Source organism: Dipodomys spectabilis, unplaced genomic scaffold (assembly GCF_019054845.1).
Source record: "Dipodomys spectabilis isolate Male_0828 unplaced genomic scaffold, ASM1905484v1 ptg000034l, whole genome shotgun sequence".
NCBI lineage: Eukaryota > Metazoa > Chordata > Mammalia > Rodentia > Heteromyidae > Dipodomys > Dipodomys spectabilis.
This window is the reverse complement of record NW_024870711.1, coordinates 9,274,598-9,411,538: the sequence shown is the minus strand read 5'-3', so window position 1 is coordinate 9,411,538 and position 136,941 is coordinate 9,274,598. Positions and strand designations below refer to the sequence as shown.

At 54.3% G+C, this 136,941-nt stretch overlaps 6 protein-coding genes across 9 annotated transcripts in view; 4 read left to right on the top strand and 2 right to left on the bottom strand.

Annotated features, from left to right (window-relative positions):
* Positions 1 to 18,407, bottom strand: part of Nub1 (negative regulator of ubiquitin like proteins 1) — a 24,311-nt gene extending 5,904 nt beyond the window's left edge. The window contains exons 1-10 of the mRNA XM_042677217.1: positions 18,231 to 18,407; positions 14,560 to 14,677; positions 9,900 to 10,067; positions 8,458 to 8,516; positions 6,792 to 6,862; positions 4,579 to 4,761; positions 4,388 to 4,476; positions 3,006 to 3,112; positions 626 to 812; positions 107 to 214 (exon numbers count right to left, since the gene is read on the bottom strand). Coding sequence (XP_042533151.1) covers positions 107 to 214; positions 626 to 812; positions 3,006 to 3,112; positions 4,388 to 4,476; positions 4,579 to 4,761; positions 6,792 to 6,862; positions 8,458 to 8,516; positions 9,900 to 10,067; positions 14,560 to 14,676 — 1,089 coding nt within the window. The 5' untranslated portion in view covers position 14,677; positions 18,231 to 18,407. The remainder of the gene's footprint in view (positions 1 to 106; positions 215 to 625; positions 813 to 3,005; positions 3,113 to 4,387; positions 4,477 to 4,578; positions 4,762 to 6,791; positions 6,863 to 8,457; positions 8,517 to 9,899; positions 10,068 to 14,559; positions 14,678 to 18,230) is intronic.
* Positions 18,408 to 42,722: 24,315 nt separating this feature from the next.
* On the top strand, positions 42,723 to 76,004 carry Smarcd3 (SWI/SNF related, matrix associated, actin dependent regulator of chromatin, subfamily d, member 3). Of its 3 annotated transcripts, XM_042677178.1 has the most exons (14): positions 42,723 to 42,772; positions 46,634 to 46,773; positions 69,636 to 69,847; positions 71,546 to 71,588; positions 72,291 to 72,413; positions 72,524 to 72,682; positions 72,892 to 72,987; positions 73,138 to 73,239; positions 73,399 to 73,560; positions 74,673 to 74,770; positions 74,911 to 75,046; positions 75,307 to 75,429; positions 75,551 to 75,652; positions 75,841 to 76,004. In XM_042677178.1, the coding sequence occupies exons 2-14, from the start codon at positions 46,735 to 46,737 to the stop codon at positions 75,892 to 75,894; spliced, it is 1,449 nt and encodes a 482-aa protein (XP_042533112.1). In that variant the 5' UTR covers positions 42,723 to 42,772; positions 46,634 to 46,734; the 3' UTR covers positions 75,895 to 76,004. The 3 variants fall into 3 exon arrangements, with proteins under 3 accessions (XP_042533112.1, XP_042533111.1, XP_042533110.1); XM_042677177.1 differs by lacking the exons at positions 42,723 to 42,772; positions 46,634 to 46,773 and adding an exon at positions 66,900 to 67,182 and having other exon boundaries at positions 72,524 to 72,646; XM_042677176.1 differs by lacking the exons at positions 42,723 to 42,772; positions 46,634 to 46,773 and adding an exon at positions 66,900 to 67,182.
* Positions 76,005 to 76,190: 186 nt separating this feature from the next.
* On the bottom strand, positions 76,191 to 81,603 carry Chpf2 (chondroitin polymerizing factor 2). Its single transcript, XM_042677175.1, has 4 exons — positions 80,528 to 81,603; positions 79,542 to 80,106; positions 78,795 to 78,977; positions 76,191 to 77,625 (listed from the first exon to the last, which is right to left on the bottom strand). Exons 1-4 carry the CDS (start codon positions 80,806 to 80,808, stop codon positions 76,318 to 76,320), a joined length of 2,337 nt encoding a protein of 778 aa, XP_042533109.1. The 5' UTR covers positions 80,809 to 81,603; the 3' UTR covers positions 76,191 to 76,317.
* A 7,044-nt stretch (positions 81,604 to 88,647) lies between these two features.
* Positions 88,648 to 102,108, top strand: LOC122105948 (ATP-binding cassette sub-family F member 2). Its single transcript, XM_042677246.1, has 15 exons — positions 88,648 to 88,732; positions 89,384 to 89,582; positions 91,466 to 91,678; positions 92,105 to 92,287; positions 92,366 to 92,537; positions 95,595 to 95,690; positions 96,377 to 96,479; positions 98,444 to 98,539; positions 98,676 to 98,795; positions 98,879 to 98,968; positions 99,286 to 99,396; positions 99,801 to 99,863; positions 100,029 to 100,157; positions 100,634 to 100,837; positions 101,457 to 102,108. The coding sequence occupies exons 2-15, from the start codon at positions 89,426 to 89,428 to the stop codon at positions 101,592 to 101,594; spliced, it is 1,875 nt and encodes a 624-aa protein (XP_042533180.1). The 5' UTR covers positions 88,648 to 88,732; positions 89,384 to 89,425; the 3' UTR covers positions 101,595 to 102,108.
* Positions 102,109 to 112,481: 10,373 nt separating this feature from the next.
* On the top strand, positions 112,482 to 125,399 carry Iqca1l (IQ motif containing with AAA domain 1 like). The gene is made up of 18 exons (XM_042677107.1): positions 112,482 to 112,565; positions 113,494 to 113,613; positions 113,882 to 114,067; positions 114,677 to 114,748; positions 116,319 to 116,524; positions 117,465 to 117,549; positions 117,934 to 118,071; positions 118,181 to 118,256; positions 118,836 to 118,942; positions 119,882 to 119,968; positions 120,056 to 120,117; positions 120,430 to 120,512; positions 120,630 to 120,737; positions 121,991 to 122,190; positions 122,539 to 122,625; positions 123,567 to 123,744; positions 124,105 to 124,343; positions 124,783 to 125,399. The coding sequence occupies exons 1-18, from the start codon at positions 112,482 to 112,484 to the stop codon at positions 124,891 to 124,893; spliced, it is 2,229 nt and encodes a 742-aa protein (XP_042533041.1). The 3' UTR covers positions 124,894 to 125,399.
* A 653-nt stretch (positions 125,400 to 126,052) lies between these two features.
* Positions 126,053 to 136,228, top strand: Asb10 (ankyrin repeat and SOCS box containing 10). Of its 2 annotated transcripts, XM_042677040.1 has the most exons (7): positions 126,053 to 126,703; positions 126,845 to 127,288; positions 127,420 to 127,687; positions 131,301 to 131,820; positions 135,365 to 135,478; positions 135,687 to 135,872; positions 136,002 to 136,228. In XM_042677040.1, exons 1-6 carry the CDS (start codon positions 126,424 to 126,426, stop codon positions 135,870 to 135,872), a joined length of 1,812 nt encoding a protein of 603 aa, XP_042532974.1. In that variant the 5' UTR covers positions 126,053 to 126,423; the 3' UTR covers positions 136,002 to 136,228. The 2 variants fall into 2 exon arrangements, with proteins under 2 accessions (XP_042532974.1, XP_042532975.1); XM_042677041.1 differs by lacking the exons at positions 135,365 to 135,478; positions 135,687 to 135,872; positions 136,002 to 136,228 and adding an exon at positions 133,178 to 133,513.
* Positions 136,229 to 136,941: the final 713 nt, after the last annotated feature.

The window sequence follows — 136,941 nt, the reverse complement described above, 5'->3', positions numbered from 1 at the left end:
AGGATGCACTTTTCTCAAAAGTCACAAACTGCTGGCTTGATAGAGTACTCTTCACTTCCAGGATTAGGAAGAGCTGATGAAAATGGCTCCCCGGAAGTCGTCTTACCTTGCCGAGATACTCCCGAGCCTCTTCTCCATTCCCACTGTGATAATTTCGTATCCCCTGAAGCAGGTAGAGTCTTAAAAACAACACCTTCTCCTTCCCGCAATTTCCCTAGTTATCAGATAAAGTTTGCAATTACAGGTGTAGAGTGTTCACATTTCCAATGCCCTTTGTCCCACAGGGCATAATGTCCACAGAATCACTACTGCTGATGCAGTAGTGAAGACGCCTCCACATGGGAGGAAACTGGGGCTGGGATGCCTGTCTCCGGCCATCTAGGACACTACAGAACATAGGTAGGTCACTGACTGTCTCCAGGGTAGGGGGCTATCGGGGGTCTATGACTAGCAAGCTGTGTTTGACACAGCTAGATTCAGAAACATTTAACACATGCTGGAATCTTACAAAGAACACACTGCACAGCCACATCCAGACCACCTCACCCCCGGCAGCGGTCTAGGGGAACAGGGGTAAACACAGATTCCAAAGATGTGTGACATAAAACAAAGGACAGTGACATACTTTGATGTGGACCAGCCTCTGATGATTTTCTCCGTAACAATTTTTAAAGCAGTTCTGGGCCAAGTTTAACTTTTTCTCGGCATCATCAAGGCACTCCAGCTGCTCCAGGCGGAAGTAGCACCAGACTATGTCCAGCTGGAGCACGGCGTAGTTATCCACCGTGTCCAACAGCTCCCTGCAGCACTCACTGCAAGGAGAAGGAGGCATCACTGACCAGCTGGCCCCACGGAAAGCCTCGTGGGACTTACTGGACTTCTCTTCAGGTCTTGCATAGGCTGATTAAAGTCAACCACATAACCTGAATCCCTCCAGTGGAAAAGAGAAAGAGAAAAAGGCGTAGGAATAACAGCCTAACATTCCTGACCCAGGACATGAGGAAGCCAAGCTTGAACACAGTGGTGCTGGCCCAAACTACCAACTAGAATCACCAAGACACAGGAGCTGATCTTTTTGCAAGAAATACTGCTGCTGAGACGTGCTAGATGTTGTACTTCTAAGATGTCCTTGGGTGACTCCAAGGTTTGGGACAGGCTGTGATTTCTGCTTTCAAGGCATTGTCCCCTCTTACCCTCGCTAAGATGGTGGCTAGCTGGTTCTGACAAGGCATTAGTGCTCAATCCCACTCCAGATGGGGAAACAATCTAGCACATGCCTGCTAAAGCCTCACTCGACTTCTGAGGGCCTGTGGACAGAGTAAAGGCCACTTTACCACTGGCTGGACACAGTACAGGGAAAGAAAGACAAGACAGTAAGTAGAAGGCAGTTTGGTTTAGGAAGAATGAAGACGGAGACAGTTACCATGATGACTTGTTTGGCCATTACTTATTGGTGCATGCCTGTAATCCCAGCATTTGAGAAGTAGAGGCAGGAGGACTGTGAGATCAAGGTCAGACTAGACAACAGAGATAGTTCCAGGCCAGCCTGTTAAATGTATGATGCAAATCTAGATCCCAATTCTTTAATAAGGAAGGCCATCTGTTTAAAATAAGACTGAACATCCTCCTCGGGCGCTGGTAGCTCACACCTGTAATCCTAGCTACTCAGGAGGCTGAAATCTGAGATTGTTGTTCAAAGCCAGCCCAGGAGAAAAGTCCCATGAGACTTATCTCCAATTAACCACTGAAAACGGGAAGTGACACTGTGGCTCAAGTGGTAGAGCTTTAGCCTTGAGCACAAAGAGGCTCAGGAACAGCACTGAGGCCCTGACTTCAAGACCCAAAACCAAGGTGGGGGTGAGGGGGGTGGGGGTGGTGGTGGAGGGGTGGTGGGAGTGGGGTGCACATCCTCAAGTTTCCACCCTGGCTATGGCTATGCACTCAGCAGCCCCAAATCACACAGAATTGCTCATCTTTATCCTTTAACACAGTGCTCTCCTCCAGGGCAGGCTTAGAGTCCATTGGGGAGAGCAAAAAAAAACTAATGTATTAAAGAAGTATTTTTGCATATACTGTCTCTCTTTTTTCATTTATTGTCTCTTAACAGTCTAGTCTTTAATACACTTCACATTTTACGCACACACGCACGCACACGTATAGAACCAGGTCAAGCACTATCCCACTCTGCTGCTTAATCAGAGAACTTGCTCCTTTGGAGAAGAGGACTAAGGTGTGACCTATACTCAAGAGAGTTCCTGACAACCACAGGAATGCAATGACAATCTGCCACACTCATTCTCATTTCTTACAAGCCTCAACAGGCTTTTTCATGATTAATAAATATCAAGAGCAAGAAGAATAAAACCGATGTGTGCCCCAGTGTGACCTGACCTAGAATCTTATAGGCAGAATGAAAACAAAAAGATGGCAGAGCACAGGTCTCCTATTACTGAGGTACATTATATTCTATTTCAAGAAATCACTACATATTATAATTTTGAAATGATTAGGCCTAAACTTGAATCTGATCATGTTAATTAGGAAAATCGAGGCTTTAAAAAGGATGGTATAAGCTGGGTGCTGGTGGCTCATGCTTGTAATCTTAGCTACTGAGGCTGAGAATGGAGGACTGTGGTTCAAAGCCAGCCCAGACAGACAAATCCAAGACACTCTGATCTTCAATTAACCACCAAAAAGACAGAAAACAAAAAAAAAATCCCAAACAAACAGAACTGGAGCTGTGGCTTAAGTGGTAGAGCACTAGCCTTGAGTGAAAAAGCACAAGGACAGCATCTAGAACCCCAAGTTCAAGCCCCAGCACTAGCACAAAACATAAATAGATAACATGGCATATTGCAGTGGTGGCTCCTGCCTGGCTCAAGTAGTAGAAGGTAGAATAACAAAAGCAAGAACAAAGCACTTGAAATGATGAGAGTGGGAGGGGGCTGGGTGAAACCTGGATCATTTCCCTTAATACTGGATCCACCAAGCATGAAAGTGCTTACCAGAAATATCTGTCAGCATCCAAAAGGCATGGCAAGGCTATTCCATATTCCTTTCTTTTCAGGAAAGCTCTACCCTTCTCATGATAGCCCATTGCTAACATAAGCGCCTAGAAAAGAACAGATATTCCTAAAAACATCACTTTAAGATATAAAACAAGGAGCCCGGCATAGGTGGCTCAGGCCTATAATCCTAGCTACTCAGGAGGCTGAGATCTGAGGATTGCAGTTCAAAGCCAGCCTGGGCAGAAAAGTCCCTGAGACTCTTATCTCCAATAAACCACCAGAAAACCAGAAGTGGCGCTGTACCTCAAGTGGTAAAGTGCTCGCCTTGAGTTAAAGGGCACAGGGACAGCACCCAGGCCCAGAGTTCAAGCCCCATGACTGGAGAGAAAAAAAAAGATATAAAACAAGTTATACTAAAAGCATATTAGTTACAAAGAACAGCAAATAAAGTAAGAAAGACCACAACTCAATCTAACAGGCAGGAAGAAAAATATAAACACTGGAGCAGAACTCTCAGTTTTATGGGTCTACAGTAGACCAGGTTTTTATCTGTTCACTTTCAGTATCTGCTGATCTAGATCTACTCTTAGTGCTCTGTAAGATTCAATGCATTAAAAAATAGCCAGTTTTTTTTTAAGTATTTTTGCCAGATGACACTTTTGTGTGTGTGTGCAAGCCAGTCCTGGGACTTGAATTCAGGGACTGGGCGCTGTCCCTGAGGTTTTTCACTCAAGGCTGGTGTTCTATTACTTGAACCATATCTCCAATTCTGCTTAGTTGGAGATAAGAGTCTCACAGACTTCCCTGCCCAGGCTGGCTTCAGACAGCAATCCTCAGATCTCAAGCCTCCCGAGTCGTGAGTGAGCCACTGGTAGCCAGCTTTGTAATCTAATTATTGCAGACATTTTGTTATACTAATAGCAAAGGTAAGCGTGATCCAGAACTTTTTGAAGTTTGTTAATTTTTTAAGTTTGAATTTTTACATAATTCAATCTTATAAACATGTTCCAAAAGATCTAGATACCATCACTTAGTAGTGCCGGTGGCTCACACCTGTATCCTTGCTACTCAGGAGGCTGAGTTGTGAGGATCATGGTTCAAAGCCAGCCTGAACAGGAAGGCCTGTAACACTTAATCGCCAGAAAGCCAAAAGTGTGAGGCCCTGACACCAAGCCCCAGCACCAGCAGAAAATAATTAAGGAAAATAAATATTACTAACTTTAAATGAAATAACTCAAATCGTTAAGTGTGATTTACACTAAATTTAGGCTGACTCTAGTCAGTACACCTCTTCACAGTCAGGAGAGCCTGGGCCTGGCTCATGGATGGTAAACAAGGCACCAGCTCCTCACTCTAGCCCCCACTGGCCCAGCACTTACCTTTCTCTCTGATGGGGGAATTCTGATTGATCTGCCTGTCTGGTTTGCAATGTCCAAGTACGGCATGGTTTCTGGATCCACCATCTCAGCTGGAACAAAGAACTCCATTAATTTGGGTTAAACAGCAGCAACAGTATGATTCATGGTCCTCTGTATGTGGAAGTAAGGTGATGTCCTAAAGCCACAGGTACCTCTCTCTGCCAGTATCTCTAGTCCTCTTTTCGTCCTCTGAATTCGTTTCTCTTTGAGTTCGGCTTCATTTTGCTCCTCTTCCTCTACTTGGAAGTTTTTCCTCACATCCTCTTCAGATTGTTTTAGTTCAAGCACCATGGCCTTGACATTGTGAGTCACTCCTTGTTCTTCAAGGCTTTTTCCTACAAACATCAAAATGGCTGTCTTGTAAGCTCACTGAGCAACCATCCATTTCCAGTGTGAATGGAATTGCAAAGCCTGCATTCACACTTGCAAACACCAGGCTCTCATTGGTAAGGATGTGTTTAAATGTAGTTGTGGAACTTTGTACCTGTTAAGCAGCCCTGAACTCAGGCATTGAAACCAAAACCAACTAAATTTATCCCTCCCAGTTTTCTTTTTTCTACTCTTAAGACCAAATCAAAGGCGCAAGTAGTTGAGAATCTACCACAGGCAGAGCAGTGTGATAGGCAGTATAGAAGGAAAATGAGAAAATGCAATGAACACACAGCTTTCCTCTCCTCTAATAGGAACATAGAAGTCACGGCCCAGGGTGAAGATCCCACACCTGATGGAGCCTGAGGAGGCGGAGCCTTTGGAAGAGCTGCGACGCTCTGCGTGGCTCTGCGTGGCCGTGCAGTGCATTCACCGCCTCCTCATCGCCTCCATCCCGTCAGCACTCACAGACCCCTAAGTCGCCATCTCCGTCAGAGGCCACTGGTGAGCGCCCATATGGGATTTTATATGTTGTTAAAATTACACGGGCTTAACAGTACAGAACGTGTTTAAAAGCATATGAAGTTTGTAAGAGTACAGGAAAGTTTATAAGAGAGTGGGAAGGGTTTATAAAGCCTTAAAATATACTTATAAATAAATAAAAATAAATACATTATGCGACTTCATAGATTTTTCACCTATGGTGGGGCTCTCTGGAATGTAGCTCCTGTGATAGGCGAGGGATCACTGAGTCCCTCACATTTGTCTGCCCAGGCTGGTTTCAGACCACAGTTCTTAGATCTCAGCTTCCTGAGTAGCTAGGATTTCAGGAATGAGCCATCAGCTCCCAGCCTGAACTTTTTTTTTTGTTTTGCCAGTCATGGGGCCTGAACTCTGGGCCTGGGCGCTGTCCCTCAGCTCTTCAGCTCAAGGTGAGCTCTCTACCACTTGAGCCACAGCACCACATCCGGCTATTTCTGCTTATGTGTGCTGAGGAATTCAACCCAGGGCCTCATGCATGCAAGGCAAGAACTCTACCACTGAGGCACCTTCCCAGACCCCAGCCATGAACTTTTTGATGAGATTAATCCAGCGTTGAATTTTACAGTTTTAGCACCCCATTAAAGCCCTCACAGAAATTAACATCATCCAGTCTGGACACACTCAAAAACTGTTTTGATTTCTGGAAGGCTTAGATTGGAAAGAACATACTTTGAAACTAACTGGGCAAAAAATCTAAGACTCCATTCTTTTTCTTTCTTTTTTTTTTTTTTTGGTGCTGGTCCTGGGGCTTGAACTCAGGGCCAAGGCTCTGTCCCTGAGCTTGTTTTGCTCAAGGCTAGCACTCTACCACTTGAGCTAGAGCTTCAGCTTTTTCTGAGTAGTTTGTTGGCAATAAAGAGTCTCATTGCCTTTCCTATCCAGGCTGGCTTCAAACTGCAGTCCTCAGATCTCAGCCTTCTGAGTAGCTAGGATTACAGGCATCAACCATCAGCTCTTAGTTTAAGACGTCCATTTTTAACCAATAAAAACTGGCATGGTGGTACATGGTACATACCCTGTAATCTCAGCTAGGTGGAAAGTAAAAATTCAAGGTCACAGCCTAGGCTAGCCTGGGCAAAAGGTGGAGACCCACTTTGAAAAATAAAAGCAAAAAAGGCTATCTAGCCAGCACAGGACCCTGAGTTCAAACAGAGTACTAAACAAAAACAAAAACACAGCAAAAAAACCCCACCCCTGCTGTATTTCATAAAAGGAGGAGCCACCAAGCTGCTGGTATGCAAGCTGGGTTCCTTGGGGTTCTTGCTAGCGAAGTTCTGCTTGGAGGGCTCAGCACTTCCCCTCTGCAGAAGCACCAGGTAAAGGGTTGTGTGCCCAATGGCAGAGCCACCGCATACCAGCTGCAGTGGCTGTCATCTAGGCCATTAGCAAGAAAAATGGAAAGCCATTATTTCTGTATTAGACAGATGTGCATTCTTTGCTGTAACATACATACCTAGCTGGAGCTGTTTCTTATTTATGACAATCTTGATGTAATTTTCTTGAAATCCAAAGGTTTCAGCTATTCTGGAAAAAAAAGAAAAAAACAACCCAGTGAAAACTGTAGAAACACCAAGTATTTATTATCTATTAAAAATATTTTAGGAGCTAGGAATGTGATAGAGTGCTTGCCTAGTATGCATGAAGCCCTGGACTCAATTTCTCAGTACCACATGAACAGAAAAAGCCAGTAGTGATACTGTGATTCAAGTGGTAGAGCACTAGCCTTGTATGCAGAGAGGCTCAAGGACAATGTTCAGGCCCTGCCTGAGTTCAAGCCCCAGGACTGGCAATAAATAAGTAAATAAATAAATAAAATAAAAATTAGTTGCCAGGTGTCAGCAGCTCAGACCTGTAACCTAGCTACTTAAGAAGCTGAGATCTGAAGATTATGGTTGAAAGCCTGCCAGAGAAGTCCCCTGAGACTCTTACCTCCCATTATCCACTCAAACTGGAAGTAGAGCTGCGGCTCTAAGTGGAAGGACACCAGCCTTGAGCAAAAGAGCTCAAGGATAGTGCTCAGGCCCTGAGTTTAAGCTCCATGACCAATAAAAAGAAATTTCTTTTAAATCATGATTGCCATTTTGTACCTTTTCTTCAAACCAAGCAGGTTCCCTTGGGACTACTAGAAACAAGAGGAGGAAAGTCCTTTCTTAAACTGCTCCCTATTTGTTTCCTCATGAGCCGTGCTATCTACCCATTTCATTAGGAGGCTTAAAAACAGCCAAGTGAATTCTGTTTGTCAGAAGCAAATCCTCTCCCTTCCAGGGTGGTCTTTTTGGAGAAGCTGAGACCAAAGGTCATTCATACCACTGTCTACTCCAGACTGAAGGAGGCTTCTTCAGTCCACCGCTAGGCAGCCTGAAGTGACCAAAGGTGATAATCAGAGTCAGGTGGAGAAAGTGATAGGCTAGCCTGGCAGGTGCGCAAACCATCAGTGAAACAACTTGCCAGCTCTCAAAGTAGGATGTGGTATTTTTACAGATGAGAGCACAGCCTGAAATCACATCAAATTATTATTGCACTGAGAACAGAAAAACAAAACAACAACAACAAAAAAAAACGTGATCTGACAGGCATTGGTGGCTCATGTCTGGAACTCTATCTACTCAGGAGGCAGAGAGCTGAGGATCAAAATTTGAAGCCAGCCTAGACAGACAAATCTAGGATACTCATATCCAATTAACCACCAAAAAGTCAGAATTGGAGGCATGGTTTCAGTAGTAGAGTGCCAGCTGTGAGTAGAGTCAAGTAAAGTGTAAGGCCCTGAGTTCAAGTCTCAGTACCAGCACCAAAACCTCTCACAACCTGCTGAACCAGACTCTCCCATATCTGTCCCTCATCTACTCCTTTCTGTGTGGGCTGAGCACCTGTGATGGTAGGTCTGCACTTCCCAGCTCCACCTGAAGCTGCCCTGGACAGAGAGGAGCAAGCAGTTTGTCCAGTGGTTCTGGGCCTCTCACATGTCAGTATGAGTCCCAAAAGCCCTCCCTGACCAGTCTCAGCTTTCTCTGCTATAAAGTGAAGATAAGACCCATGCTACCTACTTGCAGGAAGGCCAGAAGGATCAAATGAACCAGTGCACAGAGGAGCACAGCACCCGAACAGCTTCAGGTACTTACTTAGACCTCAGATCTCTGCCAGTGACATGCAGTCGGGTCTCTAGCAAGCTCTTCCTGTCCTGTTTAAAAATGAGAAACAAAATAAAATGTTACTTGGAGCTATCACCCTATGAGAACAGAAAAACTGACATCTGAGGATATAAACCTCGTCCCAGGTCCAGGACTAAAATGCCTGGAAAAACCAAGGGGGCTGGAGCTGCCAAGGTGCCGTGAACGTCCTCCAAGGGGCCGCAGTAGGCTGCCAAGCACCAGTCACGGGGCAGCCAACCTTAGAACCAAATTTCACAGCACTTTCATTCACCTTCCCTCAAATACCATGCCTTGCCCTACCATTTCTTCCCTTCTTTCCCCAGCCCCTGAAATAATTAATTTTCTCTCTCTACAGATTTGCTTGTTCTGAACATTTTGTAATAGATTGTACAGTGTGGCCTTTGATTCCACATGATTTGAGGTTCACCAGTATTGTGTACGTACTCGTATTTCATTATTCATTGCTAAGTAGTTTTCTATTATATGACAATGCCACTTGTTTGTCCATTCATATACTCCTGGACGTTTGGAATTTCCTCCAGGTTTGCCTGTATGAGTAGCGTGGTCATGAATCCTCACATACATTTTACATACATATACTCCCAGCTCTGGAAATGGTCAGATGGCCGGTGCTAAGGCACTGGCTTGGCCACAGTAGCATTACGGAGCCTGCTTAGGCCCTGCCTGAGCAAGCAGCAGAGCAGGGAAAGGGAACTGTGGCTTGAGAGTGTTCTCTAAAAAGCTGGTGGCCACTTTAGCTCACAGCAAATCCTGACCACTAATCCTGAGCTCTGAATAATTGTGCCAGCGGTGCCTGCCTGTCCTCCCAGTCAGGAGGCTGAGGTCTGAGGATGGAGGTTCAAAGCCAGCCCAGGAGGGAAAGTCCCTGAAACTCTCATCTCCAATGAACCACCACAACACTGGAAGTAGCACTGAAGCTCAAATGGTAGAGTGCTTGCCTTGAACTGGAGACCTGAGGGACAGTGCCCAGACCCAGAGTTCAAGCTCCATGACTGACGGGGGGAAGCTCTGAGCAGCCAAAAAGAACAAACCTTGGGGGGCTGGGAAGGTGGCTCATGCAAGGCACTTGCCTTGCATGCTCGAGGCCCTGGGTTCGATTCCTCAGCACCACGTAAGAAAAAAGCTGGAAGTGGCGCTGTGGCTCAAGTGGTAGAATGCTAGCCTTGAGCTGAAGAGCTGAGGGACAGTGCCCAGGCCCAGAGTTCAGGCCCCACGACCGGACCCAGAAAAAAAAAAAAAGAACAAACCTTGGGACTGGGCTCCAGAACCTCAACAGTCAATGGAAAGTGGCCTAAAGAAATTTTAATTTAGGACTGTAGTTGAACAAAAACAATTCCTGGGATCACATCACTAAGTATTAGTTCCAAAGTTAATTTGGAGGAATTACTCACTTTTCGTAGCCTTGCAGGTAAAAACACCTCAATTGTTGCAATTCCTGTTGTTTTATAATTTTCATTTCCTGTTCCACGCTCGATTGCTTTGCAACGTATTTCTTCTATTATATTCTCAACTTCATTTTCACAGCAGTCTAGCTTGTCAGAGTACTTCTTGGCAAGGTCCTAAGAAGCAGCAGCAGCAAGGAGAGCTCAATGCAGTGCCAATGAGAAATGAGCACAGGCAAGCCAGGAAAGGGCCCAAGGGCCTCTGGGGCAGAAACTGAGGAGTCTATGTATGGCATACAGAAATCCAGTCATGGCTCTTACGACCCAGAAAAGAGAAATTCCATAGACAGACAGTAAAACAGGCTCAGCAGAAAATGTGAAAACAATTGGGACTATCCTGGGGACAGGAAGAGTAGTTTATAATCTTTGTGACCAGAAAACAGTAAGAAACGACTATTCATTTTTGTACTGGAGCTTCACCTTAGGGCCACTGCCTGGCTTTTCCCACTTACGGCTGGTGCTCTACCACTTGAGTCCTACTCCATTTCCAGTTTTTTGCTGACTAGAGATGTTTCCAGATTTGTCTGCCAGGCTGGCTTCAAACTCTGATCATCTTTAGATCTCAGCTTCATGAGTAACTAGGATTACAGGCGTGATCCACCAAATGCAAAGCAGAAGAGATTAAGTCAGGCACTGGTGGCTCACGCCTATAATCCTAGCTACTGAGGAGATGGAGATCGTAGTTCAAAGTCAGCCCTGCAGGAAGTCCATGAGACTCTTATCTCCAGTTAGCCACCAAAAAGTCAAATATTGAGCTGTGTCTCAAGCTGTAGAGCACCAGCCTTAAGCAAAAAGATCTAAGGGACAGTACTCAGGCCCTGAGTTCAAAGCCCCAAAGAAGTTATTTTAAGAAATAACGAATAATTCAACAGCATTGCAGGCTAAAAAGTTTTAAGAATAGGGAATATATTTTACTTTTCCAAATTGGCAAGCCCAAGTAGAGTTTAGACTTAAAATAACGTCCTTAATGAAAAATTCTAGATCATCAGTAGTAGTTGTAAAATCACTTTCTAAGAAAAACTTTAAAATTCACAAAGATAATGGGTTTAAGGTGCTTCAAAAAACTAAGAAAAACTTTAAAATTCACAAAGATAATGGGTTTAAGGTGCTTCAAAAAACAATGTCAACCAGTAATTACAGTGAAGTCTCTGGTGCTGGTGGCTCATGCCTATAATCCTAGCTACTCAGAAGGCAGAGATCTGGGGACTGCAGTTCAAAGCCAACCAAGGCAAGAAGGTACAGGAGACTCTTATCTCTGACCACCAGAAAATTGGAAGCGATGCTGTGACTCCAAGTGGTAAAATGCTAGCTTTAAGCAAAAAAAATCTCAGGACAGTGTTCAGGTCCTGAGTTCAAACTCCATGACTGACCCCCCCCCCCAAAAAAAAAAAAATTGTATTGAGGCTTAACAGCTCATTAAGTGGCTCACAAAATGGTAAACAATGGAATCTAGATTAAAGTCCATGATTAAAGCACTACACAGTACAATGGTGCAAACACATGTTTTTGAGAAGGGAAATGTTCATGATACATAAAGCTATAAAACAGATTGAATTACACAAGCCCATTAATAACACATTTTCAAAGTTACACAGGAAAAGACTAGAATAAGCCATTGATGTTTAATAATTTCACATGTATTCTCTGCATTTTTGTATTTTATATACACACTGTCCATTATGTAGCAAACGCAGGATGAGGTACAAGGACAAGGATGAGAAACAAGGGAGCTCAAGACTTCCACCACCATCCATCCTCCGAGTTACACTCCCCACACTAGTGGAGATGACAGGAGTGTGTCACCATGCCCAGCTTTCAGTTGAGATTTGGTCTCATGAGTTTTTGTGTTTTTTAACCCTAGTTGCACTACACTATCTGGATGCTCCTGACCTCAGCCTCCACGCTGTGTCCATCTGAACATCACAACATAATGGGGTGCATGTTGGTGGCAATGTGCTGCCCGTTGTGTAAAAGTGTGACTCACAACTTGACAGTGACAGCAAATGCCGATGAAGCTGGCTGGTCTGTATGAGCCTTGCCACACTTCCGGTCATTCTAGAGCTCTCCTTCCTCCAGTTACAAAGAGTGTGCTGTGTGAGCAGCAGTGCCCGTCCACCTCCAATCACTTACAGATGAACACCTCAGAACTCATCCAGGGCACGCAAGGCTCCACTTTAGGAACACGTAATCTAGAGTGCTAGTATGATATTCACAAGGGTTGACTCTTTGGACTTTGGAGCACTCTGGATTTCGTATTTTCAGATTAGGGATGTTCAACTGGTAAAGTCTATGCAAGTATTTCCAAAGCCTGAAAAACTGCAATCTGAAACCCTTTAACCCCAAGCATAGTGGCTACAGATTCTCAATCTACACATAAATTATGTTACTTTTTATCACCAGGCAATAGCTAAATCTCTTAAATTAAAAAAATGTTCTGTCATTTTCTAAAGAATGCTTTTAGTTGTTTCTTGTTTCCTCCTGATACCAATCAATTCTGACTCTAACTGCTACTCTTATTAATTCAGTTCAGCTCAACAGTATTGACATGTGTCACTAGAACCCACAGGTTGAAAGGTGGGTCCTGCTCTCCACAGGTTACCCATGCCTCAGTCTGAGCTGGCTACAAAGTAGAATGTTCCCACCCTCCCCCACCTTCCAGTCTTTCTAGTTGCTACAATGACTCAAAGAACTCTGGAGAGCATGCTATACTTTTTATTACAGTTTCACTAAGAAGGATGGAAATGAACAAATGAATGCCCAGATTAATGTCTCTGTCCTGAGGGTAGTCAGGAGCTCCCCAACCGCTCCATTTTTGTGACTTTTATGGAGTCTGGCTCGATGAAATCATTGGTGACCACCTTCAACTCTAACCCCTTCCCCCTCTCCCAGAGACTGGAGGGTAGACTGAAAGCTGCCAGTTTTTTGTTTTTTTTGGTCAGTCACAGAGCTTGAACTCTGGACCTGGGCGCTGTCCCTCAGCTCTTCAGCTCAAGGTGAGTGCTCTACCACTTGAGCCATAGCACCATTTCTGGTTTTCTGGTGGTTTATTGGAGATAAGAGTCTTATGGGCTCTCCTGCCAGGGCTGGCTTTGAACTGTGATCCTCAGATGTCAGCCTCCTGAGTAGCTAGGAATACAGGTGTGAGCCACCAGCGCCTGGCTTAGCTGCCGGCTTCTAATGAAGGCAACCAGCCCTGCTCTGGAGCTGTGAACGGACCACTAAGTCTTACTAGAAAAAAGATGCTTCTTCACCCTTACCACTCTTCCAGGAACTGGGTGGAGGGGAGAAAATTAGGTCTTTTTAATACTCTAACCACCTTCTGAGACAAGAAACCTAACACAGAAGTTCAGAAAATGGGTTCCAAAAAAAAAAAAAGTGAAACCTGTTTCCAGTGGCAGGAGAGACACACAAGTCACCTCCTGATTTACGTCACCTTCAAGACAAATGAATGCCCTATTTACAATTTACTGTGCTACTTGCCCATGTAATTGTAACCCCTCTGTACAGTATTTTCACAATAAAAAAAATTTACTGTGCTGATAAACATTGCCTCATGTTCAGGAAACGCAGACTGAGAAAGCAAAGAATGTACCGGGATGTTCTAATCGAGAAGAGCTCTGTCAAGAACATGTAAAATGTCTTTGCTTAGAAAGGCAGGGCGCCTATAGACACGCCTATAATCCTAACTACTCCAGAAGCTGAGATCTGAGAATTCTGGTTCAAAGCCAGCCAAGGTATGAAAGTCCTTGAGACTCTCATCCCCAATTAACCACCAAAAAAAAAAAAACCCCAGAAGTGCAGCTGTGGCTCAAGTAGTAGAGCATTAGTCTTGAGCAAAAAAAAAAAAAAAAAAAAAATCTCAGGGACATTGCCCAGGCCCTGAGTTCAAGTTTCAGGACCGCATGCAGGCGTACACACACACAGAGGAAAATTTCAGTTCCTTGAAATACCATATGGAACAGTACTTTTATCAATACATAAGACACACTTTTACCAGGTTGTATTCTGGAAAAATGAATACTGATGGGACACAGTACAAAAAGCCTGGGGGAGAAGAGCAACAGTTCCACAGTAAAGACAGCAAGGACTGAACGGCACCCAACACTATCCCACCTCGAAACACGCAGCTCTGCCATGCTGCTCTTCCTGCTGCAGGGCAACACAAAGTCAGATCCCAGACCAATTTATGGGAGGGTTTGAATAGAAGCAGTGAGCCTCAAAGGTTCATATGATAAAGGCATGGTCTCTGGGTGGCACTACTGGAGGTGAGGCCTTAGAAGAAGACACGTAGGTTATTACTGGGACCTGGTGAAGGAAAACTCTGATAAAAGTCCCAAGAAATCAGATAACATTCCTAGGAATGAAACTGTCAAAGGGCTAGGGGTGCAATTCAGGGCCTCACATAAAGCCCTGACTTCAATCCCCAGAACAGCAGAAAGAAAAAGGTAAATACACAGCACAAGTAAAACTAAGTTTGTCCTATCTCAGTACCAGTGCTTTTTGGTGCTACATACAAGGACATGCCTGAAATTTTCTGGTGATTTCAGAATCTTATTTATCAAGGAGATTTATAACATAACAAATATTTTATGTCTTTAAAGTAAAATACCTTTAATGCCAAGCCAACTTCTTTATTCTCATCTGTATATGGAGGTTTCCAAAGTTGAATCCTGTCTTCCCTTAAAAACTGGGTCAATTTTGCTTGAAGATATTTCTTCTGTGCCATTCTTGAAAGTAAAACCATGTATCAATAAAACCCCACATTCATTTAAAAATGTTGTAGGCACTTACCTAACACGTTGAAGTCTTTTGTAGAATAAGCAAAACTTTACAAACACACACACACACACACACACAGTGTTTAAAATAAGGTTTTAACCAGTTTGAAAAGGACATACATAGAAATATTTATTATGAGGCTGGGTGCCAGAGGCTCACACCTATAATCTTAACTACTCAGGAGGCTGAGATCTGAGAATCATGGTTCAAAAGCCAGCCCAGGCAGGAAAGTCCATGAGACTCTTTTTTTTTTCTTTTCTCTTTCTTTTGGTCGGTCATGGGACTTGAACTCTGGGCTTGGGCACTGTCCCTGCGCGCTTCAGCTCAAGGTGAGCACTCTACCTCTTGAGCCACAGCACCACTTACAGTTTTCTAGTGGTTTATTGGAGATAAGAGTCTCACGGACTTTCTTGCCCAGGCTGGCTTTGAACCCTGATCCTTAGATCTCAGCCTCCTGAGTAGCTAGGATTATAGGCGTGAGCCACTGGCGCCCTGGCGCCCGGCTCGGCGCGTGAGACTCTTATCTCCAATTAACCACCAGAAAACAAGAAGTGGTGCTGTAGCTCAAAGTTGTAGAGTGCTAGCCTTAAGCTGAAGAGCTAAGGGACAGCACCCAGGCCAAGAGTTCAAGTCCCACAACCGAAAAATTAAAAAAAGAAATATATATTATGTATCCAATTATATAGCATTCTTTAAAGTTGCTGCTATGCAGTAAAATGTTATTCTACCCCATTTTTTTAAAGTTTGGTGTTGGGGATAGAACCTAGGGCTTTACACATGCTAAGCAAGTGCTCTACCACTGAACAGTACCCCAAGTTGGTTTTTGCCAATCCTGGGGCTTGAACCCTAGGCTGTCCCTGAGCTTCTTTTTGCTCAAGGCGAGCACTCTACCACTTGAGACACTGCACTTGCATGTTTTTTTGGAAATAAAAGTCTTAAGGAGTTTCCTGACAAGACTGGCTTTGAACCACGACCCTCAGATATCATCTTCCTGAGTAGCTAGGATTACAGGCATGAGCCACAAGCACCTGGCTGAATTTTTTCTTTTTTGTAGGTACTGAAGCTTGATCTCAGGGCCTTGAGCTCCTGGCAGATGTTCTACCTACCACTTGAGCCACAACTCTGGCTTTTGCTAATGAGTGGGGATAAGGATCAGATCTCAGCCTCCAGGAGTAGCTAGGACTATGAGTGTCAGTATCAGATGAGTCCCACTTCTCTCCCTCCCTCTTTCCCTCCCCCTCTCTCTGTGGGGGTAGTCCTACGACTTGATTTCAGGGCCTGGGCACTGTCCCTCAGTTTTTTGCTCAAGGCTAGTGCTCTCTCACTTGAGCCACAGCTCCACTTCTAGCTTTTTGGTGGTTTATTGGAGACAAGAGTGTCATAGACTTTTCCTGGCCAGGCTGGCTTCAAACCTCAATCCTCAGATTTCAGCCTCTTGAGTAGCTAGGATTACATGCATGAGCCACCATACCCAGGACATTTTTTTTCCTATTGAGGGCCAGTACTCTTCCCAAATCCAATTCACTTGATTTGTAAATCAAATTGGTGGCTTAAATGTACTCCACAAATGTGTATTTTTAAAAAGGAGGTTGGGATGGTAATGTGGTTTAATGGTAAAGTGCTTGCCTAGCATGCATGAAGCCCTGGGTTCAATTCCTCAGTACCACATACACAAAAAAATCTGGAAGTGGTGCTGTGGCTCAAGTGGTAGAGTGCTAGCCTTGAATAAAAGCAGATCAGGGATGTGCCCAGGTCCTAAGTTCAAGCCCCAGGACTGGCAATTAATAAGTTAAAATCTGTTTTATGCTAGTTTAGGATAAGAAAGAGGTGATCAGAATGGGAAGGAGGAGAGAGTATAGGCACACAGGAGGACACTATCTCTGAACCCATGAAAGAATCCCAGCTTTTGAGTTTAACTTCTCACAGCAAAGCAGAACAGCTCTTAAGAGCACTAGCTTTTCATGTCATCCCTTGGTGCACATTCCTATAATCTTGGGGACTCAGGAAGCTGAGAAGATCTCAGGACTGAGATTTAAAGCCAGTTCAGACAGAAAATCCCATGCCATTCTTATCTCCAAATAGCAAACACCAAGCTGGAAGTAGATGTCTGGCTCAAGTGCTAGGATGTTGGCCTCAGGCAGAAGACGCTAAGGGCTCAAGCCCCACAACCGACTAAAAACAAACAAACAAACAAATTCTTGTACTAAAGATAGAGCAAGAGAAGATGCTGAGACACGAGGCTCAGATCCTCAAGGTTCTCGGGTTTTGACAAGAAGACCAGAATGGTGTTTAGGTATCTGCGGTGTCACTTGGCATTACACAAGCGCGGGTACCCCCGCGGGTCCCCCACAATCACGCGCTCGGCCTTCCGTGCTCGGCCTTCCGTAAATGCCCGGTCCCAGCCCTCCGGCAGGCCCGCCCGCCCCCCCCCCCTCCCCAGGTCCCCTACGGGCTGGCCCGCCCGCCCTCCCCAGATCCTCTATGGCCCGGCCGCCCGCCCCCCCTCCCCAGGTCCCCTACGGCCCGGCTCCGCCCGCCCCCCCTCCCCAGGTCCCGTCTGGCCAGGCTCGGCCCGCCTGCTCTCCCCCCTCCCCAGGTCAAGTCCCTCCCGGCCCGGCTCGGCACTCCCGCTCTCCCTCCCCAGGTCCCGTCCGGCCGGGCCCGGCCTGGGCCCCCTCCCTCCCTCCCCTCCTCCCCCCCCTCCCCAGGTCCTGTCCCACCCGACTCGGCCTGGCCCCCTCCCTCCCCGCCTCCCCCCTCCCCGCCTCCCCCCTCCCCGCCTCCCCCCTCCCCGCCTCCCCCCTCCCCAGGTCCCGTCCGGCCGGGCCTGGCCCCCTCCCCTCTCCCTCCCCCCTCCCCAGGTCCCGTCCCACCGGACTCGGCCTGGCCCCCTCTCCCCTCCCTCCCCCCTCCCCAGGTCCCGTCCCACCGGACTCGGCCTGGCCCCCTCCCTCCCCGCCTCCCCCCTCCCCAGGTCCCGTCCGGCCCGGCCCGGCCCCCTCTCCCCTCCCTCCCCCCTCCCCAGGTCCCGTCCGGCCCGGCCCGGCCCCCTCCCCCCTCCCTCCCCCCTCCCCAGGTCCCGTCCGGCCCGGCCCGGCCCCCTCCCCCTCCCTCCCCCCTCCCCAGGTCCCGTCCGGCCCGGCCCTGCCCCCTCCCCTCTCCCTCCCCCCTCCCCAGGTCCCGTCCCACCGGACTCGGTCTGGCCCCCTCCCTCCCCGCCTCCCCCCTCCCCAGGTCCCGTCCGGCCCGGCCCCCTCCCCCTCCCTCCCCCATCCCCAGGTCCCGTCCGGCCCGGCCCTGCCCCCTCCCCTCTCCCTCCCCCCTCCCCAGGTCCCGTCCCACCGGACTCGGTCTGGCCCCCTCCCTCCCCGCCTCCCCCCTCCCCAGGTCCCGTCCGGCCCGGCCCCCTCTCCCCTCCCTCCCCCCTCCCCAGGTCCCGTCCGGCCCGGCCCCCTCCCCCATCCCCGGTCCCGGCCCGGCGCCCCAGGCCCCGCCTCTCACCTCGCCGCCCGGACGAAGGACGTGTCGGGTCGCGCCCGGGTCCGAGTCGTCAGGAGGCGACGCTGAGGACACCGGGGTCGCGAAGCGGACCGGAGTGGTCGGGAAGTGACGCGGAACGGACCGGAGTCGCGGACGCCGGTCGCCGCCTCCTCACCTGCGCAACAGCTGCGCCAGCTACGCCCGGCCGAGCGCCCGGATGCTGGGGCCGCCGTTTGTTTTCATTCCGGGTAAGGCTGGCTCCGCCCCCGACCCTCCGCCCCCACGCGGGCCGGAAGGAGGGGGACTGGGCGGTGCTAAGGTGATTGACGTGGGCGGGCTTTCCGGGGTGGACCAATTGGGGGGAGGTTTTTGGAGGGGGGGGGGGGTCCTGGACAGAGCTAGGCGTAGGGCGGAAAACCGGGGTGGGGCCGCGGCGGAGCGGTTACTTGGAGAGAGCGGGACTCGTGGGGCGGCCCGGCCAGGGGGACGCGGGGACCGGGGGTGGCGGCTGTGAGTGGGGCTGTTGGAGGGGTGCGGCGTGGTGGGCGGGGCGGGGGCTGGAGGCGGGGCGCACTGAGAGGGCGGGGCGCGGCGCGGCGGGGTCGTGGCGGCTTCTCGCGGTCGGGCCTAGCGCCCCGCCCCCCCGACACGCCGAGCCCGGTTCACCCGACGTCGGAGGGACCGGAGCGGGGCTGAGCGTCCGAAGGCCGAGGAGGGCCGGGCCGATCGCCGTGAGACCCGCTTCCCCCGGGGAGGGGCCCGGGCCCCGATCCCCGGGTCTAAACACCGACGGACGTGGCCCGGCGCCGGCCCACCGGGCCCGCCCCGGGATGAAGCCCGGCTGCTTCCCCGAGATCCTGGCCCCGCACCTCGACCCCCGGTGCCGTCCATCCCATCTCGGCGAAGAGGCCCGGGGTGTGTGGGCCTCGGCCCCGCCCACCCCTGTGGTCAGCCCAGGAGCCGGGGCGTCAGCCCAGGAGCCGGGCGGCCTGACGTCGGCCGAGGCGCTCCGCCGAGCGCCGGGAAACCGCAGGGCACGTGGGCGGCGGGAGGGGGCGGGGGGGGGGAGCGTTCTTTAAAGGGCCGCTCCTGCGTGGTTGGGCACCGAGCGGTGACGGCTGGGGTGAGGCTCTGGGCTCCAGCCCTGTGGTGGGAGAGCTTGAGCTCACGGGTCCGGGAACGTCTGCGCACAGCACCCGATGCTCTGACTCAGGGGCCTGGTGCCCCGCGCTGGCCTTTGGGGAGATGGTGCACACAGAACCTTCAGGGAAGGCCGCCTTTTCTTAGGGTAGCTCCACTAAGGCTGATGGTGCTTTCTTCTCGTGTGCATGGGAAGACTGTGACGGTGGGATGGGGGCTGTCAGAGGCCCAGGCATGGAAGGTTGGTTCCAGGAAGGTAAGTATGAGTGAAGTCACACGTCGTGGTGTGCAGTCTCACGAGGAAGGTGTGAAGTTAACTCAGCCATGAAGTGGACAGAGGAGAGGAAAAGGACAGAGAAAAACAACCCTGCAATGCAAACATAAAACCTGATGTTTAGGTCCCAGTCCCTTCACCGTGCGGAGGAGAGTTCGGAGCAATGCAGTGAGTGATGATGGCGGTGAGCAGAGAGGTTACAATGGCTATGTCACATTGCCACTGCGTGCGTGCAGGGGGTTGAGTCTTACATGTGAGTCACTGAGCCTGTCTACCAACCACAAGGCCATTGCGCAGAAGGCATTCCAAGATGATCCAAAGTAGGTTGTAGAAACTCAAGGAGCAGTACAGAGTATTATTTATTACCCAGAATCCCAGGGCAGTGTTCACTGCACCAGCAGCAGACACTACCAGGAAGTGAAGTACTAGGCAGTGATAGGTAATGCAAGCGTGGAGCCGCAGCACTTGGGAGGCTCAGGTGAGAGAATGCTGATCTTGAGGCCAACCTCCACTAGTCAGACCCTTTCCAATAGTAATAATAACGATAACACATGCAGTAGTATCAGTAATAAGTTAAAAAGTGAACTTGCTTTGTTGACCTTTCAAATCTCGGTTGGCCTTTTCATTTATTTATTTTTATTGTGAAAATACTGTACAGAGGGGTTACAATTACATGGGCAAGATAATGAGTACATTTCTTATCAAGCATTGTAGCCTCCTCCTTTGTTTCCCCTTCCCATCCCTTCCCATCCTCCCCCAGCCCCCCCCCCCCCCCCCCCCCCCCCGTCCCAACCCATCCCCCCCCCACCAAAGTTGTAAAGTTCGTTTTCGACATAATGACTTGTACATCTCATTGTTGCAATGGGTCCACCTGTATCCCTATTTAAACGATTTGTTTTTCCCCTTGGGTTGGCCTTTTCTGATTTGCATTGGCCAATAGGGATTTAGTCAGTGTGACAGAAGCAAAGGTTTGGGATTGTGGCTGGCTTTCTCTTACTTCAGACACTGTGTCAAATATCTGAGCTGCTCCCTGCTGGAGCTTGAGCAGCCACCCAGAGGAAAAGCCAGGAGCCCCAGATGAGTGTGCCAGTGGCCAGGAAAGCTGTGCCAGATCTTTCCCCTGCCAGCTGCCCACAGACACACGCAGACACCTGAGCCAACCCAGACTAGAACCGTCCAGCTGCCACGTGACTCATGAGCTAAAGCAATGGTTGTCACTTTAAGCATTAAGTTTTGGAATCTTTATGCTAAACAGCAAAAGTCAATACAGCATTCATTATCAAGGAAACATAAGCTACACTGACTTATTGCACACTGAAACAGCTGGCTCAAGGAAACAGTAAATAGGCTGGGTGCTGGTGGCTCATGCTGTAATCCTAGCTGTTCAGGAGGCTGAACTATGAAGATTGTGGTTCAAGGCCAACCTAAATCATCTCCAAAACGCTACTCAGAAAAAGTCAGAAGGGTGCTATGGCTCACGGGTAGAATGCTTGTCTAGAACACAAAGAGGCTCAGGGACCGTGCCTAGGCCTGAGTTCAAGCCCCAGGATTACCCCCCCCCCCCAAAAAAAAAAAGTTTAAAGAAAGAAACAGGATCGGGAAGGAAAAACTGGGATAAAATGAGTGAGGGCTGACACAGTTCAAAAAGCAATGTACTCATTACCCGACTTCCATATCTGTGATCCCCACACGTCAGCTTCACAGTGGCAAACAAAGAAACAAAAACCAAGGTCATTTGTTACTTGTCTCTTTGTGATTAAGCTACTTTGTGAAGTACAGCTTAATCCTTTAACTAAAGGCTTGTGCCTGTGCATGCATGCACATGTACGTGCGTGTGTGTGTGTGTGTGTGTGTGTGTGTGTGTGTGTGTCCGTGTCCCACTTGAGCCAAAGTTCCACGCCCAACTTTTTGGTGGTTAATTAGAGATAAGAGTCTCATAGAGGGCTGGGAAGGTGGCTCAGTGGTAGAGCACTTGCCTTGCATGCTTGAGGCCCCGGGTTCGATTCCTCAGCACCACATAAACAAAAAGAAGAAAAGCCGGAAGTGGCACTGTGGCTCAAGTGGTAGAGCGCTAGCCTTGAGCCGAAGAGCTGAGGGACAGCGCCCAGGCCTAGAGTTCAGGCCTCACGACTGGACCCAAAAATAAAAAAAAAAAAAAAGTCTCATAGACTCCTGCTAAGGGTGTCTTCAAACCTTGGAATCTTGATCCTCAGATCTTACCCTCCTGAATTACTGGGATTACAGGCTTGAGCATCAGTGTTGAACCTATCTCCTATTATTCTGATTTTATTTTATTAGCTTGCTTTTTCTCCCAACCCCCTTTTTTTTGTTGTGGGTACTGGGATTTGAACCCAGAGTCTCATGCTTGCTAGGCAGAGGCTCTACCACTCCCGCCACTGCTTCCAGCATCCTGCTGTCTTTCTAAAGCTGACATTTAATGGCTCCAACTACAATTTCATGCGGTGGGGAAGTCACTAACTTCGGTTTGTGTAGTTGCTATGGGTTTTGTGGTGAAGAGTGTATCTGATTTCTTTTTCTTGTGTTTAAATTCAGGAAGTCTTTAATCACCCTCTAAATGACAGTGAAACTTAGTACTGAGTGCTGAGTTACCAGTTTGTGCTGCAGAAATGCACAGTGGGGGCTGGGAAGATGGCTCAGTGACAGAGCACTTGCCTTGCATGCATGAGGCCCTGGGTTCCATTTCTCAGCACCACATAAGCAGAAAAAGCCAGAAGTAGCGCTGTGGCTCAAGTAGTAGAGCGCTAGCCTTGAGCTGAAGAGCTGAGTGAGAGACAGTGCCCAGACCCAGAGTTCAGGCCCCACGACAGACAGACCCATGCACACACAATGCACAGTGGTAGGAGCTGAGCTGTGGTAGCTCTTTGTCACCGACAGACAGCTGCTCTGATCAGAACTATCAACCCCACCCAGGTCGTGTTGTCCCCCCCACCCCCCCCACCCTCGTGCACATGCGCACACGGATACTAAGTTCAGCTGTGTGGGAAACTAGTTCTCCATAGAAGAAGAAAAAGAAGAAATGTGCTTAACAAATTTGTTCTTGACTTGCCTGTTTATAAATGGGAATTTCCAGGAGTGATTATGAGCTGGAATTTTGGGGGGTTTTGAGTGATGACGCACACATTCACTCTGGTGGTTTTCAGTTTTACTAGTAATGATTAACCCCCAAAAATCCTTTCTTTAACCAGAACTGGAACTCCCCACCTGAGCTCTTCAGCTGCTTTCTTGTCCCTGTAAACTGTAGCTTAACCAAGGATCCTGAAGAAAGCCACAGCCTTGGGATCTTACCACCTTTTCTCTTCTCTTCTTTTCCTTCCTTCCGTCTTTCCCTTCCCTTTTTTTCTGTGTGTCCAGACTGGGACTTGAACTCAGGATCTCTCACTCCTGGTGGGCACTCTACCACTTGAGACACTACTAATATTGTCTCCTTGTTACAGCTATGCAGACCAGCAAAAATCAGGACCATTTTCTGGAGAGGAGAAGGAGTTTATTCCCAGCAACCCGAACCAGGCTGGCGCCAGAGATAGTTGAGACCCTGAAGAAAGCGAAATCCTGAGTTTTACACAAGCTGGCTACACACAGAAAAATCAAGTCATTCATCAGAAAGGCAGAGGTCAGGTGGGGAAGACATCAATCAGCTCCAGGCACGCGTGTGGGCTTTCTGTTACGGATTAGATAGCCCCGCCTAGTTTGCCCCCAGCTCATGCTCCAGGAACAGCCGACCAGGCCCTGTTCCAGCAGTGGGTAGGGGCCTCATTCTGGCAACTGGATGCTGGAAATCTCTTTGCCAGGAAGGGTAACTTTATCTACTTCATTATGATTTTACATTTAAGAGTGAATCCTGGCTACTCTGGAGGCTGAGAACTGAGGACTGAGATTCAAAGACAGCCCAGGCAGGGCTGGGAATGTGGCTTAGTGGCAGAGTGCTTGCCTAGCATGCATGAAGCTCTGGGTTCGATTCCTTAGCACCACATAAACAAAAAAAGCCAGAAGTGGCACTGTGGCTCAAGTGGTAGAGTGCTAGCCTTGAGCAAAAGAAGCTCAAAGACAGTGCCCAGGCCCAGAGTTCAAGCCCCAGAACTGGCAAAAGAAAAAAAAAAGCCCAGGCAAGTAAGTCCATGGGACTTTCATTTACATTAAACTATTAAATAAAAAGGCAGAAGTGGACCTGTGGATCGAGTGGTAGAGCAAAGAGAAGCTCAGGGATAGCACCAGAGTTCAACCCCCAGGGTGGACACTTGAAAAATAAAGAAGAAGCTGAGCCAGGTGCCTGTGGCTCATGCATGTAACCCTATCTGAGGATCGCGGTTCAAAGCCAGCCCGGGAAGGAAAGTCCGTGAGATTCTTATCTCCAACAAATTACTCAGAAAAAGCCAAAAATGGTGCTATGGCTCAAGTGGTAGAGCACTAGTCTTGAGCACAGAAAGGCTCAGGGATAGCGCCCAGGCCTAGAGTTCAAGCCTCAAGACTCACAAAAAAGAGGCTGGAAGTGTGGCTCAAATGGTAGAGCATCTGTCTTGCAAGTGCAAGGTCCTGAATTAGATCCCCAGTACTGTAAAAGAAGGAGGAGGAGGAGAAGAAACTTACTGTGTATTCCTAAATTGTGGGTATCAACTTGTGCTATCTAGGCATCCCTGAACATATAATCATGGGTGACATAATAGTTTATTTTAGGCTGGGTGCCAGTGGCTCACACCTGTCATCCTAGCTACTCAGGAGGCTGAGATCTGAGGACCGTGGTTGAAAGCCAGCCCAGGCAAGAAGATCCGTGAGACTCATCTCCAAAGAACAATCAGAAAACCTGAAGTGGCGCTGTGACTCAAGTGATAGAGCGTTCGACTTGATCTGAAGAGCTCAGGGACAGCGCCAGAGTTCAAGCCCTACGACTGACAAAAAAAAGTAGCTTGTTTTAAATGCTAATGCTTTCAGTAAGTGGGATATTGCCTCTCCTGTGGGTCTTTAAACTTGTGAGGAAAAAGTGATACCATGGAAATCAGAAACAGTTGGGAGGTGCAGTAGTTCAACTGCAGTCACCGGGGGTTAGTTCGCCCTCTGGTGGCAATATTTAGAACTGTGGAATCACAGCCAAAGAAGAAAGCACTGTGGTAAGAATTAGAATTAGTGCCACCCCTGTAATCTTGATACTCAGGAGGTTGAAATCCTGCCAGGAAAGTCCATGAGTTTCATCTCCAGGTCACCACTAAAAAGCCAGAAATGGAGCTGTGGCTCAAGTGGTAGAGTGCTAGCTTTGAGCAAAAAAGCTCAGGGACAGTGCCCATGCCTGGATTTCAAGCCCCAGGATTGCCCCCACCACACACACTTAGTGAGTTCAGTCACCCTTCAGGGAGTTCTTCCTAAGATTAAAGCTGTGCATTGGGGACCATCACTGCCCCCCAGCAGACAACAGGACAGCACCCCTCCCAAAGCCAGATCCCTACTCACCATTCATTAGTCTGAACAATGTTTACTAAGCAGCTACTTTGTGCCAGGCTGCTGCTCTTCAGATAGGCTGTCGGCCACCGGTGGGAGCTGTCAGTGTCTCTCCTGCAAAAATTATCATCATCAACAACAACCGTAAAAGAGGAACCCTGGTCAGACATAACGGTACATGCCTCTAATCCCAGCTGTACAGAAGCTGAAGTGAAATAATCCTACATTCTAAGACAGTCTTGGCTGCATAGTATGATACAGTAAGAGTCCATCTCAACACACACACGGAGTAGAAGGCACCCTAGATGTGAATGTGGTGCTAGTGATTTTGCTTCAGGTCTGAGATCCCTGCTCCATGGTGGGCCTAACTCTCCACTTAGGGATGTGGAGACTTGATGCCTCCCGAGCTCTCACCCTACTTCTGCCCGCAGCAACTGCTACTCTACTAGAAGAGGTAGGACATGCGTTTAAGTTCATGCCACAAACCTTTACTGAAAGGGCAGGAACTGTGGCTCAAGTGGTAGAGCATCTGCCTTGCAAGGCATACGTGTGTGTGAATTTCTTTATTAAAATGTAGAATAACTTGAAATTTCAGCTAAAAGGTAATCCAAGTTTTATCAAACATGCCAATGCCATGAAAATAGAAAGGACGTGGTGGCTCACACCTGTAGCCTTAGCTACTCGGGAGGCTAAGCGCTGAGGATCCAGGATTGAAGCCAGCCTGGGCAGGAAAGTCTGTAAGTGGAGCTGTGCTCAAGTGGTAGAGTGCCAGCCTTGCACAAGAAAGCGGAGCGTGCAAGGCCCTGAGTTCAAGTCCCAAAACTGGTACGAAAAAACAAAAAAGACAAAAAATAGGGAGAGGAGCCAGAGCGCTCGCGTGCGCCCCCTGCCGGCCGGGCCGTCCCGTGCCCCCCGGAGCACTCGCGTGCGCCCCCTGCCTGCCCGGCCGTCCCGTGGTCCCCGGAGCGCTCATGTGCGCCCCCTGCCCGCCGGGCCGTCCCGTGCCCCCCGGAGCGCTCGCGTGCGGCCCTGCCTGCCTGGCCGTCCCGTGGTCCCCGGAGCGCTCGCGTGCGCCCCCTGCCCGCTGGGCCATCCCGTGGTCTCCGGAGTGCTCGCGTGCACCCCCTGCCTGCCCGGCTGTCCCGTGGTCCCAGGAGCGCTCGCGTGCGCCCCCTGCCTGCCCGGCTGTCCCGTGGTCCCAGGAGCGCTCGCGTGCGCCCCCTGCCTACCCGGGCGTCCCGTGGTTCCCCCCCCCCAGCACTCGCGTGCGCCCCCTGCCCGCCGGGCTGTCTCATGGTCCCAGGAGCGCTCGCCTGCACCCCCTGCCTGCCCGGCCGTCCCGTGGTCCCTGGAGCGCTCGCGTGCGCCCCCTGCCTGCCCGGCCGTCCCGTGGTCCCCAGAGCGCTCGCGTGCGCCCCCTGCCTGCCCGGCCGTCCAATGCCCCCCGGAGCGCTCGCGTGCGCCCCCTGCCTGTCCAGCTGTCTCATGGTCCTAGGAGCGCTCGCGTGCGCCCCCTGCCTGCCGGGCCGTCCCATGCCTCCCCCCCAGCACTCGCGTGCGCCCCCTGCCTGCCCGGCCGTCTCATGGCCCCAGGAGCGCTCGCGTGCGCCCCCTGCCCGCCGAGCCGTCCCATGCCCCCCCCCAGCGCTCGCGTGCGCCTCCTGCCCGCCGGGCTGTCCCGTGGTCCCCGGAGCGCTCACGTGCGCCCCCTGCCCGCCGGGCGGTCCCATGCCCCTCCCAGCGCTCGCGTGCGCCCCCTGCCTGCCCGGCCGTCCCATGCCCCCCCCCCCGGAGCGCTCGCGTGCGCCCCCTGCCTGTCCGGCCCTCTCATGGTCCTAGGAGCGCTCGCGTGCGCCCCCTGCCTGCCCAGCCGTCCCGTGGTCCCCGGAGCGCTCGCGTGCGCCCCCTGCCTGCCCAGCCGTCCCGTGGTCCCTGGAGCGCTCGCGTGCGCCCCCTGCCTGTCCGGCCGTCTCGTAGTCCCAGGAGCGCTCGCGTGCGCCCCCTGCCTGTCCGGCCGTCTCATGGTCCCAGGAGCGCTTGCGTGCGCCCTCTGCCCACCGGGCCGTCCCATGCCCCCCCCCCCCCCCCGAGCGCTCGCGTGCGCCCCCTGCCTGCCCAGCCGTCCCGTGGACCGTGATGGCCCCTGACGTTGGCAAATCTTTTCCCCGCAGAAGGAGAGGGAAGAGCAGAGGAGTGCGGAGCGTCCGTCGTCCTCTCCTGCAGGGTGCGGGGTGCCGGCACGGCAGCGCTGCCTTTCTCGGGACGCGGTGCCGCCCGCGCCCGCCGGCCCGCGGCCGTCCCGGATCCCGGGCGGCCAGGCACCGAGGCGGGGCGCGCCCCGCGGTGGGGCCACGCGGGAGGGAAGCCCAGGCTGGCCCGCCGGGGGCCGGGCCAGGCGGGACGAGGCCTGCAGGGCGCAGGCTGCCGGCCCTTCTGTGAGGGAAGCGAAGCTCCGGACACGCGCGCACACTCACACTGGCGTGCGCACACGCCACGGCTCATCCGTGGTCTCACACACGCTCTCACGTTGTCTCACGCGTGTTCTCACTCCCGCACTCACACACACACGCTCACGCACGCACGCTCGTGCTCACACACGCGTCCCGGCCTTCCCCGAGCAGGCGCGGCTCACCCTCGGCCGTCCAGCAGCCCAGGACCCTGACCCCGGATGGGGGTCGGAGGTCGGAGGTCGGTCAGGCCGCTTCTAGCGGATGGAAAGGCCAGAACCTCGTCCGTCTGTCCCACCCTGCGCCTGCGGACGGGAAGCCGAGTCGGGGAGGCGAGGGAGGCTGCGGCTGGGATCGTCATTTGTGGCAGACGCCACGGACGGCCCTGAGTCCGGGGTCAGTGCTAGGATGCGGGGCCCAGAGTGCCCAAGGTGGGGGCCCCTGTCCCCCTGCCCCCTGCCCCCTGCCCCCCATCCCCTCTCCTCTGTCCCCCCTGCTCCCTCCTCCCCTGCCCCCCGTCCCCTCTCCCGTCCCTCTCCCCCATATCCCCTGCCCCCCCATACCTTGCCACCTTGCCCCATGCACCCCCATCCCCTGCCCCCCGCCTTCCGCTCCGCAGTCCGGGGCGGGGAGGGCGTCGCCCGCTTCCCGCGGCTCTGCTGCAGCCGCCGCCCGCTGCTCCTCCCGGTGTGGCGCGGAATGCTAACACATTTAATGCCGCAATCAGCGCTCCGCCGCGGGCTGGAATCGTCGGGAATCAGCGAGAGGATTTGCAAGTTAAACAGCCCGCAAGCCTGCGGACGCAGCCCGCGCCCTGCCGAGGAAGGACGGCTCCCGAGAGCGGCTGCGAGCCCAGGGGCGCCGCAGGGGCCCCGACCGCAGAGACCCAGCTCACACAGCCCGGCACGAGCCCCACCGACGGGGCCCCAGCTCACACAGCCCGGCACGAGCCCCACCGACGGGGCCCCAGCTCACACAGCCCGGCACGAGCCCCACCCACGGGGGCCCAGCTCACACAGCCCGGCACGAGCCCCACCGACGGGGACCCCAGCCCCCAGCTCACACAGCCCGGCACAAACCCCACCGACGGGGACCCCAGCCCCCAGCTCACACAGCCCGGCACGAGCCCCACCGACGGGGACCCCAGCCCCCAGCTCACACAGCCCGGCACGAGCCCCACCGACGGGGACCCCAGCCCCCAGCTCACACAGCCCGGCACGAACCCCACCCGTGGGGGCCCCAGCTCACACAGCCCGGCACGAGCCCCACCGACGGGGACCCCAGCTCACACAGCCCGGCACGAACCCCACCCACGGGGACCCCAGCCCCCAGCTCACACAGCCCGGCACGAACCCCACCCACGGGGACCCCAGCTCACACAGCCCGGCACGAACCCCACCCATGGGGGCCCCAGCTCACACAGCCCGGCACGAGCCCCACCGACGGGGACCCCAGCTCACACAGCCCGGCACGAACCCCACCCATGGGGGCCCCAGCTCACACAGCCCGGCACGAGCCCCACCGACGGGGACCCCAGCCCCCAGCTCACACAGCCCGGCACGAACCCCACCCACGGGGGCCCCAGCTCACACAGCCCGGCACGAACCCGACCGCAGAGACCCAGCTCACACAGCCCGGCACGAACCCCACCGACGGGGACCCCAGCTCACACAGCCCGGCACGAACCCCACCGACGGGGACCCCAGCCCCCAGCTCACACAGCCCGGCACGAACCCGACCGCAGAGACCCAGCTCACACAGCCCGGCACGAACCCCACCGACGGGGCCCCGACCGCAGAGACCCCAGCTCACACAGCCCGGCACGAGCCCCACCGACGGGGACCCCAGCCCCCAGCTCACACAGCCCGGCACGAACCCCACCGATGGGGACCCCAGCTCACAGAGCCCAGCACGAACACGCACCCGCAGAGACCGTGTCCGCACACACAGCTCCCGCGCCCAGCACCGGCTCCTCGCCCACGCGCTGGGAGCCCAGTTAACCCTCCCCGCTCCAGCAAGGCCTGGAGCCCAGCCTGCCACCACAACTGGCACCGGCCTGGGTTCCTGGACCTGGGCATCTTTTGGAAGCCACTGGTCACCCCTAACCGGCACGCTGGCGTGTCCTGTGTGCAGGGCACCCGCAGGGATGCATGGGGGGCAGGCTGGGTCCCTGCCTTCCCCCTCACGGCGGTCAAGGCCAGGGACAGCCACACCTCACCACCACCCCCCCCCCCCCCAGCCTTTCTGCCTCACAGAAAGTGCAGGGCGCCCGCTGAGCTCCTCTCCTCTGGAAGCTGACTGCAGCCGCTCTGTGGTCAAGGGCTGTGCCGGGAAAATCCGATGCATTCGCCCTCAGTGCTCGCAGCTTGGATGTGAGCTGCAGATCTCAAACTGGTTGTAGTGGTGCATGCCTGTAGTCCCAGCACTTGGGAGCCTGAGGCAGGAGGATCAGGCCTCCAGGCCAGCCCGGGCTGCAGAGCAAGGACATAAAATGAATTAATTAAAATGAATTTTTAAAGCACCTCTGGAAAAAGAAAGTGTTCAATTGGCTTAACAAAACATTGGCATTGAAAGCTAGGTGCTGGTGACTCACGCCTTTAATCCTAGCTACTCAGGAGGCTGAGGCCAGGAGGATTGTAAGCCAGCCCAAGCAGAAAAGTCTCTGTGTGTGTAATTCTCCATCTCCAACTAACTACTTAAATCCTGGACTGGAAGCATGGCTCAAGTGGTAGAGTGCCAGCTATTAGGGAAAAAGAAAAGTGAGAGCAAGAGGTCCAGAACTCAAACCCAGTACCAGTACAAAAAGAAAAGAAAATGTACTTAGGACTGGGAAGATGGCTCAGTGGTAGAGCGCTTGCCTTGCATGCATGAGGCCCTGGGTTTGATTTCTCAGCACCACATAAGCAGAAAAAGCCAGAAGTGGCACTAGCTCCAGTGGTAAAGCACTCACCTTGAGCTGAAGAGCTGAGGGACAGTGCCCAGGCCCAGAGTTCAAGCCCCACGACCAATAAAAAAAAAAAGAAAAGAAAAGAAAAAGAAAAAAGAAAGAAAATGTAATTAAACTTAAAGCTAAGTGGTGTATGCGTGTGTGCTCGGGTGTGTGCGTACATCTATAATCCAGTGTTTGGGAGGTTGAGGTAGGCTGGGAGGATTGCCAGTCCCAGGTAGGCCTAGGCTATATACAAAAATCTTGTCTTAGTCAAAAATGCAGAGCCTGTGGCTCACACCTGTCATCCTAGCTACTCAGGAGGCTCAGATCTGAGGATTGAGGTTCAAAGCCAGCCCAGGCAGGAAAATTTCTGAGACTCTTATCTCCAATGAGCCACCAGAAAATCACAAGTGGTGCTGTGGCTCAAAGTGGTAAAACACTAGCCTTGAGCAAAAATGTTCTTCAGGGACAGCACCCAGGCCCTGAGTTCAAGCCCCAGGACTGGCACACACACACAAAATACAGATCTGAAGTTATACACTGCAGCCATCACCTCTACACAAGGCAATCTCCTCACCCCCCCCCCAAACCAGACTCCCTGACAGCTTGACCCCCTTGGTGGCCCCCAGCCCCAAGCAGCTTCTGGCAGGTGACCTTCAGAAGTATCCCAGGGCTCTCTCCCAGAGGCCGCTATCAAGTGACACGGAGGAAGCTCTGGTGCCTGCTTCCAGAGCCAGCTAGCGGGAGGACAAGCAACCATGCCCCCTCTGTCCCCTCCCCTCTGTCTCCTCCCCTTTGCCTGGCGGCTGGGGCCTTCCTGGTGCCAAGATTCAGACTCGCCGGGTGACAGAAGGAAAACTGGCAGAGAATCCTTGGCAGGGTCTTACTGGGCAGGTCCTGCGGCCCTGCAGCTGGGAGGAAGCAGGAAGCAAGCTAGGAGAGCCGTCCACCTGCTTATCAAAGCCGAGCCGACACCCCGAGTCTGCTGGCCCTGGGTGCCTGGCTCCGCTGGGCTCAACACAGACCCATTGTGTTCTCAGATAAGAAGTGTGGCTCCTGTACCGACCTCACCTTCCCCAGGTAAGCCCTGCTTCCTTCCTTCCCTCCTTCACCCTCCCTCCATCCCTCCCTCCCTTCCTCCCTTCCTTCCTTCCTGCTTATCCTGGAGCTTGAGCTCTGGGCTTAGGCGCTGTCCTTGGGCTTCTGTCCTCAAGGCCAGTGCTTTACTCCCTGAGTCACAGCTCTACTTCTGGCTTTTTTTGGTGGTAGTTTAGTAGAGATAAGTTTCACAGACTTTCCTGCTGGCGCTGGCTTCGAACCACCTTCCTCAGATCTCAGCCTCCTGAATGGCCTAAGACTGGCACCGGGCCACCATAGCCCCTGGTACCCGGCTGAACTGTGCATTTCTGTTAACATTACAGAAAGTTAGGCCCCGGAGTGTCCCTTGGGGTGTGCCCTGTCCGTGGGGGGCCATCCCCACCTCCACGGCCGTGGGGGGGGCGGTGCTGCGGGGAGATGGACCCCACCCCCTCCGCGCCGTCCTGGGGCGCCGTTCCCGCAATGGAAGCCAGGTGGCGCCAGAGCCCGCGCAGCCACCTCCGTGCGTTGGTACCCCAGGCCGGCCTCCCTTCCTGGGCTTAGGTGATGCTCTTGCCTCTCGGCCAGGCCCAGCTGCGAGATTTCAAAATCCAGAGAGTTCCACCAGCAGACTGCAGTACGAAAAGGGAGGCCCAGTAATGCAGTGTGGAACAGCGAACCCCGGATCGGATAAGGAAGAGGGAACACCTAAACCCAGCCCCTGTAAAGAAAAAGTACCTGGCCACCAGCCCGGGGGCGCAGTGCTGTAGGGCTAGGCACTCGGGAGGCCGAGATCTGAGGATCCCTGCTGGATGCCAGCCCTGGGCAGAAAAATCCACACGATGCCATCTCCAGACTAACCAGCAAAAAAAGAGCTGGGCTAGAGGTGTGGCTCACGTGGTAGAGCACCAGCTGAGTGAGCAAGTGCAAGGCCCCCGAGTTCAACTTCCAGTACTGGCAAAAGGAAAATAGTAAGTGCCTGGGCCTGGGCTGAGCATCTGTCAAGCCCTGTGCCCGACCGACTGACTCACAAGCTGTACGGCATAACACCAACAAAAGAAAACTGTGTCCGCCAGGTGCCGGTCGCTCACCCCTGTAATCCTATCTCCTCACCAGGCCAGCCGGGGCAAACGCACTGGGCGAGACTCCATCTCAACCAATAGCTGGATGTAGTGTACACGTCTGCTATTCCAGTTATGTAGGAGGCTGAGACCAGGAGGATTGCAGTCTGGGCAAACAAGTTCTATCAACTCCAGCTCAATGGAAGGAGCTGGGCATGGTAGCGTACACCTGTCATCTCAGTTACAGCAGAGTGCAAAATAGGAAGATTGTGTTGGGCAAAAAAACTAACACCCTATCGATCTCAAAAATAACCAGTGCAAAAAGGGGCAGGAGCCATGGGTTGGTGGTAGAGCCTCTGCCTAGCCAGTGAGAGGCTCTGACTCCTAACCCTTGCACAAAAAGGAGGGGGAAAAAGAGACGAAAATTTCACTGGTAAGAAAAACACTCAAGCAAGCGTGCAAGCTGGAGTTGGAGGCTCAAAAGCTAATGGCACCCACTCCATGGCTTCCCTCCCTCCCGCTCAACTCACACCCAGGGCTCAACTTAAGAGATGAGGAGCAGTCAGATGCCAGTGACTCATGCAAATACTCATGTATTTCTAGCTACTCAGGAGTCTGAGATCAAAGCCAGTCAGAGGAAGAAAAGTCCACAAGATTCTTATGTCCAACGAACTGAGCAAAACACCAGAAGCAGAGCTGTGGCCCTAGTGGTAGAGCACCAGCTTTGAGCAAAAAAGCTCAAGGACAGTGCCCAGGCCCTGAGTTCAAGTCCCAAGACTGACACCAAGGAGAGAGACAGAGAGGTGGGAGGAGGGGAGATGAGGACAAGTGGCCATTTATACACGGGTTACACACACACACACACACACACACACACAATGGAGGTGTGTGCCCTTGGCACTGGGTTCCGCTCAGGACTAGCCCATTGGTGCAGGCATTGGACACATTCTGACAGATCTGCCGCATCCACACCCCCTTGCTCAGGGGGCAAGATGGCTCTGGATCTGGAGCCACACGGGTCAAGGGCCTGTGGGTACCAGATTGCCTGGCTGATCAGGAGCTTGGATTAAGACCAGAAGGCAGCTGGCGGGAAGGGCGGGGGAGTCTGTGTATGGCTGGCCACCAGTGGCTCATGCCTGTAGGCTTAGCTGCTCAGGAAGGAATCGGAGGTCTAAGGATCGTGGCTCCAAGCCAGCCCAGGTAGGAAAGTCAGTGAGACTCTTCTCTCCAATTAAATGCCAGAAAACTGGAAGTGGTGCTGTGGCTCAAAGTGGTAGACCACTAGCTAGCCTTGAGCAAAAGGCCCTGAGTTCAAATCTCACAATGGACAAACAAATGTCTATGGATGGACTTCAGCACAGGGGCCATGTGCAGACATGTGGACACCCGGGGAACAGAGGCCCCCCCCACAAGCCTTTCTCAGTACTTTCTCTGGATAATCACCGGGATTCGAACAGGCGCAAACACCTACACTGAGACCCAGTGCTTCGCTGCCCAGAGACCAGGGCAGTCCCTGCCCACTCCTGCAGCCTCAGAGCTGCCGCCCTCCCGCTCCCAAGGCCCTGCTTCTGCCAGCACCATTTGTTGTCATGGTAACCACACAGCCTCGTTCCAACCAAGGAAGCCATGATGGCAAAAGGCTGTGGCCTGGGAGTTCTCCCACCACAGCGCCCACAGCAGCCGCTTGCCTGATGCTGCCCACTGCCACTTACAGCCCTTGCCACTTACAGCCCGGGCCATTTGGGAAGGGGAGGGCGGGGACAGCCTGTCAAAAGCGGACGGACAGAATCCTGCAGGGCTGGGCTGGATCTCAGAAGCCCAGGCCACCGCCGGTGCTGGGTCCCCAGAGACCTCGCAGGTCCTCCGCGACAGTCTCCCCAGAGACCTGCAGTGCACTGCTGTCAGATGAGCCTGGGCATAGGCTGGGGGGATTGGAAGGAAGAAGACTGGCAACAATGGTTTTGGGGGTACAGAAGAGTCAACAAAGCAGGAATGCCCTCCCTCATTCACCAAAGAACTCTCTGGTTATTTGACTGGGAAAAGTGCTTTGCCTCACACACAGTCGCTCACCGGGCCCAGCACGGTGAATATGGGGGGCGGGGTTCAGCTCAGAACACCCCCCCTCCCCGGGGCTGGACAGGAGTGAAATTCCACAGGCTAAGTGCTCAGCCTGGCTTCAGATGCTCACCACAACCCCCCCCCCAGCCACCTCGGTACCCCCTGACAGCTCTAAGTCAGGGCGCCTGAATCTTTACTCTTTGGCCTTGGTCCTTCTCTAGAAGGGCTCACAGAACCCGGGGGAGTGCTCAGTGGTAGAGCGCTTGCCTAGCATGCATGAAGCCCTGGGTTCGATTCCTCAGTACCACATACACAGAGAAAGCCGGAAGTGGCACTGTGGCTCAAGTGGTAGAGCACTAGCCTTGAGCTGAAGAGCTGAGAGACAGCGCCCAGGCCCAGAGTTCAGGACTGGTAGTAGTAGTAATAATAATAATAATAACAACTTGGAGAAGTACCTCCTTCCATACACCCTTGTGTTAACAAGCATGCCAACGGAGCCGTCATCCTGACACCATGGAGGATGAGGCTGGAGGACGGTGAGTTCGAGGCCAGCCGGAGTCCATAGTGAAATCCTATCTCACAATTTAAACAATAAATAGAAGGGTACAGATGAACAGCCTGGTGAAGAGATGCACGTGACCAGGGGCATGGGGGGACCCCATGTTTGCCAGGACCTCCACCTGCTCAGAAAGCCAAAAGGGACCCCTCAAATCTCTTCACCCCAGAGGAGTTTTGCTTTGTTGTGTTGTGGGCTTTTGTTCTGTTTTTCCAGTCCCGGTGGCTCATGCCTCTGTGCTTTGGGAAGCTGAGATCTTGAGGATCACAGCAGTTCAAGGCTCATCTCAATGGAAAGAGGCTGGGTGTGGCGGCTCCTGCCTGTCATCCCAGCTGTGATGGGAAGCAAGACTTAGGAGGATTTGGTCCAGGCCCACGCCCAGGCAGGAAGCAAGACCCTGTGTCAGAATAATCTGTGTAGAAAACAAGAACCCTGGGTAGCTTGGGTGCCAGACACATCACCACACCCAGCTTACGTACTGAGATGGGGTTCCCATAAGTTTACACAGGCTCGCCTCCGGCTGCAAGTCCTCCTGAGTAGCCGGGATGGCAGGCGTGAGCCGCTGCTCCGCCAGGCTCCTTTCACTGTGGTTCTTGTGATGGCACTTGGGGTCCACTCTGGCGCTCCAGGACAGACTTCTCTTGTAGCTCACAGGTAATATTTATGGGTTCTGGTCACAGGTGTGGCCCAGTCGTCAGGCACTGTGATGAGCCTAGATCCACAGTGCAAATTCTAGACTTTTCCATTACCCATCTCCCTTCTCCCCTCCCCATCCTGGCACACAATAACCTGTTCTCCATCTCTATAAATTTGCCATGTTATATAAATGGAAATGTGCAGTGTGGAGCATTTTGAGATTGGCTTTTTTCCCCCCACACTTTCAATTAACTCCCAAGACTAAAATAATCTATTGATTATTTTGAGATTTCCCCCCTGGGGTCGTGTGTGTTGGGAACACATTCCTTTTAACTGCTGAGTAACGTTCCACGCTGTGGGTGTACAGCATCCAGCCACTGAAGGGGGGTGGGGATGGTAAATGTTCAGGGCTATCTGTAACCAAAGCCGCAGTGGACACCCAGCTACAGGTTTTTGCTTGAATGTGAGATTTCATTACCCTGGGATAAAAGCCCAGGATTGCAGACGCTGGGTTCAAACGTGTGTTCTAAGGCACTGCCAAGTTCTTCCTCCAAGTGCTGCACCATTTGCATCTCCAGCAGTGTGTGCGTCAAGCTGCATGCCAGCTGCCTTTCCGCGTCTCCACCCAGCTCCACTGCGTCTCCACCGCGCCAGCAGTTGACAGTGCGGCTCGGCCAGGTGCGTCTCGTGGCCACTGCCCATGCACACTGCCCATGCCGGTTGTGGGGCTTGAACTCTGGGCCTGGGTGCTGTCCCTCAGCTCTTCAGCTCAAGGCGAGCGCTCTACCACTTGAGCTACAGCACCACTTCTGGTTTTCTGGTGGTTCACTGGAGATAAGAGTATCACAGACTTTCTTGCCCAGGCTGGCTTTGAACAGCCATCCTCGGATCTCAGCCTCCTGAGTAGCTGGGATGAATAGGTGGAAGCTACTGGCAGTTGGCCTTCACTCATTGCTTTTTAGGACAGGGTCTCACATCTCATCAAACATGTGTCTGAGCTTTGATTCACCTTCCTTAGGACCCTGTCACAGTGTGATCATGGGCTTATGCCAACAGGTCCAGCTACCCTTCTGTAGGGTAGTAGTTTCTTGGACTTCTCCCTGGGCTGGCCTAGAACCTCCCGATCTTAGCCTCCCACATACCTCAGGATGACTGGAATGTGCCACTTCACCCAGCTATGGGTTAAGAAGTGGGTCTCAATAACCTTTCTGGCTCCTGCCTGTAATCCTAGCTACTCAAGAGGCTGAGATCTGAGGATCGTAGTTCAAAGCCAGCCCAGGCAGAAAAATCCATGAGACTCATCTCCAATAAACCACTCAGAAAACTGGAAGTGGCGCTGTGGCTCAAGTGGTAAAGTGCTAACCATGAGCTGAAGAGCTGAGGGACGGTTCCCAGGCCCAGAGTTCAAGCCCCACGACCAACCAAAAACAAATAAATAAATAACCGTTCTGCCTGGGTGACCTTCCAACCACAATGCCCCTATTCTCAGCTTCCAAGTAGCTCAGTCCAGGCTGAGCCTCCAGCACACAGCCAAGTCTAGGAACTCTCCAAAGATGAAAATCTCTTGTGTGAAATGTGTCCATGCTTCCTGGTTTTAGCTTAGCCACTTACGTTGTCTCCATTCGCAGCCTCTTTTTTTTTTTTAATGAGATGAGTTTGGTGCAGTTCTGCGTTTCCTGTGCATGGCTGGTTGTGCCAGCTCTGACTGCTGAAAGGTCATCTTCCTTCCACTGAATTGCTTCTGGACCTTTGTCAAAACTCAGTTTGGCGTATCTGCTTGGGCCTATTTCTGGGTTTTCTGTTCTGTCCCATTCATCTGTGTGTCTGTCCCTCTGCCAATGACACATGATCTTGAGGGCTGTGGCTGTACATTAAGCTTTAGCTTAGACTATGGTAACTCCTGTTGCTTGCTTCCTACCTTTTCCTTTCTCTCTCTCTCTCTCTCTCTCTCTTTCTTTCTCTCTCTCTCTTTCTTTCTTTCTCTCTCTCTTTCTTTCTTTCTTTTTTTCTTTCTCTCTTTCTTTCTGTTGGTCATGGGTCTTGAACTCTGGGCCTAGATGCTGTCCCTCAGCTCTTCAGCTCAAGGCTAATGCTCTACCATTTGAGCCTCAGCACCACTTCCGACTTTTTCTGCTTATGTGGTGCTGAGAAATCAAACCCAGGGCCCCATGCATGCAATAAAAAAAAAAAAGTCCAAGCCAGGCACTGGTGGCTCACACTTGTAATCCTAGCTACTCAGGAGGCGGAGATATGAGGATCATGGTTCAAAGCCATTTCTAAGCAGAAAAATTGGTGTGATTCTTATGTTTAATTAACCACCAAAAAGCTAGAAGTGGAGCTGTGGTTCAAGTGGTAGAGTGCTAACCTTGAGCAGAAAGAGCTCAGGGACAGCATCTAGGCCTTGAGTTCAAGCCCCAGGACCAACACACACACACACACACACACACACATTTCTTTGGCACTGGTTTTCATATCGAGTTTAGAATAGTTTTCTCTTTTTTTTTCCTACAAAAACATGTGGGATTTTGATGAGAATTGGCTTAACCCTGTGCATGCGTTTTTGGAGGATGAATATGTTTGCGACATGAAACCCTTTTCCCGCTAGCTTGCTCTGTCTCTCTGCTCATGTTTCTTCACCTTTCATTACTGCTGCATCCTGCACTCGTTTTGTTAGACTTGCACCAAGTATTTCCATTTTACCGAGAGTTGCACATGGAATTACATTTTTTTGTTTTTGTTATTTTTTTGGTCCGCCGTGGGGCTTGAACTCTGAGCCTGGGCGCTGTCCCTCAGCTCTTCAGCTCAAGGCAAGCGCTCTACCACTTGAGCTACAGCGCCACTTCCGGTTTCCTGGTGGTTTATTGGAGATAGGAGTCTCACGGTCTCTGCTGCCCAGGCTGGCTTTGAACCGAGATCCTCAGCTCTCAGCCTCCTGAGTAGCTAGGATTACAGGCGTGAGCCACCAGCGCCTGGCTGGAATTACATTTTTGATTCAGTGTCCACTAGGTCACCAAAATTCACAAAATTCTGCTAAGATGTAGAAATACAAGGAATTTTTATATTCTTTTTTGTTTGTTTGAACTGCTCGTGGGGCTTACAGCCAGAGCCTGGACACTGTCTCTGAGATGCCTTTGCTCAAGCCTTGTACTCTACCACTTTAACCACAGCTTCATTCCCAGCTTTTGGAAACCAGCTCAGGCTGGCTTCAAACCTCTATCCTCAGATCTCAGCCTCCAGAGTAGCTAGGATTACAGGTATGAGTCAGCAGTGCCTGGCCTTTGTATCCTCTTATAACCCTTTCCTAAATTAGTTGTAAGAAGATTTTTGTAAACTTCCTGGGATTTCCTTTCCCTCTTCTTTTCTTGTTTTCAGCACTAGGGGTCACCAGGCTTCACACTCACAGTGCCAGTACTGTACCACTTGATCCATGTCTCCTGCCTTTTTTGCTCTGATTATTTTTGAGATAGGGTGTCACTTTTTGACCAGGACAGTCATAAATATATGTATATACGTATATTTACATATATATATATATACATATATATATTTACATATATATATATATATATATGGTGTAAGCCACCACATTCAGTTTTGGATTTTTGTTTTGTTTTGTTTTTGTCGTCATGGGGCTTGAACTTTGGGCTTGGGCTCTGTCCCTTGGCTCTTCAGCCCAAGGCAAGTGCTCTACCACTTGAGCCACAGCACCACTTTCAGGAGATAAGAGTCTCACAGACTTTTCCTGCCTGGGCTGGCTTTGAACCACAATCCTCAGATCTCAGGCTCCTGAGTGGCTAGGATTATAGGCATGAGCTACTGGCACCCGGCTGACATTCAGTTTTTTATGCTGCGAATGTTACTTTTGCCCAGGCTTTCCTAGAGCCATGAGGCTTCTGATTTCCCCTCCTAAGTAGCTAGAATTATAGGTCTAAGCCACCCATGCCTGGCCCTACTGAACTGTGCTATGTAGATAATCATGGTGTTGAATACATACCCCTTTACTTCTTCTTCATGGTCTCTGTGCCTTTTGTTTCCTTTTCTTGCCTTATTGCATTGGCTGCAACTTCTAGCAGCAAAAGGAATAAAAGTATTGTAAATAGACATTCATGCCCTTTCCTGATCTTAGAGGGAAAATCTTCCTTCTGTTACAATTGTGATATCAGCTCAAGGTGACGCACAGACATCTTTGTGGGGTTGAGGAAGCTCCCTCTCTCCCTGTTTCTTTCTGAGCATTTTTGTTATTGTTGTTGGAAATTGTTGAAGGCCTCCTGCATTTGTTGATGGGATCCTGTGATTTTTCTTTAGTAGTTAATGTGGCAGACTGTACTGATTGAATGTTGAGTTTAGCACCAGTTTTGCAGACCTGGAATAAACACCCATATACTCTCCTTATTGGTTTGTCTGTCTCTCCCACTTGGTGATAAATTCCAAGGGGGCAGAAACTCTGGTTCCTTGTGCCTACCATTGAATTCCAATGTTTAAGTTAATGCTCGAGCCGGGTGCCTAGGGCTCACAACTGTAATCCTAACTACTGAGGAGTCTGAGATCTGAGGATCACGGTTCAAAGCCAGCCTGGGCAGGAAAGTCCGTGAGACTCTTCTCACCAATTAACCACCAGAAAACCAGAAGTGGCACTGTGGCTCAAGGGGTAGAGCACTAGCCTTGAGCTGAAGAGCCAAGGCCCAGAGTTCAAGACCCATAACTGACAAAAAAAAATAGAAAAAAAGAGATAATGCCCACAAAGATGAATAAATGAACAGAAGAGAAGTGAAAGGAATTCTCAAGATTATTACAAAGAGACCCTCCAACACAGGACAACCAGAAGGCCTCAGAACAGACTGTTGAAGCCAAATACTCTGAGAAGAGTTTAAGAGTCAGCCAAGAGTTTGGAGCTGTCTGAATGATAATTACATAGAAAAATAAGCAAGCAAACATTTATTAAAAGATAATTATTACTGTGGTAGATCTATACAATGGAACCATTCAGGACTAAAAAGAAATGAGCTACCTAGCTGGGAGCAGTGACTCAAGCCTATAATTTTAGCTACTTCAGAGTTGGAAATCAAGGTGTCATGGTTCAAGGCCAGCCCAGGCATAAGAAGTTCCTGAGCCAGGATTTGGTGGCTCACGCCTGTAATCCTACCTACACAGGAGGCTGAGATCTGAAGATCTTAGCTCAAAGCCTGCCCAGACAGGAAAGTGCATGAGAATCTTACCTCCAATTAGGCACCAAAAAAGCCAGAAGTGGAGCTATGGCTCAAGTGGTAGAGTGCTATCCTTGAGCAAAAATGTCAGTAACAGTGCCCAGATCCTGAGTTCAAGCTCTAGGACTGGCACACACACACACACACACACACACACACAATGATAAAACATAGCAACTAAAAACACAATAGTGGGGCTGGGAATGTGGCTTAGCGGTATGGTGCTTGCCTAGCATGCATGAAGCCCTGGGTACAATTGCTCAGTACCACATACACAGAAAAGGCTGGAAGCGGCATTGTGGCTCAAGTGGTAGAGGGCTAGCCTTGAGCAAAAGAAGCTCAGGGGCAGTGCCCAGGCCCTGAGTTCAAGCCCTAGAACTGGCAAAAATAAAAATAAGACAGTGGATGGAAAAGCTGCAAGTTTGTGTCCACCATGTCAGGACAGTCCAGACCAGAAACTTAGATGCTTACAGAGGGAGCAGGGTTGTTTGACCTCTGCTGTGTGTGTGTGGGGGGGGGGGGGGGCAGGGATGGGGGGCGGGTCTTGTGGGCAGCATACAACCTTGGCCTCTGCCTGTACCTAAGCTCCCTGATCTCCTGTCTCTTCCTTGGGCCCGCGGTCCTCCTGGCCCGGTGCTAGGGGGCTTACACTCCCCTGCTGCTGCCCTTCCAAGTGGGCTGCTCGCTCTCTCTGGTCTTGGTCTGATCTTGGACTCTGAAGGCTGGGGTTGAGGCCGGTGACAGCCAGGTTCTGAGGGTTTGAGTGGGGACCGCAAGAAGTGGCCCTAGGATGGGAAGGGACTCCTTCAGAGGTTCGCTGGAGACCGCCATCCCTGGGAGGGTGTCCTGCATGGCTCAGGGGCCGGGGGCGTCATGGGGGGCGCACAGCCAATGGGGAGGCGTCATGGGAGAGGTGCCAGGTCTCCAGGAGCTGGGGGGGCATGATGGGGGGCACACAGCCCAGGGGCGGTGGGGGGGCGTCATGGGGGTGCACGGCCCAGGGGCGGTGGGGGGGGCGTCATGGGGGTGCACGGCCCAGGGGCGGTGGGGGGACGTCAAGGGGGATGCACGGCCCAGGGGCGGTGGGGGGGCGTCATGGGGGGTGCACGGCCCAGGGGCGGTGGGGGGGCGTCATGGGGGCGCACAGCCCAGGGGCGGTGGGGGGGGCGTCATGGGGGGTGCATGGCCCAGGGGCGGGGGGGGGGGTGTCATGGGGGGTGCACAGCCTAGAGGCCAGGGGGCGTCATGGGGGGGGTGCATGGCCCAGGGGCGGGGGGGGGGTAATGGGGGGTGCACAGCCTAGGGGCCAGGGGGGCGTCATGGGGGGTGCACAGCCTAGGGGCCAGGGGGCGTCATGGGGGCGGGGGCGCCAGGCCTCGAGGCCCGGTGTGCCCGGCCGTGGGTGTGAGCGCGGAGGGGCGCCGTGTGCACACCTGTGCGCGCCCCGCGGCGCCCGGAGCAGCGCGTGGGCAGAGCAGCGAGGCGCGCCGCGCGGCCCCGCGGGGCGGGGCGGGAGGGCCGCGGGGGGGCGGGTCCGCCAGGCCCGCGGGCCGCGCGGCGCGGACGGGCGAGCCGGCGGCGCTTCCGCTCCGGTCCCTAACTCGGTGCGGGCGGCTCGCTCTTTGCAGACGCTCCCTGCGCCTCCCCCGCTCGGCGGGGCTGCGGCGGCGCCTGCGCCGGCGGACGAGCACCGAGGAGCGGGCGGGCGGCCGCCTCCGGGCCGGTCCGAGCAGGTGAGCGACCGCCGGCCGCCTCCCGCCCGCCGGCCCGCCTCGCCCCTGCTGGCACCCCAGCCCTCCTCCCTCCTCCCCCTCCTGGCACCCCATCCCTCCTCCCCCTCCCTCCTCCTAGCACCCCATCCCTCCTCCCCCTCCCTCCTCCTGGCACCCCATCCCTCCTCCCCCCTCCCTCCTCCTAGCACCCCAGCCCTCCTCCCCCTCCCCGCCTGGCACCCCATCCCTCCTCCCTCCTCCCCGCCTGGCACCCCATCCCTCCTCCCCCTCCCCGCCTGGCACCCCATCCCTCCTCCCCCTCCCTCCTCCTAGCACCCCATCCCTCCTCCCTCCTCCCCGCCTGGCACCCCATCCCTCCTCCCCCTCCCCGCCTGGCACCCCATCCCTCCTCCCCCCTCCATCCTCCCCGCCTGGCACCCCATCCCTCCTCCCCCTCCTTCCTCCCCGCCTGGCACCCCATCCCTCCTCCCCCCTCCCTCCTCCTGGCACCCCATCCCTCCTCCCCCCTCCCTCCTCCTGGCACCCCATCCCTCCTCCCTCCTCCCCCTCCTGGCACCCCATCCCTCCTCCCTCCTCCCCCTCCTGGCACCCCATCCCTCCTCCCCCCTCCCTCCTCCCCGCCTGGCACCCCATCCCTCCTCCCCCTCCCCCTCCTGGCACCCCATCCCTCCTCCCCCCTCCCTCCTCCCCGCCTGGCACCCCATCCCTCCTCCCTCCTCCCCCTCCTGGCACCCCATCCCTCCTCCCCCCTCCCTCCTCCCCGCCTGGCACCCCATCCCTCCTCCCTCCTCCCCCTCCTGGCACCCCATCCCTCCTCCCCCCTCCCTCCTCCCCGCCTGGCACCCCATCCCTCCTCCCCCTCCCCGCCTGGCACCCCATCCCTCCTCCCTCCTCCCCCTCCTGGCACCCCATCCCTCCTCCCCCTCCCTCCTCCCCGCCTGGCACCCCATCCCTCCTCCCTCCTCCCCCTCCTGGCACCCCATCCCTCCTCCCTCCTCCCCCTCCTGGCACCCCATCCCTCCTCCCCGCCTGGCACCCCATCCCTCCTCCCCCTCCCCACCTGGCACCCCATCCCTCCTCCCTCCTCCCCCTCCTGGCACCTCATCCCTCCTCCCCCTCCCCGCCTGGCACCCCATCCCTCCTCCCCCTCCCTCCTCCCCGCCTGGCACCCCATCCCTCCTCCCTCCTCCCCTCCTGGCACCCCATCCCTCCTCCCTGCCTGGCACCCCATCCCTCCTCCCCCTCCCCGCCTGGCACCCCCATCCCTCCTCCCCCTCCCCTGCCTGGCACCCCATCCCTCCTCCCTCCTCCCCTGCCTGGCACCCCATCCCTCCTCCCTCCTCCCCACCTGGCACCCCATCCCTCCTCCCTCCTCCCCGCCTGGCACCCCATCCCTCCTCCCCCTCCCTCCTCCTGGCACCCCATCCCTCCTCCCCCCTCCCTCCTCCTGGCACCCCATCCCTCCTCCCCCTCCCCGCCTGGCACCCCATCCCTCCTCCCCCCTCCCTCCTACTGGCACCCCATCCCTCCTCCCCCCTCCCTCCTCCCCGCCTGGCACCCCATCCCTCCTCCCTCCTCCCCCTCCTGGCACCCCATCCCTCCTCCCTCCTCCCCCTCCTGGCACCCCATCCCTCCTCCCTCCTCCCCCTCCTGGCACCCCATCCCTCCTCCCTCCTCCCCCTCCTGGCACCCCATCCCTCCTCCCTCCTCCCCTGCCTGGCACCCCATCCCTCCTCCCCCTCCCCGCCTGGCACCCCATCCCTCTTCCCTCCTCCTCTGCCTGGCACCCCATCCCTCCTCCCCCTCCCTCCTCCTGGCACCCCATCCCTCCTTCCCCCTCCCCCCTCCCCTGCCTGGCACCCCATCCCTCCTCCCTGCCTGGCACCTCATCCCTCCTCCCTCCTCCCTCCTCCCCTGCCTGGCACCCCATCCCTCCTCCCTCCTCCCCTGGCACCCCCATCCCTCCTCCCTCCTCCCCTGGCACCCCATCCCTCCTCCCTCCTCCCCTGGCACCTCATCCCTCTTCCCCCTCCCTCCTCCTGGCACCCCCTCTCTCCTCCCTCCTCCCTCCTCCCCACCTGGCACCCCATCCCTCCTCCCCCCTCCCCCTCTCCTGCCTGGCACCCCATCCTCCTCCCTCCTCCCTCCTCTCCTGCCTGGCACCCCATCCCTCCTCCCTCCTCCCTCCTCCCCTGTCTGGCACCCCATCCCTCCTCCCTCCTCCCTCCTCCCCTGTCTAGCACCCCATCCCTCCTCCCTGCCTGGCACCCCATCCCTCCTCCCTCCTCCCCCCTGGCATCCCTCCTCCCCTGCCTGTACTCTCATCCTCCTCCCCTGCCTGGCATCCCTCCTCCCCTGCCCAGTACCCTCATCCCTCATCCCCCCCTGGCATCCCTCCTCTCCTGCCTGTACTCTCATCCTCCTCCCCTGCTTGGCATCCCTCCTCCCTCCTCCCCTGCCCGGTACCCTCATCCCTCCTCCTCCCCTGCCTGGCATCCCTCCTCCCTCCTCCCCTGCCCGGTACCCTCATCCCTCCTCCTCCCCTGCCTGGCATTCCTCCTCCCTCCTCCCCTGCCCGGTACCCTCCTCCCTCCTCCCCTGACTGGCACCTCATCCCTCTGCCTGTCACCCCTCTACTCCTTGCCTGGAATCCCCCTCCCCCCTGGCATCCTCCTCACCCTGCTTGGCATCTTCCCTTTATCTGGCCTATCCCTTCCTCCCTTCCTGGCATTTTTCTCCCCTCCTCCTTTTCTGGTGTGCCCCCCACTTTTTTCACTACCACCCCATCTGGCATTGCTCCAACCTGGTACCTCTTCCTCTTACCTCCCTCCCTGGCTGGCAAAGTCCCACCCAGCTCTGGCCCACCTCCTCTGCCTCCTCCCTGGCTGCAGCCGTCCCCTCTGTCCCCCACCTGGGCCTTCCTCTGCCCCTCACTTCCCTGCCCCTCACCTCCCTGCCTTCCCCCGTCTGCCACCTGCTGCCTGGCGCTTCCCCTCTTCCTCTGTCTGGCACGCTCTCCTCCCCTCTCCTGGCACCTCCCTCCTGCTCCTCCTAGCATCCTCCCACTCCCCCATCTGCTGTCCTCCCTCCTTCCTATAGTACCCTCCTCCTCCCCTGCCTGCTCCCGCCCTCCAGGGCTCCATCTCCCATGCCCACCCTCTGGAACTCGGGTTGTCCCTTGGTCCTGTGCCTCCCTCCCTGGTCTGGAGCTGGACCTCTCCTGCGGGCACCTTCGCCCTCATGACACAGGGAAGGGCAGGAAGGCTGCCCAGCGCCCACCCACGCTAGCTTCCTCTGCCCTTCCTTTCTTCCTTCCCACATGGCCATCTCTCTTCCCACATGCTGTGTGTGACCCCGACTTGTCCCAAGCCCTACCCCATACCTGAGGACTCCAGAAGTGTGGGACTGAGCCCAGCCCAAAGCCCTGAGGTTGGGGAGGAGGATGCAGGGAGGTTGGGACAAAACCAGGAGGCTGTGACGCGAGCCTCCGTCCAGCCCTGGGGTGACCTTACACCACCCAGTCACCCTGCAGGCTAGGATCTCCTTCACCTCCAAGCCCAGCGACCTCCTTAACCCTGCCTGGCCCTGTCTTGGGGTCCATCCTTCTAATCCTCCATCCTGCAGGACCCCCTGACGGTTTTCACCCACATCTGACACACACTTGCCTGCTGATGCCCTTTCTGGGGTTACCCGGGCCTGCGGGTGGCCCTCACTGGCCCTGGGTCCGGGCCTTCCTGGCCAGCGTCCTGCTGCCTTTTCAGACCTCCTTTCTGGGGAGTGGAGCGTCCTTGCTTGCTTCCTGAGGCCCTTTCCATGCTGCCCCAGGGCCCAGGCACGTCTCCCACAGCCCTTTCCTTTCAGATCCTCCTCACCATGGGCCTTGGTGCCGCGGGCGCCGCGGGCTCTGTGCCGGGCACCGAGGCGGCCCTGGATGACGCCCCGGTCGCAGGACCCAGCCACCTATGACTCCAGGCCTTCAGCTCCCACCCAGCGTGGTACAGGTAGGTGCCTCCTCACCACCAGCCAGACGCGGCAGCTCAGACCACCGAGAGCCGGCCGCCCCAGGCCCTCCGCAAGCTGGTCCCTGCTGGACCTGGCGTCCACGCCGCGCCTCCCTCACTCCACCCCCACGGCTCAGCTCCTCCCTGACCCTCAGCCACGTCCCTCCTTCCACATTGTGCTGCCTCTTGTGAATGTCACCTCCTGGCATCCCTAGGTCCTGCCTCTCAGAACCACTCTAAGTCAGGAATAAGCCAATCAGAGGCCAAGTTATTGGGGCGCAGGAGAAAGTGGGCTGGGGCTCTGCTTCTTCCATGTCCTCCCATGTATACTCACCCAGACACACCCATCTCTCTCCTCACCCAGGGAAAAGCACCCTCATGTGCACCTGTCTCCAAGCACACATGCACGGGCATGCATGCACACGCACACATACATATGCATCGGTGTGCACGCACTCACACGTATATGTGTGCGTGCACATGTGTGTACATGCACCATTTCCTCTCAGCTAAGTGGGAGGAATCTGTAGATTCCCTGGCACAGCTTGGGCTTGAAAACCTACAGATGTGTGCAAACTGGGCCCAGCTCAGGCTGGGGTTTGTTCCTCATGGGAGGGGTGGCTGTGGCTCTGCCCTGTGACCCGACTGGCAGGGAGCTCAGATGCACCGCCTCAGGCTGATGCTCAGTCAGACCCTTTTGAGCCTCTTCCCCAAAGAGGAGAAGTTTAGCCTGGCCAGTCCCTCAGCAGTGCCCCTGGTTCAGAAGGACATGCTAGGGCTTAGGATGGAAAAGGTGCTTGCCCATACTCCTACTAGCCATGCTTGGGGGCTCTAGGAGGCCCTACAGAGGGAGCAGGCCTTGCTCTGAGGAGCTGGGTATCAGAATAGCAAATCAAGAACAGAGGTGCTGGGCACTAGTAGTTCATGCCTGTCGTCCTAGCTACTCGGGAGGCTGAGATGTGAGGATCACAGTTAAAAGCCAGCCCAGGCAACAAAGTCTGCGTGACTCTTATCTCCAATTAACCACCAGAAAACCGGAAGTGGCACTGTGGCTCAAGTGGAGAGTGCTCTCCTTGAGCTGAAGAGCCCAGAGTTCAAGCCCCATGACTGGAAAAAAAAAAAAAAAAGAGGCAAACCAGGAGCTGGTGGCTCACACCTGTCATCTCATTAGCTACTTAGGAGGCTGAGATCTGAGGATCCCAGTTTGAAGCCAGACCAAGTAGGAAAGTCTGTGAGACTTTTCTCTAATGAACCAGAAAAAAAAAAAAAAGGAAGAAAAAAAAAAGAAAACAAGCCAGATGTGAAGGTGTGGTTCTAGTGGGAGAATGTCAGCCTTAAGTGAAAAAGGTAAGGGTTGGAGCCCAAATCTTGAGTTCAAGGCCCAGTACCAGCACAAAAATAAAAGAGCAGTTTGAAGGGATTCTCTGGAGAGAGGCCTGGGAGACCTGCTTCCGAGTGCGCAGGTGGACGGGACGCAGCCTGTCTCCGTGAATCCATCCTCACAAGCGATCCTCTGGCTGCACAACCCCTGCACCCCCCCTCCCGCCTTAGCTGGCCTCCAGACAAAATGCTACGGCTTTCTGGCTGCCAGGGAAGCCTGGCCCAGCCCCGGAGGATTAGAGCCACACAAGGTGGCAGGAAGCTCCAGTCACCATGGAAACAGGAACAATGTGGACCGGCAGAGAGCCCCAGGCCACGGCCTGCAGAAAAGTCAGTCAGGGCTCCCAAACAAGGATTCCGATTCCTTCCCCCTGCGGGATTGGCTTTTTGTGGGGAATCCCAAAGAAAACAGGGTTCAATAGTGTGTTCCCTGAGTCCACCCACGCCCTCCAACTCAGGCATTTTAAAGTTCTGGGAGGTCTGAAGGGGGAGGCCAGGTTGAAGGGGGAGGCTAGGTTGAAAGGAGGCTGAGTGGAAGGCTGAGAATGCACCGGAGTTGGCCTGGGAAACGCGGCCCGCTGGAGAGTGCACCGGCCAGGTCCCACAGTGGCTCCCAGCAGCAGCAGGTGAATGGCCACAGCAGAGGGAATGGAGCAAGGAGGAGAGGGGAGGGGACAGGTCTGGAAGGGGAGTTAGGGGTCGTGGGCACCTCCTCGTGACCCCTGGCAGTCTAGCCCCCGGAGAGCCCCGTGCACCAGCCACCTGAGGGATGGAGTATGACCCATGGGGGTGATGGGCATGTGATTTTAGAGTCCTGTTTGTGTAGAACAGGCCTCACGGAGGCCACGGTGGCCGGCTCTTGCTGGCCAGGGCTCCTGCGTGTGCACTGGGATGCTAACCAGCCCCGTTGGGTGTCCAGACGAGGCACTCCCTGAAGCAGCTGCGGACCGCTGCAGGGCCTGTGTGCTCGCTCTCGCTCACGTGTGGTGTGATTGCAAGGAGAGCTGGGTGTTCAGGAGCGTTATTACAGAGCTGGGGGAATGAGCTGGAGGTGTGGGTGGCAGGGGCTGAGCCGCTGGATTGGATGAGTGGATGAGGGAAGGGTTCCGGGCATCGGCGGGGTTCTAAAACCTCTCAAGTTAGGACTGCAGAGGCGCTAGCTTGTGGCCACTGACTGCTCCTGACAGAGGGACATGGGGGGGGGGGGACTGTGGTTATTGTCCCCAGTGTCTCCTGGTGGTAAGATGAGGAAGCATTGTGACTTCTAGAGACCAGGCGAGAGGGCTGTGGTGCCTGTCAGCTCGTGAACGTCCGTTCTGTTCATCTGCTTCCCGGCGTGAGCCGGTTCTTTGTCACCTAAGCTTACTTCCTGAGAATTTAAGAACATGGCTGCAGAACACGCCCCCCTCCGGACGCTGGTGGTACATGCCTGTCATCCTAGCTACTCGAGAGGCTGAGATCTGAGCCTCGTAGTTCACAGCCAGCCTTTGCGCAAAAGTCTGTGAGACTCTTATCTCCATTAAGCCAGCCAAAAGCTGCAAGTAGAGCTGTGGCTCAGTGGTAGAGTACCAGCTTGGAGTGAAAAAGCCAAGCAAGATGGTGAGGTCCTGAGTTCAAGTCTCCATACTGGCACACATACACAATGAAGAACATGTGCCCTCTCAGGCCTTTACTAGAATTTACAACTTCCCTGGATCATCCTCCAGGTGAAAAGATTTCCCCAGGTGGAAGAACATTCTGGGCCCTCACAGCATGGACTGTGAGGGAGAAGTAGAGAGAGAGGATGACAGGGGACAAAGGACTTAAGATTCCAGGCTTGAGGGGCTGGGAAGGTGGCTCAGTGGTAGAGTGTTTGCCTTGCATGCATGAGGCCCTGGGTTCCATTCCTCAGCACCACATAAGCAGAAAAAGCCAGAAGTGGCGCTGTGGCTCAAGTAGAGCGCTAGCCTTAGCTGAAGAGCTGAGGGACAGCGCCCAGGCCCAGAGTTCAGGCCCCCATGACCAAACACAACAACAAAAAAGATTCCAGGCCGGGGAATGGAGCCTGAAGAGGTCTGGGGGATGCAGATGGGGGATGGGGGAGGGAATCCTGTGGTAGCCCAAGGAGGCTAGTGCACAAGATGTGGCCTGAGCTGCTTCCACCCTGCCTACCCCACCCTAAAGACGCAAAGCAAACCACTCTGTCAAAGCACTGCGATTCCTCCACCCGCCCGCCCGGCCCTGCTGAATGACAGACAGGGAATACAGAGGGCAGAGTTAGGCAATGACCTCAGCAATGTCCCAACAGTCTCCTAGGGCTAAGGCAAGACCTGGAGCAATACCCACCAGCCCCATAAATACCCCGCGTCTTGCTTAATCCCACGATCAACTGCAGGGCAACCAGGGGCAGGCGTTGCTCCCTTCAGGAGACACTACAGTCATATTTACAGCTGGGTGACTGACTTACAGGGAGCCGCAGGAAGGTTCGTCTAAAATGGAGAGTCAGTCTCTGAGTTGGAGCAATGGCCTCACAGGAAATACGAGTTGTATCAGCACGCATGCCCAGCAATGCCCTGAGTCTGGGCATGAGGACAGTCCTTACTCCTTACCCTTTAGATTCAGGACTTGGTGGGAGCCAGGCTGAGAGCCTGGGGAGGGATTCATGGAGGGGAAAGTGGACTAAGAGAGGCAGCCCTGTGTCCCTGCTCGGGACATAGGATAGGAGCAGACAGCCTTTCCTTTGCTCGTTTTCCCAGAAGCACAGGGCTAAGCAGGGGGAGGCAGACCTGGCCTCATCCCTTTGCTCCCCACTTCCCAGGAGAGGAACTTATCTGACCAGCGTCAGACCCTTCCTGCCATGTCAGACAGAGCCTCCTTCCTACAGGGCAAAGGGTGTGGGGGGGCAGAGGGATTGTTCTAGAGCCTGGGAAATGGAGTCGACATTTCCTTGTGAATGCATGAAGACAAGCCACGGGGGCAGGCCAGCCACACTGCTGGGCAACACTTGGTTCAAATCCAGACCTGGAAGTGTCCTTTGACACTGTCCCACTCCTTATAACTCCCTCGGGAAAATCACCACACCCTTCGATTGGGCTTTATTGCCCACATTTCATCAACGTGCGTGCGCGTGCACACGCGCACGCGCGTGCGTGTGTGTGTGTGTGTGTGTGTGTGTGTGTACGTGCACGCACGTGTGCTAATATGGGTGCTTGAACTCAGGGCCTCATGCTCTTGCTTGGCTTCTTCACTCAAGGCTGGCACTTTAACCACTTGAGCCACAGCTCCACTTTTGGCTTTTTGCTGGTTAATTAGAGATAAGAGTCTCACAGACTTTCCTGTCCAGGCTGGTCTTGAACCTTGATCCTCAGATCTCAGCCTCCTCAGAAGCTAGGACTACAGGTGTGAGCCGCTGACACCCAGCTGCATCAACTTCTTAGTCCCCATGTGAGCCACCTAGCCGTGCCACTCTTGGTCTTCTCCTGGGCCACTGTACCAGCCACCTACCCCCGACCTACCAGAGCAGGCCCAGGCTCCCTGAGGCCTGGCAGTCCCTTATGGGCTGCAAGCTGCAGCCTTTGCTCAAGGCCCTCACTCACAGTTCCTCCCGCCCCAACGCCTGTCCTTTCCCTTTCCCCAGGCTAATTGCTCTTTGTTCTGCATCTCACTTTCCAGGAATAAGTCCCACCGGCATCTCTCGCCCATGCTGAATTTAAGGTTCATTGTCCGGGTCCTCAAAGGCGCGGCTACACTGTGCTTTTGCCTCTTCTTGCCTCCATTTCCCCTCCAAGCCCCATTTCACCACCGGCCTTCCTTACCCCAGTCTCTTACTTAAGAAGAAAACTCAGCTCTAAGGCTGGAGGGGGTCCAGCGCCATGGAAGGGCGCATGCTCAGCCTGGGTGCTTTGCTGCACAGAATGGAAAAGTATTTCTGGAATGAACAGGAGAGGAATGAGGAAGTAGAGACCGGGGTTGCGGGGGGAGGGGGGGGGGTGCTGAGGTGGCTCTGACAGCTGTTTCTGAGACAAGCCCAGGATCTTTCATGCTACTTCGGGCTTCACAGTCTGCACCATGACCTGAGGTGGCCCGCTGACCCCTGAGCTTCTCAGAGCAGCAGGGGCTCTGGGTCTCCCTCCCACAGCTGCCCTGTCAGGAGAGCTCCGCATCCCCAAGCCCCTGCCCTCTTCAGCTGTTGCTATGGTAACAGAGAATCTCCCAGCCTCCCACCTTGGCCTAGACCTTAGAACTCCTAGGGAATTGGCCTCTTCTACTGCCAAACCATCCGATCACCTCTGGGCACCTGCAGGCAGCCCTCCCATGTGCCCTGTCTCCTGGGAACAGCCGGCACTGCCCCCTCCACCATAGTCCTTTCCTGAGGTCTTGGGATGAAAGTGAGCTCTGCCGTTCCGGGGCGGGGTGGGGGGTCTTGGGGGGCAGGGGAGGGCAGCACAGAAGAGGGTCTTAGTTCCTGAAGCACAAGTCACTAACTCCCTGCACAATGGGACCTGAGGCATGGCTTGTGTGGCTAAAATGGGACACTCAGTGCTGGGAACCAAAGCCAGGGTCCTCTGAGCATGTCCTGAGCAAGGACTCTGCCCCTGCGCTACATCTCCAGTCCTGAAATCAAGTTTTGAATTGGAAAAATACAAGGCTGAGCGGCAGGGCCCTGGAGAGAGCCCCGCAGGGTGCCGGGGGCGGCTCTGGGGAAGCTAGGAGCAGGCTGAATCCAGCAGGGTGGGCTTGGGGAGGGGGGTCCCCGAGACCCGGGGTATCCAGGACCAGCCATGGCCATCCGCGCAGGCAGGGCCTACCCTTTGCACCGGTGGCACTGCTCTGAGACACTCTTCTGCCAGGGGTTTTCCCATCCTCCGCCCCTCCGCAGCTCCCCTGCGCTCTAACTCTCCACCCTACTTGTCTTCTCAAGGCCCGCCAGGCCACTGACCCAGCCCCCAGCCCCAGCTGCTTTAGGCCACATAAGTGGCCTCGTGGATTCTTGTTTGTTTTTGTTTCTTGTTGTACTGGGGTTTTGAACTCAGGATCTCACACTCTAACTCAATGCCTCACAGGTACGCTGGCGCGTAAGCACACTTCCACTTCATGGGTCCTTTTGGAGATAGGGTTTCACTTCCTCCTGGGTATGCGCTTGGACTGTGATCCGCCTATTTTTGGCTTCCTGCCGTTGCTGGGATGACAGGCAAGATTCAGCTCCCCTTTGTTCAGGTGGTGTCTTGCAGACTGCTTTCCCCCAGGAGGACCCGGAACTGTGATCCTCCCCTTTTCAGCCTCCTGAGTAGGTAGGATCACAGGCATGAGCCCCTGGAATGCTGCTGTTCTTAGGTTTATGTCCAGGCAATCTGTGACTGCCCGGCCCCAATTGTCCCTTGCCTTCCCAAAATGCAGGCCAGACCTGCCGAGCCAGGGCTGGCTGTGCCCTCAGTCCCCAGGGGCTCCCAGAGCCACCATGCCTAGCCACGCTAAGTAATGGCCTGGCCGCCTGTGGGGGCTGTAGCGCCCCTCGTGTCCTTCCTCATGGGCCGGTTCAGCCTCGCTGAAGGACACTCGCCTGGCCCGCTAGTGCCCGAGCTGACACGGGTCAGCAGAGGAGGAGGAAAGGCAGCCAGAAACACCACGTCCCCAGTGTGGGGGGGACTTGGTGGGGTCCCCTCTGCTCTTCAGCAGCTTCTCTGCTGAGTGCCGCTCCTGCGCAGGCCACCCCCCCCCTCCCGTCACTGCCAGGCAGGGTGGGGGTTCTCTGCGTCAGATTTGGAAGACTGAACTCACGTCAGCCTGTCAGCCCTCCAGGCGCCGGTGGCTCACGTCTGTCATCCTCCCTACTCAGGAGGCTGAGATCTGAGGATCGCAGTTTGAAGTCAAGTCAGGAAAATCTGAGAGACTCTTATCTCCAACTAATCACTGAAAAGCCAGAAATAGAACTGTGGCTGAAATAGTAGAGTGTTCGTATAAGCAAAAAAGCTCAAGGACAGCACCCGGGACCCGAGTTCAAACCCCAGGAGGGATCCTCCCTGCAGAGACGTGGGTCAGGGTCTGCGTGGATTGTTTGTCACACAGGACAGGTGGGGTCGAAGGGCCCAGCGATGCTTCCGCCATCACCCAGTGTGCATGAGCCATCCTGGGGCCCAGAGCAGGGCTCAGTGGCCAGTTTCTTGCCCAAAGGCCAACAGTGCCAGAGTTGAGAAAGAAGCTTCTAGAGTGTGGGCTCAGAGTCGGCACCCCATGCAGCCTGCAGGGGGCAGGGCCCAGGCCTGGAGAAGACAAGAAGGGGAGACGTGGTGCGCTGGTCAGGGCAGTGAGACCCCACGGTGCAGAGTTGCTGGTGACAATGGACAACCTGCCTGGGAGTCGTAGAGGGGAGGGAGGGCTAGAAGGGGACGCGACCAGCCTTAGTTATGAAGGTCTGCAGAAGGGTGCAGGGCTAGGCCCCACCTGTCCCTTCCCTTGTCCCCTCATGGGGCATCTTCGAGAGGTTCCGTGGCTGTCTGGGAAGTCTAAGCCTAGTAAGGAAGCAGTGTGTGCTGACACGAGGAGCTGCCGAGCCCAGCTTTGACCTCAAAATCCATGACTATAGGCAGGCCTCACAGGCCCATCCCTTCTCCACATGAGTACTTCCACTACTCCCCAGGAAGCCTGTGATCTGCCTCACTTAGAACCTGCTGCTGCTTCCAGCAGGATCTCTGGGTTCTCCAACCCCCCCCTCCCACTCACCCCTGCAGTGGCACCTGGGAAAGCAGACCAAAGTGGGTGTCCTGGAGGCCACTAACCTCCCGAGGCCTGTAGACTGGGGTGTCCAGGTGAGGGTCAGGAAGATGTGTCACCCTGATGATTCCCAAGTGTGCTTTCCACACGTTACACGGGTGCACACGTGTGTGTCCACCATCATGCAGGCAGAGCCCCGAGCCCAGGGCTCGCGTGCTGAGTTGGACTAGAACTCGCCTTTTATTTAACAGAAGTAATTTGAGGAAAACCACCTCCAGTGCATTGACATTTCCTGCAGACACTTGACGGCAACAGGAACTTTTCTGGAATTTATATTCCCAGGGCTTGAAGCAATCTGCTGCAGATTTTTGGGGTGTGTTTTAAGAGATAATTGAGGGTAAATCAGCTTAAATGCACAGGCCTCCAGGGACCCTGATTTCCTTCTTTAAAAGGCCAGGTGTTTGGGAAGGGTGGAGGGGCAGTGCCGGGTCTGTCACTCTCCCCAGCAGGCATGCGGTCCCCAGGGGCTGCTGGGGGCGCAGCTGGGGGTAAAGGAAAGGATTTCAGAACTTTGAGGTCTGGAGACTCTCAGCCTGCCTGGCCCCGCCCCACCCCATAATAGCACAGTTCCTTTTGGGAAGTCACTGCTTCTCAGAGCACTGCTGCTTGGAGCACACACCTACCCCACCTAGCGTTATGTAGGAACCCCGGGCTGGCTGGCTGTGAGGGGCAGGTCGATGTTCTGGAAAGTACTTGGTCAGTGATAAAGTTGTAGTGGGCGCTGGTGGCTCACACTTGTGAGTCTAGCTCCTCAGGAGGCTGAGATCTGAGGAATGCGTTTCAAAGCCAGCCCGGGCAGGAAAGTATGTGAGACTCTTACCTTTAATTAAACAGCAAAAAAATCCAGACGTTGGGCTGAGAAGGTGAGTCAGTGGTAGAGCGCTTGCCTTGCATGCCTAGGCCCTGGGTTCGATTCCTCAGCACCACATAAGCAAAAAGAAAAAAGCTAGAAGTGGCTCTATGGCTCAAGTGGCAGAACACTGGCCTTAAGCAAAAAGACCAAGTGAGAATACAAGGTACTGAGTTCAAGCCCCAGTAATGGCACTAAAATGGAAGGAAGGAAGGAAGAATGGAAGGCAGGCAGGCAGGCACGCAGGCACTGGTGGCTCATGCCTGTAGTCCTAGTTACTCAGGAAGCTGTGATCTGATGATCTCTGTTCAAAGCAGCCTGACAGAAAAGTTCCCATGAGACTTTTATCTCCAATTAGCCACTAGAAAACTGGAAGTGACTCTATGGCTCAAGTAGAAGAGTGCTAGCCTTGAGCAAGAGCTCAGGGACAGTGCCCAGGCCCTAAGTTCAAGCCCCATGAGCAGCCAAGAAATAAAGAAGCCAAGAGGAGAGGGGGTGAGAGTCCTGTGCACGTGGAAGACCGCGTTATCAGTTCTGTGAGTGGGAGCCAGGCGTAGGCTGGCTGCGTGGGTTCAGTGCGGCCTTTCTATGTCTAGACCTTTGGTTTCTTAGAGGTTTTGCTGGGTAACAAATATCTGGGAATTTTCAGTGAACAACACAGATTTTTTTAAAAATCTGCTTTTTTCTCTATTTTTTTTTTGTTTTTTATTGTAAATATAATGTACAGAGGGGTTACAGTTACATGAGGGAATGAGTCCATTTCCTATCGAACATTGTTACCTTCTCCTTTGTTTTTCCCCTACTGTCCCTTCCCTCCCCACCACCCCAATTTCCCTATTTTTAAAGTTGTTATTATAAAGGTGAAGCACGGAAGGGTCGCAGTTACATAAGTCAGGTGAAGAGTGCATTTCTTTTTGGACAATGTCACCCCTTCCCTCACTTCCTCCCAGTCCCCCACCAGTCGTACAGTTCATTTTCAACATAGAGTCTAGTGCATACCACTGCTGCTCTGGTCTACCCATTGTCCCTCCATTTTTGTGTCCTCCCCCTTACCTTCCCAAAGACAGATAAACGAACAGATGTAATGAAAACAGAAACAGCAACAAAGAAAAAACCTCTTGTTTTCATTTCCTGGAGTTCATTTTGATAAATATTACTTTATATTAGGAATTATGTCTTTGTGTTCCTCCCCTAAGAGTATCCTGCTTTGGTCTCACTGTGTGTGAATGCCTAGAGTCCCGTGTAATTTATTGTGCCCCAGTGTATTCTAGATTTAGCTTCCGCATGAGAGAAAACATGAGCCGTCTGTGTCTCTGAGCTTGGCTTACCTCATTTAAAGTGATTTTTTAAAAATAGGAAATCTCTTTCTTTTTAAAGCTTATATTTCAAAGAGGGGAAAGGGAAGTTAGTGTTAACATAGTAAGTCAGTAGGCTGGTGGAAGATATGTAGTACTGGAGGGAAAATGAGCAGAATGAAAAAGTCAAGGAACTGCTGGGCGCTGGTGGCTCACACCTGTCATCCTAGCTACTCAGGAGGCTGAGATCTGAGAATTGTGATTCAAAGCAGCTCAGGCAGGACAGTCCATGAGACTCTTATTCCCAGCCTCTGTGAGATTCCTATTTCCAATTAACCACCAGAAATTGGAAATGGAGGTGTGGCTCAAGTGGTAGGGTGCTAGCCTGGAGCAGAAAAGCTCAGGGACAACACCCAGGCCCTGAATTCAAACCCCCTGACTGACAAACAAAAAATGAGAGGGAGGAGGAAGAAAGGGAGGGAGGAAAGGAGGGCGGGAGGGAGGGAAGACAGGCAGGTAAGCCAGGTGCCAGCGGCTCTAGCTTATAATCCTCACTATTTAGGAGGGAAGAAGTGGCTGCAGTTGTTTTTGGCTCTTTTTAATAGATCGGAACAGATTGTACCTGGTGGAGAAGAGTATGGAAACAAGAGCCATGCCGATGATGAGGGGAGGGGTCCAGGCAGGTTAAGTAGCAAGCTGAGGAATAAAGCTAGCAAATACCCAGCATTTCGGAGGGGGCCTGAGGAGACAGGCAGCTGGGGCAAGAGGGGAGCACGAGGAGGGGTGGGGGGTGAGAGCAGAGGGCGGGAGTGTGGAAAGCGGAGCAGACCCTGGGGACCTCCAGGACCTTGGTCCACACTTGGTCCCAGGAAAAGTTCTGAGTCAGTCCAAGCACAAGAGTAGGACAACACGCAGGGAGCCAGTGGCTCACACCTGTAATCCCAGCTTCTGAGGAGGCCAAGATCTGAGGATCATGGTTTGAAGCCAACCTAGGCAGGAAAGTCCATGAGATTTTTATCTCCAATTAACCCCCAGAAAACCAGAAGTGGTACTGTGGCTCAAAGTGGTAGAGCTTTGAGTGATAAACCTCAGGGACAGTGCCCAGGATCTGAGTTCAAGCCCCATGACTGACAAAAAAAATTTTTTTTTAAGTAATACAACAGCCAGGTGCTGGTGGCTCACGCTTGTAAGCCTAGCTACTCAGAGGCTGATCTGAGGATCGCAGTTCAAAGCCAGCCCAGGCAGGACAGTCTGTGAGACTCTTATCTCCAATAAACCACTAGAAAACCAGAAGTGGTGCTGCGGCTCAAGTGGTAGAGCGCTTGCCTTGAGCTGAAGAGCGCAGGGACAGCACCCAGGCCCAGAGTTCAAGCCCTACGACCGGCCAAAATATATGTGTGTGTGTGTGTGTGTGTGTGTGTGTGTGTGTGTGTGTGTGTGTACGTGTACAACAAATCCTTTTATTTGTGTTTTTTGTTTTTAAACCAACTTTGTGATTTTTTTTTTTTTTTTTTGGCAGTACTAGGCTTTGGACTCAGGGCCTGGTACTTGCTAGGCTAGCATCCTACCACTTGAGTTGTATCTTCAGTCCTTATTGCTTTAGTTATTTTTTGAATAGAGTCTCTTGTTTTTTTCAGGGCTGTCCTTGGACTTTGATCCTCCTACCTGTGGTCTCTCACAGAGATGACTATAGGCATGAGGCTCCACACCTGGCCTGTTCTTTGAGATAGAGTTGCTCTGGTTCCCCCCAGCCCCTTGGTTGGCCTCAAACCTTCACCCTCCTCATCTCTGCTTCTGAAGTAGCTGGGATTACAGGTGTGAGCTACCATGCCTGTCCCCACCAGTTTGTGAACTTTGTTAATGGGTAATAACTAGATATTACAGACTTGTGCACAATTAGAGATGAAGCGGTGTAGACCACAGAATTAAATGGAGCAGCCTTTGGGAAAGGTCTATCTTCAGTATTTTGCTTAACTCTCACTATGTATACCCCAAAGCACGCGTGCAACTTGAAATCGTGCATCAGTTCAGAGTATCGCCCTCTGGCTGCCATTGGCTGGTAGCAAGTCACAGCAGCTGTGGCTGATTAGGAGGGGAAGATGTGGCAGTGTCAGGCCGCGGAGAGGTGACAGGTGGTTGCATCCTGGTCCAAAGCTATCAGGACTTGGCTTGGGGTTGGGTGTGAGCATGCGTGGAGGATCGAATGCCAGGATGATCCCACGGCTGTGCACTGAGCAAGCGAAAGGGAGGAAAGAGGCAGGACTGAGTGTGGGCGATCTGTTCAAGACCCGAGCAGGATGATGGGTCACAATGGGATGTACAACTGGGTCTAAGTACTGCGAGGAAGGCCTGGACGGAGGGGGACCTTGTCAGCATGCAACTGGTCCTCAAGACCCTGAGACTGGCCGGGCGCTGGTGGCTCACGCCTGTAATCCTAGCTACTCAGGAGGCTGAGATCTGAGGATCGCGGTTCAAAGCCAGCCCCGGCAGGAGAGACCATGAGACTCCTATCTCCAATAAACCACCAGAAAACCGGAAGTGGCGCTGTAGCTCAAGTGGTAGAGCGCTTGCCTTGAGCTGAAGAGCTGAGGGACAGCGCCCAGGCCCAGAGTTCAAGCCCCACGACCGACCAAAAAAAAAAAAAAAAAGACCCTGAGACTGGATGGAGCTGAGGTGTTCCGGGTGGGAGCCCCACGAGGCACCCAGACACCGGGAGGAAGATGAAGAGCTGGACGGCCGGGATGCCTGAGGAAGGGCGGCTCCGCAGGCAGCAGGAAAGCCAGTTCTAGAGGACAGCACAGTCGACAGGGTCAGCAAGACGAGGCCTGGGATGGAGGGGCATTCGGCAGTGTGAGGTGCCAGCGTCCCTGCCTGGGCCATTCTTAATGGGGTGTGTGCCTGATGTGATTGCCGCGTGAGGGAGAGGTGCAGACAGCAGTACAGATGTTGAGGAGCTTGGTGTCCAGCCCAGGCAGGAAAGTCCATAAAACTTATCTCCAATTAACCACCAGAGAGACAGCAGTGGAGCGGTGGCTCAAATGGTAGAGCACCTGCCTTGAGTGGAGAAATCTCAGGGATAGTGCTCAGGCCCTGACTTCAAGCCCTAGGACTGGCACAAAAAGAAAGGAAGAGGAAGTGGCGCTGTAGCTCAAGTGGTAGAGTGCTCACCTTGAGCTGAAGAGCTGAGGAACAGCGCCCAGGCCCAGAGTTTAGGCCCCACGACCGGACCCAAGAAAAAAAAAAAAAAGAAAGCTGGGTACAAGGGGCTGAAGTCGGGGTGCTGTAGCTCCTACAGTGGTCTGGAAGATGACTTTGGAAAGCCGGACGCCGGTTGCTCACGCCTGTCATCCTAGCTACTCAGGAGGCTGAGATCTGAGGATCAGGATTCAAAGCCAGCCCGGCACAAAAGTCCGTGAGACTCTCATCTCCTATAAACCACCAGAAAACTGGAAGTAGCGCTGTGGCTCAAGTGGTAGAGGGCTCGCCTTGAGCTGAAGAGCTGAGGGACAGTGCCCAGGCCACAGATTGTAGGAAGGTAATTGGTTTAAGCAGGGGCCACAGCCCTCCAGAACAAAGACCTATTAGGGGTGATAAGCAAAGCCTGGAAGCAGCAGGGAGGAGCAAAGATCTCTACCCCACCCTGAGCCAGGGTCGGGGCCTGGCAGTGGCAGGGAGGCCATGAGGTCGGGGTAAGGAGTGCTCCCAGGAATGGAGTGATAGACACTTACCCAACAACAGCTGTAAGGATTAGCGGGAGACAAGAGCAGGAAAAGTGGGGTACATAGGGCTTCCTGGGGCTTAGGGGGGCAGAGAGTATGAGGATAAAGTGTGTCATTAGCTCAAGCCTGGTGTCCTGAAGGTAGAGCCATCGTGGGGGAGAGGAGGTGAGGCAGGTGGCAGAGGTCAGGGCACAGAGAGCTGAGGGCCTGCGTCAGGTCCGTGAGCCACCCATCCAGGCCTCCTCCTGACAGGGCCAAGGCAGTTGAGGGGCTCACATACACTGAGTCCTCCTACGCTTTTGGTTTGTAGGATTGCTTAGTTTGGGCAGTACTGGGATTTGAACACAAGGTCTTGTACTTGCTAGGCAGGCACTCTACCATATGAGCCATGTCTTCAAACCATGCTTGCATTTGTTATTTCAAGGTAGGGTCTTGCTTTATGCTCAAGCCCAAGCTGACCTGGGCTGTGATCCCTGTGTTGCTGGGGATGACAGGTGTGTGCCGCCATGCCCAGCCTTTGCTTCGGAGCTAAGAGTCACAAGCTTCTCCCCTTGCCCTGGGCTGACCTCCAACTTTAGTCCCTCAACCTCTGCTTCCCACATAACTGGGATTATAGTTTTTTGGGGGTAGGATTGTTTGTTTTTGGAAAATGAGACTCTGAGTTTGCAAACACTTTACCATTTGAGCCACACACTCCAGGCTTTTTTTCTTTTGGTTTATTTCTTTCAGAAAAAGGTCTTGCATTTTTGTCCAGACCAACCTCAGATTGCAGTCCTCTTACCTCTGCCTCCTGAGCAGCTTAGGACCATCAGTGTGTTTGCTCATGTGCACTTGTTTTTTGGATAGGGCCAACTTGTCCCTGGGCTGGCCTGGAACCTCCATCTTTTTCTGAGTGTTTTATTTGTATACCCACTGTCCATGGCCCTTAGGTCTGACTTCTCCAAAATGCAGATGCAGTATTTCCTGTCTGTGCAATTCTCTCTCAGGTGACAAACTAAATCTGAGCATGTTTTGCCTGGTCAAAGCAGCAGTTTATTCCTGCCTTAAAGTCTCCAGAAGTTTTCCCAAGGGAGAGGCAGGGCATTAGGCCATCAGGAAAACTTTCCTGACACTAGTCAGGTGAGCGCCACAAGACAATGGAGAACTGGAGGTCACAAGATGAGACACCCCCCCTCCTCAGCTAGAAAAAGGACCAGCTGGGTGCCACGGGCCAGCAGGTATGGGCCGCTGGAAGAGGTGCAGTGACCTGCTAAGGGCTTGGGAGGATAGGAGATCTTGGCCCCGGTCCGGGCTAGGGGTGCGGGCCCGCCCTCTACACCTTCCCATCATCCTTGGAGGTGGAAAGGCCAGCAGTGCCCTCAGTGCACAGATGAAGACAGGCATTTCTCCAGGAAGTCACAGGCCCAGGGCCTCAGAGATGGGCCTGAGAAGCTGTGGCTCCAGCAGCCAGCATGTTGCTCCCCGAACCTGCATCCTCAGCCTCGCAGTGTCCCACACAGAGGACTCAGCCAGTATCTGCAGACTGGAGAAAGGACAGGAAGAGTGGGATGGGGGCTGCGTGGCCCCTAGAAGCTCTGGCATCTGGGACTGGTCAGGAACCCAGCAGGAGCAGGACCTCAGCAGGGGACAGAGGGCTCTGGGCAGATGGTAGCATCTTGGCCCAAGAGGTGAGGCAGCCAGTGATGACCCCTGAACTCCCAGAGAGGAGGAGAAGGCTGTGGCTGCCTGGAGCTGGGGCCTGGGCAGGTCACACACATCGGGGCCATGGGCTCCAGCCAGACCTGCCAGGTGTTGATCTACAGAGATGACAAGCAACCCAGTCTGTCCTGGCCCAAAGGCTTCGCTACTCATAGGGTCCTGCAGGCCAAAGGCAGAGCTGTGCTGCTGGGGGACAGGGGATATAACACCCCTTAGGGTTCCATAGAATAACTACCCCCCCCCCCCCAGACAGACAGACAGACACACCAGCCTATCCACGCAGAAATGAGAGCCAGGCCTAGGGAGCTCCTTTTATTTGTACAGTGCCATAAGCTGTTGTAAAAGCTACTGGGCATGAACTGCGATAAGGGACCACCCCATTCATGGTGCCGCAGGGTGAAAACTGGCTGTGAATTCAAAATGTGCTTTGCCTCTGGGCCAGAGGGACGCTCCATGCCCCAGAGGCCCAGCCCTGCACGCAACCAGCAACGAGCAACCAGCGCTTTCAGTGTTTGCCATTCATTGTGTGTGTGCTGGGGGGGAGGGGTGTCAAGGAGCATCCTATTAGTCCCCCCGCAAAGCCACGCAGGCAGAGAGAGCACAGGGCTGTTCACATTCAGCTAACCTTTATCATGCACCTGCCCACCCTGCAGGACCCTGGGGACCCCACGGTAAGGTCTTTCCCTCCTGGCAGGGGGCCCACGGCAGGTGTGGCACAGAAAACGAGTGTGAGAGGAGGGAGGGGGCCTCCAGGGCGTCCACAGCCGCCCAGGCCCACACGGCACGAGTGGCCACAGCTACTTGCTGTGTCTCATGTCTCTCTGCTGTCTCTCCCTCTCCCTCTCCCCCCCACCCCTTGTCTGCGTGGATCCTGTCTTTCTGGAATCCCTATATTTCAGAGTAGGAAGGGCTCTGGAATTCCCTGGTCAAACTCCCTCCCTTGACTCCTGAAGAAGCCGAAGCAGAGATAACAGAGACTCACCCAAGGTCACGAAGCTATTCCTGTGCCCTTATTTCTCTGTGGGTTTTTTTCCTTTCTTTTTCTATCACCTTTGATGTGTGCACATGTGTGTGGGCACCTGCGAATGGTGTGTACCCAAAACTAACACAGAAAGGCAAAATCACGGAGAGAGCGAGCTTCCTTCCCGGTAGCCAATGGTGGCCCGGCACAGAAACCTGGCGCACACAGGGCAGGTGGAGAGAGACCATGCCGGGCACCCCGCCTGATCTTCCAAATGTCCTGTCTTGGGAGGGGGGTGCGGGGACCCTCCTCCCATCGCTGAGGATCCCTCCTGGCTCCTTGGTCTAGCCAGAGCCCCCCCTGGCTTGGCTTAGGCCAGACAGGGTCCCCGGGCATGCGCAGGGGGTCAGTAACCAAAAAAAAGGGGGGTCGGTGAGGGCGGAGATGGGCAGATCGCAGAAGTGGGGGATCGTCACCCCGAGAGTTCCGAGGGGCTTCTCTCCACACACGTGGGGTGTTTCATTCCGACGAGCAACGCTGCATTGCTGGGGGTGGGAGCAGGAAGGGGGTGGGGGTCTCTCCGTCCTTTCTCCCTCCAAGTTCCTTTGTTCCTTCTCTCCCTCCCTGCTCTCCCCTGCCGGCCTCCCCTCTCTCCTTCTAGCCTTCCACCCCCTCCCCTCCTCGCCTCCCCTCCTCTGCCCTCCCATCGGTGTCCCCAAGTGGGACCCGCACGGAGGGCGGGAGGGCGGGGCTCGGGCCGGGCCTGGCGGCCGTCTTCCCGCAGGGAAGGAGTTAAGTCTCTTCCCCGCACCCCTCCTCCCTTCCCGCCTCCCGGGCCGCCGCCGCCGCCGCCGCCGCCGCCGCCGCCGCCGCCGCGCAGTCCTGCAGCTGGGCCCCGGGCTGACCTTCACCGGGAGGGAGGCGGCGCGCATGCCCGGGCCGGGGGCCGCGCGGGCGGGGGCGGGGGAGGGGCGGCCCGCCCCGCCCCTGCGGCCCCGCTCGCCCCGGCGCGGTGGGGGGGTGCCGCGGCCGAGCCGTCCCGCAGGCCGCGGCGCCCGCGCGCTCCCCGCGCGGGGAGCGGCGCTTTGCCATTTGGTGCCGGCCGCGCGGCTCCGGGAGAAGGAGAGATGGGGGGACGGCAGGGGGGACTCCGGCTTCGGGCGGCCGCCGCCGCCGCCCAGCCACGCTCGCGGTCGGCCCGAATGCAGCCCGAGTCCGGCGTCCCGGCTCTCCCCGGGCCTCCGGGCCACCCCCGCGGGGCGACGTGGGCGACGTGGCAGTGGCGCGGGAGCTGAGCCGCTGGGGATCCTGCCCTTTGTGGGGAGGGCGCCCCGGCCAGGACTCCCCCGCCCCGCCCTGCCTCGCCTCCGGGTGGGCAGGCCCCGGGTGTCCGCACCCCCGGGCCGCCCCCGGGAAACGTGTCTGCGCGTGGGATGCGGGTGGCCCGTGAGCAGGCCCACGTGCTCCCGGTCCCGCCGGTGCCGGTCACCGGTGTGCCTGGCGATGACGCGGGCGGGGCGCGGCCCTCACCGGCGCGGCGCCCGCGTCCCCGCCGGGCAGCTGGGGGAGGGGCTTATCTGTGCATTTGAGTGACAGCTCACACGCGCCCTGCGTCTCCCCGTCCCCCCCACCCCGTCTTCCAGCTGCCCAAGCTATGGAGCCAACCACCCTCACCCCAAGAGGCGAGAACACGAAGCCTGACCCCATCCCCAGACCTCCAAGGCCTGTGGCTTCCCACAGCCCCGCCGGATGCACCCACGGGGTGGGGGGATCCACGGCAGACGGCGGCTCTGTCCCCCGGCCTGTTGCGCCCTGCAGGCATCCTTGGGTCCCCGTGCCCAGGCATGCCCAGAAAGCCGGCCGAGACCAGGCTCTGACCTCAGGGACCAAAACCTGCTTAGGACTGACACTAAACCTAGCCGAAGCACGGGCATTCGTCCAGCCCTGCTCGGCCGGAGTAGATGGTATTGGAGAGGAGAAAGACGTGGGCCCGGGAGGCACCTGGAGGACGTGGGGCCTGGTGGGGCTTTGAAGAGGAGTGTGGCGAGGAAGGCCGAGGGCGGGGAGGCCCAGCTGGAGAAGAGGGGCGGGAGCAGGGACGCGGTGAGCGAGACGGTCGCCTCGCCGGACAGGGCGGCAGTGCAGCATCCCGGACAGGTTGACAGACAGTGACAGCCAGGAACCCGACCCGGGCCCAAAGGAAAAGAAGCCACGGACAGAAAAGCCTCTCCGCAGGACAGGACGCGCTTCTACTCTGAAGACATTCCGAGGTCAGGGGTCAGGACCCCCAGGGCCAGGATGGGTCTTCAGGACCCAGCTTCCCGTCTGCGGCCCACCGCCCTCCCTCACCGGGATTCCGACGGCACAGCACCCCCCTCCCCCGAGGCCCGGGAGCTTGGCCCACTGCCGTCCGTCCACAAGCCCACCCTCTCCTCCTCTCGAAGGGGGCGTGGCCCCTGGTGGGCGGGGCTCCCTGGCTGGCTCCGCCCCTCCCCCCTCCCCTCAGGCCGCCCTGGCTGCGGCTCCCCACACGCACCCCTGCCCTCTGGGGGATCCCGAGGCTGCCCGTGCCTGGGGGTCCCCACTCCAAGGCCACTAAGCCCTGCTTCGCTCGCTCTTTCCAACTACTCACCCAAGCAACCCGCCCGGACTCTGTGCCATTTCCTCGCGGTCCTGTGGAGCCGAGCCCCGACACCCCCGTGTTCTATTCGGAAACACTTCCCCTCTTGCCCTCACTTTCTCACACAGAGACAAAGACTCCCAAGCCCAGAAATAGCCTCGCACGGAGCTAACGACGCAGGCCGAGCCCTGCCCCGCGCGCGCCAGGGGCGCCCGGCCCCGGCGTGTGTGTCCGAGCGCGCGCGCGCGCGCCCACCCCGCGCCGCGCCGCCAAGGGCGCGGACACAAGCGGCGTGGAAACCCGGGCTCCCGCCTCTGCGGGCGGGCGCGGGCAGCAGCGTCGCCCCACCCGGCACACCCACCGCGGCCGCCCCCTCCCCCCGCCCCGGGCTCCTTCCCACGAATGTTTCCCTACTTGGCCCGCCGGGTCTCCGGGGAGAGGGCCTCACAGGCGGCCGCAGCCACTTGGGGGAAGAAAGTTGGAACGGGCCGTTCCCCGCCGGGCCCCCGCCGGCGAATCCCTGGCCGGGAACTATTTGTGGCGAGAGCCGAGTGGCCGGCGAGCCCCCCGCCGCCTCCCCCGCCCCCCTCCGGCGTCCCCTCCCCGCGCGGCCGCCCCGGGGCCCTGGGGCGGCCTCCGCCGCCGGCGCCTCAGCCCGGCGCCCGGCCCGATCGGCGCGCCCGCCGCGCCTCCGCGCCGTTCGGACCGCGCGCGGGGGCCCGGGGCGGCGGGGGGCCCGGGCGGCGGCCGCGTCCCCGGCGAGTCCGCGGGCAGACCCCGGGCCGCCGGACTATTTCTGTCTTATCAGTGCAGGAATGCGGCAGCCGCGGCGGCGGCGGCGGCGGCGGCGGCGGGCGGGCGGCGGCGGCGGCGTGGGCCGTGGGCCGTCAGGGCAGCCCTGAAGGGGCCCCCTCCCCACTCCGCTCGAGTAGAAGTGTGAGAGAGCCCAGCAGGACTCAGAGGGGAGAGTTGGAGGAAAAAAAAGGCAGAAAAGGGAAAGAAAGAGGAAGAGAGAGGGAGAGGGAGAGAGAGGGAGAGGCGCCGCCGAGCCCACCCCGATGGCCGCGGACGAAGTTGCCGGAGGGGCGCGCAAAGCCACGAAAAGCAAACTTTTTGAGTTTCTGGTCCATGGGGTGGTGAGTGGGGGAAAGTTGGCGGGGGTGGGCGAGCGAGCTGGCGCGGGCTGAATGGAGGGAGGGCGGGAGGGGCGGGCGGAGGACGTCCGGCCCGGGACCGCGCGCCGGCGCCGGCATCCGAACACGTCGTCCAGCGGGCCGGCCGGGGATGGGCGCGCGGCGGCCGGGGAGGGAGGCGGCGGCCCGGGTGGGACGCGGGGGGGGGGCGGCCCTCCTCCCCAGTGCGTGTGCGTGTGTGTGCGCGTGTGCGTGTGCGTGTGGAGGGGGTCCTCTCCGTCTGTAACCGACACGTTGTCTTCCTTTCTCCTGCTGGTGGGCCTAGGTGTACCCCTGCCCCGGGGTGGGGGTGGGGGACCGGGCCAGGCGCCCCCATCCGGCTGTCCCCGGACCTCCCTCGGGACAGGGTCACCCAGTGTCACTCCGATGGGGGTCTCCGGAGCAAGGAGCAGGTGACCCCGGCGGCCCTGCGGGCGGGAAGCCCTCTCGCTGAGCGACGGCTGCCGCTGCTGTCAGGGTCAGGCGGAGAGGCCTGCTCTGGGGATGGGTCTTGGGGCCCAGGGCCACACGAGCCCCTCCCCCCTCCGGCAGGCTCGAGCCCCAGAAGTTGATGACCTTAACACCTCCAAGGTGCGAAGGAAGATCGGGAGCTGGGGCCGTGAGGCCTACAGATCCGAGGGCCAGCCCCGCGCTGTCCTGCCACAGGCAGGCTGCGAGAAAGCACGTGGGGTGCTGGGGGGGGGGGTGGAGGCCGGAGAGGATCCAGCAGGGGGCCCGGCTGGGAAGCAGGGGATCTGGGGACCGGGGGCAGTGGAGGGGGAGGCCTGTTTACTATGGCCAAATTTGGTTGTGACCCCAGGAAGGCACCCCTGTGAGGGGGCAGTCCTCTTCCAGGGGTGGTGCTGGTGGCTGGCCGAGCCCCGAGGGCGGCCAGTCAAGTCCACCCCAAAGCACTGGCCTTGGGGATGGAGAGAGGCGGGGGATAGATAGGAGGAAGGCAGCCTGTCCTCCAGACCCAGGGATCTCTGGGGACAAGGGTGGGGGTGGGGGACAGTGGGGTTAACAGTCTTCACCTTGATGTTTGGGGCAGCTACTGGAAAGAGGTCCACCCGTGGGGGGGGGGGGACTCTACACAGGAATTTCAACACAGCTAAACTAGAGGTTCCTTCTCAGGGGACTGTGAGCCCCACTTGGCCAGTATTTGGTCTATGGTAGTGGGGAATGGCCAGGCCTGGCCTGCCACTCTGGAGGCCTGAGTGACAGAGGCAGGCGGTCTGGGAGAGATGAGCAGAGACAGCTGCTGGCTAGGGGTAGAAGCGTTGGGATCAGACACCAAGCCTAGAGTCAGGCCCTGGCCTCTTCCTTGTGCCTAGGGGGTACAGGGGGGTGTCCCAATGATCATTCCTCCCTCTCTAGTCTCCTTCTGGCTTCCCCTGACCCAGTCTTCATCTCACCTCTCATCCATAGTCCTTGGGCGCCCCCCCCATCTCCCTTCTGGGGTCTTGATAAGTGGGGTCCCAAAGAACTCAGAGACATTTGTACTTTGGCAGGGAAGGTGGCTTGTTTGAATCAACCCTGACTACGCTCACGGGGTAGGGCAGGGAATAGAGGGGGTCTGTGGGATGGGCCATCTCCTGATCTAGACGGGAGGGAGGGAGAGATGGGTGCTTGTGGACTCCCCTAGTCCCCCCCACAGCCCAGCCGTCCCTCCCACTCGGAAAAACCTGGCAAAGTGTGACATCAGCCCAGCCTCCAGCCTTCTTTCCCCTTGGGAAGAAATTAAGAGTGGGGGACAAGTCAGTGGCACCTCCCCCCACCCAGCTGTGAAGACTTTAAGAGTCAGCCTAATGTCTGAGACCAAAGGGTCAAGATCAGGGGCCCAGAAAGAGGCAGGGGGTGAGAGGGCGCGCAGAGAGGAGGAGGGACGGGAAAGTAGGGGATGGGGCGAAGAGGCAGGGTGTTCATTCAAGTCAGGAGTTCGAGCCCTCACCTCCAGGCATGGGGGGGGCCGGGAGGGGGGGCCTCCGAAGAGGGCCGGGCCGCCCGAGAGGGGCCTCGGCGCCGATGACCTTGGCGGGTGGCTTTTCTCCTTGAGCCCCAGTGAGCCCATCTGACAAGTGGGGGCGAACGGACCTGCCCGGGCTGCCCTGCAGCCTCCTCGGAAAGGCGGCGAGGCACCCCGCGTATCCCCCTCCGCCGCTCCCGCGCGCGGCTCGGGTCTCGGCCGTGCCCTGGGCAATCGCCTGGCTTCAGTTAGCTTCCTGCCGCGGGAGAAACGCCGAGCCCCCCTCTGCCGAGCCCCTGCCCCTCCTCCCCGCCCCTCCCACCAATTGCTCAGCGGCGCTCGGGGTCACCCACCCGGGGTCGCCGGCCGCCCTCTACCCCCTCCCCGCGCGCCCCGGGACCCGCGGGTGCCGGTTTCTGCTTCACCCCTCGCCCCCCTCCTCCCCCCCCAGCGCCCCGGGATGCCGTCTGGAGCCCGGATGCCCCACCAGGGGGCGCCCATGGGCCCCCCGGGCTCCCCTTACATGGGCAGCCCCGCCGTGCGACCCGGCCTGGCCCCCGCGGGCATGGAGCCCGCCCGCAAGCGAGCAGCGCCCCCGCCCGGGCAGAGCCAGGCCCCGAGCCAGGGCCAGCCGGTGCCCACCGCCCCCGCGCGGAGCCGCAGGTGAGTGCGGGGCCCGGGCGCCGGGGGGCGGGAGGGGCAGGGGGCGGGGGGGGGGGCAGGACATGCAGGGCGATGGGGGGCGGGGGAACCAGGAAGCCTGGGTTCGGCGCCCCCGGGGGAAGGCGGGTTCGGGGCACTGGTCTGGTTCTTTTGTGTGCCCACCATAGAGACAGGCTGCGGCAGCCGGTGCCCCTGCCCTGCCCTGCCCTCGCCCCCGTCTTACCTGGTGCCCTCCACACCCGGTACCCTAAGTTCTGGGTGATGCTTCTCCAGTCTTGGGGGGTGGGGAGAGTGGCAATAGAGGGGTACGGCGATTTAGCTGTGTGTCCCCAAGTGTGGGTCTCCGGAGCCCCTCGGTGGGAAATCTCTGCCCTGTGGGACTTGCTCTGTGGGTGGGTGGGCTCTGCCTAGTTGTACTCAAGGGATTCCGAGGCACTTGAGAGGTGGAAGAGCGCCACAGTCCTCTCAACCAGGCCTGCCCCCGGGCTGCCAGGGCCAGCCCCTTTCTTGTGTGAGCGTTTGGAAGCATGCACACCACACACACACACACACACACACACACACACCTCCCCAAGTCCCTGCTGGCTCTAGCAAGATCAGTGGCCCTCTGGGCACCCGTGTTTAGTCAAACACACATGCTTCCTTTTGCACAACAGATGGATTCCTATACAAGGTGCAAAATCAATTTTACCTCATTATTAAATATCTCCTGCACATCAAGAAAATTTCACCATTTATGGGAATCCGGTGATAAATTCTTCTGCAACATGAGCTGTCTTTTAGTATAGCAAATAATTCCCTGGTTTACTGTGTGTAAGTGGGGAGTTTTGCACAGATCGTTTGTTTAAAACAAATCAGTCTTTCAATGATAGGTGGGTGCTTGCCCAACCTTAGAATGGGGTTCTTGAAGGAGAGTGGCTTCCCTCTTCACAGAATGGGTTTCTGGGCGGGGAGGGGTCGGGGGGAACACCACACGAGGGCAGTGCAGAGTTATCCTCCAGGTTGCCTTCCAGTCAACCAACCAAGGGTGTTGGGGGTACTTAAAGAAGTAGGAAGCAGCTAACCCAGTCAAGAAGTAACTGAATCCCAAGTGCTAAACGTACCCAGGGGTAACCAGTTTGGCCCCAGCCCCGAGCCACACCCACAAAGACCCATGCCCCCACGCTCACCCCTTGCCCTGTTGGCCCCTCAAGCGCAGGGTGGCAGGGGTGCAAATCCCTTTGCACCAGCCTCATGCCATCACTTCCTACCCAGAGCTGGGGGAAGCGACCCCCCCCATCTCTCTCTGTTCAGATCCTCCGCGATGAGTCCCTCCTACTTGTCAGAAAAGAGGCAGGTCCCCAGAACCTGAACCCCCCGACTCCCCAGTTTTTCTCCAACACTCCTGCAGCTCCCCTTTTTTTGCCAGCACCTCCCCCACCCCCAGTTCCTTGTAAGAGGGAATTTCTCTGGTTCTGAGAATGCTGTGGTGTGGAAGAGGGGCCAGGCCAGAGAGGGGGGCCGGTCACCCCTCCCCAAGAGAAAACGGAGCACCAGCCCCATGCCACTGTCAGGTCACAGCCCCTCAGGCAGGCAGACAAGGGGGCTGTGGGAACCCCAGCCAGACAGGCGGAGATGTTGGGATAATTTAGCAGGTGGCCTCGTTACTCCCAGATCTGTCACCATGGTAACCTGTTTTTTTCTTTAAAAAATGTACAGTGCCAAGAGGAGGAAGATGGCTGACAAAATCCTCCCTCAAAGGGTGAGTGCCTTCCACAGCAGCCCCTAGCCGTCCCCCCTCCCCGGCTGCCCGCCCTCCCCCGCCCCCTCAGGAGCAGCTCTGCCACAGCCACTTTCACTTTTTGTTTAAAAAGCTCATTAAGAAGTGAGGCTCCCCAGGCCAAATTGGGGTGGGGGGTGGGGAGGGCTAGCCTGGGGACCGAACAGGGCCTGAGTGGTGGTGGGGAGAAACCCTTGAGTGCCAGCAGTCCCCGCAATAAGACAAAAAGCATGGGACAAAGGGAGGACAGAGGCTGCCAGGTGAAGGGAACAGAAGGGAGGAGGTCCTGGCCATTGTAAACAAACACTACAGTTGAGAAGGGGTGGGGGTGTCAAGCAATGCTATCCCCCAACTATCTCAGAACCCCAGAGCCCCTTGGCACTTTGCAGGGGCTCAAGGGTGGCTGTAGTGAGGAGAGATGAGGTTAGGCCCCTGTCACTGCACCTGCTGGGCTGGCACAGCACCTAGCACCCTGGTGATGAGACACATAGATCTGCCTGGAGGGAGAAGCCATTTTTTTCCCACACAAGGAGGCTGGAGAATGGAATTCTGGAGAGAAGTACTATCTGCACCTGCAACATTTCATATCGTGAAGCCAGACAGTTCCCATCCACAGCCTTTTGTGTCCTGGGATCAGCAAATAAGTGCACATTCTGTATTGACTGAGCCTCGCTCCTCCTCCAGATTCGGGAGCTGGTCCCCGAGTCCCAAGCTTACATGGACCTCCTAGCATTTGAGAGGAAACTGGATCAAACCATCATGCGGAAGCGGGTGGACATCCAGGAGGCCCTGAAGAGGCCCATGAAGGTGCCTTAGTGTGGGGGAAGGAAGCGGGAGCCCAGGGCCCAGGAGGGACGAAGTGGCCCTTGGGTGGGGCACACAGCTCTGGTTCTCTACTCCATTCTTTATTTCTACAGCAAAAGCGGAAGCTGCGGCTTTATATCTCCAATACTTTTAACCCTGCGAAGCCTGATGCTGAAGACTCTGATGGCAGCATTGCCTCCTGGGAGCTGCGGGTGGAGGGGAAACTCCTGGATGATGTACGTCCTGGCCCAGGTCTCTCCAGGTGTCCTGGGGTGGGTATGGGCTGAGTCAAGAAGAGAACTAGATGTCTGCTCCTAGGCTTGGGGGAGCAGCCCTGCTTGGGGCGGGGGGCACAGGGGGCTGGGAACGGGGCTGGTGCGGAGGACTACCTTGCAGCATGCTGTCTGCCTGCTGCCAGCTCGACCCATTCTGCTCCTGTGGTCTCTGTGCGTCCCCCACAGTCCCTGTCCTCTTCCCACAGCCCAGCAAGCAGAAGCGGAAGTTCTCATCCTTCTTCAAGAGTCTGGTTATTGAGCTGGACAAGGACCTTTATGGCCCAGACAACCACCTCGTTGAGGTAAGACAGGTTGCTCCTGCTCTGGAATCACTCCCTCCCACAAACCCAAGGCTCCCAAGCAACTCCTAGAGTTTCTAGGACCACCCTAGAGCCCAGACTCAAGCTAATCCGGATGGGCCTGTGGATGAACCAGCAATTCCCCCTGGACAGTGGCACCGGACCCCTACCACCCAGGAGACGGACGGGTTCCAGGTGAAGAGGCCCGGCGACCTCAGTGTGCGCTGCACCCTGCTCCTCATGCTGGACTACCAGGTCTGTGCCTGCCCTTGCCACACCCCACACCCCCTCCTGTTCAGAGCATGCTTTTAACAAGCCCAGGGGTCAAGGCCTCAGTCCCACGCACTCCGCCTGGCTGAGTTCCCACCATTCTCCCCCTTGGTTCCAATTATCCTGGTCGCTTTTGCCCCCCAGCCTCCCCAGTTCAAACTGGACCCCCGCCTGGCCCGGCTGCTGGGGTTGCACACACAGAGCCGCTCGGCCATCGTCCAGGCCCTGTGGCAGTATGTGAAGACCAACAGGCTGCAGGACTCTCACGACAAGGAATACATCAATGGGGACAAGTATTTCCAGCAGGTAATGTCTCCTGAAGCCAGGGATCTGGGTAGCAGAGCAGCTGAGAAGGCATGTGGGCCTCCCTGCTGAGATCCTGGAGTATCACAACTCCTCTCAGCCACTGCCCTGGAGCAGAGAGGCCAGAATCTATCAGGCCGCCTCCATGGCTACTGCTGATCCATTTAGCCTCCCCAGACTGGAAAGTTCTGGAACCCTACCAGAAAGCCAACAGCCTTCTGGAATGTAATACCCTAGCACTTAAAGTGAAGATCCAGGGTTCCAGTCCTGGGTCTAGGCTTGAGGTGAGTTACCCTGATATTCTGCATTTAATTTCATCTTTGTAGAGATGAAAACTGAGCCATCTAGCTTACTGGGCAGCTACAAAAACCAAACTGCTGCACAGTGGCTTGACAAAATTCTACCAAAGTACAGAGTACTATTATCAATACTTTTAAAAATAAATACAAGAGGGCTGGGAAGGTGGCTCAGTGGTAGAGTGCTTACCTTGCATGCATGAGGCCCTGGGTTCAATTCCTTAGCACTACAAAAGCAGAAAAACCTGGAAGTGGCACTGTGGCTCAAATGGTAGAGCACTAGCCTTGAGCTGAAGAGCTGAGGGACAGCACCCAGGCCCAGAGTTCAGGCCCCATGCCCAGCCAAAAATATAATAAATACAAAAGATAAATATGAGTAGAAATGATGGCTGATATTTATTAAGCACTTACCAAGTAGCAGTATTGTTCCAGGCACTTTATGTGTATTGATTCCCACAATTCCCCTGATAACTCAGTCCCACAGGGGTTGTGAACACCGAGGCTTGAGGTGTTAGTGTCTCACTCGCTCAAGGTTGCACAGAATGTGATGGCAGCAGGACTAATACCCAAGCAAGGAGACCCCGGACCCTACACATATCACCCAGATAGCCATACAGCTGATCACCTCGGGCCTGGCCCACCCAAGGAGTCTGACTTTCACCTTCTGTGGCCCTTTCCAGAATGGAAGGATCTAGAAGCAGAGTTTCCACCTCTACACACACGCACACACACACACACACACACACACACACACACACACATACACATGTGCACACGCAAGCGTGCACGATCACACCCTTTTCAACTGTCCCACTTCAGATTTTTGATTGTCCCCGGCTGAAGTTTTCTGAGATCCCCCAGCGCCTCACAGCCCTGCTGTTGCCCCCTGACCCGATCGTCATCAACCACGTCATCAGGTGAGGTGGACCCAGCCTGCTTCTCAGGCCACGGATCACCCCTCCACACAACCTTCCCTCCCAGTTGCACCCACTCTAGTCTGGGGTCACAGGCTTCTGTGGGGGCATCCTGGACACCAAGGGCTTGACTTCCTTGGCAGTGTGGATCCGTCAGATCAGAAGAAGACGGCGTGCTATGACATCGATGTGGAGGTGGAGGAGCCACTGAAAGGACAGATGAGCAGCTTCCTCCTGTCCACAGCTAACCAGCAGGAGATCAGTGCTCTGGACAGTAAGGTGGGGCCCAAGCCCAGAGCTGGAGTGGGACATTAGCCCGTAGAGGAGAGCGCACACTTACACCACAAGCACAGGACTACGAGGACATAGGGACATGCAGGCCCTGCCAACCTCATTCCTTTTCACTTGGCCCAAGCCCTCCCTTGTCTCAGACAGGGGCTCCGAGGGGCTGCCCCTCACAGAACCATGCCCTCCTCCTTCCCTCCCCACCCTTGCCCACGGCACAGAGCCAGATTGAAATCATGTCTTTCTACCTGCAGATCCATGAGACGATTGAGTCCATAAACCAGCTCAAGATCCAGAGGGACTTCATGCTAAGCTTCTCCAGAGACCCCAAGGGCTATGTCCAAGACCTGCTCCGCTCCCAGAGCCGGGACCTCAAGGTGAAGAGGGAGACTTGGGAGCACTGGAGTGGAAGACAAGCACATGGGGAAAGAGCTTAAATGGCGGTCACCAGGGCAGGGGAGGCCCCGGGGACTCAGCTGAGCCCATGCTCCCTCCCAGGTGATGACAGATGTAGCGGGCAACCCTGAAGAGGAACGCCGGGCCGAGTTCTACCACCAGCCCTGGTCCCAGGAAGCAGTCAGCCGCTACTTTTACTGCAAGGTAGGGAAGGGCCCTGGCCCGTGGTGAAGCTTCCTCTTCCTCTCGGTGCTCCCTGTGGTGGCTCCTTGCCTACCCCCCACCTTGCCCTGCAGTAGCTCCCACTCTCAGGACAGGGGTGCCAGGGGTGGGCTCCCCCGGTCACTCACCAGGAGCATGTGACCCTGCTCCTGTTCACACTTCCTCTAAAGATCCAGCAGCGCAGGCAGGAGCTGGAGCAGTCGCTGGTGGTGCGCAACACCTAGGAGCCTGGATACCACTGTGGACCAGCCAGCCGCGCCCTGCTCCCCAGTGCTCGGGCCTCACGCCTCTGCTACCTTGGTGGGGTGGGGAGGACTGGATTAAAGGTCATTCATCTAACAGTAGCCTTGTGGTCATTGCACACTGAGAAGGGAAGGAAGGAAAGAGGGAGGGCAGGGAGGGTAAAGGCAGTGGGGTCCCTGTGGACAAACTCCCCACATCATACCCTCAGGCTCTCTCCTTACCCCAATTTCCCCTAGATCTAAAAACAGTTTGGCAGAAGATACTTTTTAATAATTTTCTTATTTAAAAAAATACAGTGGCAAGCCCTCCATCTGTCCATCACCTTGCCTTGCCCCTCCTAGGGCAAAGGCAGAGGAAACGGGGGGAGGGGGGCCGGGAGGGGGCCCCTGCACGCGGGGGTTGTTCTAGGTGCTGTTGGCCTGCTCTTGCTCAAAGAGAGCCATGGCCAGCTGCGCGCGGCCCCCCAGCCCCTCCAGGTTGCTGAGGCGGCAGCGGTGGTAGAGATCCTCGCTCAGTCGGGGGCTACAGTCCCGCAGGGAGAACTTCTGCACCAGCCCTGGCTCTACGGCTCGAAAGAGGTGGAGCCCTGAGAACCGGAGGAAAACATCCATCACCTCCAGCCCCTCCAGGGCTTCCTCCTCTTCCTGGCCTGCCAGTTCCCCAGCCAGCCTGGCGCGGGCCGCCAGGTAGTCAGCGTTGTAGAAGCAGCCCTCGGCAGACGCCTGCCGGTCAAATCTGCCACCAACAGGAGCCCCCCGGGAAGGGTCTGCACCAGGGGGAGATGGGGGGTCAGGGCCAGCCCCAGCAGGTCCCGGGGCTGATCTCTGTGGTGACAGGGCAGGGTTGAACTCCTGGAAATGAACTGGAAAGAAGGCCTGCCAGCCGGAGATGGCATTCATGCGGCAGCGGTTGAGGACTTCAGGCCCGGGCCTCGTCCACACGGTGGTGAGGAAGAACAGCGTGTCCACGGGGTGCTTCTTGGAGACCACGTCCATGAGCCGCACCTGGGAAGGGGCTTCGGCTCGCACGGCCAGCCAGGCTAACCTCGCACCAGGGTACCTTCGCTCTAATTCAGCCGCTGCAGCCTTCACCCCAAGAAAGGGGTCTGGGGCCCCACGACCACCTTCCTGGGGCCCATAGACGAGCAGTAAAGTGAGCAAGGCGTGCTCTCGGGGCTCCAGGACACTGGCTGCAAAAGCCTCAAGGAAAGCCAGGGCCGCAGTGGCTTCGGCCACGAGGAGCGGCAGAACCAGCTGCACCCGGGTGGCCTCAGTGACATAGGGCATAGGCAGGATTTCCACCCGGCTCAAGGGTCGCAGCAGGCTGACCCTGCGGGCCAGGGCCCGCCGGTGCCCACGCTGCGTCACGGCTTCCAACAGCAAGTCCAGGGTGTACTCCATTCCCCGCGCTGGGTCAAAGCGCCGGTAGCCGTTGAGCAGCCGCTGCTTCTGGAAGCGCAGGCGGGGCTGGTAACGCCGATTGAGCTGCTCCAGAGCAGTGTCCACCGCGTCACCCACGTCTGCCCTGCTGGCCCCCTGCAGTGGGCACTTTGGGGCCCCATCTGCACAGGAGAAGGTGTGCTGCTCTGTGAAGTAGTCCCAGCCCAGCACTTCAAAACGGGAGTGTGGTGTGAAAGGGGCTGGGAGCCCCACAGGCCAACTCAGCCCTGCCTCGCCCTCAGGGGTCAGCATCGTCAGGTTCCGGATCTGAGCCTACATTGGAGAGAAGGCACCTAAGGTCAGTGCCAGCTCTGGGATCCCGCCCACCTCCACCTGACCAGGCTCCAAGACTCCAATAGCAAGACCCTGGCCAGTGTCTGCACGTTACACTCCCTACCTCTAAACTGAAAGACAGCCCCCTTCTAAACTGTTGGGGGAGAGGGGCAGCTTTGCAGTCTGGATCACAGATTGACAATCTTTCCCTCCTATGACCAAAGGATTCACACTCATCTATAAGCCAACAGTGACCTTGGACCCCTCACAAGCTACCCTTTTCCCTCTACCATCAGAAGTTCTTAAACAGTTCTAGAAGCTTAGAAGACCTGAGTTTCTGTCGCCTCAGAACCACACTGTTGGTGTGAAGCTAAAATGGCCTATCTGAACATCTGCTAGTTACTGGTCCCCACGTTATAGTATTTAACGTAACAATTGTCCTGGGTTAGTGTAAATCCCTAGGAATCCAGAAACTCCTTTCATAGTATAGCAGAGTGGTGCAGCGGAAGCGTGCTGGCCCATAACCCAGAGGTCGCTGGATTGAAACCATCCTCTGCTAGTAGTTTTAGGGCTGGGAAGGTGGCTCAGTGGTAGAGCGCTTGCCTTGCATGCCTCAGGCCCTGGGTTCGATTCCACAGCACCACATAAGCAAAAAGAAAAAAGCCGGAAGTGGCGCTGTGGCACAAGTGGTAGAGCACTAGCCTTGAGCTGAAGAGTTGAGGGACAGTGCCCAGGCCCAGAGTTCAGGCCCCATGACCGGACCCCAAAAAAAAATTGTCCTGGACCCCAAAAACCTTCGTCTGTGTACTTGTGTGTGTGCCAGTAATGGGGGTTGAACTCGGCCTGAATGCTTTCCCTTAGCTTTTCAGTCAATACTGGTGGCTCTACTACTTAAGCCACAGCTCCACTTCTAGCCTTTTTGTGGTTAAGAACCTCACAGACTTTCCTGCCTGGGCTGGCTTCAAACCACAATCCTCAGATCTCAGCCTCCTGAATAGTTAGGATTTACAGTTGTGAGGTACTAGCTTCCTACAGCTGTTTTGAATTTGAGCACAGGCAGCGTCTTTCTACCCCAGCCCAAATCACTCAGCTGCCTGCTGTGAGTGTGAACACCTCAGGCTCCTCTAATCTCTGCAGTGATCCTTGGGCCCCCGGCTGACTCAGCTCACCTGCAGTTGTTCTATTTCGCTGTAAGCTCGCTCCAACTCCAGAGCACTGAAGCGCTTGTGCAGCCGGTACATGAGGGTGCCTTCAGAGACAGGGTGCACAGCAAAGGCATTTAGGAAAGCCGCACTCCCCTCCTTCTCAGGATCCCTATTCTTGGCCAGTTCAAAGGAGCGATACTGCTGCCCCTAGAGGGACGATCAAAACAATTAGCGCTGCACACAAAGGCCATCTGCCCCAACCCACCTGGACCACCTGCTCCCGCTGCTGATTTAGAATAGATGGAGGGGCTTTTGCCAGCAGCTCCTTTAACCCTGATTCTTACTTTCACTGTCCACATTTTGCTTATAAGAAAGCAAGCAGGCAAACTAAGACATCCTCTCACCCAGAGTCCACTGTTTCTCAAAGGGCTGAAAGCCTCTAGATGGAGGAATCCCTGCCCCTGGGGTCTTCGGCTCTTCTCTAGTATGGCAGAGTTGCTCTGAGCAGGCAAAAGGATGTCTGGGTTTTCTTCTCTGGGAACACTGTCCCTAACTGCTGTGCTGGGAGGAGCGGTTGTGGGAGGGAGAGATGAAAGGAGTGCTGGTGAGTTGGGGAACCTTTCTGTCTCCCATTTTTGATACCCCCAGCTAAGCAAGAGGATGCTAAGGGGAGATCAATGTCTGAGAAGGTCAAAAGGATGGCCTCTAGCAACCAGCTGGGAACACCTTCGCTCCTTGCTAGGGACAGGAACTAACGTGAAGGGCAATCACCTGGTGTTGTGAGACACAGCCAACACCCAGAGAGTCAATGAGGCAGCGGCCAAGCCACTCGTCAGGACGGGCACTGAGGATGTCTCCTCGGCAGCCATCCAGATGAGGCCGCAAGCGAAGCAGGAGACTCCGTGACAGCAGGTAGCCAAATCCCCCATGGCAATACCGAGCCTGCTCGCCTGCACCAATGAACTCCTCTGCCCGGCCCAAGTACAAGTCTTGGTTGATGCTGAGGTGGCCCACAAGGGCTGCCAAGCGGGGAGCCTGCACATAGGTATCATCTTGCATGATGAAAAACCAGTCGTAGTCAGCCCCAAAGTGTGTATGAAGGTGGCGCAGGGTCTCTGACATCAGCCAGGCAGGCCGCTCGTCCCCATGGGACACCACCTGCATCCCCACAGGAGCTCGGGCCCCCCGCTGACCCGTGAAGTAGAGCAGGCGAGGGAAGTGGTGGGCCACGGTGCGGTTAACAGCCACAGCCAGCGTGGCCAGCGTGGCCCGGGAAGTCAGGACAGCCACCAGTAACCGCTCACGAGAGCCCAGCTCTGTCTGGATGTAGCGAGTCCTGTGGAGACAGGGGGAGGGGAGTCAATTCGTCTTTACGGAGTGTGTGCCAGCCTGTCCAGCTCCTATGTCAGGAATGAAATAGTTGGGTTAAGCAGAGGGAATGAGACCTCCTTCCTCCAATATTAACTAACCACTGGAGTGAATTGCAGTGAAACCAGAATTGAGCAGGTGGATGGGTCTACCCCTGGTTTCAATGGATGCAAATCTTGCCCTATTCAGTGAACACACTAAATTAACACCATTGGGCAAGATTTTCTTAGACTTGAGAAAGGGAAGAAACTAGTAACAAACTAACATGGAAAATAATACCAAAAACATTGCTCCAAGAGACCTAACACTAAGTATCAATAGAAGGGCAGAGTCAAGGACTTACAGCAGCCCTAAGCTGAGATGCTGGCACCCAAGGAAGCCTCCCTCACCTGAGCACCTTCTTGTAGGGCTTGTTGGGATCCCTGTAGTAAGGGACAATCCGGGGTTTGAAGTCTTCATCACTTTGGTCCAGCCGACTTTTTGCGTCTGGATTCTGTGGGCCTCCTGGCTCCCCCACAGCATCTACACAGGGCTCTTCTCCCTCACCCTGGATCCAGGAAACTCGCAGGAGGCTCAGGCTGCACCCCAGAGACAGCCCGAGGATGAGGGGCAGTGCTGGTCGCAGCAGAGCCAACAGAGAGCTCAGTCGCATGGTGGTAGGTCCTGTCATGTGGGTGCCCCAAGGGGCACTGCCTCCAGAATCAATGTGTTTGGTGAGCCCCAGGCCAGCAGTGGGCGGGCATTTTAACCAGGGAACCTTGGGTCAACCAGATCAACCACAGATCCTCTTGCATTGGCATCCAGGCCCAGCATTTCCAGGAAGAGCAACGGTTATTGTCACCACTCCCTCTGCCTAGTCTGCAGATCGCTAAGGTGCTGGGTCCACGCTTCAGCCCAAATAGTAATACATATGCAAATGTCTTCGCTCACCACTGATTACAATTTGTCTTCCCACAGAAAGGAAAAGAAACAATTCAATAATGCCAAATATAACCCCCAAAAGACTACCCACACCTGCAGGCAGGCAGGCAGGCAGGCAGGCAGGCAGGGTTTAAGTCAGAGTCAGAAGCAACTGATCAGAGGCTACCCAAAACAAAAACATCCCACTCGATCCATCAAACCACTCTCCAACCATTGCCCGAAGGCATCCAGATCCACCCAGGCTGCAGAAGGGAGTTACTGCCCAGGCAGACACAGGGAAAAGGGGCCGGGGCCTCCTTCCTCCCTACTCCCGTGTGTCCAAGAAACCCACGCAAGCCATCAGCAGCCGCGCGGGCTGCAAACGAGCCTGCCCACCCAGATGAGGTGGGCAGACACGGTGACTCAGCACCGCCAGCCGCTCAGGGGAGCGCGTGGCTCACGCAGCCATTTTGCGGGGTTTTCCTCCCCGCGTTCCCGCCGGCGCGCGCGGCGTGGAATCTACGGCGCACGCGCTGTCCGCCCGCGAGCGACCCGCTGCCCGGCCTTCCCCGCGCCCCCGCGACCGCACTGCGACACCCCAGAGGCCAACGGGGCCGAGCGGCGGGGGAGGGCCGGGCGCGCGAGGCCGGCGGAAGGCCGCTGCCTCCCCACTGGACCGCGGCGGGCCAGGGCCTCCGCTCGGCCCCCGGCGACCCGCAGCCCAACTTCAGCCCTGGCCAAGACCCGAAGGCCGTTCGTCCCCGAGCAGAAATAAATGGCCTACGTCCCGCAGCGGCAGAGTAGGGGGCGGCTGTCCGGCTGGTCTGTTCGGCGGGCCGGGCCGGGCCGCGGGGAGACGGGCAGGGACCCCGCTCTCACGCGCGCCGGGGCCCGAGGCCGCGGACGACGAGGGACGCCCCACTCCCGCGGAAGGAGAGGCCTTGGCGGCGGGGCCGGGGACGGCAGGGGCCGGACGGAGGCTCTGGCCCGGGCCCGGAGGACTGGGAGAGAACGGACCCCGGCGTCCGCGGAGCCGGCGCCGCCGCAGCCGCAGCCGCTGCCACCTCACGACCCGGCCCCCGGCTTCCTCTTCCGCTACCTGTCAGTCGGCCGTCTCTATGGTGACCGCATCCGGCCGCTCGCTCCAGCCGCACCCCGCTCTCTATGGTCACCCGGCTCACTCCCAGCTCCCGCCCCTAGTAACGGCCCGCCCCGCCCCCTAGTAACGAGCCTATTTCTCCAGACTGGGAGGGAGGGAGAACCCCGACTGGACCAGAGGCTCATTTTCAGTGAACGTGTTTCTCGCATCCCCATCATCCAGAGCAGTTGCTTAAGAAATGTTTTCCTTGGGCTGGGAAGGTGGCCCAGTGGCAGAGTGCTTCCCTTGCATGCATGAGGCCCTCGGTTCGATTCCTCAGCATCACATAAGCAGAAAAAGCCGGAAGTGGAGCACTCGCCTTGAGCTGAAGAGCTGAGGGACAGCGCCCAGGCCCAGAGGTCAGGCCCCACAACTAGCAAAAAAAAAAAAAAAGTGTTTTCCTTTGGCTGGGAATACGGTTTAGTGCTTGCCTAGCATGCATGAAGCTTGGGGTTTGATTCCTCAGTACCACATAAACCAAAAAAAGCCAGAAGTAGCACTGTGGCTAAGTGGTCGAGTGCTAGTCATGAGAAAACGTTGCTCAGGGACAGCGCCCAGACTTTGAGTTCAAGCCCCAAGACTGGCTGAAAATAAAACAAAATCCTCCAGCTTCACTTTTCCCAGTGCCAGGATTACAGGTCATACCACCTTCCAGACTTGTGCTTAGTCAGTGCATGTTTACTGCCTGGCTTCCTCATTCTGCCTGCTTAAAGGAAGGGCCAGGCCCAACTTGCCCACCACTTGTTTACCCCATACTGGACGCTGGGATTTAATAGGAAAACATTTCTTGGTTCCGGTCATGGGGCCTGAACTCTGGGCCTGGGCGCTGTCCCTCAGCTCTTCAGCTCAAGGCTAGCACTCTACCACTTGAGCCACAGTGCCACTCCGGCTTTTTTTTTCTTTTTGCTTATGTGGTGCTGAGGAATCAAACCCAGGGCCTCAGGCATGCAAGGCAAGCGCTCTACCACTGAGCCACCTTCCCAGCTCTTAATAGGAAAACATTTCTTAAGCAACTGTCTGGTAATAGGGACACAAGTTCTCCCTCCCTCCTCTGAATCTGGAGAAACCAGCTCGTTACTAGGGGCACTTACCACAGTGCCTAGGCCCTGAGTTCAAGCCTCAAGACAAGAAAGAAAGGAAGGAGAAAACTACTAGAATGAAGAGACAGCCTACAGAAATGGGAGAGAATCTCTGACAGCTATTCATCTGACAGGGGACTAGTATCTAGATATATAAAGAATTTAAAAAGGTAAGCACCAAAAAAAAAAAATCAGTTAATAGTGGGTAAATGAACTACACAGATAGTGTTGAAAAGCAAAAATGGCTAATAAACACATAAAAAATGTTCATCTTCAGCCACCAGAGAAATACACTAAGATTCCAGATCACTCCAGTCAGAATAGCTATCCCCAAGAAACCAGGAAACAACTGATAAGGGCTGGGAGGAGAAACTTTTTTTTTTTAATTTGCTGGTCCTAGGGCTTGAACTCAGTACCTGGGCAATGTCCCTGAGCCACTTTGTGCTGATAACTAGTGCTCTACCACTTGAGTCACAGTGCCACAGCCAGCTTCTTCTGAATAGTTTATTGGAGATAAGAGTCTCACAGACTTTCCTGCCCAATCTGGCTTCAAACCACAATCCTCAAATCTCAGCCTCCTGAGTAGCAAAGTGTAAGTAAGCCACTAGCAGCTGGGCCACTAGCACCAGGCAGGAGCAACTTTTTGTGTGTGCCAGTCCTAGAGCTTGAACTCAAGGTTTAGGTGCTGTCCCTGAGCTTTTTTGTTCAAGGCTGGGGCTCTACCACTTAAGCCACAGCTCAGTTTTCAGCTCTTTGGTGGTAAATTGGAGATAAGAATCTCACTGACTTTCCTGCCTAGGCTAGCTTTGAACCATAATCCTCAGATCTCAGCCTCCTGAAAAGCTAGGATTACAAGCATGAATCACATAACCAACATTCAGGAGAAACTTTTTTCTGTGTGTGTGTGTGTGTCCACTGTGGAGCTTGAACTCAGGGCCTGGGCACTGCCCCTAAGCTTCTTTTGCTCAAGGCTATCACTCTACCACTTTGAGCCACAGCTCCACTACCAGTTGTTGTTTTAGGGTGGTTAATTGAAGATAAGAATCTCAAGGACTTTTCTGCCCAGGCTGGCTTTGGACTGTGATCCTCAGATTTCAGCCTCCTGATTACAGGCATGAGCCACCAGTGCCCAGTTTATCAGGAGACTTTTATACACGCTTGGTAGGAATGTAAACCAGTGCAGCCTATGGAAATCAGTGTGGATGGCCCTAAAAGTAGAACTACTGTCGGGAGCCCTAAAGGGAGTCTCTCTGCATGATAAGCTTGACTATCTCGCTGGAACATCTGGAGGCTGTTTACAGAATCTGGTCTTTTCATCCTGCCCCAAACAAAGAACAGGTAGCTGCTATCGACCACCTTTTCACACTGCCCAAAGCAAACATCCTGCAGCTGCTACGGCCAATGAAAAAGCTTCCTTATTCTAAGCATATAAATACCCCTGTGTGAAAAATATAAATTGGCAGCTTGATCAGAATCCTTGTCTTGCTGTCATTCTTCGTGTCTCTTGTCCCTTCATTCCTTCTCGCTTAGGTTCACTGCCCTTGTTGAAGTCCTGCAGGTCGGGACAAACTACATTGTATCGAATTATACTATTCCAGGGTATATATCCAAAGGAATAATAATAAAAGAGAGATTGAGGGAGGGAGGGAAAGTGGAAGAAAAAACTAGGGAAGGGGTAACAATGTTCAACAAGAAGTGTACTCCTTACCTTATATATGTAACTGTAGATCCTCAGCACATCACCTTGACAATAAAATTAAATTAAAAAAAGAGAGCTACATGTCTATGTTTATCAAAGCAAAATTCCCATATATGAGATTATAGGATCATCCTATAAGTGGATGAATGGATAAAGAAAATGTAGGGCTGGGAATATGGGTTAGTGGTAGAGTGCTTGCCTAGCATGCATGAAGCCCTGGGTTGGATTCCTCAGCACCATATCAACAAAAAGCCAGAAGTAAATACACAGTGGAGTTGTATTCAGGCACAAAGAAGTGTTTCATATGTGTGTGTGTTACACTACTTCTGTTCAGGTATCACATATCCAAAAATAAGTCAACATACAATAGAAAGATTCCTGAACACTTATGTTTATAGTTCCACTATTCACAGTAGCCAAACTATGGAGTCAGCCTAGGTGTCCTTCAACTGATGAATGGATAAACAAAATGTGGTGTGTAAATATACAGTGGGGTACAGCCATAAGGAAGAATGAGTTTATTGTTTACACAAAAATAAATGTACTGCAGATGTTAAGTGAAATAAACTAGACTCATAAAGACAAATATATTTTCTCTCATATATGGAATCCATATTTAAACAAAAAAACCCAAGAAAGTAAAAAATTAAAGGCTGGAGGTGTGGCTCAGTGGTAGAGCACCTATCTACCAAGCAAGAAACCCAGAGTTCAAACTGTAATACTCCCAAGGAAAGATGGAGCACAACTATTTGGGAAAAGGGGGATCAGGAACATTATATGTGAGAAAATATCCCAGTGTATCCCATTATTTTGTATAATTAATATACACTAAAAGTATTCCTTCTTCGTTTACGAGCTTCCTGAAGCCAGGGAGCCATTTATTACCATTGCAGCTCTATCTGATCCGTCATACAGTAGGTTCTTAATTGCTGGAGGGCATTTCAGGAAAATTAATGATCCATGTATGGAATCTCATGGTTTATCTCTGAAGTATAAGTGCAACTGGAGCATCGAATTAAAGTGGCCCATGTCTGTAATGCTAACTACTCAGAAGGCTGAGATCTGAGGATCACCGTTCCAAGACAACCTGGGCAGACTCTTTTTTTTCTTTTCTTTTCTTTCTTTCTTTGGTCGGTTTTGGGGCTGGGTGCTGTCCCTAAGCCTCTTTTTTTTAAATTTTTTATTGTGATTAAGTGGTTGCATAATTCCCCAAATTTCACAGTATTGTGGGATAGTGATGCTCAGTTAAAGTCACAAACACATTCTAACTTTCCTGGAGCAAATTGTCTATCATAGTCTGTAACATTTATGAGTTCTATGAGCTTTGCGATACAGTTATTTCTTCCACATTGGGAGATACGTACATTTTTTTTGTTTTGCATAGCATCAGCTGTTCCCTCTTTCCCACTTGTTCCTTTCCTCCCATCGCTGCCATTGAGTTGCTTAGTTCATTTTGGTCAATGTCCAGTGCAGCTGATGGGTCCCGCTGTTTTTCCCTGATTCTCTCTAGTTCTGTTTCGTCTTCCTGGTTCCCCTCTGATGTACACATATATACCATACATGTGATCAGCAGCATGGGGTTATTTAGTAGTGATTCAACCAGATGAGTGGAAGTCCTTTGTTTCTTAAGTCCTGCTAATTTTTTTTTTTTTTTTGGTCCGGTCATGGGGCCTGAACTCTGGGCCTGGGCGCTGTCCCTCAGCTCTTCAGCTCAAGGCTAGCGCTCTACCACTTGAGCCACAGCGCCACTTCTGGCTTTTTTCTTTTTGCTTATGTGGTGCTGAGGAATTGAACCCAGGGCCTCGAGCATGCAAGGCAAGCGCTCTACCACTGAGCCACCTTCCCAGCAAGTCCTGCTAATTTTGTCATATCACCTAACATTTTGGGTTTAACATCCACTTATCAGGGAGACCATGTATGGGTTGTCTCTTTGCTCTTGGCTTACCTCGCTCAACATGATTTCTTCTAGCTCCATCATTTCCCTGAAAATGCCATTATTTTGTCATTTCTAATGGCTGCATAGTATTCCATTGTGTATAGATGCCACAGTTTTTGGATCCATTCATCTGTGGTGGGACTTCTGGGTTGTTTCCATATCCTGGCTAGTCCCTGAGCCTCTTTATGCTCGTCTACCCCTCTACCACTTGAGCCACAGCACCACTTCTGGTTTTTGAGCAGTTTATTGGCGATAAATAGTCCCAAGGGGACTTCTCTGCTGGGGTAGCTTCCAACTGGGATCCTTAGATCTCAGCTTCCTGAGTTGCTAGGAGTACAGGTGTGAACCATCAACACCCTCCCATAAGACTCTTATTCCCAAAAATCTAGTCAGAAAATTCTGGCCTGGATGCTGTCCCTGAGCTCTACAGCTCAAAGCTAGAGTTCTACCACTTGAGCCACAGCACTTCCGGTTTTTTAGTGGTTACTTGGAGGTAAGAGTCTCATGGACTTTCCTGCCTGGGCTGGCTTTGAACTGCCATCCTCAGATCTCAGCCTCCTGAGTAGCTAGGATTACAGGTGTGAGCCACCGGCCTGGCCAAGCTGCTACTTTTGAAGACTGTTCTCAGAAGAAGCAACAGCTTTTTTCCCCTCCCTCTCATGTCTCTAATTGTGGTGCGAATGTAAACTAGTGCAGCCCACGGAAATCCATGTGAAGGGTCCTAAAAGTAGAACTACATAGTATCCAACTATACTATACAATCTATGGGACTATTGCTTTGATAAACATGGACGTGTAGCTCTTTCATGTTGACTTTGATTCCTTTGGAGAGATACACTGGAATACTATAGTTGGATACTATGTAGTTCTATTTTTAGAGCTCTCTACACTGATTTCCATAGGCTGCACTAGTTTATACACCAACGGAGTATAAAGGTTTCTCCAGCAGCCAGGAACCTGCAGAAGTAACAATCATAAAGACAGTGCAGCGTCATCGGGCCTGGGCACTATCGCTGAGCTTTTGCTCAAGGATAACACTCTACCACCCGAGCCCCAGAGCCACTTCTGGCTTTTTCTGTGTATGTGGTACTGAGGAATGGAACCCAGGGCTTCATGCATGCTAGGCAAGCACTCTACCACTAAGCCACATTCCCAGCCAGCAGGGGTCTTTTTATTTGAGATGATTTCAGCAAACTCTGGTGGAAGCCCAAGGATTCTGCTACCAAAGGACAGGGACAACGTTGGCACCTCCTAAGTTTGGCTAACAACGGGTCAGACTTTCATCCGTGCCCGTCTGTTTTTGGGGTCCCCTGGGCCCAGCACCTCACCCTCAGCCCTCGGCCCTGACCTCCTCCGCCCCATTGTTCTGACCCGTTCCCGCGTGGGGCGGGCTGGGAACTGTAGTTGCAATCCTTGCTGACTAAACTACTTAGGCCGACCTTCAACTCGTCGTTTCCTTATAGCTCCATTGGTCTCCGAGAGGCGGGGTAAAGCCTGGAACACCCAGCCCGCTCTTCCTAGGAGCAAGCCGGGATTTGCAGTTCCCAGCGCCTGAAGCCCGCCTGCCGGAGAAGGACTCTTGGACTCTTAACTCCAACTCTTAATCGGAGCTTCGCGCCTTCTGATGGCGTCACGAGGCTCCTACGAAGACCCTGGGATACGTAGTAGTTCTCAAGGCGGATTCTTCCCTTGGTTGCCACAACTCAAGGACTACATTTCCCAAAATGCCTCGCGGCGGAGCGCCGACAACCCCCTGACGCCGTGATTGGTCGATGAGCCGGCCGCACGCGGAGGAGCTCCTGGAGCAGCTCTGTTGCGCCAGAGGCCGAGCGGCGCGGCCCTGTGAGTTGGGGAAAGGGTCGCTGGGGCAGGAGGGCGCTCACCCGCGAGGGGCGGCCGGGGAAGAGGAAGGGAGGACCCGGACGGGATGAGGTGGGCTGCGAGGGAGGAGAAAAGGCCTGGGGGAGAAGCTGACGCGCGGGGCGTGGGGGAGGCGGCTGGGGGGCTGAGTGCGGAGACTTTGAGGGGACTGGCCGGGGGAGGACGAGGGCGCCCCGGGAACCAGCTGGCCCCGACAGTTGGGCGATGACGGGGGGGAGAAGGGGTAGGGAGAGAGAAGGCCCGGCCAGCCGGAGGAGGAAACCCGGAAAGTGAAGCTGCTGGCTGGAGCGCGGAGTGCCAAATTGTGGGGAAACAGGAGAGCGGGACAGAAACGGGACCCGAAGTGGAGGCCCTGAGAGCCGCGCGATCCCGGAGTGAGGCAGTTTCTGGGAAGCGGTGGACGGGGCATGGCGGGAGGGACGGGGTTAAGACCAAAAGATCGGCTGAGAGTCTGAACCGGCGAGAGAAACCCTGGCGAAGTTGGCAGAGCTGAGGCTTGGGCAGGGCGGGCCATAAAAAGCGCCCTGGAAAATTCCAGAAAGGGATGGATAGGGTATTCCTTCCAGTAAGTAAATGAAGGATATTGGCGTTATCTCTTTTGCCCTCCTTCAGACTGCCTGCAGGAACAGTAACCTACCCCTGTGGTTCAACACCATGCCCTCCGACCTGGCCAAGAAGAAGGCAGCTAAAAAGAAGGAAGCTGCCAAAGCTCGACAACGGCCCAAAAAGGGGCATGAAGAAAACGGAGATGCCGTCACAGAACCACAGGTGGCAGAAGAGAAGAATGAGGCCAATGGCAGAGACACCACAGGTGGTGACCAGTGGTGCCTTCCTGGTTTGGTTGCTAAGACTAAATGTGTGCTTCAGGCAGAGTCAGAATCTAGATGTTGGATCAGTGAGAAATAGATACAGCTTGCATGGTGGCGAGTGCTATAATCCCAGTACTGGGAGTCAGAAGCAGAAAGATCACAGGTTTGAGGTCAGCCTGTATTACATGGCAAAAAAAGCTGATTGCCAGTGGGTCTCCCCTTTTTCCTAGCTACTCAGGAAGCTCACATCTGAGGGCCATGGTTCAAAGACAGCTTGGGCAGCAAAGTCTTACCTCCAATTATTAGCAAAAAGCCAGAAATGGAGATGTGGCTTAAGTGGTAGAATACCATCCTTGAGTGAGAAAGCTAAGAGCCAGTGCTCAGGCTCTGAGTTCAAACCCCAGCACTAAATAAATATAAACACACACATATACATACATGTGTATAAGTAACCATACACACAGAGTTGGAGTTATTGATCCAAGGAGGCAGCACAAGTGAGCACAAAGATAGGAATTGCACTGCCTTGCTGCCCATTAGACTATGAAAAGGAGTCAGCTCTCATTTCTCAGTGTTCCTAAACATGGTTGCACAAGTATGCCAGGCTCTTCCCACATAGCACCCTGCTCCCCACAGGTGTAGTGCCTTCGCTAACATTGACTTACGAAGTTCTATAGGGCTTCCTGGGAAACACTTGGAGTTCTGTTGTTTCTATTTTGGCATATATTTGTTGACTGCTTCTCAGTACTAGACATGGTAGGATATACTGAGGTATTATAAATACTGTCTGCTGTCGGGTGACTTACTGTCTAGGTGGTAAAGCGTGGTAATGTGATGAAGACTCTCTCAGTCCCTTCTTACTCTAATCCCAGTCTCTTCTCTGCCTCTTAAAAACTTCCTATACCATCCTGTGGTCCATCTGGACTATTCATTGTCCTCCCCACGCCCACTCCTTTGTGCTGGTACCGAAATTTGAACTTAGGGTCTCTGCTTTTTGAGTTTGACATTCTACCAAACCTCTACTTCTGGCTTTTTTTGCTGACTAATTGGAGATAAGAGTTTCATGGGCTTTACCACCTGGGCTGGCGTCAAACTGCCATCCCAGATCTCAGCCTCCTGTGTAAGCTAGTTGGCGTGAGCCCCCAGCCCCCCACTTTCATTGTCCCTTTCATAATGACTACATTTCTGTCCTTTCACATACTGAATTCTAATATGATGGTGTTTGAGCAACCACATTTGACATTTGCCAAAGTAGTTCAAGTGATAAAGAGCCTGCCCGACAAGCAAACCCCAGCAATGCAAATGTGTGTATGTATGTATTGATGAGTTGAATAGTATGATAGTCTCTAATTCTAAGGAAATATGATGTAGTAAGTCAGACAGGCCATGGAAGAGTTTTCTTGGACAGAATAGTGAAGGATGGGAAGTTAATGATCAGAGTGAGGCCAGCCACAGCGGCTCTCACCTGGAATCTGAGCTCTTCAGGCACCTGAGATCTGAAGATTGGGGTTTGCAGCCAGATGGGAGGAAAACAGACTTACCGCCAGTTAAGCACCAACAAATACTTAATAGCCTTTATCCTTTCCACCCAAGTACTAGCCCAGGCCCTGTGTTCAACCCCAGTACTATCACCAAAAAAAAAAAAGACAAGGGGAGTGAACAAGGACACTAGGGATAAGGACATCATGCTACATTCAAAAGATAAGGCTACAAAGTGAGGTTGTCCAAGGGAGCAGATGTAGGACATCTGTGTCTGTATGCTCTGTGAGCTCCTGAAACCTCTGGATGCTCAGCCTGACTTGAGCCCAGTCTTTTGGGATCTGCCCCCTTGTGCAAGAGCTGAATTGTCTACTGTCCCCATCCCTAATTGCATTTCTGTCCCCAGAAGTGGATTTGCTGACCAAGGAGCTAGAGGACTTTGAGATGAAGAAAGCTGCTGCTCGAGCTGTCACTGGCGTCCTGGCCTCTCATCCCAATAGTACCGACGTCCACATCATCAACCTCTCACTCACCTTCCATGGTCAGGAGCTGCTCAGCGACACCAAACTGGAACTGAATTCTGGCCGTCGTTACGGCCTCATTGGCTTAAATGGAATCGGTGAGTTCTTTAAAAGCTAAAGTAGGAGGTTTTTCTTCTTGGCATATGTGTTGTGCCCATCAGTATTTCTAGCAGTGCACAAAGCAAGGACTTTACCCTATGGGTGGCAAACCAGATAAGCCCAAAGAAAAAGGAATTAGCAACATAGAGCAGTATGTGGTAAGTGAGCTGAGTGGCTTATTGCAGTAGGTTCAGGAAGATTTGGTGGGGGATTGGGGCAGAGGTATGGGAAAGCTGTTTGTCATTAATGAACATTAAGCTGGAAAGGTATCCCAAGAATGGAGATTAACAGGATCTGAATGAATGAGAAGATGGAAGATACTCAAAGAACAGTGAGGAAGGGGAGGAGAGGAAGAGTGGGGAAATGGCTGAATGCCATCTCTCTTGTTGGGGAAGTCCATGCTTCGCTCTGCCCTCTTCTGTCAGGGAAGTCCATGCTGCTGTCTGCAATCGGGAAGCGTGAAGTGCCCATCCCTGAGCACATCGACATTTACCACCTGACCCGTGAGATGCCCCCTAGTGACAAGACCCCCTTGCAGTGTGTGATGGAAGTGGACACAGAGCGTGCCATGCTGGAGAGGGAGGCTGAGCGGCTGGCTCACGAGGACGGTAGGACTCCAGACCCAGGTTGGGGTGGGCTTTATCCTGGGAAAGTCTCAGAGCCTAATGGCCATGTGGTACCTACAGCGGAATGTGAGAAACTCATGGAACTATATGAGCGCCTGGAGGAGCTGGATGCTGACAAGGCAGAGATGAGGGCCTCACGGATTTTGCATGGACTTGGTTTCACACCTGCTATGCAGCGCAAGAAGCTAAAAGACTTCAGTGGGGGCTGGAGGATGAGGGTTGCCTTAGCCAGGTGAGTCCCTCCCTTCTTCCTCCATTCCCTTGAGGTTCTCTACTTCTCCTTGTGAATGCTTATTCCAGTGAAACTGTCAGCTGTCTCTAAGTATCAAATGAGACAGACATCAATGGTGTGGAGAGAGTTTATTAGGCTATAGAGTGAGCTGCTAGCTGCAGTGTTCCAGAATGACTGCTCAGTGCTAGATTACCAGCACAGGGTTTAGGAATCTTTGAAGCAGCCCCACCCAGGTAAAACGGTTGAGGTCAGTTTTTCTTTCTTTCCTCCTGATTCCCTTCCAAACTTTTGTGTGCTCCAGCCTTTTGTTTTGTATTTTTTGCCAATCCTGGGGCTTGAACTCAGGGCCTGGGCACTGTCCCTGAACCTCTCTGTGCTCAAGGCTAGCACTCTACAACTTGAGCCACAGCACTACTTCTGGCTTTTTCTGTTTATGTGGTTACTAAGGAATCAAACCCAAGGCTTCATGGTAGACAAGCACTCTACCACTAAGCCACACTCCCAACCCCAGTCCTTCTAATTCTTGCTGTAAAAATGTGGCTCAAGGCATGGCTCAAATGATAGAACACTTTCTTACTATGCTCAAACTCCAGTACTGATGTGTATACATGTATCTGTAAGTATGTGAAGATAAAATGTTAGCTAGATGCATGCCTGTGATCCTGATAGCTTGAGAGGCTGAGGCAGGGAACCAGGGTCAACTCAGGCAAAGTTAGGGAAACTATCTTTAAAAAAAATTTTTTTTTTTGTTATTATAAAAGTGATGTACAGAAGGGTTACAGTTACATAAGTCAGCTAAAAAGTTCCTTTTGTACAATGTTACCTCTTCCCTTGTTCTCTTCCAGTTTTTCCCACCCATCCCCACCTACAAGTTGTATATAGTTCATTTTCAACATAGTGACTAGTGAGTACTGCTGCTACATTTGGGAAACTGTATCTTGAAGATGAAACTTAGTTATCTCTGGAAGCTTGGGTCAAAGTGAGCTTGCAGATCAATGACACCTTCATCCCCCTAGAGTGCCTAGTTATATCACTTTGGTTTCTATTATATAATTAAGTGCCTGAGGCTGCATATTTTATAAGGAAAAGATGTTCATTTTGCTTATGGTTTTGGAGGTTCAAGGCTACCACATCTGGTAGTAACTGCCTAACTGTTAAGTTCTGAGGCAGGACATGTAGCAAGAGACGGAGTATCTGCATCCCCTCTGATTTTGTTCTTATTTATTTGTTTACTTTTTTGTTGTTGGTCGTGGGGCTTGAACTCTGGGCCTGGGTGCTGTCCCTGAGCTCTTCAGCTCAAGGTAAAAGCTCTACCGCTTGAGCCACAGCACCACTTCAGTTTTCTGGTGGTTAGTTGGAGGTAAGAATCTCATGGACATTCCTGCCTAGGCTGGCTTTGAACCACAATCCTGAGATCTCAGCCTCCTAAGTAGCTAGGATTACAGGTATGAGCCACTGGCGCCTGGCTTGTTTACATTCTTTACTTTTTTTTTTTTTGGTCAGTCGTGGGGCTTGAACTCTGGGCCTGGGCGCTGTCCCTGCCCTCTTCAGCTCAAGGTGAGTGCTCTACCACTTGAGCCACAGCGCCATTTCTGGTTTTCTAGTGGTTTATTTGAGATAAGAGTCTCATGGACTTTCCTGCCTGGGCTGGCTTTGAACAGAGATCCTCAGATCTCAGCCTCATGAGTAGCTAGGCGTGAACCACTGTCGCCCGGCTTGTTTGCATTTTTTTGAGGCAGAGTCTTGCTGTATAGCACAGGCTGGCCTCATTCCCTAGTACTAGGATTACAGGCACAAACGCTCATGACTAGCTAGCTCTTTCCCTCTTCTCAAAGCTACCAGAATCCACTCATGGATCTCTATCCTGGAAACCTTACCAAATCCTGAAGCTCCACCTCCAAACACCATCGTCAGATTCTGTTTATGCCCTCTTAACACTTCATACTGGGAGTTCTCTCCCACATATTCAACCAGAGCACTAAATAGATGAGTATTGATGGTACTGGGGTTTTAAAACAGAGCCTTGTACTCTTGGCTATTTTCTTCATGGCCAATACTCTACCACTTGAGCCACACCTCCAATCTGCATTTTGCTTATTAATTAGAGATAAAGTCTTACAGACTATATCTATACAGCCTGGGCTGGCTTCAAACCTTGATCCTCAGATCTCAATCTCCCACCATCCCCTGGCTAAATAGATCATTACTTATCCCACTGTTCTCTGTGAATGAGTTGGTGGTACAGCCCCACTCCGCTAAAGGGTTGCCTGTACAGGCCTTAGAACAGGAGAGCAGTGGTTCCCTGGCTAAGAGCAATCAGATGCTCAGACTCACCTGGGAGCTTCAGTCTCTCCTTCAGCAGGATGCAGGAAGAACGCTGGAATTTGATGTCTGGAGATCTAAGATGTTCCCCAAGAGTGGTGGCTGCGGGATTGGAAACTAGAGCTTCACCAGTTTTTTGTTGTTGTTGTTGTTGTGTTTGCTTGTTTCTTTTGCGAGTTCTGGGGCTTGAACTCAAGGCCTGGGCACTGTCCTGAGCTGCTTTTACTCAAGGCTAGCACTCTACCACTTGAGCCATAGCACCATTTCTGGCTTTTTCTGTGTATATGGTACTGAGGAATGGAACTCAGGACTTCATGCATGCTAGGCTCTATCTCTGAGCCACATTCCCAGCCCTTCACCAGTTTTAAGAGAAGAACATTATTCAGCCCCCTTGCTAGAAGAGGCGGCTTTTTCAGATTGGTCTAATCATAAAACTTTTGCTTTTAGCAACTTAGTTTCCTCTGTAATCTTTTTTTTTTTTTGTCTTCTTGGTGTTCATCAACCACAGTATCAGAATAAAAGATTCACTTCTCAGTCTTATCTGCAGACTACATTCCTATGCTTCTAAGCCCTGCTTTCTTCATTTTTTTTTTTTTTCTCATCTTTGAACTCTGATTTCTCTCCCTTTCCTCTGAGGTATAAAACCCAGACTGATTTCAGGATTGGAGCCAAGCTTGACTCCTTCCATGTCGCACTCCTGATACCAAGATACCTGTCTCCTCTTCTGTCCTTCAGAGCCCTCTTCATCCGGCCGTTCATGCTGCTCCTGGATGAACCCACCAACCACTTGGACCTAGATGCTTGTGTGTGGTTGGAAGAAGAACTAAAGACGTAAGGGGGCAGGTGGTGATGGGTTGGTGTGCCTGAAGCAGTGGGAGTGGGCAGAGAATACAGTGTCCAGAACTGCACAGATAGTAAAGCAGTGAGAAAACTGATCTGAGTCAGGCCAGGCAGGACACCCGAGCTGGCCTTATTGTCTGATTGTGTTTTGTCTGAACTATGTGAGCCTTGAAAAACAACTGTTTTTCCTTTATTTAAGATACACCATATTTACTCTAGAAAGCATTCTTAGTTGATCTACGAGTGTCCTGTAAGGAGGATCATCTGCTTAAGATCCTGAGGCTGTGGCAAAGGAAAAGACTAGCCATACATTCATCCTTGCTTTATGGCTACAGATCTGAATAATGGTGCTGTCAAGCTTTTTAAAAAAGCTTTTAGTGGTACAGTAATTTTTAGTATCTCTTCCAAAAAGAATATACTTGTGTTTATATTGCATCTGTCCCAGCTCTCCTCACCTGGAGTTCTAGATACCCTTCACCACCATCTTCCTCCCCATTGTGTGACAGAAGACTAATGGGCTCTGAAAGGCACCAGAAGCCCCTTACAGCTAGACTGTGGTGCGGCCTAGGTGCTCAGCGGCAACTGGCAGTTGCACTGAGGTGCAAGGAGGGTGAGGGATCTGCCTCAGTTCCCCTGATTCACCATCTCCAGTGCTGTCTGGTTGTTTGGCTTCGCAGTTTTAAGCGTATCCTGGTCCTCGTGTCGCACTCTCAGGATTTCTTGAATGGTGTCTGCACCAATATCATCCATATGCACAACAAGAAACTCAAGTATTATACGGTGAGTGGTGGGCCTCTGCTTGTCAGTCCTCTGAAAGTCTCCTTAAAAATAACGCAGAGGTCTTTTATCTCTATGGCTATAAAAAAAATAGGGACGAGGGGCTGGGGGTTTAGCCCAGTGGAAGGGCGCCCGCCCGGCACGCGCAAGGCCCTGGGTTCAGTCCTCAGCCCTGGAAAAAAAAAAAAAAGAAAAGAAAAAAAAAATAGGGACGAGAAGCTCTGCCTTGACTTACTCTAGGCCTAACGCCTGCACTTGCAGGCTTTCAGACCACAGCCAGCCGAGGTTGGCAGCCCTGGCATGTGGTGTATGTTTGCTGCCTCCTTGTCAGGGAAGGCCCCGCCCCGCCCCCGCCCCCGCCCCCCGCTCATGTGGCTCCTTCACTCTGTCTTGAGAGTCTGGGAACCCAAAAGTCTGGATCTACTTCTCTGAGCACTGGAGGGTGGGGTTAGGGTCTCAGAACCTCCCCTAGTGTGACTTGTTTTTTTTTTTAGTAGTTAGAAAAACAACAAAAATGAAAAAGCTGGGTGCAGTGGAACACACTGTGTAGCGCTCCCCAGCGCTAGGGAGATAGGTGGTGACTTTGTCTCAAAAAAAAAAAAAATCCTTTTCATTCATAATCAGACACACCAAGAAAGTAATAATTTCTTACATAGCCTTCCAGAATTCTGCATACCTGTAAACATTTGTAGAAAATTTCATGTATACATAGATGCTTTATTAAGTATAGTTGTAATCTTAGGAATTACTGTATTCTGGGAATGGAAGTTTGGCTGTAGTGAGGGAGCAAGCACTTGGGCCCTGAATTCAAACCCCAGTACCCAAAGAAAAAAAAGTAAGAGAAGAAAGAATAATCATTCTATTCTATGGATTACGTTTTAAATTTAGCACATCTTGGACCTGGCTTTCCAAATGTATTTCATTGTGGATATCAAGATAGTATCTAAAACTTTTTTTTTGGTGGTCAGGGCCTTGCTCGGCAGGTAGTCTACCACAGAGCCATGCCTCTAGAAGACGAAACTGCAGAAATGATGGTGTTGAATCCTTTTGTGTGTGGGTGCCAGTACTGAGGTTAAACTCGGGATCTCCCGCTCTTGCTCAGCTTTCTTGTTCATTTTGGTGCCCTGTTACTTGAGCCATGCCTCCAACTCTAGTATTTTGCAAGTTAATTGGAGTCAGTCTTCTAGACTTCTTTGCCAGAGCTGACTCCAAACCTCTGTCTTCCAGGTCTCCTGCCTCCTAAGTAGCTAGGGTTTCAGGTGTGAGCCTCTAGCACTCGATTTATTAGGCCCTTAAAATGTATTTTTTAGTTTTCATAAAGGTGATACATACAGAGAGGTTAGTTACAGTTTTCTTTTCTCTCCCATTTCTTTTTTTTTTTTTTTTTTTTTTAGTTGGTCGTGGGGCCTGAAAGCTGGGCCTGGGCGCTGTCCCTCAGCTCTTCAGCTGAAGGCTAGCACTCTACCACTTGAGTGTCAGCCCCACTTCTGGCTTTTTTCTTTTTGCTTATGTGGTGCTGAGGAATTGAACCCAAGGCCTCATGCATGCAAGGCAAGCACTCCACCACTGAGCCACCTTCCCAGCCCCTCTCTCCCATTTCTTGGAGTAGGCACATTTTTAAAGGGTATTTTGCTCCGGTATAGGAATCAACCATGAATATCTAGATGTGTTTCCTCTTGTGGGGATAGCTCTTCTGGTCCTTGTGGTCCATCAGCTTCTGGGGTGATGGTAGTATGATGCTTCCCTCACTGGGTGTCTTTCTGACTAACCAAGTCTGCTTGGCTAGACTCAGTAGAGACTTCACATTTTAGGTTAGATTGTGCTTCTTTAATACATTTCCTTCTTTCTTACTGTACAGACTGATAGCCAAATCAGTGTCATTCCTCATCCCCCCTAAACTCTGAATGAGAACCCAGGACTGAGACCAGGTTAAAGCTACCCACCCTGCCTGGTATATTTCCCTGCAGGGTAATTATGATCAGTATGTGAAGACACGGCTGGAGCTGGAGGAGAACCAGATGAAGAGGTTTCACTGGGAGCAAGACCAGATTGCACATATGAAGGTAGGGAGACGGTAGGGCCAAGGAGTTGGGGGCACTGAGAGAGGCCAGAAAGAAGGCCGGTCGTCCTTCTTCACCCAGGGTCTTACAGGAGTTGTTGAGCCCACACACACTCGCAGCCCCTTCTGGTCTCTTTCAGAACTATATTGCTAGATTCGGTCATGGATCCGCCAAGTTGGCCCGGCAGGCCCAGAGCAAAGAGAAGACACTGCAGAAAATGATGGCGTCAGGACTGACAGAGAGGGTCGTGAGCGACAAGGTGAGGTGGGGTGGGGTGGGCCTGTGTGGCTGCAGGTGTGGGGCAAGGAAGCACCAGGCTGACGCTGCTGCTGCTCTTCCCAGACGCTGTCATTTTATTTCCCACCGTGTGGCAAGATCCCACCCCCTGTTATTATGGTGCAGAATGTGAGCTTCAAGTATACAAAAGACGGGGTAAGTGGAGCAGGGCAGCTCTGCGTGCCCATGGTGGCTGAGGGGCCCGCGACAGTGTGGCCCTGTGCGACCCTCTCCCGTCCTTGATGTGCCTGCTGACCCGTTGGGGAAGGGCTGTGGTTTTCCTCATGGCAGCTGGAGCCTCATCCAAGGGGCTCCTCCATGAAAGGAGGATCTCTCTTCTGGATTGGTGGGTGGAGGCAGTGAGTTGGGGTCTCCCTCTGCTCCCCTGAGGACTGGGACTCCATGATGCTGGTCTGCCAGGCAGACCAGACCCAGCTGCTCACCTGTGTTTGTCTCTCTCTTACCCACCTCAGCCTTGCATCTACAATAATCTAGAATTTGGTATAGACCTCGACACACGCGTGGCCCTCGTGGGGCCCAACGGAGCAGGGAAGTCCACTCTTTTGAAGCTGCTAACTGGAGAGGTACAGTGCTAGGGGAAATGTGGCCACTTGTATAGAAGCAGACGCCATGATGGAAGGGGAAGGGAAGTTGAGCAGGGTGGGTGGGGAGCTCACTGCTGTGGAGCCCCGGAGCCTTAGCTGGAATGGCTGGGGGAAGGGGGAGGAGGCTGCATGCGTGTCTCAGCGCTTTTCTATTTCAGCCCTTCGTTATCCAGTATGGTGCACCTAAAAATGGTAGATACTTTGTGATTAGTCAATGATACAGTGTTTCTTCACCTTTTTGTATGTCTTCCTGAGTATTTTGAAGGATGATTTGAGCTGGTGCGGTGGGTTCTGTTTAGAAAGTTCTATGAGCCCTGCTCAGCGTGAAGCATTTGTGTGTGTGCTTATCTTCCTACGTCTGCTTATGGCTCTCTTCTTCCTAGCTGCTGCCCACAGATGGGATGATCCGGAAGCACTCCCATGTCAAGATAGGGCGTTACCATCAGGTACGGGCCTGGGGTCAAGGCTGGGGTCAGGGTGGGAGAAGGGTTTGTAACTGGCCTGGCCCTTCAGGCATGCTGGCTTACTGCTTAGGTCCTGAGAAGTGCCTAGGTAGAGGCGGAGCGCTGTCCCACAGGTAGCCTCACGCCTGGTGGCCCTGTTTCCTGTAGCATTTGCAGGAGCAGCTGGACTTGGATCTCTCACCTTTGGAGTACATGATGAAGTGCTACCCAGAGATCAAGGAGAAGGAGGAGATGAGGAAGATCATTGGGCGATATGGCCTGACTGGGAAGCAGCAGGTTGGCAGAGGAGGGTGAGGAGAGCTGGGAGGCCCTGGCTCTGCTAACGCCGGATGCTGATTCTAATCCCTGAGCGTGCTTATTACCACATTTCCCCTAGATTGTGACAGGTATGTCACTGTGAGGCTGGGGATAAAGATACAGCACTACTCTCTGAGCTCCCCTTTGTCAGAGTGCCTGAGGGTGAGGCACTTATAATCTAGGAAGCAAGTTCCTGGAAGTGAGGAGTCATGGAGTGGCTCAGTTCTTTGGGACTTCAGTGCCAGGAGAATGGGAGGCGAGACATGCTCTGGCAGGTTGTTTGCTGTCAGGCCTCCAGGACGAACACTGGGCCACCTTCTCCACGTGTGACCTCGGTGCTCTCAGACCTTGTTGTCAAAGCGCAGACATAATCATAGAGGTGCCAGGGAGTGGGGAGGGCGGAGTCCCGCTGCATGCTGGGTGATAGCACATCTTGTGGGTTGTGGTCCTCACAGGTAAGCCCAATTCGGAACCTGTCTGACGGGCAGAAGTGCCGGGTCTGTCTGGCCTGGCTGGCCTGGCAGAACCCTCACATGCTCTTCCTGGACGAACCCACCAATCACCTGGACATCGAGACCATCGACGCTCTGGCAGACGCCATCAATGAGTTTGAGGGTGGCATGATGCTCGTCAGCCATGACTTCAGACTCATTCAACAGGTGAGCCCCAGCGGTGGCCCGCGGCACAGCCCAAAGTGGGTAGCTTGAGGTGGAGGGGAGGGCACTTAAATGGATGTTGGTTGAATACAAAGAAGTGGCTCAGGCCCACGTGGTACGGTGAGGGCCAGCCCTCATGGCTGCTTGGGAGGGATGTTTGCTTACTTGATGGTCTTGGCCCACATGGAGCAGAGGGTTAGGCCTTTGCTCCTGCTCTAAAATTCTTCAGGGTTCTAGTAAGAAGGGCTTGGATTAGGAAGAGGGCTGCCACCAACATTAAAGAAAAAGGCTGGCTGACCATTTCTGCAGCTTTGGAGAAATGGGATAGAAAAAGCATGTGAACAGTGAAGTCTTCGGACAGATCTGGCCCGCTAGGGACCTGACAGTAGAGGAGGTGCAACAGGTCCCGACAAGGACAGCTCCGGGGCCTGCTGTGTGCTGCCCCGCACCGGCTATTGCAAAGAGCGTAGAGGAAGTGAGAGTGATCTGGACGTGGTTCGGGGTGAGGTGGCGGCGGCTTCCATCTCATCCTCTAAAATGGGGGGATCTGGAGGTCTGTTAGATGGGTGAGGAGAGGGCGGGAGAGAGAGGAGTCAGTTTCAGACTAGGATCTGCTTTTCAGGTCGCACAGGAAATTTGGGTCTGTGAGAAGCAGACAATCACCAAATGGCCTGGAGACATCCTGGCCTACAAGGAGCACCTCAAGTCTAAGCTGATTGATGAGGAGCCCCAGCTCACCAAGAGGACCCACAATGTATGAGCCCTCAGCTAGGCTTGGGTCAGGAGTGCCACCTGACCATCGCTCAGGACAGGACCCCGGGGCCACACTCCCACGCTGCTGCACTACCGTCCCCAGCCTCTTCCCGCCTCAGCCTGCCTCTGCTGCACTCTGTTACCTTACTGACGGCCAGACAGCGCCCGTCTGCCTCCCATCCTCCTTCCAATTCCATCTATCCAGTCTGGACTCAGCTGGCTTTTCCCTTGGCTCCTTGCTGGTTACTCCGCCCTGAGAAGGTTGCAGCAGAGGTGCTGGGTTAGCCCAGCCCACAGCTCTGGATTTGGCCTGTGGAGGAGTTTAAGAGCCTCATTTTCTGGGTCTTGGTGATGTTGGAGGAATGTTCCCAGCCCACCACCCCATTCCTTTATGCTTCCAACTTGGAGCTCTGAGCCAGAGCCTTACTAGTTCTGGTCAGTTTTTTAATAGTTATTTTAACAGTGTAACTTTTAGACCTGCGTGACATCTACAAAGCATCCAATAAAGAAAGAGGAAGCCATGTCCCCTCCTTTCCTTCCCAGGTGTCTGGGGCCTTCTTCCCTCCTCCGCGAGGCCTGATGTAGGGCTGACGGCTTGAAGAATGGCTCCTTCTCTGCTGCTTTGGATGGTGCCTGTTAGGCCTGTGCCTCACAGACTTTAGCATGAAGTATCGAGGGGGGAATGGTCAGCTGGAGGCCTTCGGGTCACCTCACAGGGCCTCACTAGAGTTTCTGGTTCTGTAGGTCTAGGTACAGCCAAGAGTCAACATTTCTTTTATTCCAATTTATTAATATTTAAAAGGGTTATCTTTATATACATCCGGAAATCAGTACATTTCCTTTTCACATAGTGTCATCTGTTCCCTCGTTCGCTCTCATTCCCCCTCTCCCATCTCTGCCCACGAGTTGCATAGTTTATATCAGTGTCTGATACTGCCAGTATGTTCCATTGCTACACTTTTCACCCTTTTCCCTCCGATTCTGTACCCTCTGACTTAACATTTCTTTTTCTCTCTCCTTTCCTCCCTCTCCTTCCTTCCTTGCCTCCCATTTTTGGTGTGCTGGTACTGGAGCTCAAACTCAGGGCCTCAGCTTTTTTGCTCAAGACTGGTACCCTACCTCTTGCCATATCATCACTTCCAGCTTTTTGCTGGTCGATTGGAGATGTCTCATGGACTTCTGTGCCCAGGCTAGCTTCCAGCCAAGATTCCCTGATCTCAGCCTCCTGAGTAGCTAGGAGTAGAGATATAAGCCAACCGGCACCTGGCTAAGAATCAACATTTCTAACAATTCCTGATGATGAGATTGACACGGATTTAGAGGTTGACTTGGGAAGCATTGCCCTTGAGCATGTTTTATACAGGCTGACTCCAGCTACCATACATGGAACACTTGTTAAAAATACAGAATCTCAAGCCGGGTTCCAGTGGCTCACGCCTGTAATCCTAGCTGTTCAGGAGGCTGAGATCTGAGGATCCCAGTTGAAAGCCAGCCCAGGTACAAAAAAGTTGGTAAGACTCTTTATCTCCAATAAATCACCCAGAAAACCAGAAGTGGCACTGTGGCTCAAGTGGTAGAGCATTCGCCTTGAGCTGAAGAGCTGAGGGACAGCGCCCAGGCCCAGAGTTCAAGCCCCATGACTGACAAAAAAAAGAGACAATCTCAAAGTCCTGGGCCTGTTCTGTATGGTGGAGAGGGAGGACAGGCATGTCAGAATCTGCATCTACTGCTGTGTGTGATACAGGGAGTTCTATTTCACCTGGTTTTGTCAGCTGTCTAGCTTACTTGTAGTCCTGAGTGTTTCACAGCCTGCGAACTTGGAGCCTGTGTGTGTTAGGCACGCCCATGGCCAGCCTTAACCTGGTGCACTCAGCCCTTCACCTCCAGAGCGGCAGCAGCTACCACGGACAGGACGTATGACAGCACATCTAAGATTGTGTCTTAAACCCCTAGCAGGCCTGTAGTCAAGTGGGAGATTCAGCAACACATAAAAGACAAATCAGGAGCCAAGCTGATTTAGATAGTTTACCCAGAAGTACTGAAAGGGAGGGAGGTTTGCTCTGAGCAGTGAATAGGGCTTTGGAAGTGCAAGAGCTTCCCTAGGCGAGGGACTTAAGTGTCCAGTGGGGCAGGTGTCCTCTGCTCCACTGTGCTGCTAGAGGTGCCTGTCCCGAATCTCCAGAGCCTCAGTTCCAGGGAGGATGGCATTTGAAGGCTGGCTGCTGCCTATCCTTTGAGTTGTCTTCAAGAACTCTGTGTTGGGGTCTTTAGTCTATGACATCTTTATAGTTGTGTAGTCTGTTCAGCCTGTTTGTCAAAAATCTTGCCCATTTTAAGAATGCCTAGAAGATTCACAAATTATGTACTCTAAACATAGTACAGTGGTGCCGTGTCTCGGAGTCTGAGCTGCCCTCACAGCCTCTGAAGCAAACCTTAGTAGTTGGAGGGGGACAGGGTGGGCCCTGCCTGAGGACATCACCCCGTCCCATACTCCGCTGCTCCAGGCGTGTGTAATCAGCCCTCACATGCCCGAAACATCTGCACCTGCAGGTGCTGAGATCACTTTCTCTATTTCAGAATGGCCTTTTTCTTTGCAGCTACCTTCCACCCGCAGCCCCACCTCATCTGCCTTCACAGAGCCGCCTCCATCCCTCCATGTCCACTCCACAGCCTAGGGCCTATCTGCTGTCTCCCATCCGAGCTAAGCTGGTCTCCATCCTCTGCTCCAGATTCTTTGCTTTTCGCTCTCTTGCCCCCATGCTTCGTGATTAAATCACAACCCCTCCTCCAAGGCCAGCTTTGCGTTCCCACTGACTGTGTGACTGCTCTAGCCCTCCAGTCTCCATACCGGCCTCGTCTCTAACCCACTCCATAGCCAAGCTCAGGGGTGTTTGCTTGGGGGAGGTGGACTGGCCTGGATTGAGTGCATTTCCACACGTGTGTGCATTCACCTGGGGAGGGTGGGCGGGGGACATCAGGACAGGGCACCCTGGTCCCGAGATGGATCTGGCGCAGGTTCTAGTTGGGTTGAGGCCCAGCTCTCAACTCCCCACATCGGGCGCTTACAGCCACGCCTGGCTGTGGTGGCTGGCCATAGAAGCTGCTCCATGGTGCCAGGGGGCTCAGGGGCTATGTGTGGAGAAGGAGCAGCAGCTACTGTCCAGGGGCACAGGATGGAGCTCGAGGCAAAAAGCTCAAAGTGCAAAAAGTACTGTTTTTATTTGTCTTCATAGGAGGGGGTGAACTTGGGGTCTTGTGATGACTAGGCAGAGGCCTCAACCACTAAACCCTCACCCCGAGTCAGAGACCTGCCCAGTGGTATTTGTTTTGCTGGTCCTGGGGTTTGAACTAAGGCCAGGGCACTGTCTTGGAGCCTCTCTGTGCTCAAGGCTAGCGCTCTACCACTTGAGCCACAGCACCACTTCTAGATTTTTCTGTGTATGTGGTACTGAGGAATCCAACCCAGGGCTTCATGCATGCTAGGCAAGCACTCTACCACTGAGCCACCTTCCCAGCCCCTTACTCAGTATATTTCTCCAAAATGCTGAAGCAGACTGTGGTAGCTGACTGAGAATGTCATATGGAGAAACAACTTGCTTTTATTTATGCTGGTGGGTGCAGAGGAGTTTCTAGTCCAGACTCTGAGCCCGGACAATCCTTTCATCAGTAGACACAGGTATTTGGAGTTTGGTTTACCACTGCTTCCTCCCCACCCCCCACCCCGCACACACACACATATGGTTCTCGTTTCTTGAAAATGCCCTGCAAGCACTGTTCGCAATAGCTAGGATATGGAAACAACCTAGATGCCCCACCACAGATGAATGGATCCAAAAATTGTGGTATCTATACACAATGGAATATTATGCAGCCATTAGAAATGACAAAATAATGGCATTTGCAGGGAAATGGATGGAGCTAGAAGGAATCATGTTGAGCGAGGTAAGCCAAGAACGAAGAGACAAACGGTACATGGTCTCCCTGATAAGTGGATGCTAAATCCAAAAGGTTAGGTGATACGACAAAACTAACAGGACTTAAGAAACAAAGAACTCCCGCTCATCTGGTTGAACCACTACTAAATATCCCCATGCTGCTGATCACAAACATGGTATATAACATGTGAACACTGTTATATATTACAGACTGTGGTAGAAATTTGCTCCAGGGAAGTTAGAATGAACTTGTGACTTTGAAATTATGTAATCATTTAATCACAATCAAAAAAAGAACCTCGGGGAAGGGAGGGAGGGAGGGGATGGTAGGGGGAAAACAATGGAGGGGGTAACAATGTTCAAGAGGAAGTGTACTCATTACCTCACTCATGTAACTGTAACCCTCTGTATAGTAGCTTTACAATAAAATAAAATTAAAAAAAAAAAAAAAGAAAATGCCCTGCAAGCCAGTGCTGCTAGTGGCAGGTCTTCCTTACCCAGTATACTGTTAGAGGCCCAAGGCCGTCATGAAAGTGTACCAGTCATGTGACACGGGGCTTGCCAGACTTAAAGCGGCCTGTTCCCACGTGTGTGACGGTTTGAAATGCGCGTGTGAAGCCAGGGTGTGGTCTAGGACAAGTGTCCAGGTCCTGAGGCTGCCAGAGGCAGCGTAGTTTTTAACCTGCCATCTGGGCAGAGCTCGTGAGCAACAGGTGACGGGGCTTTGCAACGCACAGCTGCTCTACGTGGCAGTGAGCGGAAGCAGGCCATGCTGGGACCAGAGAAAGGCATCTATTCCAGCTGTTTCCCCTTCTGGGCCTGGAAATCCTTCGGCTGTGCTACTCTCAGGCTCTGGGGGTGTGAACCCATCTGCCATCCATCTTGTGTAGCCCAGCAAGACAGGCTGTGCTGGGAGAAGATGGAGGTCTGGTCAATGGAGGAAACAGCATTAGAGCCTTTTTTTTTTTTGGTTGGTTGTAGGGCTTGAACTCGGCCTGGGCGCTGTCCCTGAGCTCTTCAGCTCAAGCCAAGTGCGCTGTCACTTGAGCCACAGCGCCACTTCCAGTTTTCTGGTGGTTTATTGGAGATGAAACTTTCCTGCCCGGGCTGGCTTTGAACCACAATCCTCAGATCTTAGCCTCCTGAGTAGCTAGGATTACAGGTGTGAGCCACCAGTGCCTGACTAGATCCATATCTAAATAACCTGCTGAGAGCATTAGGATATCATTTTTATCTTTTTAATTCCTCCTAATATTTTCTTCCCCTTTAGTTTTAGAAATAACCAGTGGAAGCCAGGAGCCAGTGGCTCACGCCTGTAATCCTAGCTACTCAGGAGGCTAAGATCTGAGGATTGTAGTTCAAAGCCAGCCCAGGCAGGAAAGTCCCTGAGACTCTTCTTTCCAATAAACCACCAGAAAACCGGAAGTGGCACTATGGCTCAAGCGGTAGAGTGCTCGCCTTGAGCTGAAGAGCTGCAGGACAGCGCCCAGGCCCAGAGTTCAAGCCCCACCACCACCAACAAAAATGAATCAGTGGGACTGTTGTTATAAGGTTCTGAATTTTTCTTTGAAAAATTTCAAACACAGAAAACAATATGTGCAGCGTCCACCCATCTGTCATGGACTGTGTGTGTATGGTGGTCCTGGGGCTTGAACTTAGGGCCTGGGGCACTGTCCCTGAGCTTTTGTGCTCAAGGCTAGCACTCTACCACAGAGCTACAGCTCCACTTCTTGCTTTTTGTGGTTAATTGGTGAAAAGAGTCTCATAGACTTTCCTGCCCAGGCTGGCTTTGAACCTCGATCCTCAGATCTCAGCTCCCTCAGAGACTATGATTACAGGTGTGAGCCACCAGTGTCCCACTTTCCCACAGCCATTTGACCACGCATTCTCTCTCAGCCTCTGCCCTCTCTCTCTGCCTTACCCTGAGGCCCACTCATTCAGGAGAGAGGGGAGGGAGGGGAGGGCACCTGTGCAAATCTAAACTCCTTCCCTTTATGATTGGCTAGACTTGGCTTATGGCCCACAGCTTCGCTGATGGCTGGTATCCAGCCCATGGTCATACTAGGAAGGTATTCACTCAGATCTCAGCCTCACAATGAGATTCTGCGAACTGAGAATTAATGAGCCACATTTGGGTCCTATGACTCTGAAAGTGATCCAGACACCCAGACCCAGGAGGCCCCACCCAGGGGCTCTGCCCCTTTCCTTCACCCTTGCTGCTGAAGGTGTAATTCACAGCTAGCAATGTCTACAACAGCTGGAGAGTGGCGGGGACAGGCTGGATGGAGCTCAGCTCAGCTCAGCTCAGCTCTGGGGTGGAATCTACGCTTTTGTCAAGATTCTCTGCTAATTTTCATATTCAAGTATGAGAATTCCTCCTCTTTTGCTCCTTGCTGCTGCCTCTCTTCTCTCCTCCTCCTTGCCTTTTTCTTATCTCTATCCATCCAGAAGTCCAAAACACTGAGGCAAAGATGGCCCCCACCAGCCACGGTGAGGCTGCCATCGATGGCTGCCAGTGAGCCGGACTCTGCAGTGTGCGCTCACCTCACTTTTCCACTCTATACCACTGAGCCATAGCTCCACTTCCAGTTTCTTGGTAGTTAATGGAGAGGAGTGTCAGACTTTCCTGCCCACACTGGCTTCAAACTGTGATCCTCAGATCTCAGCCTCCTAAATAGCTAGGCAAGTAAGAGCCACCAGCAACCGGCGGATCCCCTGGGGCTTGAACTTAGGGCCTGAGCGCTGTCTCAGAACTTCTTTGGCTCAAGGCTAGCACTCTACCACTTGAGCCACTGTATGACTTCTAGCTTTTCTGAGTAGTTTATTGAAGATGAGAGCCTTATAGATTTTCCTGCCTGTGCTGGCTGTGAACCACAATCCTCAGATCTCAGCCTCCTGAGTGGTCAGGATTACAGGTGTGAGCCACCAGCCTGGCTTTTTCACACACTCTTAAAATTTTTGATTCTAGTATTAGAACTTGAACTCATGGCCTCACACTCTCACACGGGTGGTGCCCTACCACTTGAGCAACACCACCAGGTTGCTGGTAAACTAGAGATAAGAGTCTCTCAGATTTGTCTGCCTGAGCTGGCTTCAAATCTCAATCCTCAGATCTCAGTCTCCTGAATAGCTGGAGTGCAGGTGTGAGCCACCTGTGCCTGGCTACACTTTCCAACATGATCTTTACTGTGAACCACGTGAGCTCAGCTGATACTCGTGAAGGAGCGTGGCCGTGCTCACTGATACGAGAAACAAAGGAAATTCAGATTTCAGAGCTTCTGGTCTCAAATCCAGCACTTTTTCTTCCCATCCACGCAGGCCTCCCAGGGCAGTTATACGTGACAGTAAAAGCAGGAGCTGGGGCTCAATGGTACAGTGCTTCTATCCTGGAGGAGTTAAAACCTTTTTCTGTCAAAGTGGTTGCTTGATATAAGCGCTGCCATTTTTAAGGGAACCTGGCATCTTATAAGACACCTCTTAGTTATGCTACATCCTGTTGTAAGCGCTGTTTTTCTAGGGGCTGGAGGCATGCGGGGCTCAAGTGGTAGAGCCAGAGCTAAGTAAGAATTTTTTGACAAGTTTTGGCCAGGTGTCCTAGTTTGGGTTGATTGCCCAGATAAACTTTTAAGCCTTTTCAAATTAGCAGTCATGCAAGATTGCGATCCTACATTCTGGCCAATCAGAACAAAAGGTAGTAATGGGTTGGAGATAAACCCTGGGTAGACTGTCTAACCAGCGCACTTGCATACTTGTTTTCTTATTAGCAGAACGCAAATTTGCCAAGTTCCTTTCCAATTGGTGCCCTTATTCCTTCTTGACACCACAATACCCGAAGACATTTCTAATAATGCTCAGTGTTAGGGAAGATCAAGCACACAAAAGGAAAAAAGAAACCTCGTGATCAGATCAGATTCTAATCATCACTGAAGAGGAACACCAAATAACAGAGCTGAGTTGGAGATACACAGGGCGTGGAAGGAGGCATCCAGTTTAAGTACAGTCACCTAAGTGAACTGGGGGGCCAGGCGACTGCAGTAGACAGTCACAGAGAACTTGTGAAGACGTTTAGGTCAAAAGGCCATACTGCTTCCTATTGTGGCTGAAAAGAATGATTTATATTTAGATGAAGATGTTCCCAAATACTGCTCTGGGATGAGGATTTCCAAGAAAAGGTCCTGGAGAAGAAGACGGGAGATCAATGAGCCATGCGAGCAACACTGGGTTATGAGAACAAGGCAGATCCCCCCACCCCCTTGCACACACAAGAAAGAATAAAGGCAAGTTGCATTAAATAAAAAGCTATGGAGGCTGGGAAGGTGGCTCAGTGGTAGAGCGCTTGCCTTGCATGCATGAGGCCCTGGGTTCGATTCCTCAGCACCACATAAGCAAAAAGAAAAAGGCCGAAAGTGGCGCTAGCCTTGAACTGAAGAGCTGAGGGACAGCACCCAGGCCCAGAGTTCAGGCCCATGTCCGGAACCCCCCCAAAAAAAATTAAAAAAAAAAAAAAAAGGCCATGGAGCTGATGGTGGCGTGCACCTATAAACTTGCTACTCAGCAGGCAGCCTGGGCCAACATCAGCAAAACTGTATCTTAAAAAAACTATCACAGGCTCATGCCTGTGATCCTAGCTACTCAGGAGGCTGAGATCTGAGGATTGCAGTTCAAAGCCAGCCTGTGCAGGAAAATCTATGAGACTCTTATCTCCATTTAACCACCAAAAAGACTGGAATGGAGCTATGGCTTAAGTGATAGAGTGCTAGCTAGCCTTGAACTAGAAAGCTCAGAGACAGCACTCAGGCCCTGAGTTCAAACTCCAGGACTGGCACAAAAATAAAATACTGGAAGGTCACATCTGAGCTAAAGAAAGAAAGTTTCTTCTGGAAGAGAAGTTTTCATGGGAGCAGGGTCTTTAAGACAAATATTTATCCAGAATTTCACAGTGAACAGGTGCCTTCAAGTAGAGACTACAATTGTATTTGATTCTCACAGCTGTGCCCGTCGCTGCCTACCCTTTGCTGTCACACCTTTCTACGAGCAGTCCAGAAGAGCGTCCCCACCCCGCATTCTCAGCCCCTCCCCTCGGCCTTAACAGAACAATGGATCGGAACTCTCAAAGCCAAGCTGTTCCGCCTCTGGCTTTGAGGGGAAAGCTCAGTTCTCAGTTCCAGAGCCTGGCTGAGGAGTGGTGGTGTAGCAAGCAGGCACTATGTCTGAAGCGTGAGTGTGGTGGGCTGGCCAGCCCTGCTGAGGCCCCAGCTGCTTACGTTCATCGGGTCCCCATTATCACCCCAGATCACTACAGCACCGCATGGGTGGCTGCACCCAGGGTCTCACTCGCACCGCCACTCCAAAGGGCCTCTTCCACTTTTTTAAATTGTTTTTGACTCGTGTAGGTACTGGGGCTTGAACTCAGAATCTTGGGTGTTATCTCTCAGCTTTTTACTTATTTATTTTGTTGGTCATGGGGCCTGAACTCTGGGCCTGGGCGCTATCCCTTAGCTATTCAGCTCAAGGCTAGCACTCTACCACTTGAGCCACAGCGCCACTTTTCTGTTTATGTGGCGCTGAGGAATCGAACCCAGGGCCTCATGCATGTGAGGCAAGCACTCTACCACTGAGCCACCTTCCCAGCTCTCCCTTTGCTTTTTTCACTCAAGGCCCCACTTAAGGCTTTTTGGTAGTTCATTGGAGTCTCATGGACTTTCTTGCCTAGGCTGGCATCAAACCATAGCCCTTGGATCCCGGCCTCCTAAATTGCTAAGATTATAGGTGTGAGCCACTGGCCCTGGTGGCTGGCACAAAAGGTCTATTCTCTACCGGAGCTCCAAGCCATCTATTTTTGAAATCCTAAAAGTCCAAATGCATTCTTCTTGCTCCTAAACCAATTAATTCATCAGGGACCAACCCCAATCTTATACTTTGTGTGTGTGCTAGTATTGGGGCTTGAACTCAGGGCCTAGGCACTGTCCCTTAGCTTCTTCACTCAACACTGGCATTCTACCACTTGAACCACAGCTCTACATCTGCCTTTTGAGTGACTAATTGGAGATGAGTCTCACTGACTTTCATCCCCGCTAGCTTTGAACTGTGATCCTTAGATATCAGCCTCCTGAGGAGACAGGATTACCGGCTTGAGACATAACCACTGGCCTTATGCTTTCATACCCCACTGGGTCCTACTCAAGCCCAACTTCTTCCGAAGCCCTAAATGCACAATTCTCCCGCCTCCCCACGGCCCCTTCTCCAAGGCTCAGAGCACAGTATGTAACCGCTCTCTCCCCCAGAGCTTACCAACGCCTCTGGGAGGCTTCCCACATGACCCTGCAAGAACTGTTGAATCAAGAAGGGCCGATGCTGGAACCCACGCCCAGCCGGGAGCGCTCTTCCTTCCAGTACAGGCTGGCCATGCTCTACCTGTACTACCTGGGGCTCCTGCGCCGGTTCGACCTGATCTACGACCAGATGGTGCAGCCTCAGAAGCGCCGGCTGGTCCGGCGCCTGCTGGACGGCGTGGCGGGCCGCGTGCTGGAGCTCAAGGAGGAGATGGTACAGGTGGACCTCAGCGAGACCCACTGGCTGGACCGCGCGCTGAAGGATCTCAAGATGACCCCGGTGCGCAGGCGCAGCAGCCTCCGCCTCTCTCCCGGAAGGGGGAGGGAGAGGGATGGGGCCACATTGGCCACGCCTCCTGAGGTCACGTGGTCGAGCTGGCCCCTCCTCCTGCGGCCAAGGGGCTCGCTGGCCACGCCTCCCGAGGCCAAGAGGCTGCGCTGGCCACGCCTCCTGCTGCCAAGGGGCTGTGCTGGCCACGCCTCCCGAGGCCAAGGGGCTGCGCTGGCCACGCCTCCCGAGGCCAAGGGGCTGCGCTGGCCACGCCTCCTGCTGCCAAGGGGCTGTGCTGGCCGCGCCTCTGGGCCGGGGTAGGGCCGCGATGGAACGGGCCTCGACCTCCCCGGAAGATGTCCGGTGTTGAGGAGTCTGAAGGAGGAGGAGAGTCGGAGGATGGGCTTCGGCTTCAGGAATTAGGAGCCCGGCCGGGGCCAGTCAGGAGCGGCTGGGGAGGAAAGTGCCCTAGAAACTGGTCCCTGGACCAGCGCTCTGGGCATGGCCTAGGAGCTGGTGATCCGTCATCTAGGGAGACCCACTCAGTCCGCACAGGCTTGCACAACACCCTCGGGTGATCCGGGTATCTGGGCACAGTTCCAGAGCTCAGAGCCACTGTGGAGCCTCCAGCCTGCCCCGAAGTCATGGTTCCATCTCCGGTCCATAGCCAAGGCCGTCTCGAAGTGTACCTGATTCCGTACAACCATGGACTTGGGGGTGGGAGGTGGGGAATGGGTTTCCCTAAGGACCTGAATTCTGCTTTGGGAGTCTTGGGAGGACCTAGGAATCGACATATTAAACGTTTCCTAGGTTTGATGGGGTGGCTCATTGCCTATAATCCCAGCTACTAAAGAGACTGGAAAGATCATGGTTCCAGGCCAGCCAGGGCAAAAGCTAAGGAACACTAACTCCATCTCAATCAGTAAGCCAGGAGTGTCGGCTTGTGCCTGTCATCCTAGCTGCGACCAGGAAGGAATAGGTAGTGGATGGGATCCAGGTCTGAAGCTGATCCAAGACAGAGACCCTGCCTGAAAACTGAGGGTGTGGCTCAGAGGCAGAGCCTGCCTACCAAGGGCAAGACCGCAAGAGTGCCAAATTAAAACAACAACAACAATATACATCCTTCTCGATTCTGAAAAAGCCAAGTTTGGGTATTTTGTTTCCTACCATGATCTTCTAGAGCTCAGTTAAGCCAGGTGTGGGGTAGGACAAGAAAGAGATTGACACCCCATGAAATCAAACCCAGAATTTCCTGCCCCAGTGGTTCTAGAAAGTTCACAGGAGTGTAATAGCTGACAATGGCAGCAAATCAGCCCAATGAGCTGGACTTGTGATTACTGATGCCCCTCCCCTTAACTTACCCCAAAGGCAGACCTGGAGGTTCCAATCCCCAAATACTTCCAGCTGGAGCAGTCCAGTGCAGTGAAAGAGCGAAAGGTAGTATTGGCAGAGATCCTGAGCAGGCTGAAGCCATTGGATTTACAGGAGGTAAGTGGGTGAGTGCTCTCCTAGGCACTTCCTATAACTCTTCTTGTGGCACAGTGACACTGCCCTGTCCCCACTTCAGAGTACTCTTGGAGATGCCAAGCATTCTCTGTGACTCTAACACCAGGACAGCAATTGGGCACCCAGCTGAGCCGAGAGGCCCCTGCCCCATGGCATCCTTCCATGCGGCTGTCCCAGCTTCTTTCTTCATGTGAGCTCCTCCACGTGTCCTCTTGCTCTTCCTTATGCCCCTTTGTCCTGCTCTGGCCAGCCTATTCCAGAAATGCAAATGATGGAGGCCATATTAATAGTGCAAAGGTCTGAGCGAGCCAGGCAAGGCCGGCTTCGAGCCAGATTCATGCGAGAAATTCAGAAAGAAGAGGAGCGGGATCGGAAGAACCGAGAGGAAGGGCAGCACAAATTCACTCGGGACCAGGCGGCTATCTGTATACAGAAGGTAACCCAGGGGCTGGGAGCTGGTGGCTCACGCCTGTCATCCTCCTATATTCAGGAGGCTGAGAGCTGAGGATCCTGGTCTAAAGCCAATTGTGGCATAATAGTCCATGAGACTCTTATCTGCAATTAACCACCAAAAAGCCAGAAGTGGAGCTATGGCTCAGGTGGTAGAGTGCCACCCGTGAGCAAAAAAGCTGGGGGGACAGCTCACAGGCCCTGAGTTCAAGCCCCAGCACCTGCATACATACCAAAAACAAAACAAAACAAAACCCCACCCAACTGCTATGGGAAGTTTGAGAAAAGAGAGTGGGAAATGCTTCCTGGAGGAAGGAGTATTTGAACTCTGACCTCTGCCTCCAAAGAAATAGCAGATTAGGATGCCAGTGAGAAGGAAATACTTTGGGAGTTCAGCCATCTACCCAAGACCACTACATACTCTGTTTTGGGTTGTTCCTGTTCTGTGTGCACTTTTGGAGGAGACACTCTCAGCATTTTCTCCTCCTGGACCTTGACCCTGCAGGAACCTGGCCACTGGCCCTCCCTAGGCCTGAGCCAGTGATTACAACTTTAATAGTAACTGGCACCTGACTGCCATGCATCTCCCCTCCAGGTGTGGAAAGGTTATATACAGAGGAAACGCATCAAGAAGGACCGGCACAGTGAGATGGAGTTCATCGGCATGGTGAGTGCTCTTGATCCTCTCTCTCCTCTGCATTGCTGCCCCAAGGCACGGTCCTCTCCAGCCCCACACTGCCCGCCCGCCTTCCACTGGGGCAGGACAGAAGATCCTGCAGAGAAAGAAACATAAGGACAAGAAAGCCACGGAGCCACATTCCCTGTCCACCTGCCTTCTTCTAGTGCCCCCAAAGAATCTCCACTGTCAGCTGGGTACCACTCAAAACCCTGAGCGACTCAGGAAATCTGAGGATAGCAATCAGAAGCCAGCCTGGGCAGGAAAGTCTGTGAGACTCTTATCTCCAACTAACCAGTCAAAAGCCAGATGGGGAGCTGTGGCTCAAATGGTAGAGCATCAGCCTTGAGCTAAAGGACAACACCCAGACACTGAGTTAAGCCCCAGTAGTGACACACGCACGTGCGCGCACACACACACACACACACACACACACACACACACACACACACACCCCTCTGATGTCAATAGTCCAGAGCAGCCTGAACCCCACATTGTGACTCTGGTGGAAGGAGAGACTGCAGGGCCTGCAGGAACACTGCTCAACACACTTTGGCATAGTATGAACCTCCAGACCAGGGCACAAGCCCCCTACATACTTTGAGAGGCCCAGAGTTGCTTCTCTTCTGCTTTGCAGGGAGGATGGCTAGGGGGTGGGCAGTACAGCGGGAGGAGGGAGAACCTGAAGGAGAATAGAGTGGATGAGTGGGAACCCCTGGGTGCATGTGAATGTGTGAGAGAGGCGGGGGGGGGGGGGCAGACTCCCTCAATCCATCCCCGGCTCTGATGGATCACTCATGCAGCTTGTGCCCCCTGACTTAAGACGTCCTGGCGGGTGAGGGTCCTACTGTCCTGGGAAGATCCTCTGGAGGCCTGGCTGATGGAGGAGGCAGGGGAGGGGCAAGGCTGGGGCCCCAAGAGGTTGGGGAGAAGCGTTTGCAGGTTGGAGGGGTGTCACCTTGGCAGGTGGGACAGCTGCAGGGCAGGAGGTGGCTGCACGGGAGGGATGGTCAGTGCCTGCTGCAGGGCTGCAGAGCTGGGCTCCCAGGAGGGAAGGGGGAGGGGAGGGAGGGTCAGCTTCAGTGGGGAGCGGGTGGGGGGGCAGGGCAGTGGGTGAGGAATGAGCCTGGCCGCCCGGGCCCATCAACAGTGTGAGCTCAGCGTTTTCAGTAATTGTCTCTGCGCAGAGTGATATTTAAAATACATTTGGGAACCAATGAGGCAGGAAAGTGGCTGTGAGAATGGCTGCCAAGTCGGCCGCCGGGTGGGGGTATGCATTTGTGGGGGCTGGGGCCGGAGGCTCACAGGGGAAGGGAGGCTGGGGGAGGTGGGGGGGGAAGGGGGGACAGCCCGATGCATCTAGCAAACTCATTATCAGGGTAATTTACACAGATGAATTTCAGCTCCAAACAGTTTCTCCTGATGCAGGCGTGCTCATCGTGCCGTGGGGTGTTGTGTGTGACACTGGGTGTGTGTGGGTGTGTCAGGGAATGAGTGGGGGCAGGTGCGTGTGTCCAGACCAGAAGCTGAGCCGCCCGGCCTTCCTCTCCGCCTCTCCCAGGTTCCTGTGCCCATCAAGATGAGGAGCGTGGCTATATTATCTCAGGTCTACCACGCAGAGGAGGCCCGGAGAGTCCGCCAGGCAGAAAAGGAGGAAGAGTTCAACTTGGCCTTGGGAAAGACTTACGATTATATCATAAATATGGAGGGATCTGAGATGAAGGAGGCGATGAAGGACCAAATCCGACAGTGGTTCATTGAGTGCCAGTCAGTGTCCACAGCTCCCTGGTCCCCCCTCACTCCAGTGTCCCCACAACTGTTCCTGCCACGTTCTCCACCTGTTCCCCACCTGTTCTCTCTGATCCACACTGACCTAGTTCTTCTTCTACCCTCTACCCAACACCCTGCAAACATGGCTGGTTTAAGTCGTGAGCCTCCAGTGGAGGACCGTCTCCATAGCTGCCTTTTCACGGCCCTCTGGGAAGGGGAAATGCGGGACTGGAGGGGAAAAGCATGCGCACTGAAGCAGTCCTTTCCTTTCTGGAACTACTCCTTCATTTTCTTTTCCCATCATCTTTCACCATCCTCTCTACCCATCCATTCACATACCTTTTGGCCATCTATCCATCCATGCGTGCCTGCATGCATACATCCACTCAGCCATCTATCCATCCAATCAATCAGTATTCACCCATCCACCCATCCAGCCATCCATCCACCCATCCAATCAATCTATCTGTTCACCCATCCATCCACTTTTCCATCCTTCTTTTCTTTTAAGTTTTTTGTTTGTTTGTTTGTTTTGTTTTTTTGGGTCCGGTCATGGGGCCTGAACTCTGGGCCTGGGCGCTGTCCCTCAGCTCTTCAGCTCAAGGCTAGCGCTCTACCACTTGAGCCACAGCGCCACTTCCGGCTTTTTTCTTTTTTTTGGCTTATGTGGTGCTGAGGAATCGAACCCAGGGCCTCTGGCATGCTAGGCCTGAGCTCTCCCACTGAGCCACCTTCCCAGCCCCCACTTTTCCATCCTTCTGTCTACCTCTCCATCCTTCAATCTGTCCAAACACCCTGCCATCTATCCACCCATTCATCTACCTGTTCCATCGATCTATCCACCACTCACCTGCCCACCCATCTGTCTAGCCAAGCACCCTTCCATCTAGTCAATCAACCACCTATCCATCTCTCCCACCATCTTGTATCCACCTAGTACCCTTACTGGTCGGTTCCCTGATTATCCAGATGAGTCTTCAGGTGGCTCCAACCTGATCTTTGCAGAGAAGACTCCAGAGCAGGTATCCTGGAGGTGGGAATGAGAGGTTTTCTATGGCAAGCAGAACTATAAAGAGAGGAAGGAGTGTAAGGTGTGGGTGGCAGTGGCCTGGGAAGTCTGGTCTCAGTGGAGACATATATGGAGATATATATGGCAGATGGAGACAGTCCTGGCTCCCAGGAGAAGAGGCACGGGGGGGGGGGGGGGGGGGAGGAGTCGGTGGAGGACTCAGATCCCCAGACCCAGGAGCCCTCCTGGTCTCAAGTGCAGTCCACACTCGCAGCCATCTTCACCTCAACAGCCTCCCTGGCACTGGCAATCCCAGCTCTAGTCTCAAGCTCTAGGTTCTCATGATCCTACAGATTCATATTTCCAAAAAAATAATAAAGTTTGTTTCTGGTCATAGGTAAGACTAGAGCTGGAGGTGCAGGCCCAGGAGAACAAAAAGAAGGAGCAAGAGAAGAATAAGGAAAAAGAGAAAAAGGAAAAAGTGAACAAAAAGGAGAAGGAAGAGAAGAAGAAGAAAGAAGGAAAGGCCAAGAAGGTCAGGCAGCTGTTGGCACGGGGAGCAGCTGGATGGGGAGGGCATGGCCTGGGCCCGGGGGATCAGTCTGTGGAGGAATGGGTCAAGTCAACATGCCTGTCTCTTCCAGGAAGCAGAAACAGTCCTGAAATTGTCACCCTCCAACTTTGTACCTGTGATTAGCACTGTTCATGAGGAGTATATGAGTAAGAGGGAGAGGGCTGGCCCATGATGGGCGCAGTGGGGTCTTGGACCCTTGGTTTGGGGGAAAGTAAGCAGCAGCCGCGTGGCTGTGAGCAGCGGTACAGGGCGTGGTGGTGGATGGTGCCAGTGTTGGATGTGGGGGGAGGGGAGGAAATGACACTGAAGTTGGGGAGGGGTGCGGTGAGTCCTTGGGTGGAACATGTATAGGTTTTAGTCTAACTTTTTTTTTTTCTTTTTCCAGCCCTGGGGCTTGAACTCAGGACCTGAGTGCTGTCCCTGTGCTTTTGTGCTCAAGGCTACCACAGGAGCTACAGCTCCACCTCTGGCTTTTTAGTACTTAATTGGAGCGGAGTCTCCCAGAGAATACCAGTCTGGCTTTGAACCATGATCCTCAGAGCACAGCCTCCTGAGTAGCTAGGATTCTAACATGAGCCAGCAGCACCTGGCTCTCATCTGAATCTCAGTCACAGGCCCTGGGGTCAGGCGGTACCTGATGGGCAGCTGTGGTGGAGAAGTGTGTACATAACGGTGAGCGTGTGCGGGGTCCCCTTCCCCTCACACGCCCCATTTGTTGTGGTCAGAACTGTGGAAGAAACGCCATGAGGGTGCACATCCCAGCCAGAGCTACGACTTTGAGATGCTCCAGAAAGAGAGGAGGAAGGAAGTGGAACAGGAGATCCGGATACAGGTGTGATGTGAGCAGATGTCGGGGTTCCCTCCAGGCGGCTCCCCCATTGGGGACTGGTGCCCATGAAGATGCTTCATCGCCGGGCGCTGGTGGCTCACGCCTGTAATCCTAGCTACTCAGGAGGCTGAGATCTGAGGATCATGGTTCAAAGCCAGCCCGGGCAGGAGAGACCGTGAGACTCCTATCTCCAATAAACCACCAGAAAACCAGAAGTGGCGCTGTAGCTCAAGTGGTAGAGCACTAGCCTTGAGCTGAGGAGCTGAGGGACAGCGCCCAGGCCCAGAGTTCAAGCCCCACGACCGACCAAAAAAAAAAAAAAAAAAGATGCTTCATCACCCACGGGGTCTTTGTCCCCTTGCCCAGAGCCTAGCCGGTCCTCTGTAGTCCCTGGTGTCCTCTGGGTGCCACCCTGGCTCTCTGCCCAAGTCCCAGAAACTCCCCATGTTGGGGTACCTGGCTGAGCAGGGACATAAGCTCATGGTGGGTCTCTACCCAGAGTCAGACTGGGCTTGAGGCTAGGCTCAGTGCCCAAGCTCCACCTCACAGACCCCTGCCTGCTCTGCCGGAGCCATTGGAACAGCAGGTCCTATCATTGTTCACACTATGGCTGGCACGCACAGAAAACTGAGCCTAAGAGCTTCTGCAGCTGCCCTGGGCCATCGAGATTTCAAGGGTAGATCTTGGGATTGAGTTCTGTCTTGGGGACTTGTGACCATGTGGATGGCTGGCGGGGAGAAGCTTGTGGCATTCAGGTGTGTGAAGATTGGTTGTGGGTGGGGAAGACGGCACAGGGCACGGGTAGGACTGTCTTGCGAGCTGACCCTGCCTCCTTGCCAATCGAGCTTGGCTTTTCCATGCAGCAGCTCCCTCCATTCTAGCCCTGCCCACCCCCTCCTCCCTCCTCACACCTGTCCCGCCCTGCCCCCCCCACCCCCCCAGGTGGATGAGTTGATGCGGCAGGAGCTGAGGAACTTGCGACTGGCTGTGGACAGGGAAGAAACCAGAAGTATAAAGACTCCAAAGGCAGTGAGCGGCCTGGCTTTGGCTAAGGAGGGCACCTGGGGCGGGAAAGTGAACGATAGAAGCCATGACCTTGGGCTTCCTTCCCACCAGAAAAAGGTGGGAAAGAAAGGTGGGAAAAAGAAGAGGAAGGAAAAAGACCTGACTCCGGACAGGTAGCAGAGTTCCCTTCTATACCCACCCTTGGGGGAAAGCCCAGTCCTAGGCCTGCCGGGCCTCCCTCCCACATCTCAGCCTTGGCTTTGGCTTTGGCTTTGGATCGGCTTTCCCATGCTGGGCGTTCGGGCTGTCGTAGGGACACCGGCCCTTCTCCTGTCCCCCTTGCTCTAAAGGGAACCTGAGTGGGCGCTCTGCCCCCTGGGAGGGTGGCTGCAACCGCCCCTCTGATTCTGGCTGTCCAGTATCGGAATGTTGCATGGGGGACCACATGCCCCTCTCCCCCAATCTCTGCACCATCTTCTGCCCAGGACTGTGGACTCGCTGTACGAAGAACTCATCATTTTCGGCCTTCTAAAGAAGAGTAGGACCGTGGCACTAAAGGACTTCCTTGGTGAGCTCTCCCTCCCCCTCCCAGGCCCCAGCTTCTCCCCCCACCTATCTTCCAGGAGTTCTCTCCCCGGGCCCCCAGGGATACTGCTCACCAGCAGGGCCCCTCCTGTTCCCTCAGGTGACTGCGTCTATCTTGGGTCCAATCTGAGTTTGGCGAAAAAGCTGCCCATACCATCCCTGTTTGATATACGACAGAACATTGCCTTGTATGGGATCCTTCGCCTGGGTGAGAGGAAGGGAAGAGCCGCCACTGAGTCAAGTCAGGAAAGGGGCTGGGCTGGGCTCCAAGGTTGGATGGCTGAGGTGGGCTGCTCCGGGCTGGCATCTCCTCTTCAAGGGCTCAGGTCCCTGGCAGACTGCTGTATTGTCCAGGTGGAGAATAGCATAGGCCTCCCCAGATGCCATACAGGGCCTGGACCCACTGTGGCCCCCACTGCCAGCCCCGCCCTCCTTCAAGGCTGAGTGACACCTCAGGGTCAGTGCTGTTTCCAGAAGACCAGCTCCCCCCTCCCCCCAACTCAATAGTAAAGGCAGAATCTTTCTGAAGCACTTTGTCACCTGCCTTTTTTTTTTTTTTTTAAGAGAAGATTTTTTTTTTTTTTTGGTCAGTCATGGGGCTTGACCTCTGGGCCTGGGCACTGTCCCTGAGCTCTTTTTTTTTTTTTCTCTCTCCCTTGTATTTTATTTATTTATTTATTTTATTGTGAAAATACCAAGATAATGAGTACATTATTTTTTTTGGGGGGTGGGGGGTCCAGTCATGGGGCCTGAACTCTGGGCCTGGGCACTGTCCCTCAGCTCTTCAGCTCAAGGCTAGCGCTCTACCACTTGAGCCACAGTGCCACTTCCGGCTTTTTTCTTTTTGCTTATGTGGTGCTGAGGAATCGAACCCAGGGCCTCTTGCATGCAAGGCAAGCACTCTAGCACTGAGCCATCTTCCCAGCCCATGAGTACATTTCTTATCAAGCATTGTTGCCTCCTCCTTTGTTTCCCCTCCCTGACCTCTTTTGCTCAAAGCTAATGCTTTTCCTCTTTGAGCCACAGTTCCACTTGCCATTTTCTGGTGGTTCAATGGAGGTAAGAATCTCATGGACTGTCCTGCCTGGGCTGGCTTTGAACCATGAGCCTCAGATCTCAGTCTCCTGAGTTAGCCATATCACCTGCCTTTTGAAGCAGATGGCAAGGAAAAGAGCCAGGCACTGGGAAAGGGTGGTGAGCTCCCTCCTGACCCACGCACAGTTCCCTTCCACGGAAGCTGCTGAGCCACTGGGAATCCTACAGCCTCCACCCTGGCTGCAGGCCTGGGCGAGCTGCTCAGGTGGGGCTGGGAGCAGCAGGGCCCAGACCATCCCTCCCCATGCAGCTCCACCTCACTTCCCAGCCCCAGGCCTGGGCCTCACTTCTCCTAGTCTTCCCCAGCCTGTAGCCCGCCCGCTGCTGGCCCATCGCCTGCCTCTGCCTCTCTTGGCTTCCTTGCAGGCTCCCCAGAGATACACTCCATGGCCCCCCTTATCCGCTCTCTCCTCCTGGTGGGCCCCTCCGGCATGGGGAAGAAGATGTTGGTTCAGGCTGTGTGTACGGAAACCGGTGCCAACCTGTTCGACCTGTCACCTAACAACCTGATAGGCAAATACCCTGGCAAGAATGGCTCACAGATGATAGTGCACCTGGTTTTCAAGGTCTGGAGCCCTGGGCGCTGAGGCTCTACCTCCTCCGCTTGTGACATCAGACGGAGTGGGGGGTGGGCCTGTATGCATGGGGGTCACTTGGTGAGATTTCAGAACTGGAACTAGTGAGATCTCCCTACCAACCCCTTCCAGGACCCTGAGCTGGGGAAGGTGGAGGGGGGGAGACTGAGGCTTTCTATGCAACCCCTCCCCCGGAGGATGGTGACTGAAGGTCTGGGACGGTAGGGGGCGTTGCAGCTACAGCTCCAAGGACAACCCTGAACCTAGGGGCTGACCTAGTAGGGTCATGACCTTTGACCCAGAGGTCGATATCTGATTTGTACCCTCTGACCCCTCCAGGTGGCCCGGCTCCTACAGCCCTCTGTGATCTGGATTGGACAGGCAGAGAAGACTTTCTATAAGAGGATCCCAAAGGAAGAGATAAAGGTGAGAGTGTGGACAGGCAGCCAGAGCCAGGGGCTGAGGTTTTGAATGAGTCTCTCAAATTGGGCACCAGTAATCTGTAATCCCAGCTACATAGAAGGCTGAGATCTGAGGATTGCAGTTCGAAGCCAGCCGGGGAAGACAAATTTGTGAGATTCTAGGGCTGGGAATATGGCTTAGTGGTAGTGCTTGCCTAACATGCATGAAGTCCTAGGTTCAATTCCTCAGTACCACATAAACAAAAAACCCCACAAGTGGTGCTGTGGCTCAAGTGGTAGAGTGCTAGCCTTGAGGAAAACGAAGCTCAGGGACAATGCCCAGGCCCCGAGGTTAAGCCCCAGGACTGGCACACGCACACAAATTGTGAGACTCTTAGCTCCAATTAACTACCAAAAAGTGAAAGTAGAGATGTGACTCAAGTGGTACAGAGTCAACCTTGAGCAGAAAAAGCTCACAAAGGGAGCATGAGGCCTTGGGTTCAAGCCCCCGCAAAAAGAGAGACATAAAAAAAAGGAAGGAAGGAAGGAAGGAAGCAAGGGAAAAAAGAAAAAGGAAGGAAGCTGGGCACTGGTGGCTCATGTCTGTAATCCTAGCTACTCAGGTGGCTGAAATCTGAGGATCATAGTTCAAAGCCAGCCCAGGCAGAAAAGGCTGTGACATTCTTACCTCCAAACTGGAAGTGAAGCTGTCCTCAAAGTGGTAGAACAAAAGAGCTCAGGGACAGTGCCCAGGCACTGAGTTCAAGCCCATGACCAATCCCCACCCCCATCCCCCCAAAAAAGGAAAGAAGGACTAGACCCAGTTCCTGTTTCAAAACAGTATGGACAGCCTCTTCTCACTTTGTCAGGGCCGACAGGAGGCTGAGACTGGGCCATGTGCTCTGTGAACATGGGGGGCCCATAGGCTCAGTGTCCTGACCCTTCACCTTCTCCTCTCTGGAGCAGATGGAACCAAAGCGAATAAAGAAGGACCTCACCAAGGCTCTGCGACTGCTGGGCCCAGGGGACCGAGTGCTGCTCATAGGGACGACGGAACAGCCATACCTGGCAGACATGAAGGGGCTGTGTCGGGCCTACGAGCGGATCCTCTTCATCCCGCGGCCTGATTATGCATCTCGTTATGGTGAGGGCAGAGATGGAGTCCAGGGACCACTGCGCCACTCCCCCCCCAACAAAAAACCCTCCCAGCCTCTTCCCAGCCCCCATTCTGCCTTGGGCAAGGTGACAGACACAGAAGGGCCACACACATCCCAGTTCTCTGGGTCCAACCTCAGCTTTACGGACACACACTGGCCACTTTCCATCCTTTGGATCTCCATTTTCTGGGGCTCAGCTAGGACCCCTCCCCAGGCCTTCCTCGGGAGAGGAGCTGCTCCCCAAGGAACCAGGTTCCTTCACACACTGGCAGCCAGGAGGTTGTGGGCCTCTGACCTGACCCTGCTCCCTGCTGCCCTCTCTGCCCTGTTCCTCTCCCTGGCCGCAGTGCTGTGGAAGCACATGATCCAGGCCCAGGGCGCACGGGTCACCCAGAGCCTGGACATCAGTGGGCTGGCCAGGGTGTCCGATGGCTACACCCCCCGTCACATCTTACAAGTGATCCAGACTGTGCTAACTGACCGTCGGCTCCTACAAGTGTCTAAACGGTCCCTGATGGCCTCTGAGTTCGTGGAACAGCTGGCGAAGCTGGACCCCGTGTACAAAGAAGAGGAGGAAACTTTGAAGGTAAGGCTGCCAGGCAGGCAGGGGACTGGGTGGCAGCAGTGCCAGCCACAAGTCAATCCTGTAATGCATGCTTTGCTTCCATGTCAGAAGACAGCCAGTGTAAAGGGACTTGGATTTGAACAGGGAACTGGCAAACGGGCTAAGGGAGGGGCAGGGCGGGCCACCTGCCTGTGAGGGGCCTGTGGGACCAGCTCACTACACACATTAGCCCCCTTGAGTGGTGCCCATCCCCTGTGTGTCAGGCTGGCCTTAGAAGAGAGGACTGGAGGGGGGGGTGAATGGGGCCGGGTTCCCCAAGAATGGCTGGCCCTGTGGGAAACCCCAGCTCTGACAGGACACATGCCTACAGAGGGAAAAAGAATCCCAGAAAGAGGGGAGAAGGTGGAAGAGAGCCAAAGGTAAGGGTTCTTGGGTCCACCCTTCTCCCCTGCCATTCCAGGACTGGTACTTCAAGACTCCGCTGGGCAGAAAGTATATACAATTTTTAAAGGCCCAGGAGGCTGAGGAGGCCAGGCTGGCAAAGGAGAAGAAGAAAAAGGCTGAAAGCTGAGACCTGCGGATGCCCCTGGGGCCTCCAGTCTGAAGGGGAGCGGCAGGGGCATAAACACAAGACGAGCCGTCTCATCTGCCCACCTGTGCATCCTCTGTCCCTCTCTGTGCTGCCTGCCTCATGCCACCTTCCCGCACTCCTTACTCCTCTCACTCAAACTTCCCCATCCCCCTACACGCCATCTCCTAGGCACTTTCTTTGTAGGCTCTCCACCTCACTTGCTTCTCCACAAACTAAAAGAGGGAAAATAAGAGAGAGAGAGGAGAGACAGTAAGGGAAAGAGAAAGGCAAGTCTACAAATAACTGGCCCTGCGTGGAACCCCATGGTGCTGGCTCCCGGTGTGACCCGGACCATACTCTCCTGGCCCTATGCCTCACTTTCCTTACTTGTAAGGAAAGCTGAGTGACCTCTAAGACCCTTCCTGCTTGGGATCGGCTTCTGCTAGCTTTTGTATCTACAGAGGCAGATGGTCACACCTGTAATCCTAGATCTGGGCTGGGAAGGTGGCTCAGTGGCAGAGCGCTTGCCTTGCACGCATGAGGCCCCGGGTTCGATTGCTCAGCACCACATAAGCAGAAAAAGCCAGAAGTGGTGCCATGGCTCACGTAGTAGAGCGCTCACATTGAGCTGAAGAGCTGAGGGACAGCACCCAGGCCCAGAGTTTAGGCCCCACGACCAACAAAACAACAACAACAAAAAAACCCCAAAGCATATGCTTTCTTCTCATTTTGCCTCCTATTGCCCTTGAACAAAAGCAGCTTCCTCCTTCTAATGGACCTCACTGGATAGGGCTTCCTCCTCTCCCCTCCTCCAGCTTAGACCCTGGCCTGCCATAGAGGGCAGAGATGTCACCTGGCAGATGGGGGAACAGGGCCCCTGGGACGGGCAGGCATGGCTCCTGCAGCCTGTGGGTGGAACCCTGCTCCCTTGGGCAGACATCTGTTTTCCAGAAAACCCCTAAGGACAGCTTGCAATGGGTGCCGGGCCGCGGCTCACTGCCTGGTTCAGTACTGAGTCAGTGAAGGTGCAGGACTCAAGGACAGACTTTTTTTTTTTGCCAGTCCTGGGGCTTGAACTCAGAGCCTGGGCACTGTCCCTGAACCTCTCTGTGCTCAAGGCTATCGCTCTACCACCTGAGCCACAGCGCCACTTCCCCAGGAATTGAACCTGGGGCTCCATGCATGTGAGGCCAGCACTCTACCACTGAGCCACCTTCCCAGCCGTCCTGTGTGTCCTTGGGAAAATCCCATCCCTTCTCTGGGTTATGATGGCCTGTGTCAGACCTGAGGACCAGAGACAGTGTCCACTTTGACATCACCTGGCCTGGAGGTGAAGCATGGGGTTGCGTGGCTCTCCGTGCTTCTACCTGGCCTCCTCCTGGCCTGGGAGTTTCATATGGGAACTGACTGCCGCCAGGGGTTATTTAAAGCTTCCCCTGCCCCTCCCAGACTGGCCTCTCCTGGCCAGCTCTGCCTGCCCAGTCCACCTGCAGCCTTGCCGGCTGCGCTGGCTGTCTCCCAGAAGCCGCCATGCCTAAGGGAAGGAATGTAGGGAAGGCCATGGCCCATGGGGGCCACCCTCTGGGGTGCCTTCCTTCGGTCTCTGCCTGCCACGTCTGGGGGGTCCAGTCCTGCCCAGCCCAGGCAGCCTGTCGGTCTCCGCCGCTGCCGTGCCGCGACATGGCGCTGCAGAATGCCCTCTACACAGGGGACCTGGCCAGGCTGCAGGAGCTCTTCCCGCCCCACAGCACAGCTGACCTGTTGCTGGAGAGCCGTACAGCAGAGCCTCGCTGGAGCAGCCACCAGAGGGGTGAGGGGCAGCATGTGGGGGGGGGGGGAAACTGAGGCAGAGGTGACTGTCCCAGGCTGAGTTCCCAAGGCTTGAAAAAAGAAACCCCTGGCTGATGCTTCCCACACCCCGAACACTTGGACAGCGTTCATCTTGGCCTAGGGAAGAAGTCATGTGGAGCCCAGAATAGCCTCTGCCGGGCCGCGTGGCCAGCTCAGGGACGCCAGGCCCTCGGAGTGTCCCTTCTCCTGCCCTTCTCTGCCTGTGGCCTTCGCGCCCTCCCCCCTCCCCCCGTGCTCATGAGCGGGTACCCAGAAGAGTGCGGGGGGCAGGGGGAGCCCCATGGCAACAGACACAGCCTCTGTGCCAGGCTGGTGGAGTCCAGCGGAGGGTCTGAGGAGCCCCCCGGGTCGGGCCCCGGCCCCATCGCGGTGCGCACAGCCGCAGGCCCCGCCCTCACGCTCTGGCAGGCGGTGCTGGCAGGGGACGTGGGCTCCATCGCCCGCATCCTCGCCGACTCCAGTGCTGGCCTGGCTCCCGACTCTGTCTTTGACACCAGCGATCCAGAGCGATGGAGGGACTTCCGATTCAACATCCGAGCTCTGAGTATGGGCCCAGGGTGCAGGGGGTGGGAGAGGGGCGGCTGCAGACTCAGCTCAGTCCTTGTCTTCCCTCCCGCCCTCGGGCAGCTGCAGGCCATCCCTTGAGATCTGAGGCCCTGTCCCTCTTTCCCCCAGGGCTCTGGTCTCTGACCTACGAGGAGGAACTGACCACCCCACTTCATGTGGCGGCCAGCCGAGGCTACACCGATGTCCTGCGATTGCTGCTCAGACGGAGGGCCAGACCGGACAGCGCCCCCGGGGGCCGCACCGCCCTGCACGAGGCCTGCGCTGCGGGCCACCCGGCCTGTGTCCATGTGCTGCTGGTGGCCGGAGCAGACCCCAATGCACCGGACCAGGAAGGAAAACGCCCCTTGCATCTCTGCCGAGGGGCTGGCAGCCTTGAGTAAGTACCTCGGACCCTAGGGACAGTCAGGGGCTCAGGGAGGATGTGGGCAGGTTGGGACATAGTTATTCCCCAAATGATTCCCCAACCATTGATCCGTGTGAACTCTGCAATGGCCTGGATTTAGGATGGTAGAGGGCTGTGTCAGGGGCCTAGCTTCTTTTCTTTTCTTTTCTTTTCTTTTTTTTTTTTTTTGCTGTCATGGGGCATGAACTCTGGGCCTGGGCGCTGTCCCTCAGCTCTTCAGCTCAAGGCGAGAGCTCTACCACTTGAGCCACAGCACCATTTCTGGCCTTTTCGGTGTATATGATACTGAGAAATTGAACCCAGGGCCTCAGGCATACAAGGCAAGCACTCTATCGCTGAGCCACCTTCCCAGCCTTTGTAGCCTGCCCTGGGAAAATTGTACTAACCCTTTGGAGAAGCCATATTACAGTGAATATTGGTTTGGTGGTGGTTTTGGGAGTGCTGGGATTTGAACCCGGGGCCTTACACTTGTTAGACAGTTTGCTCTACCACTAAGCCATGCCTAATCCATATTTTCCCCCCTTTTTTGCTTTTATTTTTCAAATAAGGTCATACTTTTTGCCTGCACTGGCCTCGACCTTGATCCTCCTTCATTTGCTAGGCAGGTGCTCCCCAGCTAAGACATGCCCCCTTTCCCTTTCCCTTTCCCCTTCCCTTCCCTTCCCTTCCCTTCCCTTCCCTTCCCTTCCCTTCCCTTCCCTTCCTTTGTCTTTCCTTTCCTTTCCTTTTTCTTTCCTTTTCTTTCCTTTCCTTTTCTTCCTTTGTCCAGAGGCTTGAACAAAAGACCTGGGTGTTCTTCCTGAGAGAGTGGTAGATTAGCATTCTTCCACTTGAGCCAAAGGCCCATTTTTTTGTGTGTGAAGGAAGTAGTTTACTGGAGATAAGAGTCTCACACAACGACCAGGCCCAGAGTTCAAGCCCCACGACCGACCAAAAAAAAAAAAAAAGAGTCTCACAGACTTTCCTGCCTTGACTGGCTTTAAACTACGGGCCTTAGATCTCAGTCTCCTGAGTAGCTGCGATTCTAGGCGGGAAAGCACCTGGCTCCATCAGATCTCTTTGTTTTTGTTTTTAAGCCAGCTCTGACAAGTTTTATTGAAGAAAAATTATGCACTGTTTACTTTTCTCAGTTTGTTCTGGCATGTTTCTAGTGACAGCGGAATGCCTGGATCGGTGATAGCCCGTGTGCACTCTGTAGTTATTCCCATGTGCTGTGCCCAGTTCAGTGTTGCTGCCGCTGGCATGATGGACCCCCGTTTTGGCCAGCATAGTAAAGTATTCCATTTCAGATTTCCTCAAGGCTGGGCAGTTGTTGGCGAGGCTGATCAATTGCCCTTCCCCTGCATCTTCGGAGTGCTTGAACCCCAGCATGTACTTTTCACTTTTTTTTGGGGGGGGGGGTTCTAGTTGTGAAGCCTGAACTCTGGGCCTGGGCACTGACCCTCAGCTCTTCAGCTCAAGGCTATGCTCTACCACTTGAGCCACAGCGCTACTTCTGGCTTTTTTCTTTTTGCTTATGTGGTGCTGAGGAATTGAACCCAGGGCCTCGAGCATGCAAGGCAAGCGCTCTACCACTGAGCCACCTTCCCAGCCCTACCTTTCACTTTTCATAACAAGTTGGAGCCTAGAGTTGATCCACTCCAGAGGCTTTTCTCTTTTTTTTTTGTCTTATTGGTGGGCACCAACTTCCTGCCCACTAGCGAGAAAGGCCATCAGATTCCTTAAGCCCTTGCACCTGTAACCCCAGCTACTCCGAAGGCTGGGATGTGAAGATCATGGGTGGAAAAGCCATGAGACGCCTATCTCCATTAATCAGCAAACAGCGGAAGTGGGGCGTGGCTCAAGGTAGAGCACTAACTCTGAGTGACAAAGCTTCTGAGTGGGAGCCGGAGGCCCTAAGTTCAACCCCAGTACAAAAAACATAAAAGTCATAAGCAAGGAAGTTGAGCAAGCGGGAGGCCCTGGGTTCAAACTCCAATACCACCGAAACAATGATTAGGAAATAATTTTCTTTTTTGAGCACCAGTGTGCACGTAGCTTCTACAGATGTCCACTGAGACTGGCCAGGCTGCGGCACTCACCCACATGGCCAGAGGCCACCATCTTGGACAGTACCATGGCTCCACATAAGACCACATCTTTAGCTTGGGCCATTGCTCAGCCCAGGCCTTTCTTGAGTAAAGATATGTGTATTTAAACATCTTGTAGAACATTCCAAACATACAGAACGGTAGCTTGGATATAAAATGAGCCCTTTGACCCATCCAAACCGCCCACTTCACTCCCCAAAGGCAGTCCTGTTGAGTTCAAATGATGATTGCTCAGATGTGATCTCATACGTGCTCACAACCACCATCAGGCCCAGCTATTTTTTGTTATTGTTGTTGTCAGTTGTGGGGCTTGAACTCAGGGCTTAGGCATTGTCCCTGAGCTCTTCAGCCAAAGGCAAGCTCTCTACCACTTGACCCACAGCACCACTTCCGGTTTTCCGGTGGTTAATTGGAGATAAGAGTCTCTTGGACGTTCCTGCCCAGGCTGGCTTTGAACCTCAATCCTCAGATCTCACCTCCTGAGTGGCTGAGATGACAGGTGTGAGCCACCGGCACCCAGCCCAGCTTTTATTAATTACTCTCATTCGACATATAAAGAACCCGGCTCACAGAGGAGATTCCTAACTCCTGTCTGTCCCCAGGGCCATCTTGGAGCCAGTCTATGGGTTAATTTTGGTTTTTTCCTTCCTTGTCCTATGGTCCCATCTGCATTTGTGCCTGCTGGTAAGTTCTCCACAAAACTCGGCACACAAAACTTTCAAACTACCCAGCTGCCCCTGACCCCAAATGCCAGCTCCATGCGCCCTTGGAGCCTGGGGGCTGTGTGATGTGAGCGTTCTCAGCCATGCTGCAGCAGTAGGGGAAGATGGTCCGTGTGACTTTAACCCCATGGGGAGTCAGTGGATGGTCCCTGCAGGAAGTGTGAGTGTGTGCGTGTGCATGCGCATGCGCTTGCGCTGGTAGTAGGACTTGAACTAAGGGTCTCATCTTCTTCTGGCTTAGCTTTTTCACTCAAAGCAGTTAGTTGCTCTACCATTTGAGCCAGAACTGCACTTTTGGCTTTTTGCTGGTAATTGGAGATAAGAGTCTCTTGGACTAGTTTTCCTGAGCTGGCTTCCTACCTCAGTCCTCAGATCTCAGCCTCCTGAGTAGCTAGGATTATAGGTGTGAGCCACTGGCACCTAGCTAGTAGGTGGGTATTACAAAGGCCACGGGACGGCGGCGGGGGGGGGGGGGGGGCACATGGTAGCCGATACCTATAGTCCCAACACTCTGGAGATTGAGGCAAGAGGATCCCTTGAGTCTAAGAGTTCAAGACCAGTCTAGGCAACACAGTAATATCCTATCTCTAAAAAAGAAAAGAGGAAAAAGGACTACCGATCTTGCAGAATGTGGCTTGGAGGGCAGCGGCTGGCAGGAAAGGTAGGCGAGGGCTGCAAAGCAGAGGCCACCCAGAGCCCCCTGCCACGTTTGCTGTGCTCAGGAGTGCCAGGGTTCATGCCCACTCTCCTTCCCCCACCGTCTCCCCTGTCTAGGTGCGTGGAGCTGCTCTTGAAGTTTGGGGCGCGAGTGAATGGGCAGACTGAGGATGAAAAAGAGACAGCCCTGCATGTGGCCGCACGGCTTGGCCATGTGGAAATGGCGGCCCTGCTTCTGAGACGGGGTGCGTGTCCCGATGCCCGCAATGCCGAGGGCTGGACGCCGCTGCTGGCTGCCTGCGACGCCCGCGGCCAGTCCCCCGCCGAGGCCGAGGCCAGCGCCGCGCGCTGCTTCCAGCTGTGCAGCTTGCTGCTCTCCGCTGGCGCCGACGCAGATGCTGCCGACCAGGACAAGCTGAGGCCCCTGCACCTGGCCTGCCGCCGGGGCCATTCGGCCGTTGTGGAGTTGCTCCTGTCCCACGGTGTCAGTGCCAACGCCATGGACTATGGAGGACACACCGCCCTGCACTGTGCCCTGCAGGGCCCAGCGGCCGCCCTGGCCCAGAGCCCTGAGCACATGGTGCGAGCTCTGCTCAACCACGGCGCCGTCAGGGTGTGGCCCGGGGCCCTCCCCAAGGTACGGGCACTGGGGGGGGGGGGGCGCGGGCAGGACCGCTAGGGTGAGGGGATGGGCCTCGGCCGGTGCTTGGGCTCTCTCAGCAACGCAGTCCTGGGACATGTGGTTACATAGACCAATTCTTCTTGCCTTTCTATAGTCAGTGAGCAAAAGCCAGATAGAGGTAAAGAATGGGACACGGTGGCCCACACCTGTCATCCTGGCTACTCTGGAGGCTGACCTCTGAGGACTGGAGTTAGAAGCGAGCTTGGGCAGGAAAGTCCAGGAGACTCTTATCTCCAATTAATTACCATTTGATTGTGGTTGTGGCTCAAGTGTTAGATTGCTAGCTACCCTTGAGCAAAAAAAACTCAAGGGAAGCACCCAGCCCCTGAGTTCAAGCCCCAGGAACTGGCACAAGGAAAAAGAAGAGAAAGCATTTGAGAAGCCAGCACCTGTAGCTCATGCCTGTAATCCTAGCTGCTCAGGAGGCTAAGACCTGAGGATCGCGGTTCAAAACCAGCCCAGGCAGGAAAGTCTGAGAGACTCCTATCTCTAATAAACCACTCAGAAAACCAGAAATGGTGCTGTGGCTCAAGTGGTAGAGCACTCGCCTTGAGCCGAAAAGCTGAGGGACAGCGCTCAGGCCCAGAGTCCAAGCCCCATGACTAACCCCCCCCCCCCAAAAAAAAGCATTTGAGGAGCTGTCTAGCAGCGGGGTCAGCTGAGTGGAGGCCACGGGGGGACAGGTGCAAGGCTCCCCAGGGACAGAAGGTGAGCCTGCTCCCCCATGCTCGGGGGTCCTTAAGTGGTGGTGGGAGAGCAGCCCTGCTTTCTGAGCGCTGGCAGGTGCTTCCCCTCACAGGCACGGGCCCTGCCCGGCCTGGGAAAACACCTTCCATGGGTATTTTTCAGATTTGATCTAAAATTTCCCTAAAGCGAGTTCAACATGAGGAGCTGGGCTAGGGTGCTCTGTGGCATGGGTGGGCCTAGAAGGGGCATCATGGAGGCCTCTGGGTGGTGGGGGATGCGGGGAAGAGGGGTCTCTTCTCAGAGGGGAGGGATCAGCATGGTTGGCCTTCTGGGAGTGTGCAGGTGAGGACAGGTCCCCTCCAGCCCAGCCTTGCCCCTCCAGGGCCCACGCCGCTGTCTTTGTCCTCCCCTTAGCCCACAAACCTAGAAGCATCTGTCTAGATTCCTAAGCAAGACCAAATAATTAAACAGCCCGAGAGTTCGGCAGATTGGTCTCCCCTTTGGGAAAATACAAGAAAATCAACAATTAACACTAATTAATCTCCTATTAACACCAGATAATTAGGAGACGAGCAATTCCCTGTAATCTGACGGCAGCTCTGACAGCTAATGATTTCCCCACCAGGCGGGGCCGAGGAGGACTTGGCACAGCAAATGACACCGGCCCTCCAGCCCCGCCCCGCCCTGCTGTCCGCCCCGCCCCTCCGCCTGCCGAGCAGAGGGGCCCAGTTGTCCCCACTCCACAATCTGCAGCCCCTCCCGTCCGGGCTGGCGTCCCTGCAGGGAGGGCTCTGAGCCCCGTCTGTGGGACAGTCAGCTCTGCCAGGCACCAGGAGCCACCAGACTGCATCCGGCACTCAAGAGACCTGGAGAGCCACAATTGACTCACACCTGGAGGCTGAAATCTGAGGATCAAAGTTCAAAGCCAGCCCAGGCAGGAAAGTCTATGAGACTTATCTCCAATTAAGCAGCAAAAAGCTAGAAATGGAGCTATGGCTCAATTGGTAGAGCACCAGCCTTGAGCCAAATAACTGAGGGACGGTGGACCAGATTCTCAGTTCAAGCCCCCCTACTAGCAAGGGGGGGGAGGGGAAGAGAGGGCATGCAAGAGCTGGATTGAGGTCTGGCTTTGACACTTACTCATGTGACTATAAACAAGTTACTGGAACGCTTTGTACCCCATGTTCCCCTTCCTCCTCTGGCTGCCTCGGAGGGGGCGTGGTGGTAGAGGGAGAGGGGGCAGAGTGCAGGTACGCCGGGTAACTCCCAGCAGGCACGCTCCCAGCCTGTCTCCTCACCAGAGAACTAACAGCTTCCTGCCTCCAGTGCTAGTGTGAGAAATGGAGGCGACACGTGCGGCGTATAATTACACCCTGTCCAGGGTGTAACCTACACACTGTGCTCTAAACCTGTTGCAAGTATTTGGAAGCAGTGTGCACAGGTGTTTGCTAAGCTGTTAAGCATCCTCTCCGGCTAAGAACTCATTAGACATGAAAGAGGGCAAGGTGGAGTGGAAGAGCTCCAGTGTGGGCTGCTGTAGCTCCAGGCAGGATGGAGTAGCCAGGAGGGCTTCCTGGAGGAGGTGAGACAGGATCAGCTGTTCTTGGGTAGAGGAAGGAGGAAGCAGCAGGCAGCATGCTGGGTAAACCCGTATTCTTTCTGAGCTCTGGGGGGAGTGAGGCAGAGGCCTGCTCCAGGCAGTGAGCACTGCTAAGAGGCAGGGTGAGAGGAGAAGAGGGACCACGCATGGAAAAACGCTTGTTCCTGGCCCCAAACAAGGGCTGGCCTTCCACCTGTTCACACTACCCACTGGCATGCACACAGAGGGAGAGATTTTCAAGCTTCTAATGTATGCAATTGGGGGCGGGGATACGTGTAGGGGTGTTACTGTGGAGCCCAGACTTAGCTGCTGTGAGACCCGTACAAATGCCTGTCAAGATCCAATAAGAGATAGTTCATACTGCCTAGAAATGCAGATTAAGAGTTTATGCATGCCAGGCGCCTAAGGGCTGTAATCCTAACTACTCAGGACACTGAGATCTGAGGATGTGGTTCGAAGCTAGCACAGGCAGAAAAGTCCCCATGAGACTCTTATCGCCAATAAACCACTCAAAAACTAAAAGTGTTGCTGTGGCTCAAGTGGTAGAACACTAGCCCTGAGCAAAGAGGCTCAAGGACAGTATCTGGGCCCTGAGTTCAAGCCCCCAACCAACTCACACACAGACATACACAAAGAACTCATGCATGAAAAATGCTAAGTATCTGCCCTGAGCTGCACACTGTAGAAAAGTTAGCTGTGTGTGAGTTTCCTGCGGTGGGTGTTATAAGGAACTACAAGCTGAAAGGTGTAAACCCACAGCAACAGATTCCCTCCCACTTCTGGGGGCTGTACTTCTAAAGGACACTGTTGGCAAGGTTGGTGTCTTTCGGGAACGGGGAGGGAGGTGCTGTTCCGGGACACTTCCAGCTTCTAGTGCCTACCTGGCCTGCTTTGGCTTGTGGCACATCACTCCAGTGCTGTCCCTGAACCTTCTCTGTGTGTATCTGTGCCTGTCTTTCTAAAGAACATCTGTCCGGATGGATTAGGACTTGATGACTCACTTTGACTTGATTTCCCCTGCAGAGACCCAGTGGTCAGACGAGCATAAGTATAGTAGTGAAGGCAGGATCTCTTCTCCACCGCGCCAGCCCTGTGGGTTGGTGGGTGCCAGGCATGAGGACTCAGTGTATGGGGCAGGGAAACAGAATTGAGCCCCCCACGGGCTGCCGGGCACCCAGACCCTCTCCTTCTGGCTGTCGGTGCCTCCTCCAGGTGCTGGAGCGCTGGTGCTCTTCCCCACGGACCATCGAGGTGCTGATGAATACCTACAGCTCGGTGCAGCTGCCCCGGGAGGCGCTGGGGCTGATTCCTCCTGAAACGCTGCAGGTCAGAACCAGCTCCGCCCTAGGAGACCTGCACCCCTTCCTGGGCAGCCCCCCCCCCCCCGTCCTCCACAGAAATCCCCCCAGAGGCTTGCTCACACCCCAGAACTCCTGCATGTTCCTGGGCAGCGCCCAGTGCCCTCCAGCCTGCCCCGGTGCAGGGGCACCGCTGGGCCCAGGCTGCCCTCACCTGGAGCCCTTCTGCCCCCCAGGAGCACCGGCGTTTCTACTCCTCCCTCTTTGCCTTGGCCAGGCAGCCGCGCTCCCTGCAGCACCTGAGCCGCTGCGCGCTGCGCTCGCACCTGGAGGGCTGCCTGCCTCACGCCCTGCCTCACCTTCCCCTGCCGCCCCGCCTGCTCCGCTACCTGCAGCTGGAGTTTGAGGACGTACTCTACTAGGTGAGCCCTGGGTGTGCGGAGGGGGGGGGGGAGGGTCGGGGAGGGTCGGGGAGGAGGCAGGAGGGCTGGGGGACGGCCCTGAGCTACTCTTCTGCCCCCCAAGCCAAAAAGCCTCCGGTTCCCTTCCAGGGATGCGATGTTGCCTGCAAGCAGACACCCCGGCCTGCAGGGGGCGCTGCAGAGGTCCTGCCAGCCGGAGGTCCAGCGGGAGGGCAGCGGTGGACGCTGTCTTGAGAGGGGGACACATCAGCAGCCAGAGGGTGTGTGTGTGTGTGAGAGAGAGACAGACAGACAGAGACAGAGACAGAGACAGAGACAGAGTCCCCTCTCTGGAGCCCCCGGTGTGAATTAAAGCTCTCGAGGCTGTGTGGCTCGGTGCTGTCTCCAGTCGCCTTCCTCAGGCCGATGCTCTGTCCTGGCAGGGGAGTCAGGACAGGCTCACATCCAGCTGAGAGCACTGTCGGCAGAGGCCCGGGGGGGGGGGGGGGGCACCGGGCAGAGGTAGACGGAGCCACTGTGCAGGGGCCCTGCAGCGGGGGTGGAGGTCGAAGAGGCCGCGGCGGAGCTGCCTGGGGTCTCACCGGGGCGCGGGGCGGGGCGGGGCGCAGTGGGGCGGGGCCGGGCGGAGCGCGGCGGGGCGGGGCGCAGTGGGGCGGGGCCGGGCGGAGCGCGGCGGGGCGCAGTGGGGGCGGGGCGGGGCGCGCCGGGGCGGGGCGCAGTGGGGGGGCGGCGGGGCGGGGCGGGGTCGGGCGGGGCCGGGCGCGCCGAGGCGGGGCGCGGTGGGGCGGGGCGGGGCGCGGCGGGGCGGGGCCGGGAGGGGCGCGGCCGGGGTTGGTCGGCCCGGAAGCCAGGGCTCGCACGTGTGGAAGCGAATCCTTTGCTGGGAAGGCCCAGGCTGAGGAGCAGAGCCGCTTCTGTCTGCCCGGAAGGCCAGCCGGCCCGGGGTGCACACTGGGCCCGGCCACTTGTTTTTGCTCCGCCTGGGGCTTGAACTCTGAGCCTGGCGCTGTCCCTGGGCTGCTTCACTCAAGGCTCGTGCTCTGCTACTTGAGCCACAGCTTCACTTCTG

What these genes read in the sequence shown, in the direction of transcription:
- Smarcd3 (XM_042677176.1), top strand. Translation starts at nt 67,105, where the DNA reads ATGGCCGCGGACGAAGTTGCCGGAGGGGCGCGCAAAGCCACGAAAAGC. An exon ending in GCCCCCGCGCGGAGCCGCAG is followed by an intron (nt 69,848 to 71,545) that starts GTGAGTGCGGGG and finishes AAAAATGTACAG; the next exon opens with TGCCAAGAGGAGGAAGATGG. An exon ending in TCAGTGCTCTGGACAGTAAG is followed by an intron (nt 75,047 to 75,306) that starts GTGGGGCCCAAG and finishes TTCTACCTGCAG; the next exon opens with ATCCATGAGACGATTGAGTC.
- Chpf2 (XM_042677175.1), bottom strand. Translation starts at nt 80,808, where the DNA reads ATGACAGGACCTACCACCATGCGACTGAGCTCTCTGTTGGCTCTGCTG. An exon ending in GCTGTGTCTCACAACACCAG is followed by an intron (nt 78,978 to 79,541) that starts GTGATTGCCCTT and finishes TCGTCCCTCTAG; the next exon opens with GGGCAGCAGTATCGCTCCTT. An exon ending in GCGAAATAGAACAACTGCAG is followed by an intron (nt 77,626 to 78,794) that starts GTGAGCTGAGTC and finishes TCTCCAATGTAG; the next exon opens with GCTCAGATCCGGAACCTGAC.
- Iqca1l (XM_042677107.1), top strand. Translation starts at nt 112,482, where the DNA reads ATGTCCGGTGTTGAGGAGTCTGAAGGAGGAGGAGAGTCGGAGGATGGG. An exon ending in GTATAAAGACTCCAAAGGCA is followed by an intron (nt 119,969 to 120,055) that starts GTGAGCGGCCTG and finishes CCTTCCCACCAG; the next exon opens with AAAAAGGTGGGAAAGAAAGG. An exon ending in GTATGGGATCCTTCGCCTGG is followed by an intron (nt 120,738 to 121,990) that starts GTGAGAGGAAGG and finishes GCTTCCTTGCAG; the next exon opens with GCTCCCCAGAGATACACTCC.
- Asb10 (XM_042677040.1), top strand. Translation starts at nt 126,424, where the DNA reads ATGCCTAAGGGAAGGAATGTAGGGAAGGCCATGGCCCATGGGGGCCAC. An exon ending in ATTCAACATCCGAGCTCTGA is followed by an intron (nt 127,289 to 127,419) that starts GTATGGGCCCAG and finishes TCTTTCCCCCAG; the next exon opens with GGCTCTGGTCTCTGACCTAC. An exon ending in GGCCCGGGGCCCTCCCCAAG is followed by an intron (nt 131,821 to 135,364) that starts GTACGGGCACTG and finishes TGCCTCCTCCAG; the next exon opens with GTGCTGGAGCGCTGGTGCTC.
- LOC122105948 (XM_042677246.1), top strand. Translation starts at nt 89,426, where the DNA reads ATGCCCTCCGACCTGGCCAAGAAGAAGGCAGCTAAAAAGAAGGAAGCT. An exon ending in TTGGAAGAAGAACTAAAGAC is followed by an intron (nt 95,691 to 96,376) that starts GTAAGGGGGCAG and finishes TTGGCTTCGCAG; the next exon opens with TTTTAAGCGTATCCTGGTCC. An exon ending in TCAAGTATACAAAAGACGGG is followed by an intron (nt 98,969 to 99,285) that starts GTAAGTGGAGCA and finishes TACCCACCTCAG; the next exon opens with CCTTGCATCTACAATAATCT.